At 43.8% G+C, this 144179-nt stretch overlaps 3 protein-coding genes across 3 annotated transcripts; 2 read left to right on the top strand and 1 right to left on the bottom strand.

Annotated features, from left to right (window-relative positions):
* Window positions 1–44645: 44645 nt before the first annotated feature.
* Window positions 44646–80335, bottom strand: LOC310773259 (SLAIN motif-containing protein 1-like; the record flags this gene model as incomplete). Its single annotated transcript, XM_083633145.1, has 10 exons — window positions 44646–45714; window positions 46719–47019; window positions 48007–48204; window positions 50655–50830; window positions 52296–52500; window positions 53322–53456; window positions 56831–56950; window positions 58326–58454; window positions 68755–68891; window positions 80001–80335. The coding sequence occupies 10 exons, from the start codon at window positions 80333–80335 to the stop codon at window positions 45639–45641; spliced, it is 1812 nt and encodes a 603-aa protein (XP_083489271.1). The 3' UTR covers window positions 44646–45638.
* Window positions 80336–85589: 5254 nt separating this feature from the next.
* On the top strand, window positions 85590–101048 carry fam171b (family with sequence similarity 171 member B; the record flags this gene model as incomplete). The annotated part of the gene is made up of 8 exons (XM_083633144.1): window positions 85590–85764; window positions 90338–90571; window positions 96691–96783; window positions 97205–97363; window positions 97992–98162; window positions 98655–98771; window positions 99184–99307; window positions 99746–101048. The coding sequence occupies 8 exons, from the start codon at window positions 85590–85592 to the stop codon at window positions 101046–101048; spliced, it is 2376 nt and encodes a 791-aa protein (XP_083489270.1).
* A 12525-nt stretch (window positions 101049–113573) lies between these two features.
* LOC310773257 (calcitonin gene-related peptide type 1 receptor-like) lies at window positions 113574–137224 on the top strand (the record flags this gene model as incomplete). The annotated part of the gene is made up of 13 exons (XM_083633143.1): window positions 113574–113596; window positions 118426–118501; window positions 118697–118856; window positions 119211–119321; window positions 121697–121809; window positions 122327–122418; window positions 123967–124099; window positions 124662–124815; window positions 127482–127542; window positions 127799–127865; window positions 128740–128958; window positions 131255–131296; window positions 134528–137224. The coding sequence occupies 13 exons, from the start codon at window positions 113574–113576 to the stop codon at window positions 134753–134755; spliced, it is 1479 nt and encodes a 492-aa protein (XP_083489269.1). The 3' UTR covers window positions 134756–137224.
* Between the last annotated feature and the right edge of the window lie 6955 nt (window positions 137225–144179).

Genomic DNA, 144179 nt, shown 5'->3' with positions numbered 1-144179 from the left:
CCCTAAGCTTAACCAATCATCACTCCTCATGGCTAAACCCAGCCATGCCTTCACCATCCTAGATGCCTTCTAAAACAATCCTAAAATGGCAAAGGCATGACCGTCCCTATTCTGCCTCTGATTGGCTTACCCTAACCAAATCTCCTAATGCCTAAACCTAACCAACCGATCTTCCCGTTTGGAGGCGGATCCAGAGTCAGCTGCTATCTGGGTACATTGTCTTATACGTTGTTTTTTTTTAATATCAGGGGGCAAGCTCGGGCTTGGGCAGATGGAGCCCCGGAAGTGATACTAAAAGCTGTAGTTCCTCGAATGGCCACTTGAGGCTGGCTCCAAAAGGGAATCGTTTCCAATTCGCCCCCATGTTAAAATGCCTGACTTTACAACTAGATTAAACATGTTTACAGCCTGATGCAGCTACGGCTCTGTGGGATCTTGTGCCGTCTCGTGCGAGCTGCGCAAGAACCCCAAGATGGCGATGGCCACACTCCCAGCTTCAAAACTGGGATGTCCAAAAATCAATGGGTGATGTTACGATGACTTATGAACACTTGCAAGATTTCGGTTTCACTATGGTTGCCCAACTCATAGAAGTTTGATAGTACACAAATCTTCTAAGGATCTTGTATGTGGATTTACTGTTATATATATTTCTTACGAGTTCCCAAATCATATAAGTTTCATTTTCCACAAATTTACTAAGAATATTGTATGTAGATTTACTGTCATATATAGTTCTTGTAAGTGACCAAATTATATAAGTTTCACTTTACACAAATTTACTATGGATCTTATATCTGGTTTGACTGTCATATATATTACTTACATATTACTTACAAGTTTCAGGTAAAACATATACAAATTTAGTAAAATCTTTTCCATATGGGAATCAGTGATGTCATAAGAGCAAAATCAAGTCCCAGGGGCAGACACTGAAAGAAGTGGGAGTCTGGCTTCAGTCTTCAGCCATGAACAGCTGTATGTTGCCAGCTCCAGGACAAGTGATCCAGCACCCCTGAAGTATGCTATCAAGGAGGAGCCAGGGCGAGGCCGCGGAGCGGCCGAGCTGCTTATGAAGTGGCCTTCAACATTGCCAGGGAGGTATGTTCCTGAGAAGCAGCTGCACTTGACTCAACTTTTTCACCTCCCGAAATGAGGAACAGAATCGAAGGTTACCAAGTGTTTTCACCAAAAATCTAGATCCAAATTGGTGATGCATTTGTCAGTCCTATCTGTAATGGCGTGATGAGAACCCTTGCCCTTGCTGCCCGCATGGCCTGTCCTATTGCAGCTATGTTTAACTCACAGTTCTTGCCAGCAAACAGTTATTTGAGGAGAAGCTGAAGAGTTTCCACGTTTCCTTTGGCAGATGATATATTTTGAGGGATATGCATCTCTGGGAATCTTGATATCTTTTATGTCAGTCTTTACCAGTCTGGCAGCGGTTTTCACAAGACACACTTTTTCTTCATCAACATCATTATTGTCCTTCTTAGATGCATGCAAACATGCACTCAAAATATTTGAGGCCTTCGGCTTCAATGTAACCCCTTCTGGTTTGCCATTGATTTCTGTAATGATTATTTGATCATCACTTCAAGCTATTGTTAAGTTTTCACAGTTAGGTCTCCAAGTGCAATTTGCTCATCATCATTCTGTTCTAAATAGCTGTCTGCTCTTTTTCTTTGGACAACCATGTTCTTCATCAAAGGTCTGAGGTATTTGTTTTTTGCTACAGATATATGGCATCTGCACCATGAAGATCTGGGGACTGCCCCCTAGTCCGACACCTCACGAGACCGACACCTCATGGTTTTGGGTTAGGGTCTGGGGGAGGTTAGGTTTAGGCGTGGGGGTGGGAGAGGTTAGGTTTTGGGTTCGTGGGGGTGGGAGAGGTTAGGTTTTGGGTTAGGGTCTGGGGAAGGTTAGGTTTAGGCGTGGGGGTGGGAGAGGTTAGGTTTTGGGTTAGGGTCTGGGGGAGGTTAGGTTTAGGGTTAGTGAAAAACGGGGAATATAGAACCCGGGGAACATAGACATGATCCCCTGTCCAATGCCTCTTTTTTCGGACTCGTGAGGTATCGGACTAGTGCCATGGCACCGAAGATCTTGGGCAAATTAATCTTGAAGGTCTTCTTCCTCTGTGGTGTTTTATGGCAGTTGGCATCCTTTATGTTGCATTACCTCCTCCTTCTGAATTTATCAATCCACTGTTTCCCTACATTCTGTAACACCCGATCCCCTCTCCTCTTCTGTTGGTCTTTTCTGAAAGTCTTCTTCTTCTTCTTCTAATGGCTTTCTGGCAGACTGATTGATGCCTTGCGGTGGTCCTAAAAGGAAACATAAGTGGGCGGGCGGCGTGTGTGCCACGATTGGGATGTCACGATTGTCATGTATCAGTGATGTCACTTGAGCAATTGTGATGTCATCAGTGATGTCACATGAGCAATTGTGATGTCATCAGTGATTTCACTCGAGCAATTGTGATGTCATCAGTGATGTAATAAATCCTTCTTCTGTGGTGTTTTATGGCAGTTGGCATCCTTTATGTTGCATTACCGCCTGGCTGAAGCTTTATAAGTGGTTGGAGTTAGGGTTAGGGTTAGGGTTAACCCTAACCCTAAGTAGGGAGAAGAGCACAAGTGGTAGGCTACATCATCTCCAGAGTAAGTGTTTATTAGTGGCTGGGCCAGCGAAGCGGCAGGGCCACTTATTGTGTTTGCCCCTATTATTAGTCTTCTTCTTCTCCCAGGAAGTTGGACTTCCCATGTATGAAAATAAACCAAATTTGCACAAAGGTCCAGGCCCATGCCAAACTTCATTGACGCGAATTTGAGATGAGATAATGAGATGAGATAAACTTTATTGTCCCTGGAGGGAAATTTGTCTTGGGCAAAAAGTGCTAGTACCAACATCGGTGTTACAGACTCAGTAACAAAACAAACACGGTCACAGTCACAGCATTGCACTTCACCACAGAAAGAGTGCCAGCTAGACACAAGATTGCACTATTTCGAAGATTGCACATGCCCTATTGCATAGTGTGTTTAAATCATCAAACCAGTTAATAAGGGAAGAATAAAATAAGCAATAAAACCATAATACCATAAAAATCATACAAATAGAAATCAAATAAAAATCAAATCAAATCAATTAAAATTAAAATGAAAACAAATCAAAATCGGCAGCGGATTTGATAAAAGAATAAAAGAATAAACCAATAAAAATGGGATTAAGAGGTTAGAGAATAAGACCGAGGAAAAAGCGGTAAAAAAAAAAAACATAACCAAACAACAATTTGATGCCAATAGTCCTGATGGTGGCGCTACAGCGACCGTCTAAAGTTTAAAATTTTGAAAATTCATAACAAATCAGGCCTATGTGCTACGACTTTGCAACTTTCAACGAAATGTGGGCCCAAGTGAGGAGACACTTTTGTACACTGCAACCTATGGCCAATTATGAAGTCTAAAGACTGCAAAACTGCAAAAACTGTCAAACTAATTAAACCCTACTCCCACATTTTTTCTTCAAACCACACCAAACTTAAGCATCTGCATCGTTAGACTGTCCTACACAAAAGTTTCAAACAGATTTTCGATTGATCAAAAATTTAGCCCACAGTGCATCAAAATGTTGAATGTATAGCCTAAAGAGCATCTTAATAGGTTGTAATTGTGATGTCATCAGTCAATCGAGCAATTGTGATGCCATCAGTGATGTCACTCGAGCGTGATGTAATCAGTGATGTCATAAATACTTCCTGGCTCACCCTATATAAGTGGAAGCAGTGTGTGTTTTTACACGCAAGCATCCAGTCCCATAAAACACCACCAGCAAGTATCCAGTCTGTCTATAAGAGGAAAAAGCAGCTCCTGCTGGTATATCAGTTGTGTGACCCCACAGACCTGCAGCGTAGGACCGAAGAGATACAAACTCCCCAGGTGGCTATTAATCGCTCAGCCTCCCTCTCCATCTAACATCAACTCCACCAGTACCTCATCCACTCTACAACAGTGAGGCAAGTAACTACTACTTTTGTTTGTGAATATACTGATTCCTACTTGTATTGTTGTGAGATGCCTCGCAACAAAAAACGGAATCAGATGATGAAAAAGCTACATGCTGCAAAGAAACCTGAACCTGCTTTGAATCCCTTAGTTTTAGCTATGCAATGTTGTAAGCAGACTGGATGGCATGCAGCAGAAGCAGATGATAGAACGCTCATCCATAAGAGACTTGAGACTTGACTTGGACTTGTGACCAAAGACGTGAGACTTGACTTGGAGTATAGCTAAAAGACTTCAGCCTTGACTTGGGGACTCTAGCTCAAAGCCTTGAGACTTGCCCGGCCACGTCCCATTGCTGCGCAGCAGCTATAATTGTTTATTTATGTTTGTTTATTGTTTATTTGCACAAAGAAAATGAATAACAACAGATAGTACCTTAGAAAGTATCTTAATAAGCTATTATTAAGCTATACCTATTAGTAAGCTATTAGCTAACTAGTAAGTGCTTATTAAGCTAGCCTACTTTGAATGGTAATACACAAAGACTGTCATTGGTAACAGACGATAAATGGCAGTCAACTTATCCATAACCTTCGGATATGGAGAATACTTAGCCTACCTGTCCACTCGTCTGCATGTTTGAGCTACAACTTGCGCTGTGCCTTGCCAAAATCAAATTGCCTCCAATGCAAAGCAGCTGCTTATGCGAGCTGCAGGGCTAGCTCAGCGAGCTGCAAGGCAGGCGAACTCGCGTAGCGTGCATGATGCCTAGTGGATTAAGATCCTACTTGATATCTTTGAGTTTTGCTATAAGTTGTACCATGTTCATGAGAATCACACACCTGTGGCATTCTCAATCCTCCCATAGGACATGGATGAAAGGCCAGGGGGTCTCTGATTTCGGATATTGATGTGTCCAACTGCTGCTATGTCACAGCTATCAGAGGTACTGGTTTGGCTCTCTGGTGTAACTCCAGCTATAATGCCCATAACATGGAATGTGTTGTGGCCATCAATGGTTCTGATGTTATGGTCCAATAAGTGGGCGGGGGGTGTGTGTGCCACGATTGTGATGTCACGATTGTCATGTATCAGTGATGTCATCAGTGATGTCACTTGAGCAATTGTGATGTCATCAGTGATGCCACTCGAGCAATTGTGATGTCATCAGTGATGTAATAAATCCTTCTGTGGTGTTTTATGGCAGTTGGCATCCTTTATGTTGCATTACCGCCTGGCTGAGGCTTTATAAGTGGTTGGAGTATAAGTAGGGAGAAGAGCACAAGTGGTAGGCTACATCATCTCCAGAGTAAGTGTTTATTGTTTATTTATGTTTGTTTATTGTTTATTTGCACAAAGAAAATGAATAACAGATAGTACAAGTATCTTAATAAGCTATTATTAAGCTATACCTATTATAGGTAAGTGCTTATTAAGCTAGCCTACTTTGAATGGTAACAGACAATGACTGTCATTGGTAACAGACAATAAATGGCGGTCAACTTACCCATAACCTTCGGATATGGAGACTTACCTGTCCACTCGTCTGCATGTTTGAGCTACAACTTGCGCTGTGCCTTGCCGAAATCAAATTGCCTCCAATGCGAGACTCGTGAATGACATGACTATGAAGTTATGGTTTGCGATGGCTGTCTGAGGGAACAAGATGTGCATGAAAACTCACCCTTTTCCACTAACTATTAGAACATATTAGCCACACTTACATTTTTTATGTTTTGTTTTGTTATGTTACAGTATGTTTGTAGGTAGAGCTTTTCCCTAGCCCCACCCCTTTCCTGACCACACCCCCTCCCACCTCCCACATACACTCCCCCCCAATACACCTGTCCATGCCCCCTACCCACCTCTCGAATCCAGACTCTCTACTGACCTTCCTATCCCTATCAACGGACTCTTTTCCCTAGCCCCGCCCCCTCCATTGAGCCGACCCGGATCAGATCCGCTCCAAAATGTAATGGGTTCTTCCTTGGCCCACGCTACACCCTTCTACCAAGTTTCATGAAAATCGGCCCAGTAGTTTTGCCGTAATCCTCCTGCTAACAGACAAACGGTCAGACAAACGGCACCGAAAACATCACCTCCTTTGTGGAGACAATGCCAATTTTGAGAATGTTCCACTACTGGGATTTTCTGGGATTTTCAGTATGTTAAATTGGAAGGTTTCAAGAGCTGAATACAACACAAATAATTTCTGTTGCAATTTGTTTAAGGTTGGGTCATTTTTTCTCACAGATTCCCTAGACTATCTGTTGGTCTTTTCTGAAAGTCTTCTTCTTCTTCTTCTAATGGCTTTCTGGCAGACTGATTGATGCCTTGCGGTGGTCCTAAAAGGAAACATAAGTGGGCGGGCGGCGTGTGTGCCACGATTGGGATGTCACGATTGTCATGTATCAGTGATGTCACTTGAGCAATTGTGATGTCATCAGTGATTTCACATGAGCAATTGTGATGTCATCAGTGATTTCACTCGAGCAATTGTGATGTCATCAGTGATGTAATAAATCCTTCTTCTGTGGTGTTTTATGGCAGTTGGCATCCTTTATGTTGCATTACCGCCTGGCTGAGGCTTTATAAGTGGTTGGAGTATAAGTAGGGAGAAGAGCACAAGTGGTAGGCTACATCATCTCCAGAGTAAGTGTTTATTAGTGGCTGGGCCAGCGAAGCGGCAGGGCCACTTATTGTGTTTGCCCCTATTATTAGTCTTCTTCTTCTCCCAGGAAGTTGGACTTCCCATGTATGAAAATAAACCAAATTTGCACAAAGGTCCAGGCCCATGCCAAACTTCGTTGATGCGAATTTGGTGCCAATAGTCCTGATGGTGGCGCTACAGCGACCGTCTAAAGTTTAAAATTTTGAAAATTCATAACAAATCAGGCCTATGTGCTACGACTTTGCAACTTTCAACGAAATGTGGGCCCAAGTGAGGAGACACTTTTGTACACTGCAACCTATGGCCAATTATGAAGTCTAAAGACTGCAAAACTGCAAAAACTGTCAAACGAATTAAACCCTACTCCCACATTTTTTCTTCAAACCACACCAAACTTAAGCATCTGCATCGTTAGACTGTCCTACACAAAAGTTTCAAACAGATTTTCGATTGATCAAAAATTTAGCCCACAGTGCATCAAAATGTTGAATGTATAGCCTAAAGAGCATCTTAATAGGTTGTATTTGTGATGTCATCAGTCACTCGAGCAATTGCCATCAGTGATGTCACTCGAGCGTGATGTAATCAGTGATGTCATAAATACTTCCTGGCTCACCCTATATAAGTGGAAGCAGTGTGTGTTTTTACACGCAAGCATCCAGTCCCATAAAACACCACCAGCAAGTATCCAGTCTGTCTATAAGAGGAAAAAGCAGCTCCTGCTGGTATATCAGTTGTGTGACCCCACAGACCTGCAGCGTAGGACCGAAGTGATACAAACTCCCCAGGTGGCTATTAATCGCTCAGCCTCCCTCTCCATCTAACATCAACTCCACCAGTACCTCATCCACTCTACAACAGTGAGGCAAGTAACTACTACTTTTGTTTGTGAATATACTGATTCCTACTTGTATTGTTGTGAGATGCCTCGCAACAAAAAACGGAATCAGATGATGAAAAAGCTACATGCTGCAAAGAAACCTGAACCTGCTTTGAATCCCTTAGTTTTAGCTATGCAATGTTGTAAGCAGACTGGATGGCATGCAGCAGAAGCAGATGATAGAACGCTCATCCATAAGAGACTTGAGACTTGACTTGGACTTGTGACCAAAGACGTGAGACTTGACTTGGAGTATAGCTAAAAGACTTCAGCCTTGACTTGGGGACTCTAGCTCAAAGCCTTGAGACTTGCCCGGCCACGTCCCATTGCTGCGCAGCAGCTATAATTGTTTATTTATGTTTGTTTATTGTTTATTTGCACAAAGAAAATGAATAACAACAGATAGTACCTTAGAAAGTATCTTAATAAGCTATTATTAAGCTATACCTATTAGTAAGCTATTAGCTAACTAGTAAGTGCTTATTAAGCTAGCCTACTTTGAATGGTAACACACAAAGACTGTCATTGGTAACAGACGATAAATGGCGGTCAACTTATCCATAACCTTCGGATATGGAGAATACTTAGCCTACCTGTCCACTCGTCTGCATGTTTGAGCTACAACTTGCGCTGTGCCTTGCCAAAATCAAATTGCCTCCAATGCGAAGCAGCTGCTTATGCGAGCTGCAGGGCTAGCTCAGCGAGCTGCAAGGCAGGCGAACTCGCGTAGCGTGCATGATGCCTAGTGGATTAAGATCCTACTTGATATCTTTGAGTTTTGCTATAAGTTGTACCATGTTCATGAGAATCACACACCTGTGGCATTCTCAATCCTCCCATAGGACATGGATGAAAGGCCAGGTGGTCTCTGATTTCGGATATTGATGTGTCCAACTGCTGCTATGTCACAGCTATCAGAGGTACTGGTTTGGCTCTCTGGTGTAACTCCAGCTATAATGCCCATAACATGGAATGTGTTGTGGCCATCAATGGTTCTGATGTTATGGTCCAATAAGTGGGCGGGGGGTGTGTGTGCCACGATTGTGATGTCACGATTGTCATGTATCAGTGATGTCATCAGTGATGTCACTTGAGCAATTGTGATGTCATCAGTGATGTCACTTGAGCAATTGTGATGTCATCATGATGTCACTCGAGCAATTGTGATGTCATCAGTGATGTAATAAATCATTCTGTGGCGTTTTATGGCAGTTGGCATCCTTTATGTTGCATTACCGCCTGGCTGAGGCTTTATAAGTGGTTGGAGTATAAGTAGGGAGAAGAGCACAAGTGGTAGGCTACATCATCTCCAGAGTAAGTGTTTATTGTTTATTTATGTTTGTTTATTGTTTATTTGCATGTTAATCTTGGTTGGTTGAAAGTGGAACATAGATGTGTTTGTAATCTCTTCGTTTTCTTTCAAAAAATTTACACTGTCACTCAGCCAAAAAACTTTTTTTCAAAAATTGTGCTTGTCCAAGATAGACACAGATACTCCACAAGACAGGCAACTATAGGGAATGTTGTTGTGCCTGTAGCTAGAACCTGTGCCATGATGAGAATGGCTATGTACAGGGCTTCCTTAAAGTGGAATACGTTGCCAAGCTACATTATTAATGCTAGGTCAAATGTGATTTTCAAAAAATCAATTAAAAGACTCTATATACCTAATGAATAACTAAATTATAAACTACTGCCTTGTCCTATGTTGAGGTGTCTTGCTATTCCTTGTATCTAGGTGTGTCTTTAATTCATTTTAATCTAGTCTTTTTTTCTTTACTTGTTATTTCCTTTTTATAGTTTGATATTGTGTTGCCTTATGATTTTATGTAATTTGGGTTGTATTACTTGTTTTGTTTTATATTATGTTAATATTGGTTTTGTTATGTATTATGTATTATGTTTTTGTTTTAGTTTGCTTTAGAATTCTGTTGTAGTTCAGGTTGAATTACTAGTTTTGTTCTGTATTCATTGTAGTTATGGGTTGTATTATTTGTTTTGTTCTGTACTACTTTTGTGTATGTTTTGTTTTGTTTTGTGTTTTAATTCTGTGATGCATTTTGTCAATATGCATTATGTCAATGTAAACTTATAGTTATTATGTTGTATGCATCATGCCATGTTTTAATTATGCTGTTTTAATATATTTTAGGACCCCAGGAAGACTAGCTTTCACTATTGTGATAGCTAATGGGGATCCAATAAAACAATAAACAATAAACAATAAAACAACAATTTGCACAAAGAAAATGAATAACAGATAGTACAAGTATCTTAATAAGCTATTATTAAGCTATACCTATTATAGGTAAGTGCTTATTAAGCTAGCCTACTTTGAATGGTAACAGACAATGACTGTCATTGGTAACAGACAATAAATGGCGGTCAACTTACCCATAACCTTCGGATATGGAGACTTACCTGTCCACTCGTCTGCATGTTTGAGCTACAACTTGCGCTGTGCCTTGCCGAAATCAAATTGCCTCCAATGCGAGACTCGTGAATGACATGACTATGAAGTTATGGTTTGCGATGGCTGTCTGAGGGAACAAGATGTGCATGAAAACTCACCCTTTTCCACTATTAGAACATATTAGCCACACTTACATTTTTTATGTTTTGTTTTGTTATGTTACAGTATGTTTGTAGGTAGAGCTTTTCCCTAGCCCCACCCCTTTCCTGACCACATCCCCTCCCACCTCCCACATACACTCCCCCCCCGATACACCTGTCCATGCCCCCTACCCACCTCTCGAATCCAGACTCTCTACTGACCTTCCTATCCCTATCAACGGACTCTTTTCCCTAGCCCCGCCCCCTCCATTGAGCCGACCCGGATCAGATCCGCTCCAAAATGTAATGGGTTCTTCCTTGGCCCACGCTACACCCTTCTACCAAGTTTCATGAAAATCGGCCCAGTAGTTTTGCCGTAATCCTCCTGCTAACAGACAAACGGTCAGACAAACGGCACCGAAAACATCACCTCCTTGTGGAGACAATGGCTGGGTTTCCCAAAAGCTTCTTTGCGCTAAGAAGCTAATTCAACCCTTCTTAAGGCCCCCTTAAGAAGCAAACGCGTTTCCCAATTGCTTCTTTACGAAGGCATGCGTTTCCCAAAAGCTTCTTAGCGCTAAGAAGCTTCTTTGACCCTTCTTAAGGCTCCCGTAAGAAGCCAACGAAGCCAACGCGTTTCCCGATTGCTTCTTAGCCTAAAATTATCTTCCAATTATCCTCCGTTAAGAAGGCTGCGTTTCCCAAAAGCTTCTTAGCGCTAAGATGATCTTTTGTTAAGAAGGTTTTGTAAGAAGGGTCTGGAGCCTTCTTAACACCTTCTTAATGACAAAACACTGGCAGATCCAGCCGCGTCAGGCAAAAGGAGATACTTGTGTCCACTGTTCCTCTTGTGTTTTTCCCTTTTTCCTTTCTTTCATGTACCCTTTAGTGTTTAAAATTAGGGAACACTTGAAAATCACCCCTGTATATGGTTACTTGTGTTTTAAATGTTTTACCGTAGGCTATATTCCTCTAATCAGAATGGATTCCTTTTATAGTGTTGTGGATTTATATAGCACCTTTCACAGAACCCAAGGTCGCTTAAATTCTGTAGTGTTTCTCTGTTTTGTTGTATGCTGTGTATATAAAGCAATTTGAACTGCAGTCCATGTCTGAAATAAATAATGTTTAATAAAGTTTAACATGACCATGATTAGGTGTTAACAGTGTTTCTCAACCACTGAGTCGTGGCCCACTGCTGGGCTCAGAGTGCCATCAAGTGAGCCGCTCCAGTTAAGATGCTTCTTAAGAGCCTTCTATTTTTTTATTTTTCTCGACTGTTAAGAAGGCGTTTGGGAAACACTTCTTTGGAGCCTTCTTAACTCCTTAAGAAGCTTCTTAACTCCTTAAGAAGCTTCTTAACTCTTAAGAAGCTTCTTTGTTGGGAAACTCAGCCAATGCCAATTTTGAGAATGTTCCACTACTGGGATTTTCTGGGATTTTCAGTATGTTAAATTGGAAGGTTTCAAGAGCTGAATACAACACAAATAATTTCTGTTGCAATTTGTTTAAGGTTGGGTCATTTTTTCTCACAGATTCCCTAGACTACTAGGGCTTTATGTGTTTTTATCCTCGGTGATAATCATTTTTAGTCACTCCCACCCCATTTCACTTTATTATTATTATTATTATTATTATTACTATTATTATTGTCCCCTCCCCCCCCCCCACACACACACACACACATACATACATACTGACACAATTTCCCCAGGATCCAGAAAGTTCTCGAAATAGCCTATATTAAAATCACTGTGACTACAAATGTAATAAAAAAAAAATAATTTAGAATCTAAGCGATTATAGACATAGCCTGTTTCACGCGAAACAGAATGGGAGTTCATGTGATCAGGATGGTTTACTAACCTAGTTAAATATTAAATTATATAAAATATATATTCCTTCCACAAAGTTGACACCACCAGAGATGTATTTAATAATCCCGATAGCGAAAATCCTTTTAACATGTCTATGCACACTACTAATGTGAATTTGAGCCCTCAAAGTGGGGACAGTATGCCTCTGAAAGCTGATAATAATGATAATAATAATAATAATAATAATAATAATAATAATAATAATAATAAAGTGTAATTTTCATAAATGAATGTATTTGGAATTCTCATTGTAAGGCAACGTAATTTATTTGTACAGTATAGCACATTTCATACACAGAGGCAATTCAAAGTGCTTTACATAAAATAGATACAGTAACTAGAAATAACCGCCTCACGGTTGTGTGCCTCCGCCAACAAGTCAAGTTGCAGTCTACATGCATATCTGTCCAGACTCATACAAACACAAATACCTTGAAACTCATGGCACAGTGGTGTGGCCATTCAGCCTTAAGGCACTTTATGCAATGTTTGGGGGTACTTCAACCCCTCCCACCACCCACATCCCCCTTTCCCTCTTCACACCCCCTCCCACCACCCACACCCTCTAGCCACTCCCCCTACACACCCCTCAAATCCAGACTCTCTATATGACCTTCCTATCCCTAGCTATGGCCCCTTTTGGGGTGGGGGGGGGGGGGACCAGACTCACGCCAACATGTGTTTAGCTTCACACGCTCCATGGCATTTGCCATCCTTCATGTTGCACAACCGCCTTCCTCCGGATCCATCCATGCACCCTTTCCCTACATTCCTCCTTTTTCTTCTTCTAATGGTTTTCCGGCACACTGGATGCCTTGCGGCACATTGCTGCCTCTCACAGGATATTACACAAATTGCATACTCGTGGGTCCCCTCCTCAATGGTCCTCGCTCCGGCCCCCTCGCTCTCCTATTCGACCTCCCTCATTGCTCGACGGACTCCCTAGGCTGTCACTCTATGTGAGCAATTGTGATGTAACCAGTGATATCATCAGTGATGTCACGTGAAATTGTGATGTAATCAGTGAGGTCACTTGAGCAATTGTGATGTTAATGAGTAATGTCACTCAAGCAGTTGTGATGTCATCAGTGATGTCACTCGAGCAATCGTGTGCCGCGACGCGGAGCCGCGCTGCCATTAACTCTCCTATACTGCTAAAGCCAGTTCATTTAAACTGTTGTTTGATGACCATGATGACTAGTATGACTACAAGCTTGCCAGGCATTGATTTCAGTAGTTTGATTGACTCAAATCTAGTTCTACAGATGTCTATCAATTCCTATCCCCTCTCCAAGGAGGTGGCTAAAAAAATATGAATAATGCTGTAATAACACAATATGAGGTAATGTGTGACACAATCAAATGTTCATTTTAAGGTATAATTAGCTACAAATAATACATTATCACCAAAACAAGTTTACATATTGCTGAAATATATTTGTTGTCAAATACCAACAACATAGAACTGCAGCAATTATGAAGCCTCATTTAAATTATCCAGAGATTAATATAGTAATTTCCTTACTGGCCTGAAACAATGCTGTCACACAGTCTTTTAGTAGCATAGTAAAGCATTTATTTAGAGCAGCACGATGTTCTCTTCCTGACTTTACTGAGATGGTGTCACTTTTGTCACTTGTTGGGTTTTAAGGTTATATCAAACAGTGGTGAGTTGATCCAGAGCCAGCTGACTGACTCTACTGCCTTCCTTGAGTTCCTCCTGGAGAATGAGCTGCATCCCATACTCACTCTCCTCCTTCGAGAGGGGAACGTCACTTGTTTGTTGAGAAACCACACACTGGCACACGCTGGCAGCATGACGGTTCCCTGAAGGAGTCATAGCATAACAGAATCATATAACAGTGCTCACATTGTCCATCCTTTTAGTTATCTCCTCCCTGTACTGTAGGCATTTTATTGTTATACTGTATATATTCTTGTCTGTTTTCTAACTTGTAAAAAAACATCTCATTTCATCTTGTGATGCAACGATGTTTTTTCTTTAATAAACTTGAACTTGAATAACAGCATATCTGAAATCACTGCTCAATTGGTGTTAGTGATGAATCCCTCTAATGATTTCTTGTTATCGTCCTGAGTCATGACTGTGCTTGAGTATGTGAGAGATGTGCATGTGAGCATGAATACAGTCAGTATATTTACATCCTGTACTGTATGTTTCAGTTACATTTCAACATATTAAGCCATACTTACTTGCTTTGAGCTTCTGGAGGCTCCTTACGCAGACATACAACAGGAATACGAGAAGGCAAAGGACATAAAAACAAAGCCAACAGCAAGCAGAATCACCTGAGTGGAATCCCCATTTGTTTGCATCCCTGTGGTTTTGATGAGAGATCATCAGTCATTGTCAAGACACATCAGTGTACTCTGTACTCTGTAATCTGTCATTGAGTTAAATAGGTAAATGTCCACGTACCATGACAAACTGAGTTGTGGGTTTTGTTCCCTGGGAAAATTGTAGTAAATCCATTCGCACTGCACCTGTTGACCAGAGGAAATTACTATCTGCTGCATCAGCAATCCATTCCATGTCCTGTCATTGTAAATTATTTGATTTTTTTTGTATGGATCTTACTTTGTAAAGTTTTTGCAGTGACCTTCGTTTGAGTCAGAGTATGTATTGTCAGGACATGGTTCACACATGAATAATCCTTCAATCCTACAACAGAGGAAATGGCTTCTGGTTAGTAACCACAACAACACCAACTGCAGACAGAGATATGCGATAGGCCTAAAGATGAAAAACAATTGCCCTGGCAGTGTTGTCAAATAATTATAGAAGTTTAGAATGAAATAAAATGATTTATGTCAACTCCTTCTTGAAGAGAATGGGGGTTAAAACATTTAAAATATATACATATATTTGATTTATATTTGACTGTTGGCACTGGCACTTTGCTTTAACCTGACTCACATTTCCAGTAGGTACAGTACATCGACCACACATAGTTTCCATTACGACAAATCTGTACGTCATGTACCCCCCTCCCATCCGCCTGACTTCAAACCCACACATTTAGAAACATTTATCTTTTGAAACAACTATAAGGCCTAACCACTATAATGATGTATTTCAAGTTGTGTCTTCTTACCTGTCCTCTTCAGCTCCTCCCCCTTTCTACATGTCTTTTTCTCACATCGTGAACAGACATCATTGGAGCACAGGAAACCCGGACGGCAGGAACATTCTGCATTTGTGGTCAATGTACAATTCCTTAGATATTCTGCAGAAAGACGAGAAATCAACCAGGGGGCTTCCAGATTATAACTACTCTCCAACAGGGCTGTTGAAATAAATACCTTTTATACCTCTCTTTCACTGTCAGCTTTGATCTGATGTTATTCTTCTCTGTTGTCTGGTACATTTTGAGTACCAAGGAGCAGGATCCAGCCTTATTTTCTAAATCATACTGGCTATAACATATAATCATTATTCCCAATCTTACCCTGTTGGCACGTGTGGCATTTCTCACAGGACTCCCACCCGTCATACTGGGAAGAGTAGGATTCGCCCTTACAGGGACTACAGACAGTCCCGTGGTCCTGTGAGCACCACTTCTTCACATATGTACCTTCAAAATAACAAACAATTGGAAATCATCACTCTGAGAAATAGGAGAAACTTCACATTACATTGAATCTAACCATTTTCTATTATAAAGAAAATATAATCAAATCAATTGATTTTACATTTAAATCAATCACACATCAATGTATTTGATGATACATTATTCTAACAAGTTTTACCTGGGGGGCACAGCTCACAGCATCTCCCTTCTATCACAGTTTGTTTATTCCCGCAGTTTGCAGCAAAACCAATAGTACAAGTATTCATTAGACCTACAACAGCCAGGTAAAGACTGAAAGAGATCATTGTGGACAGTGTTACTGTACCTCCGGCCCCCAGGGTTTTATGTTGGCTCTGACGTCAGATAAATACTGTGTGGTTAGCGTGCAAAAGTGCAAAAGCTTTTGTGAGAATTAAGGAAGTGAAAGTCCCCATACGGAAGAGGCATATATACACATATATGGACATACATCCGACACAAGGTCCACATATATGTCACCATTAGATACATGTACATGTATGCACTTTGCATACAAACCCACCTGAGATATATGCATATATATGTGAGGATCATATATGTGATCCAAATATAAATTGACATATATGATCATATAGGCAATTAACATATATGAGTACTCCCATACATGTGATCATATATGCTCATGTAAGTAATGGACATATAGGATTATTCTAGCATATGTTTAGATATATGTACATATAAGCAATTAACATAGGAATATTTCTACATATTTCCGCATATATGCAAATACAAGCAACACACATATATGTTATTCTCTTGCATATCAATATATGTGTGCATATGAGCATTAAACATATATGATTATTATTACGTATGTCAACATATATGCTCATATAATCAATTAACATATGCGGATGTTCGCATACATGTAATCATATATGTTTGTGTAAGCATTGAACATATAGGGTTAAACTTACATATGTCTACACATGTGCATATCAGCAATTACCATAATAGAATTTACTTACATATGTAAGCATGTATGCTCATATAAGCAATTAACATATATGAGTATTCTCATACATGTGATCATATATGTTAATGCAAGTAATGGCCATACAGGGTTATTCTTGCATATGTTTAGATATATGTACATATAAGCAATTAACTGTGGGGTATTTCAGAAGGAAACCCCAAGCTGTTATTTTCACAGACCAACAACCCCAAGTGAATCAAAGATGACGGACTCGAGTTTAAGTTTAACTTGCTAGCAAGGAGAGCGTTGAGCTGCACCTTTGCACGACTCCAACACTTCTGGTTTCAAACTCCGAGCTCAGCCTTTTTATTGCATTCAGCTAGTGATTACATAAGAGGCAACATAAGGAACCAGTTCATGCTATGGACGCCACACCTTCAAAGACAGTTGAACACTTTTACCCTGTGGGTGTTTGAACTGTCAAACTGCCACTCTAAAACTGACAGTTTGAGGTCGTCTCGTTTTTACAGAGACACACATGAAAGTCCAAAGTCATTCACACCCCCATTTCCATCAACGGGTCAACTGTCGACATAGTCGACAGCTTTAAATTCCTGGGCACACACACCACAAACACACTCACATGGTCTCTCAACACCAAGTGCATCCTCAAGAAGGCACAGCAGCGACTGTACTTTCTGAGGCGCCTCAAGAAATTTGGCTTGAGCACCAAAGGCCTTGTGAATTTCTATCGCTGTACCATAGAAAGTGTTCTGACAGGGTGTATCACAGTGTGGTACGGCAACCTGACCGCCCAGGACTGCAGACTGCTGCAGAGGACTGAAGACAGCAGCTAAAATCATTGGCACAGATCTACCAAACCTCCATAACATCTTCACCACTCGCTGTAAAATGAAAGCCAAAAACATTATCAAAGACACCAGCCACCCCGCTCATACCCTGTTCTCACTCCTCCCTTCCAAAAAACGCTACCGGAGCATCAAATCACACACCACCCGTCTCAGTAACAGCTTTTTCCCCCAGGCAGTCAGGCTGCTGAACAGTTGACTCACACACACTGCAACGCACTGTCACTTTGTTGTGCACCATTATTGTATTGTACTGTATCGTGGTTTGTGTTATGTCTACACGCACTGTGTACAGACATGTCTGTATCACGTGTAGCCTACATAGTTATGTAGGTCTACACCCTTTTTCTGTCTGTCTTTTTGACCATGTCCTTGTGTATGTAAGGCTGAGGGTTGCTCAGAGCATAAAGAATTTCATTGTATTATACTTAAGCAATATAGCACGAGAGCAAGTGTGTTGTGGTGAATATATCCCGCTGATAAGCTGTTATCCCACGAGGCCGCAGGCCGAGTGGGATAACAGCTTATCAGCGGGATATATTCCACAACACACGCTGCTCGAGTGCTATATTGCTTTTATAAAACGGTTTCCAAGTATAATAATATAATAATAATACTATAAGTCCGACTGGCATTTTATTCTGATAGAGTCAGTTGAAACACTACTGTAAGGCGGGACCTCTAGCAAGAAGATAGACGTGCGGGTGATTTGATTGGATGGTTCTGGAGACTGAAGTCGACATTGGCCAATCCTGGCGCTTGCTGAGAGCTTTTGCAAAGTCCGACACCAGAGCCATATGCCGACACCAAGTAACGTTACGTCTTATTTAGAAATGCGGGGTTGAGTGAGGTCGCGCGAGAGAGGGGTTAAGACATTAGCCCGCGTCTATTCTTGTACAAAACATCATTTTAGTATTAATAAAGTTATAAGCGAAGATCGATTCACAAGGATCTGAAAACTGTCTCCGCCATTTTGTTTTTGAGGTAACCAAAGCCTAGAGAGTTGCGCCATCATGCGTCTGGCTGCAAGCGAGTAGCTTTTTGTTTTGACACTACTGTAAGGCGGGACCTCTAGCAAGAAGATAGACATGCGGGTGATTTGATTGGATCGTTCTGGAGACTGAAGTTGACATTGGCCAATCCTGGCGCTTGCTGAGAAGCTGAGAGCTTTCTGGAAAGCTCAACACGGAGCTCTAGCGCAGGGCTGCCTTTTAGTAAGAGAGTTGCCATGGCAACCAATAACCCATGGCCATGGGTTATTGAACTTGGTTACTGGAATTATACAATGGCTGTGAACCAATCAGATTGCTTGATTTGAGAGAGCCGTTTTATAAATTGTATTATACATATGACAATAAACTACTTGAACTTGAATAGCTTGAGGCCTGAGGCCGTCTCACAGCTGCTGAACCTTTGAGCACAGGGTGTACAGAGTATAAGGCACAGGTCACATTGCAGTATAGTATCAGAAGAGCAAAGCTTACATGTTTAAGCAAATTGAAAATACTTATTTTAATATCCAACATTAACATATAAGAATATTTCTACATATTTCCGCATATATGCAAATGCAAGCAACACACATATATGTTATTCTCTTGCATATCAAAATATGTGTGCATATGAGCATTAAACATATATGATTATTATTACGTATGTCAACATATATGCTCATATAATCAATTCACATATGCGGATGTTCGCATACATGTAATCATATATGTTTGTGTAAGCATTGAACATATAGGGTTAAACTTACATATGTCTACATATATGTGCATATCAGCAATTACCATATAAGAATTTACTTACATATAAGCATGTATGCTCATATAAGCAATTAACATATATGAGTACTCCCATACATGTGATCATATATGCTCATGTAAGTAATGGACATATAGGGTTATTCTTGCATATGTTTAGATATATGTACATATAAGCAATTAACATAAGAATATTTCTACATATTTCCGCATATATGCAAATACAAGCAACACACATATATGTTATTCTCTTGCATATCAATATATGTGTGCATATGAGCATTAAACATATATGATTATTATTACGTATGTCAACATATATGCTCATATAATCAATTAACATATGCGGATGTTCGCATACATGTAATCATATATGTTTGTGTAAGCATTGAACATATAGGGTTAAACTTACATACAGTATGTCTACACATGTGCATATCAGCAATTAACATATAAGAATTTACTTACATATGTAAGCATGTATGCTCATATAAGCAATTAACATATATGAGTATTCTCATACATGTGATCATATATGTTAATGCAAGTAATGGACATATGTAAGCATGTATGCTCATATAAGCAATTAACATATATGAGTACTCTACTTTTTGAAGAGGCATCCATTTTACTCACTCTGCAAAGAAGGGAGGCAGATGGCACAAGAGCTAAGCACATTTAAGTTCAAAAAACTGTTTTTTGCCTCTCAAAGTAATTTTTTTATGATCAAGGTTTATTGATTGTTGTGTCTGAACAATTATAGACAAGCATGAAAACATTTCACACATGTGTTAGTGTTTTAGTAAGCTACAATATGAGGCTATACTGTTAGCATGATGTTAGCTCCAAACCAGCTATATGATACAAGTTTGTTAAAATGGTGGGGATGGGGTGATTTGTGCCGAAAGGCCTGGGTTAAGTTGTGCCAGTGCAGTTGCAGTTGATTTAGTGAAATTTTATTTCATTTTGTTCTTAAATGTTTAAATAGACCTTGTTGAAGAATATTGCAGTATTGGCAAGTGTAGCCTGGCTCTGTGATAGTTGATTTTGTTCATTTTGAACATAATTTTTATTTCTGAAAATGTTAAATATGTAGGTCAACTGCTGCTACCGTTTAGCCTTGTTTAACCCTGTTATAGTACACTGGACTTTAGTGTTATCTTTATTTTGTCTTGATATAGCATTACAGTATACGAGATGAAAATGTTCTGTTTTCCTTCAGTAATCAATGGCACAATTTACCCCAACGTATTCTCTCCAAAGGCACAACTTACCCCGCACCGGGGGCAAGTTGTGCCAAGAGACCACTTTTTTAAGAATGGCCATATTTTTTTAACAGTTTATTTAAGATCCAAAGGGAGTGTTCCCAGTGGTGCACAACATCCTGAAATATATTTACATATTGTAGTTGGAGGCATTACAATCCTTTCCTATCCTATGTGAAATGTTGGTTCAGATATATCTTTATTTATTTTTATTTTTTATTTATTTTTATTTTTATTTTATTAAGGATCCCCATTAGCTGGTGCCATAGCAATCAGCTAGTCTTCCTGGGGTCCAAACATACAAACAAATTAGTACAATTGCAAGTGCAAAATTATTAAATGTCAGTACTCAACACGAATACATAATGAACTAACAAATAAGATAGCTAAAAATTACATCAAAAAAAGAGAAACAGAACACAAAAACAAATACAGATACTTTACAGTGTTAAATAAACTTTAAGATTCTTTTTAAATGTTAATTTACTGTAAATGCAACACAGGTTTCGAGGCAGGTTATTCCAAAGTGTCAATGATCTAAAAATAAAAGATCTCCTTAAAGCATTGTTTTTCGGAGACGGTAATTCAAGCTGCCCATTGCTGGATCCTCTTGTGTAATGTCATGCACAGTATTACTAAATATTATCTGTTGATGTATAAAAACTGGAGTTTTACTGCTCATGACTGACTTAAACATCACAAGTGAATTGAAAGACAACCTATTCTCAACTGTAAGCCAGGAGAGGCAGGCATGCATAGGGCTCACATTAGACCTTAGTGGGCAGCCCAGGACCAGCCGTGCTGCCCTGTTCTGGACCACCTGGAGCTTCCTGAGGTCACCACTTGCAGCAGATGACCACACCATGGAGCAGTAGTTAAGATGACAAAACTAAACTTTGAACTATCTGACATAAAAGGGGACGGGCAACAAAAGTAACCCATTTTCTGGAAACACCAATAGCTCTTCCCATTTTTGAAACAATATAATTGATGTGGTGAGACCAAGACAGAGTGGAATCCAGCATTACTCCAAGGAGTTTAGTACTTTCAACTTGTTGAACTGCCGAATTACACAAGTTTAAATCAAGCTTTGGGCTTGTAGATAACCTGTGCCTTGTTCCCAGCACAATACATTTAGTCTTGGAGATGTTAAGGACAAGTCTGTTACATACTACCCAGTCATGCACAACTTTTAGTTCTTTGCTCAAGACTTCATTAAGTACATCACATGATGGTGCAGCGTAATACAATGTTGAATCATCGGCATAAAGAACTGTTGTGGCACATTTTGTTATCCAAGATAGGTCATTAGTAAAAACTGAGAAGAGCAAAGGTCCGAGGCAACTTCCCTGCGGAACACCACACTCTAGACCTCTGCTACTAGACAGGCTGCCATTTAGATACACCTTCTGTGATCTGGAGGACAAATAACTTAATATCCACTTTAAAGCAGAAGAATTAAAACCATAACATTTAAGTTTCTCAACCAGTAGAGAATGGTCAAGAACATGAAAAGCAGCACTAAAATCTAACAGCACAGCTCCCACCAGCATTGAGTTATCTATAGCTTTAAGCCAATCGTCAGTCATCTGTATCAAAGCAGTAGAAGTTGAGTGGCCAGCTCTATAGGCATGTTGATTGTTTGTTGCAAGCTTATTTGATATAAAATAATCTTGAATTTGGGAATGCACCAACTTTTCCATAATTTTGCTCAAAACAGGTAAAATACTAATGGGTCTAGAATTCCCCTCATTAAAAAGCAGCTTTGGTATCCTTAGGTAAAGGAATAACCTTAGCCTCCTTCCACATCTTTGGAAATAGGCCCACCTCCAAACATTTATTAATAATATGACAGACAGGAGAAGCTATGATACCAGCAGTCATTCTCAGCAGTTTACTATCCAGGTTATCTACTGTAGGCCTGCTAACTTACTATCAGGAAGAGAGCGGAGTAACCTCTCCACCTCACTGACTTCAACCTGAAGAAATTCAAATTCACAAACCTTATTTTTCATTATAATATTCTTAATACAGTCATTTGCTTTGATATTGTTTGAAATATTCATAGCCTTCCTTAGTTTAGATACCTTACCCACATAATAGTCATTGAAATGATTTGCAATATCACCTGGTTTAGTGAGAACAAATCCATTTGATTCCACTAAGGGTGTGCACACAGTTGTCTTTCGACCCATGATTTCATTAAAAACATTCCATATCTGTTTGCCATCATTTCTTGCATCATATAACCTTTGTTTGAAATAGTCCCTTTTTTTCACCTTGTTTAGTTTTGTGACCTGATTACGTAAAGTACAGTATTTATGCCTGTCATCAATGGATCCAGAACTAACTGATGCTTTTTTGGCCATGTCTCTCTCTGTCATTAGGGTCCTAAGACTGTTGTCAAGCCATGGAGCAGATCTATTTTTTACTATGAACTATTTTAAAGGAACATACTTGTTTACAACATTCATATATATTGACATAAATAAATCCAGTGCAGCTTCAGCATCACACTCACTACACACCATGTTCCAGTTTATACTAGATATTTCATCAATAAATAAAACTTCATCAAATCTCTTATAGGACCGTGTTAAAATGATTTTAGCTTTAAGTTTTGGAACCTTTGTCATTCTAGTGACAGCTATTATATTGTGGTCACTGAAACCTACAGGGACAGAGACGGCCTTAGAGCATTGTTTAGAAACATTTGTGTAAATATGGTCAATGCATGTCCCAGAAATAATACCATCACTGCCTACACTTATTCTTGTAGGAGATGCAACAATTTGAGACAAATTACAAGCATTTGATATAGAGAGCAACTTATTCTTGTTGGGACATGACTGCACCAACCAGTCTACATTCATATCACCCAATTATAATATCACCCCCTATTTTCATCCGATATCTTGTCAAACATCTCACACAACCCATTCATATACATAGCATCGCCACTAGGAGGCCTATAGAAACAACAAACTAGAATTGGTTTTAAATGAGGCAAGTGGACTTGCAGTTAGCTTCAATGCCTTCCCTCATCAGATCATAACGTATTTTAGCAGGTAAATTATTTTGAACATAATAATTTGTATCGATGACATTTTTTTCATTTTTTCGGGTACCGTCCAGGATCTTGAGAATTTCAACACTTATCTGAACTCCAAGGTGTCCTCCATCAAATTTACTCTGAACCATAGCCTAGACTCTATTCCGTTTCTAGATGTACTAGTGTGCAAGTCCGACCACCTTGAAACAGGAGTCTATAGAAAAGAGACTGATGTGAACACCCTGCTCCACTTTAGCAGCTATCACCCTAACAGCTTGAAAAAAGGCCTTCCTTACAGTCAACTCCTACGAGCCAAGAGAATTTGCAGTGACCAACAGTCTTTTAATGCACAAGCAACGGAGCTACACAGTAGGTTCAAGGACAGAGGCTATAATGACAGCGCCCTGACAGCGAGCCTACTGAAAGTAAACAACCTAGATCGCCAGAGCCTTCTCTCCTATAAATCTGCCCCTAAAAAAGACACCTGAACTGTTCTCGCGACCACTTTCTCCCCCCTATCCAACGAGATCAAGAATGTTGTCAAACGACATTGGCATATACTAGCCACTGACCCGACTATTGGGCACACATTTAAAGAGCTTCCCATATTTGCCAACAAGCGCGCCTGTAACCAGAGATGGGCAGTATTTGAAATACTTGTATTTGAAATACGTATTTCAACTACTTTTTGTATTTTGTAATTTGTATTTGGCTGGGCAGAGAAAAATGAGATGTAATTTGTATCAAGATACTTTCAGATCTTGTATTTTGTGTATTTCAAATACATAAAATAAATTTTTCTTTTTATTCTCAAATTGACACATGTAAACATTGACACAGGTTTAAACTAAAGATGGAGAAATTAGTTGTACTAAAAACAACTAAGTGAACTAAACTGAAACCTGATATGAATAGATGGAGAAATAAGTTGAAAAAACAACTAACTGAACTAAACTGAAACCTGATATGATTCAGAATAGATAGAGAAATAAGTTGTACTGAAAAACAACTAACTGAACTAAACTGAAAGCTGATATGATTCAGAATAGATTGAGAAAGAAGTTGTATTGAAAAACTAACTAACTGAACTAAACTGAAACCTGATGTGAATAGCTGAAGAAATAAGTTGTACTGGAAAAACAACAACTAACTGAACTATACTAAAACCTGATATGAATAGATTGAGAAATAAGTTGTACTGAAAAAAAACCTAACTGAACTAAACTGAAACCTGATTTGAATAGGAGAAATTAGTTGTACTGAAAAACAACTAACTGTCATAAACCTGATTTGAATAGATGGAGAAATTAGTTATACTGAAAAACTATAACTGAACACCAAAGTACCCTAATGAAAATCCAAAATGTCTTTCTGTTGCTACAAGGATGTCTGAGCTTCACTGTGCATAATGATGGCTGTGCAGATTTTGACACTAGAATGGTGTTACCACTGCTGATAGTGGACAGTTGTATTCAGTGAGTGATTGTTCTTTAGTAATTATGTTCTAGATAGCCAGGTTGTTTTGGATTTTGTTTATGAAGCGGAAGGAGGGGAAGTCATTTTAAGGATGTAAGGATTTGAACAAGAGTCCAATTTCATGGAAGGCCTTTTTTGTTTGAGATGCAGTTTCTCATCGTTCCTCTCACCGATTCACAATTTCACAACCTTAGACAGGATGTGCATCAGGGCATTCAATTCCTGAAATGTAACCTTTTCTAGTTGTATAAATATGTTTGCACGTTAAATAAATACTGTGACGACAAGTTACTGACATGGTGGTGAATGTGAAGTTGTTTAAAGGGGACCTACTATGCCTTTTACCTATTTCAGTTATTTATATATTGTGTTATGATGTCAGATATCTATGGCTAAACATAGTCAAAGTTCCAAAACTTGAGGTTCACATGCAGAAATGCTGCCTTTAAGTCAAAAGCCCTCACAGAAGGTGATTAACAGCTGAGCTGAAGGAGAAATTAGTTCTACTGAAAAACAACTAAAACTAAAATGGAAGAACTGCAGTGTGTTAGGGAGTACACAGACTGTGACAGAGGACTAAAGAGAGGATTTACTGTCTAAGGAAACCAGAAAATTTCACTTTTGAATAGCTGAAATCAGAGAATTAGGACATTTTCCTTAAAGAAATGTCTCTAAATGATTAATAGATCATCAAAATAGGCAATTAATTTAATATTTGGCAATTCATCTATGAATTGACTAATCGTTGCAGCTCTTTATAAGTTTTTATAAAATGTATTTTCATGTATTTTCAAAATACAAAATACGTATTTGTATCTCAAATACATTTTCAGACAGGTATTTTGTATTTGTATTGTGATACATTTTTTGAGCAAGTATTTGTAATTTGTATCAAAATACTTTATGATGTATTTTCGCCCATCTCTGCCTGTAACCTCAAGGACACACTAGTGCGTGCGGACAACTATCGTTCTACTCCCAACTTCCTTGATAGTTTACCAGGAGGTAACTTCCCATGTCGCGATTGCCTACAATGTAATGCCATGATCAAAAATGACTTTTTTGGACACCCACATACCGGCAAGAAATACACCATTAAACATAGGATTTCTTGCAAAACCAAATATGTGGTATATTTACTTAAATGTCCATGTGGCCTTGTGTATATTGGCAAAATGAAAAGGGAGCTGAGAATAAGGATAGCAGAACACAAGAGCACAATTAGAAACCATGATGAGAAATCCTCAGTTGCGAGACACTTCACAGCAGCTCATCACAATGTGTGTTCTTTACAATTTCAGGGTATTGAGGTGGTCCAGCCCCTCAAAAGAGGTGGTGATCGAGACAGAGTCCTATTACAGAGAGAGGCAGCCTGGATTCATTATCTACAAACAGAGAGCCCTAGGGGTCTAAATGAGGAACTGCAGCTAGGCTGCTTTCTATAGATTTGCTATTGCATAATGAGCCTACTGTTTTTTGTTTTTTGATTTCTTTATATCATTCTTTATATAATTCCTTCTTTATATTAATTCCTTTTGATTAAAATGATTATCTTCTTTATTATCTTGTTCATTATTGATTTTTCACCTTTTTTCACAGATGGTTTGAGGTTATATGGTTTATTCCCTGTTATTTGTTACATGTTTTTTGTACTGATCAGTTTTTAGCCACACACCCCCCCTTCCAGTCTATCATTATATTCATTATATTTGTCCAAGAGTTATTTCCATACTGCTTTCTTTTATAAATGACTATTATAGCGCACTTGTATTGTACAAAGACAAACTATATTTCTTTTTCATATTGATGAATTTCTTTAGACTGAAGCCTGATAATCTATGCATGTCTATAAAGATGATTGGCCTGCCACCTAACATGGCTGATCTCCATTCTCCATTAGTCCCCTCCTGTGAGTGATTGGCTGTGATCAGTGTCTACCCCTGTATATAATGTTTGTCCATTGTCATGCTGACGAAGCCTTCTAGGCGAAACGTTCATCACCTTGTTTGCCCACAATAAATAAGATTTTTTTTTCTTAAACTGTGTGTGCCAGGACATCTGTCACCTACTGTCATGCCCTCACTTTAAAGACACCTCAAGTAAAAAGTGGCACAACTCACCCCAATCTCCCCTATAGGTGAGAGCTGTGTGTATTTTTTTTTTTTAATCCATCCTTTTCTTAGGTAAGTTTAAGGTTGGCGATTAGTTTGATTTGTTGATGTTGGGGCCATGCTGTGCTCTGAAACTAAACCTGCGACGGTGGTTTGGCTGATCATCTTTGTAGTCCATGGGCCAGACCAGATATCGGTATCACTCAAGGTGGCAAAATCTAGTCACATTTTTTGAAAAGGTACATGTCCATAGATGATATTTTGGTATGATAACCTTTGCTAAGTGGTAGCTTTGTCACAGTTATCAGCACATGAAGTTAACCACCCCCTACAATAAATTGGTATCTTAGGCGCTGGTGCATATCCTACTTTAGGCTCATTTTCAGGACCTTTACTCATGTTTTATGAAGGCATGTTTGGTCTAATGTTAAAGGGCAGACTCATACGTTCATTTAAGCACAGTTGTGAGTTTGTCTAATAAACATAGAGGTCACATGGGCTCTTCAAAGTGTCAACAACATTCGTTTTTGCACCATTTCCGCCTAAACTATAGTCTTTATTTGAGCATTATGACATGTAGGAACATCACTGACACAAATAACAAAACCTGAAATACTCACAGGACTGTAACAATTGAGGAAATGTATAATCTTCCCATATTATCCCACCATGAAGGCTGATTGTGGGCCTTAAAGTAGAATATGAACCCGGGCCAGAATTTTCACTAATTGGTACCATCCAAGTTGACAAATTCTAGTTTTGTATTTTGAAAAGGTCTGTACCTTTAGATGATATTTCAACTTGATAAACCTTCCCAAGTGGTATCTTAGTCACAGTTAACCCTCAATTACACCAAACCTTGATCCAAAGAAAGAGACAATCGTGTCCCTTTATTTGAACAGAACATGTGATAGAAAAAAATCAAGAATTCTAACTTATCATTTATTTAACCAATGATCTTTATCATCACCACTATCACAAATATAATATTAAACAGTATTCATATTCTGTTTTATTCATCATCATCATTATCATCATAGTCATCCAGGGTCACGGCCTCCTCATGGGAAGACTTTAGCTCTTCAACATTTTAACCTGATGAAGGTCGATAGACCGAAACGTTGTTAATTAAAGTTTTTTTTTCAAGTAATTGACAGTGTGCGGGACTCCTCTTTATTTCTCTCATACTGTATGTACTGCATCTCCGACGCACCTGCCTTTAAGAGATTGAAGGTGTGCATCAGCTCCTTCTGACTTTAGCTCTTCAACATTACAATCTTTTTTGTTGAGACAATAGCATGTCTCTCCACAGGTTGCAAATAGCTGCTTGTCCTGAAGCTTTGCCCAGTTCTGTGGTAGCTTTCACTGGTCCACGATGAATGTTATCAAGGCAGTTTTGCTGTCTGGATTACTAAAAAGCTTTCTCCACTGCATGACATTGTGTCCTGGGGCAATGTTCTTCCATTGAGTGCTACTACTTGCTGAACCACAACTGCATCTCTCTGCATTCTTGATTGATGTTTTCCAGTACACATCAAACACCACATCTATTCAGTTACTGAGTAACTGAAAGAGAGAGAAAGAGTAACTGTTACTCTTTCTCCTTCATGCAACGCTAGGTTCAACACAGAACCAGCAATCTCTCCAAAAGTCTTGCCATCATCTTTCAGCATGAGTGTCTCCAATATCCTCAATTGCTAATGTTGATTTCTCTAACTCGCTAGCGAGTGCAGCGGCTTTGTTGGTTTTCCGCAATGAGACATCTGGCTTGAAAGTGACCAAGGCAGTGGACCATGAGCCAGGACATCTTCAATGTGCAGATCTTTACTTTGTGAAGCAATGATCATATGCCCAAAAATATCTGCTTTCAAGACCAGCTCCTTGTTTTGTGTTTGGTTTCCTCTATCTCTTTTTGTGATGCCTGAGAATGTCTTCAGATTTTTTTCCCCCACTTTGTCATGGAACTTGGTTGCTGGTTACTCTTTCTCTATCATATGATTGTTCAATGTGTTATTATTACTACTGTAATTGCTACTGTTGTGGTAGCTAGAATTAGCTAGACATATTTTATGTGAAGTCCTGAGACATGCTTGTGAATTAGGGCTATACAAATACACTTGACTTGACTGACTTGACGACACAGCAATTCCTGTGGAAAGGCTGATGATATTAGACTGATCTGGACCTAGAGGGTTTACCTAGCTTTTCTCCATAACCTCTACAAAGGTATTCACATCTGCCCTATCCTTCTCTATTCTGGGCTTCTGTAGATCGTGATGACTGAAACAGTCTGTGGACTTGTTGCCTCTCATGTTCCTGAGCTGCCTCAGATACTGACTTCTGTCTGAAGTGACTGCACCAGCTTTCAGGCTGAAACCCTTGGTTCCTCCAGCAGTCTGATTGTCCTTGTTTATGGTCTCCTCAATTGTCTGGTCTACCATAATCTTTCCAATATGGAATAATTTGTCTGCAGGACGTATGCACCGTCATCCAGTGTATGTGATGCCAACAATCTTTGCTACCTGCTGTTCTGCACCAAATGTCCTCGAGTGCCCACCGCCTGGGTGGGGTCGTCAAAAGGGCCTTTCTGTGTGGAGTTTGCATGTTCTCTCCGTGCCCCCTGGGAGTTTCCTTCATATAGGAACCCCTTCACCAAAACATGCAATATCCTGGTCACTGAAGTGGTGCCTCCTCTGGTCGTTCGGAGGGAGGGGAACTCATTGGAATAGCGTGATCATCCCACGTGCTATGTCCTACCGGTGAAGCTTCCCCTGTCAGGTGAAAAGAAGCGACTTGCTACACTGCCCATGTCTCTGAGGAAGCATGGAGCCAGTTTCAGCTCTCCCCAGATCGGCAGAGGGTGGAGCAGCAACCAGGATAAATAAATTAAAAATTAGCACTAATGGGGGATAAAAATGTTGGGAAAAAAGAAATAGATAGACTTAGATAGAAAAAAAATAGACTTTTTAATATTATATTTGTGATAGTGGTGTTCTGTTCAAATAAAGTGACAAGATTGTCTCTTTCTTTGGATCAACGTTTGGTGTCATTGAGGGTTAACTGTGACTAAGATACCACTTGGGAAGGTTTATCAAGTTGAAATATCATCTAAAGCAGGGGTGCCCAACCTTTTTTGACCGAAGTACTTCAAGTAGCCAGCCTCCCAAGATCTACCAGTCCAGTTTCAACATCGCAAACGCACACACATCGTTTCCAGCCTGCAGTAACTAACCTCGCAACACTTTCTCGTTGTCCCACAACCACTTGACATTAGGGCTGTGAATATTCACTGGCCTCACAATTCGATTCGATTACGATTCAGAGGGCTACGATTCAATTCGATTACGATTATCGGTGCATCTCGATGCATCTCGATGCATCTTAAATCGATGCATCACTTTTTTTCCCCAATACATGATTTATTTTTTCTCACTGTGTGGCTACTTTTAATATAAAAGTGCATTTGGAATTGCATTGTATTATGATCCATAATTAAAATAAACAACTGCATGTACTTCCATTATATTTTATTTTATTATTATTATTTTTTTTTTATTATTATTTTATTTTTTTAAATAATCGATTTTTGACGCGATCAACCTGGGGTCAGTCCGCGGTCGACCAGTAGACCGCGATCGACTGGTTGGGCACCACTGATCTAAAGGTACAGACCTTTTCAAAATACAAAACTAGAATTTGCCAACTTGGGTGGTACCAATTAGTGAAAATTCTGGCCCGGGTTCATATTCTACTTTAAGGCCCACAATCAGCCTTCATGGTGGGATAATATGGGAAGATTATTAATTTCCTCAATTGTTACAGTCCTGTGAGTATTTCAGGTTTTGTTATTTGTGACAGTGATGTTCCTACATGTCACAATGCTCAAATAAAGACTATAGTTTAGGCGGAAATGGTGGAAAAACGAATGTTGTTGACACTTTGAAGAGCCCATGTGACCTCTATGTTTATTAGACAAACTCACAACTGTGCTTAAATGAACCTATGAGTCTACCCTTTAAAATTAGACCAAACATGTCTTCATAAAACATGAGTAAAGGTCCTGAAAATGAGCCTAAAGTAGGATATGCACCAGCACCTAAATACCAATTTATTGTAGGGGGTGGTTAACTTCATGTGCTGATAACTGTGACAAAGCTACCACTTAGCAAAGGTTATCATACCAAAATATAATCTATGGACATGTGCCTTTTCAAAAAATGTGACTAGATTTTGCCACCTTGAGTGATACCAATAAGTGAAATTTTGGGCTTCGGCCCATGGACTATTGGGAGTGGGAAGAGTGGGGGCACTTTTGTATTGCAGTCTCCTTCCCTGAGGCCGGTTCCTAACATAATTAGGGGGTCGCCCGCTTTTCTCGTTAGTCAGCACGTCGTCTGAGTATATATATATATATATATATATATATATATATATATATATACACATATATACACACACACACAGTATATATATGTCTGGTGGGCAGTTTTTGTGCAGGTGGTAAATGGTGTTAGTCAAGGTGCCTTTGCATGAAGCTGAGGAAGCTCATGGTGGTAAAGCTGGTGGAGATGTTTGTTGGAGGAGGAGCCGGTCAGAGGGGACCAGTAAGACTGAGGAGGAGCGTGACAAGGCAGGGCCATCAGTAGCACTGTTTCTCCTTTCTGTGTAGACTGCTACCCTACAAGAGTCCCGTCTCCGTACATAGACTTGCCTGTGACTCTGACTCCCAAGCCGTCTAAATAAGTGATACATACGTATGTACAAGTGTCACAGAAACATTTCAAAGCCACATATTGAGAAGAGTTCATAGCTTCTCGACGTCGGGGTTAGAAAGCTCGACGCTGCTCATAAATGCCTCTTTTCATCTGAAGTCTGTGCTGGTGATATTTTTTCCGGGTTAGAGCTCTCAGCCGTCACAGCGCCACTCTGGCCAAAGGCTCGGTAAAAAATATCACCAGCGCAGACTTGAGATGAAAAGAGGCATTTATGAGCAGCGACGAGCTTTCTAACCCCGATGTCGAGAAGCTATGAACTTTTCTCAATATGTGGCTTTGAAATGTTTCTGTGACACTTAATACGTCTGTATCGCTGATTTAGACGGCTTGGGAGTCAGAGTGACAGGCATGTCTATGTACGGAGACTCTTGTAGGGTAGCAGTCTACACAGAAAGAGGAGAAACGGTGCTACTGACGGCCCTGCCTTGTCACGCTCCTCCTCAGTCTTACTGGTCCCCTCTGACCGGCTCCTCCTCCAACAAACATCTCCACCAGCTTTACCACCATGAGCTTCCTCAGCTCCATGCAAAGGCACCTTGACTAACACCATTTACCACCTGCACAAAGACTGCCCACCAGACAAACATAAAATATATATATACACACACACACACACACAGACGACGTGCTGACGAATGAGAAAAGCAGACGAGCACCCAATTATGTTAGGAACCGGCCTCGGGGAACCGGACCGCAACACAAAAGTGCCCCCACTCTTCCCACTCCCAAGGATGATCAGCCAAACCACCATCACAAGTTCACAAGTAGCAGGTTTAGTTTCAGAGCACAGCATGGCCCCAACACAACTAACCAATCAAACTAATCCCCAACCTTAAATTTACCTAAGAAAAGAAAATGGATTAAATAAGAGACACAGCTCTTACCTATAAGCTCCTACAAAATAAACATGAGAAAATGTTACAAAAAACTACAGGGCTTCTCCCCCTACTTTCTGCTACTTGGGTAAGTGTTATTTACAGTGTACAAAAGTGTAGATCTGGAAGGTAACTATTTACAGTTTAGACTGCACAGGTCTACCAAGATAAAGACACATCTTAATAAAGTTCTGCAGAACTACTAAAGTAGGTCTACACACAGTTCCTACCTGACAGAACACAGCAGTCAGCACAGCAGCCATCATCGTTGGGAATGAGGAGAGCAAGGGGCGACAGGATGGCATCAGCTGGCTTAAATGCTCTCCACCAGCCAATCAGCCAGCAGCAATCCAACACCTGACCAGGCCAATTAGGATGAACACCACCTGCATCTCATTTCTCAATCACACACACACAGAGGAGGAAAGGAATGATGAACACATGAGAGAAATATACAAGGACTGAATGTGAACATTAGCTTCTGTAGCTAATTGAGTTTCTATTTCATCCCTCCTGACCGCCAGAGGCGGTGCTTTAAGCACTGAATATCTTCGTCTCGCGCTTGCACAGGTCGAGTACCTATACCAACAAAGTCACCCGTGACCCCCGCGTGACGCCGGCTTGTCTATATCTTCCGGTGTCATCCGCGGCTCTTTTCCTTTTTTCTTCTCGCTTGCAGCAGGTGTGCGGTTGCTACTCGCACGAACATCTGTTTTGAAGATTTGGATCTTGGATTTGTATTGTTGGATCATTGTCTGCAGCCAGTTGTGTGCAGCCTTGCGACCACCGGTCGGAGTTGCGGAGTGTTCGCCCTCCAAGGGCTGTGACTGGCTCACTGATCTCCGGGGATCGAAGCGTCGGTATCCCCACGGTAGGCACTGGTAGAGGACAGCGATTCGCTCATACTCCCAGTACGTTTAATTTGTTTTCAGTGGTTAGCGGCAGTGTTTTCTGCAGAAGCTAAATAGTAATTTTCCCAAAAAAGGGGGGTTTTCAGTTTGTTTAGCGGCAGTGTTCTGCAGAGCTAAATATTAAGTTCCCACCTGTGAAACGGTGGTTTTCAGTTTGTTTAGCAGCAGTGTTCTGCAGAGCTAAATAGTAAGTTCCCAGCTTGCGAGCTGTGGTTTTCAGTTCAACTTTTCTGGTGAGGACGGCGGTTCGCTCATACTCCCAATACATTTCGTTTGTTCCACCTGTGAGGTGGTTTTCAGTTTATTTAGCAGCAGGGCTCTGCGCAAGCTAAATATTAAATTTCTCAGCGTGTGCTGTGTGTTTGCATAGCAGTAGCGTTTCCGCTCAAGCTAAGCTCCAGCCATTGCGGTGTTTTCTTTTGGTTTTGCAGTAGCGTTTCCGCTCAGGCTAAAACAGTAAGTGTTCCAGCTCGGGCTGTGTTTGTTCAATTATTAACAGTAGCGTTCCGCTCAAGCTAAGTGTGTTTGAAAAAAAAAAGAAAAAAAAAAGAAGAAGCTGTGTTTCTAGTTAGCGGTGGCGTTCCCGCTCGAGCTAAATAGTATACCAGCCTGTGCCGTGTAAGACAAGAGTGTTACTGGTGAAGGCAGTGCTCTCGCTCCCGCTCCCAGTAAACTGTTGCGACTGGACATCACCATGATGGCATCACACTGTTGTAATGCCTGTATGGCCTCTCTTCAGCCTGATGATGGCCATGATCTATGCCCCTCTTGCCTTGGCCTCGAGCATTTGAGGGAGGGCCTATCAGATGACCCGTGCATGAATTGCAGCTTCATGCCCCGGTCGGTGAGGCTGGCTAGACTGGCGGAGGTGGGGCAACAGTTGGGCGATGCTCTCACCCCATCAGAATCATTGCCCCCAGCCCAAACCAGCCGTCCAAAGCGCCCGGCGGCAGAGACCGAGGGCGCCTCCTTCAGGAAGAGGGCTAAGAAAAGCAGCGGACTCTCTTCCAAGGTGGATCGGTTGACAACTGAGCTAAACCAGATGAAAGCACTTCTGAGCCTGGCATTACAGAAGCAGTGTGTGGACGTGGGGGAGACGGATGCACCTCCCCTTCACACTGAGAGCGGGCAGTTCTCAGAGCAGGATGACGCTCTTTCGGTGGCAGCTTCAGCTACTCAGTTTAATGACCCTGAGGAAGATGCCTCACAGGTCTCAGGGATGGGCTCCCGTTCCTCAGGGCACAGTTCCTCACTGGAGACGGAGGACGGCTCAATGGGGGCCATCATTCGCATGGCCCTAGCCCGCTTACAGCTCGACGTCCCTCAGGCGGACTCGGCCCCAGCGAGCGCGTTTTTCAGGCGCAGTCCAGCCCCTGCCACCTTGTCTGTGCCGCCCTCAGAGGAATATCTGAGGGAGCTGCATGCATGCTGGAGGGACTCTAAAGCCCTCTCCCACCCTACATCGGATGCAAGAACCTTGGCAGCTATGCAGGATGCGCCGAGGTTTGGTCTGGGCCGCATGCCATCGGTGGAGCCTACTATTGCTTCTCTAATAGTGGCTCCGGACGAGGCTTTGAGGCCGGACGCCAGATGTCCTAGGCCCCAGTGTAGGGCTACGGATGATCTGCTTGCCAAAGCATACGATGCAGCGGCCCGCATGGGTCGTATCGGCAACTCCCTCTCCCACCTGATGCTTGCCCTCTCGACCTCCCTGCACCAGGCTCCACTGGACGCCTCGGTCAGCAGCCTCAGCGACGCGTCACTGCAGGCTTTTGCCCTAATGTCGAGAGAGCTGGGACGGGTGATGTCCACCCTGGTCCAGACTCGCCGGCAGGTTTGGATGGCGCAGTCACCTCTGACGGAGACATGCAAAAAAATTCTCCGTAGTGTCCCGGTGGAACCAGGAGAGCTGTTTGGGTCGGCAGCGATAGAGGCGCTGCAGCGCACGGTCCAAGCTGGGCAGACCAGGCAGCAGCTCGCTGGTCTCCAAAGGAGAGGGCCCGCTCCCAGCAGGGCTGGGGGTTCTTTGGGTGCCCCGCAGTACCGCTCGCAGCCACCAGCTTACCCTAGAGGTCGGCAGAGGGCTCAGCGGCCGGCTCAGCGACCTGCTCAGCAACCTGCTCAGGACTTTCGCGTTCCCGGGCGCCCGGCGCCTGGGCAGTTTCGAGGCCCTGCGCCTGACCGTCGCTCCCCCAGAACCTTCAGAGGCAGGGGGGCTAGGTACTGAGGCATTGGGGCCGGCCGTCGGCTGCTTTTCCCAGCAGCAGATCAGTTACTGGACTGCTCACACCTTGGATCCCTGGGTGGTTTCCACCTTAGCTCAGGGATACAAACTGCAGTTCCGGCGCCGGCCCCCAGCCTCCGGCCGGGTCAGAATGACCACCATCAACGACCCGGCAAAATCTCTGGCTCTGAACCAGGAGCTGTCTGCCCTCCTGGCCAAGGGAGCCATCGAGCCAGTAGACCCTCTGCTACAGCCCGGGGGGCTCTACTCAACTTACTTTCTTGTAAAAAAGAAGGGAGGCGGACTTCGACCAATCCTCGACTTGAGGGGTCTCAACAGGTTTTTAAAAGTTATGCCATTCCATATGCTGACCACAGCAGAGGTTCTGCGAGTGGTTGCCCGGGGGGAGTGGTTCACGTCCATAGATTTAAAGGACGCTTATTTTCATGTGCCCATTGTGGCGCACCATCGGCAGTTCCTGAGATTCGCCTTTCAGGGCCGTCATTTTCAGTTCAGGGTGCTTCCCTTCGGTCTCTCCCTCTCCCCAAGGGTGTTTACCAGGTGCGTAGCAGCAGCTCTTGCACCTCTGCAGGCAGAGGGTGCGAAGATCCTGCCTTATCTGGACGATTGGCTCATCTGTGCACCGTCCCAGGCTCAGGCAGCACAGATTACAGAGCGCCTATTAGTTCATATGAACCGGCTGGGCTTCAGGGTCAACTTCGAGAAAAGCTGCCTCGAACCTGCCCAGCACGTCACCTTCTTGGGTGTGGTCCTCAACACGGTAACCATGAGGGCCTACCTGTCACCTCAGCGTGTGGACAACATTCTCCACTTCCTTTCCCTCTTCAGAGGGGGCGGGGTGTTGCCCTACATCCAGTTCCAGCGTCTCTTGGGCAAGTTGACAGCTGCCTCAGGCGTTATCCTCTTGGGCTTGCTGTCGCTGCGCCCCCTGCAGAGGTGGATGAACAGCCTCCACTTGGATGCCACGTGGCACAGGCACAGGAAGGTCAGGGTGACATGGCGGTGCCTCTCTCCCCTGTCCCCATGGAGGGAGAGGTCATTTCTGATGAAGGGCGTGCCCATGGGCTCCATTCCATCACGCCGAGAGACTGTCACAGCGGACGCCTGCCTCTCAGGGTGGGGCGCAGTCTGGCAGAGCAGGACCGCTCAGTGGTCTGTTCAAGATGGCACACAGCACATCAATGTGCTGGAGCTTCGTGCCGTAGAGCTAGCACTCCGGCACTTTTTACCTTTCCTGAGAGGAAAACATGTACTTGTTCGGTCGGACAACATGTCGACCGTTTCTCAGATAAACCATCAAGGCGGCATCAGGTCCGCAAGGTTGCTGAGGGTATCCCAGAGTCTGTTAACGTGGGCGGCTCCCCGCCTGGCCAGCCTGCGGGCGATGTATTTACCGGGAGAGCGGAACCAAGTTGCAGATTTCCTCTCCCGACAGAAGCCTCCGCCAGGGGAATGGCGGCTTCACCCAGAGGTGGTGGAGACCATCTGGGGCCTCTTTGGCAGGGCGGAGGTGGACCTCTTTGCTTCAGAGGGGTCGACCCATTGCCCCCTATGGTTCTCCTGGAGGGAGGAGACCAGTCCCCTGGGACAGGATGCCCTGGCGCACGATTGGCCAGACATTCTGCTGTATGCCTTCCCACCACTGCCTCTGATTTTGCCAACGCTTCAGAGGGTCCTTCAGATGGGCCACAGGGTGCTTCTGGTGGCCCCCTTCTGGCCGGGGAGGATTTGGTTCCCTCTGCTGCACAGCCTCTGTTGCAGCGCGCCATGGCGCCTCCCCAACAGGGAGGATCTCCTGTCACAGTTGGGGGGTCGGATTTGGCATCCCGACCCTCGTCGACTTCAGCTGTGGGCTTGGCCTCTGCAGGGCCCCTCCCACTACTGAGAGATTGTAGCGGGGGCGTCAGGAAGACCATTCTGAATGCCAGAGCACCGTCCACTCGTTCACAGTACGAGAACAAGTGGAAGATATTTTCTGACTGGTGTGCACGCCAGAATCAGGATCCAGTGCACTGCTCGGTGCCCACGGTTCTGGAATTTTTGCAGCAACTCCTGGATGGTGGTCGGTCTCCCTCCACATTGAGAGTTTATGTGGCTGCTATTTCTTGCCAACATGTCCAGATTGAGGGTGTTACCGTAGGGGGCCACAAGCTTGTGTCCCTCTTCTTACGAGGGGCGACGAGGCTGCGTCCCCCAAGGACCCCAAGAGCTCCAGCATGGGATCTGCCCCTTGTGCTGGATGCATTGTGTTTGCCTCCCTTTGAGCCCTTGGCCCAGGCAGGGCTGAGGTGGCTGTCAATGAAAACCGCATTTCTGCTGGCCATTACCACAGCAAAGCGGGTTGGGGAGTTGCATGCCCTCTCTGTGAGTGACTCATGTCTGAGGTGGAATTCTGATGACTCAGGGGTCACCTTATGGCCAAACACGGCGTTCCTTCCGAAGGTGCTGTCACGGTCATACCTTAACCAGCCTATCCAGCTGGCACGATTCAACCCCCCACCGGAGGAAGGTGTGGGTGAGGTAAGACTGTTATTATGCCCGGTGCGGGCCCTTAGAGCTTATGTTGAAGCTACCGCGTCAATACGGCGGTCAGAACAACTCTTTGTCTGTCATGGCGGCCCTAAGAAAGGTTGTGCTTTGTCCAAACAGCGGCTGTCCCACTGGATTGTGGACGCCATCGCCGATGCCTACAGGGCGAGTGAGCACCCCCCGCCATCCGGGGTGAGGTGCCATTCCACCAGGAGCGTTGCAACATCATGGGCTGCCCTGAGAGGGGTGCCCCTGGAGGCCATATGTGCAGCGGCCTCATGGGCGTCACCAGGAACGTTTTCCAGGTTCTACAGGGTTAATGTCGCCACCCCGCATCCACTGGGAGTGGTCCTGTTGCCAAGTTCCTCTGCCTCCACGCAGTGAGGTGGGTACTTGGGATTCTTTGTGACCTTGTTGGTAGAGGTCATCCAGTGCTTAAAGCACCGCCTCTGGCGGTCAGGAGGGATGAAATAGAACGAAAGTTACTTGTGTAACTACGGTTCTATGAATCCCGGATGACCGCCAGAGCGTTCAGTCACTCAGAATCCTCATGGTTTCGCGAGAAGATTCCATAGGAAAAGAGCCGCGGATGACACCGGAAGATATAGACAAGCCGGCGTCACGCGGGGGTCACGGGTGACTTTGTTGGTATAGGTACTCGACCTGTGCAAGCGCGAGACGAAGATATTCAGTGCTTAAAGCACCGCCTCTGGCGGTCATCCGGGATTCATAGAACCGTAGTTACACAAGTAACTTTCGTTATAATGACTCAGAGCTTGGGACACCTTGTATATTAGCCTGTATTATCCCATACATGTAAAAAGCAGCTGTGATGGCAAAAATTAGGCTTACAACATGTACAGTATATAAAATATGTGACTGTGTGTGTGTTTTGTACATGATTAGTTCATTAACTATGGGCTTAATTATAAGTGAGTTATGACTGAACATTACTATAAAGCACACATGGGCAACATACGGCCCCCTGTGTGGCCCGTGATGGATTTTTTTTTTTTTTTTTTTTACAGTGCACCTGAACGCAACATGCAAGATACCCGCTGAATAAGTGTCCAAATGTTCATGTCATTCTGGCCAATATTCTTCTGTTATAGCATTTCAGTCTGGAATATGGAATATCTTTCAATAATCTTTATGACTAAAAGGCCAAAAGTAATCTCATGTGTAAGAAATGGCTGTTCTACATTGAGGTAGAAATTTAAATAATTAACTTGTTGGTTTTGGATTTATTTAGCTTCAAGAGTGCATGTTCGTGTGACCCTCAACACAGGCTTTGAGAATCCCGGCCACTTACTGATACTTATGCTTAAATTAACCCACTCATATTCTGGTTTATTTCAAGAAAAACATTTCGGATAGTGGAAATTCTAATTGGCTGGTAACTTTAAAATCTAGCAGCCATATTGGCAGGTGGTGAAAAAAGTTAATTTCAAGCCCTGCAGGGAGAGTGTGGTGACATAGGAGTGAGTGAGAAAAGGATCAAATATTGGTGGTTAAGACTGAATAATGACATCACAACTGTTAATTTAAAATGAGTTATTCCTCTAAACCTGTCTTCAAATGCCCCAATTTTTTCGTACCGTAACCCAGGGATGGGCAACTTTGATGATAGAGAGGGCCACAAAAAAATGTCCTCGCTACCAGATTTTGCTGAGGGCTGAACGGCGACGGCACGAAAAATTTGGGGCATTTGAAGCCAGGTTTAGAGGAATAACTCATTTGAAATTAACAATTGTGATGTCATTATTCAGTCTTAACCACCAATATTTGATCCTTTTCCTCACTCACTCCTATGTCACCACCTGCTCTCCCTGCAGGGCTTGAAATTAACTTTTTTCACCACCTGCCAATATGGCTGCTAGATTTTAAAGTTACCAGCCAATTAGAATTTCCACTAGCCGAAATGTTTTTCTTGAAATAAACCAGAATATGAGTGGGTTAATTTAAGCATAAGTATCAGTAAGTGGCCCGGGATTCTCAAAGCCTGTGTTGAGGGTCACACAAGAACAAAAATGCACTCTTGAAGCTAAATAAATCCAAAACCAACAAGTTAATTATTTAAATTTCTACTTCAATGTAGAACAGTCATTTCTTACACATGAGATTACTTTTAGCCTTTTAGTCATAAATATTATTGAAAGATATTCCATATTTCAGACTGAAATGCTATAACAGAAGAGTATTGCCCAGAATGACATGAACATTTGGACACTTATTCAGCGGGTATATTGCATGTTGCGTTCAAGTGCACTGTAAAAAAATTTTTTTTTTTTTTTTTTGCAATTCCATTCCACACAGCCCGCGGTATGTTGCCCATGTATGGTCTATGTGCTTCTTTAAACCAGTGATTGTCAACCTTTTTCATATCAAAGACCTCATTCAGAGACGGCGCTACACCAAGGAAAGGGGGGGCTATAGCCCCTTCACAAATCGGCCAAGCCCCAGTTAAGCCCCCTCAAGCATTTTTGTATATTTTTTATGTTTAAATAAACAAATGTGAAGTAAAGTTAATAACCATCCATTTTTGATTGGTTGATTGAATTTATTTGATAATTGATAAAAAAAAAAAGATACGTATACAACTGCCCAGCAGGAATACATATACATTTAAAAAATCATTGAGGTTGAGAACACAAGAGAGCACAAAACATCAGGGACCATGTTGGAAATAAGTGTTTACACTTTTACATGCTATCCCTTGGATCTTGTGTCTCTATATCCATAAATAAAGTCAATCAATCAATTAAAAAGCTTATTTCCATTGTGGACTTTTTCTTACCCTGATATTAACCTAACCAATCATCACTTCTCATACCTAAACCTAACCAATCATCACTCCTCATACCTAAACCTAACCAATCATCACTCTGCATGCCTAAACCTAACCAATCACTCCTCATGCCTAAACCTAACCAATCACGATTTCAGACGGAAGCCCGTCTTCATTGTCACACGAACACTACAACACATGCATGCGGCCACAACACACACTCATGCTGACGGTGGCCGGTGAAATATGTTCTCTGCATTTGACCCATCCAGGCTTGTCCTTTCCTCCAGGGGCCAGGCCAGGGGCAGTGGTCGCTTTTTCTTTCCAGCGCCCGGGGACCAACTTCAGATGTTGTCGTCACTGGTCGGATGACGATCTTCTGCATGTTTTTTTAGTGGGGGGTTATGTACGGAGGAACCCCCTGGGGGGTACGGGGAGAACATGCAAACTCCACACAGAAAGGCCCTTTCGACGAGATAGCCCACCTGGGCAGTAGGCACTGAAGATATGGGGGGGTCACAACTCCAGCACCCACAGCGTCCCAGACGAGAATCAAACTCAGGACCTTCTAGCTGTGAGGCGACAGCGCTACCGACTGCGCCACCGTACCCAATCATCACTCCTCATGTCTAAACCTAACCAATCATCACTCCTCATGCCTAAACCTAACCAATCATCACTCTGCATGCCTAAACCTAACCAATCATCACTCTGCATGCCTAAACCTAACCAATCATCACTCATGCCTAGACCTAACCAATCACTCCTCATACCTAAACCTAACTAATCATCAATCATACCTAAACCTACCCAATCATCACTCCCCCTGCCTAAACCTAACCAATCACTCCTCATACCTAAACCTAACCAATCATCACTACTTATGCCTAAACCTAACCAATCATCACTCCTCATGCCTAAACCTAACCAATCATCACTCCTCATGCCTAAACCTAACCAATCATCACTCCTCATGCCTAACCCTAACCAATCACTCCTCATGCCTAGACCTAACCAATCACTCCTCATGCCTAAACCTAACCAATCACTCCTCATGCCTAGACCTAACCAATCACTCCTCATGCCTAGACCTTTGCATGTGAAAGTGTTTGCTCAAAGATTGTTTAAATAATCTGACTGCATCCATCTTTAAGTCAGCGGGCCAGACCATATGGAATATAGATGGGATAAACACTGGGTTTATCTCTATCGGCTATTCACCTTATGTTCCAACACAGGGGCCAGCCAGTTACTTCCTATTGTGTTTACACTTCCTGTGACAGTACAGTACTAGTGACCAGGTAAAACAGATGGCGTTTTGAACAGCAAGTCATACAACACAACTGGGTCAGGTGGGCGGGGCTACATAAGGTGAATACTGTAGATGTGATCGAGATAAACACGGTTTATCTCTATGGGATACAGATGGCAGAGATACACACGGCTTATTTCCATTGTGGTCTTTTCTTACCCTTATATTAACCTAACCAATCATCACTCCTCATGCCTAAACCTAACCAATCACTCATGCCTAAACCTTATGTGAAAGTTTTTGTCATTGCCTTGTGGTCACATGTATTATAGCTATATATCTTTTATATATTCTTTGGCCAAATTCATTTAATGTCTCGTCAAAGAAATAATGGTCAAGTTGATCATTTTATCAATTTGCTGGAGACCCCGCGTGGAACCACCTCAATGACTCCTGTTGGTCCATGGACCCCACATTGAGAACCACCAATATTGGTACTGAAGAACTGCAAAAAAAAAAGCATTGTTTTGGTGCTTAAAAGGTGGCTGTTACATCAAAGGAAGCTTCAATATTTCATAGATTTCTGCCCTCAGATGCTCAACATACAATTTTTGGGGTTTTACCTACTTTGCATGCACACAGGGGGTCTGTTTGACAAAGACAATGTAAGACTTGTTAAAATCTTTGCTAACTTGCCGATCCCCTACTTTCCGGTTTGGGTGCTATGGCCAGCTCCAACCACAAGGTGGCGCCAAATGCATATAAACGTTGATCAGGTGAGCCTGGCTCAACAATGATAATGTACTTTCCTCTGTGCCGAATTAGAATATTTATAATTATCAGTTGAATTGATGCGGATATATAATAGACCCATCTGCTGCAGTACATGTCATTTTCCTGAAACAAGGTTGCACATTTCAGTATAGAGGTTTGAACTTTTATTCTGGTGAGAATGAGTGTGTGCTTTCCAAAATAAAAAATCCATGGCTTGTTATGGAAAATGCCAATCCCGACCAAGGCGTATAGCGTAAAATGATATGCCCTATACATAAGCAGTCTCTTCTCTTGATCCATGTCTCGCATGCATCTTTTGACATTTGCTTTACAAATAATTGAGCAAATACAGATGAATCTGTAGTGGTTTGGTAGTCACTAATGAAATGTTCATACTACTGAAAAGCTGAGTATGTTTATGTTATGCAAAAATATATGCTCCAAGCTATCCTGGTTGACTGCTTCCAATCTAAACATAATATTAGTTAAAGCATTCTTAAACGGTATTAGCAAGTTGTGCATACAGGATTGACTAGTTTATAATAAACGATCTTGATTTTGTCTAAGAATCTTTTTTGGAAAAAACTCAAGATCAAATCTTGTTTTTATAAAGATAATAGTTACATCTGACCACAGAACTTGAAGGCTTAATAGGTTGAAGATACAATAGTTTATTGCCATAGCAACCAAAATGGTTTGATGCATTTGTCTTGGTGTACTCAGAATGGACACAAGGCAGGACATGAGTATAATGAAGTATGGAATTGTTTGACATTGAAAAATGCTATATGTAGCCAGCCTGCCAATTACTGCATAGCCTGTTGACGTAATTTTGAGGTTAACACATTTGAAGCCAAACTTTCACTTCTTCAGAAAGTGTCAACAAAATAAGGATGGAACTGGATTTCTGAGAAATATATTATACTTTGAAATACATGGATGTGGGGCATCTGGGTAGTGTAGAGGTGAAAGCACTCGCCTACCACCGGAGACCTGGGTTCAATTCCCAGCAGTGGCACCTTCTGGCTTGGTCAGACGTTCCTACAGACACAATTGGCTGTGTCTGCAGGTGGGGTATGAGTCCTGGTTGCTGCACTAGTGCCTCTGGTCAGTCGGGGCACCTGTTCGGGGGAGGGGAACTCAGGTCACATCCTGCCGGTGAAACTCCTCACTGTCAGATTAAATGAAAAGAAGCGGCTGGCACATGCATTGGAGGAAGCATGTGCTAGGCTACAACTCAGGGGGAATTGGCCAAATACAATTGGGGAGAAAACGGGATCACAATCCGAAAAAAGTAAAATGAGTTACGTGATTAACACTAGAAAAACAGTATTTTTTAAAAATTCATTTATTTATTTATTAAAATGGTTCACTCAGTCAAACAGTAAAAAAAGTGTCAAGATTCTGTTAAATGTGCCATGAAGTAATGGTGTCCTAATACAACTGTGCTACATTATGCCATGTGTAACTGTGAAATCTCCCAAAACATTTATTAAATATCCAACGTGTCATTTTCCTAAATCCAGAAGAGTAAAAGTAAAGGGAAGTGCAATCATTAGTACACACAACATAAAAAAATAATTAAGTTTGGAGTTTTATACAAAGTGCAACAAGAACAGATCACATATGCCATTAAATTAAATAATAAGTGTTAATATGCACAAAGTTTTGCCAGCCCCATGGTTACTGTAGACAATTTTGTAAACACATTCAGACATAATTTTGGTCAATGTTTCACATTTAAAATTCAATAATATTGCACCAATATATACATTGTATATGCACACATAATTAACTTTGTACACTAATAAATACTATGTCAGTTCTTGCCTTGTAAAAATTAGACCAAATGTGCCCAAAACTACAGGGATTGATTAAATTTTAGCAGCATTGGCATTCCTTGCCAGAGGGAAAATACCTGATTATTAGTGACAATTGGGAAAAAAAAGAATGTGAGGTTCACTTATTAAAAACTGGCAGCCCTCTTTAGCAAGTTAGTGTGACTGGTACACAGCGGTTTATTGCACAAGAGCAGCAGGGAAGGACTCCCTCTTGGCACAGACCTGATTCAAAGTCCGTGTTCTACCTCTATTCTGTCAAGGTTGAGTGTCAAGGTTGCTTGAGAAGCACGCACCAAAATCCAGAAAACAGTTATGTTTCTGGACTGGAGAAGAAATTCTCCATAGAACTGAGCAGATGGACAGAGCGATTGGAGAAATAATTTCATCTGACATGAAGATCCCCTTAATTATTCTATGCAGGATCTCAGCATCTCAAACACTTGTTTTTTTGCCTTAACAGCTACTTTTTGGTCTCGTTCCATGTCCCCCAAAGAACAAGTAGATGTTGGGGTGTGGAGGCTCAGCCCAGCCAGCAGGGTGCGCCATCAGACGCTCCACATCTTCAGCCATTTGTCAATAGCAGCCGTCTCTCCAGGCTCCGTCTCGAAGGGCACTGAGAGTGGACAAGCTCTTTGGCGGCGTCAGTAAACTGGGTGACAGAAGAGAGATGGTGAAACCAAATGGAATATCTTTTGAAAATGGTTACGTACAGTATGTCATCACATAAACAGTGCAAAAATACTGTACATCTCAAGAGCTTTTACTTGATATGTGACATGGTCTGGTAAAAGAGTACCAAGTAGGCAATCATGAAACTGCACAAATCAAAATAAAAGGTTGTTTTTTTCATATTATGCAAGTTTAGATGTTGAAGAACCCACTCAATCTAACAAACGACAGTTTTAGGATCACTAAAAACTTGTAATTTGTAAGCAAATTATATATATATATATATATATACACACATATATACATTATATACTTTTCAGGGTGAGATAAAAATCTTAATTAAAGCTGGAAATAAGGTCCAGGTTGTAAAAAAAACAATAAAAACAGAATTCCAGTGTAAAATCATGTAAATTCAATTCAGTTCAATCATCTTCATCATACATAAAATTGCCAAATTGGGCTTCGTCTGTCTTGGGTCACATTTTTGGTCCCACATTGTGAGATTTGTGATGATTTAGGTCAGCAGTGATGTCACTGATTATGTCACGTCTATGACATCAGTGATATGTCACTCGAGCACTCTGTCATCATGGTCACTTGAGCAATTGTGATGTCACTGATGATGTCATAGACATTGTGACATCATCAGGGACAGACAAGGAGGAGCAACCTGCTGATGAGATGCCCGAGAGGATGAAGGTAAATCTTCTACAAATAAACAAAGTGAAGTCTATATTATGCAATGTGCAGCCCCTACTTTTCTCTCACTACTGATCACTCCCTGACATCAGTGATGCGAAGTTGGGCAATTGTGCGCTGCGCAAGCCAATATAGCAGGTGAGGTCACGCAGCAGCCGAGCTGCGTATGCGAGCCCGTGCAGATTTGAATCGAGCACGCAAGATTTCTAGTTCTATATATTTGTATTTCAATTAGTTTTAACTGTCAAATAAAACACTGACTGAATGGTCATGAGCAGCTCATACCTGCGTGCTGGTTGGGCGATCTTGCTGCGGGGGGTGGAGCTTGTGGTGCCGATGAAGGAGGCGGGGCGGGGCAGGCCGCTGCGAGGCGTGGAGGGGGAGGTGGGGGCTGCTTTACTGAGCATGGGGATCCCACTGCTGTTATTGTTACTGCTGCCCGGCAGACACTGCAGGCTGGTAGCCATGGAGACGGAGCCTTTGATGGTGGGACTGACATAGGCTGTGGCTTTCAATGGTTGCCGTGACAACGAGGCGAAGTTCCCCACACTCTGGACCCTGTTCTGCAGCTGGCCTGGGGAGGGGACTGGTGGACAGGGAGGGCGGTATTAGATGTAAAATATGGCCAGTCATGAAAATGGTTTCAATGCTTTTCTGAATGGTACCAACGTTGCAAAAAAGTGTCAGTGGTTCTGATGTAGTCAAGTCACTATATCTCGAGTCCAAGTCGAGTTTGCCAGCTTCAGGCCGATTGGGAAAATATTTCTGGAGCTAGAAATGGCCACCACTATCTGTCATTGGGCTAAATTTGACGTGTCTGATGTACCAACTCACAGGAACCAACGTGGCAAAACAATAATAAACCAGCACAAAAACAATAGGGTTTGAACCCCTAATTATGAGCAGAAAACAAACCAACAATTGAAATTAGTCACCATCTGGTCTTGGGACTGACGGGGTTTGAGGGTTTGATTGTGTATATTATGTTAAATTGCACTTTATCTTTAAATTGTACAATACATTCAGAATATAGAGTACCGCAGGAATGAGTCCGGAAGCAGCACTTCCGGTCTGTCTGTGTAAAAGGCAATGGGATTTTTGTATGGCGATTTCGGTTAAACGCATGAAATAAGGTCTGTGGCTAACAAAGGTTTATGAAACAGTGACGTTTATGTTCAGCAGGATAATCTTCACAAACAAAGTCCACTTTGATGACTTTTGAAGTGTAAATGCGTTCGTTTTTTAAATGCAATTTTCAGAAAACGCTTCAAAAGTCATAAAAGTGGTCCTCGTAGATTATCTTGATGAACACAAACTTCGCTGTTTCAACTTGTGTTAAACCACAGACCTATTCAATGCATTTAACCAAAATCCACATACAAAAATCCCATTGCCTTCTCCCGCTGCGAACCAGCATGGCAGCGATTTCTGGGTGAGCCTACAAAAATACATGATCCCTGCGGTACTCCATGTGCTGGTATGCGTGTCAAAAACTAGGTAGATTGGAGTGGACAGTGTTCAGTTGTGCGAGTGTGGTTTGTGAAGCTTCAAAACAAGAGAAGCAGCAGCTCACTGGAGGAGTGCAGCCGGGCGAGGGCGCCGGGCGAGTCGAAGCTCTGGCTGGAGGAGTGCAGCCGGGCGAGGGCGCCGGGCGAGTCAAAGCTCTGGCTGTTACGAAGCAGACATGGGGAAGCACTGGGATTGGACGGGATGGGCACACTCTGCATGCTGGGAGTCCTGACCAGGTTAGGCATGCTCCTCCGCAGCTTATCTAACAGACAGAGATAAATTCAAGCCGTTTAAAGCTGCACTAGGCAACATTTGACCATTTCATCATCTTCTCAACCTAAAGCAGTGGGGCAGCAACATCGCACAGCATGCCATTCCCATCCCTACCAAGTGAGGCACTGTACATTTAGTGTCCAAATGAAACGGTTGAATTCAATCAACAGAACATATGATTAAACTTGTGTTTACCGCACTGCATTACCCAGCATGCATTCGATACGAATAAGGCACAACTTTAGTTTTAAACCAGTTACTTTGGACAGGACAGGGTTCCTACACATTTTCAAAGAAAAAAATCCATACTTTTTCTAGACTTTGATTTGTTTTGAAGATTTTGTGTTCAATATGATTTACGCAAATAGATATCTTGCCCCTCAAGATAAAAGGTTTAAAAAAGTTTTCACTTTTTTTCATACAGGTATTACGCAAGTTTAGATGTTGAAGAACACACTCAATCTAACAGTTATAGGTAAGGTTACAACATGTTACATCATGTATGCATGAGGGAGTCTGCCAGTGTCACTTTACTATAACCCGGTCCCTTAAGACGGCTCAACAAGCTGGCCCTGATTCTCCTTTAGCATCAACCAGGCAGATAATATACGTTGGTCTAATCCCATCAAACTCTCTCTCTCACCGCCGCCTTGGAACGGAAACACACACTGGTCTCAGAGCTTAAAGAGCAGTGGTCCAAGAGGCTTAGGCAGAGTTAGTATGAAGTGCTGAGAGCATCAGTGCAGGTCAGTCAAAGAGTTAGTATGAAGTGCTGAGAGCTTCAGTGCAGGTCAGTCAAAGAGTTAGTATGAAGTGCTGAGAGCATCAGTGCAGGTCAGTCAAAGAGTTAGTATGAAGTGCTGAGAGCATCAGTGCAGGTCAGTCAAAGAGTTAGTATGAAGTGCTGAGAGCGTCAGTCAAAGAGTTAGTATGAAGTGTTGAGAGCATCAGTGCAGGTCAGTCAAAGAGTATGAAGTGCTGAGAGCGTCAGCGCAGGTCAGTCAAAGAGTTAGTATGAAGTGCTGAGAGCGTCAGCGCAGGTCAGTCAAAGAGTTAGTATGAAGTGCTGAGAGCGTCAGTGCAGGTCAGTCAAAGAGTTAGTATGAAGTGTTGAGAGTGTCAGCGCAGGTCAGTCAAAGAGTTAGTATGAAGTGTTGAGAGCATCAGTGCAGGTCAGTCAAAGAGTTAGTATGAAGTGCTGAGAGTCTCAGTGCAGGTCAGTCAAAGAGTTAGTATGAAGTGTTGAGAGCATCAGCGCAGGTCAGTCAAAGAGTTAGTATGAAGTGTTGAGTGGTGTCAGCGCAGGTCAGTCAAAGAGTTAGTATGAAGTGTTGAGAGCATCAGTGCAGGTCAGTCAAAGAGTTAGTATGAAGTGCTGAGAGTCTCAGCGCAGGTCAGTCAAAGAGTTAGTATGAAGTGTTGAGAGCATCAGCGCAGGTCAGTCAAAGAGTTAGTATGAAGTGTTGAGTGGTGTCAGCGCAGGTCAGTCAAAGAGTTAGTATGAAGTGTTGAGAGCATCAGTGCAGGTCAGTCAAAGAGTTAGTATGAAGTGTTGAGAGCATCAGCGCAGGTCAGTCAAAGAGTTAGTATGAAGTGCTGAGAGTGTCAGTGCAGGTCAGTCAAATAGTTAGTATGAAGTGCTGAGTGTCAGCGCAGGTCAGTCAAATAGTATGAAGTGCTGAGTGTCAGCGCAGGTCAGTCAGGGGAGAGAGTGAATATTTATGTTTTGTTGCTCATGAGTATTGATTAAAGAGGTTTAAGTCAGCATTATTTTGATTAAACAGGTTTAAGTCAGCATTATTTTGATTAAACAGGTTTAAATCAGCATTATTTTGGGTACAGTCACAGCTGGCTTCATATTCAGCTGCAGCTTTTCTATGTTTATGGAGGTTAAAAAGATGTCATTCTGCTGTGAGTTCAGAGCGACGACACGACAAAAAGTCTACTTACTCTCATATGCGTCTGGATGCATCGATGGAGTTTGTCCAAAACAATGTGGCCAACAACATACATGGATACACACGGTAAGTACACACATACAGTGAATATTGAACGTACAAGACACAGAGAGGTACATCTTATTAGAAGGGAGGTTTCATTTGGTTTCAAGAAAATTGCATCATTTTTAATCAAAGCGAGATTTATTTCAACAGTGTATAAAAAGCCAGCCAACTCTTGATAAAGATTGTAAGATAATACACATACTGTATTTGACACTTTTCTATATTTTTATTTGATTTTGATTTGAATGGTCTTATTTCTATTCTTCTTCTTAGAATTTTGTTACACTTTTGAACATAAACGAGTGCCTTGGCTTCCTTACTTCAAGTATTCTTTCAGCCTTGACTCCAACCAGCACCATTTCTTTCAAAACAGACAAGCTGCTAGGAACTAAGTCCTTCCTGGCCCAAACGCATGCCAGGGGCTTTTCCTGCTCACCTGATCCTGGCCTGAAGCCCTGCTGCTCGGGGGCGTAGGGGCCAGCCGGTCCCAGTCCCAGGCCTGGGATGAGGGGCTGAGGCTGGGGCTGAAAGGCGAACCCTGCGGAGGGGTACGGCGGGGTGGAGGGAGGGGTGCAGAGCGAGCTGGTGCTTCGGCGCCAGTCTCGGACGCTGCTGGAGAAGGTGGAAAGAGTACTGACAAATCCTACAAGTATCGTTACTTTAGTGAAAATTTACTCAAGTACAAGTAAAAGTACTAGTCCAGAAAATTACTCTAGTAAGAGTAAAAAAAAGTAGCGCCTATTTAAAAGTACTCGAGTAAAAGTACATTTAAAAATGGTTTATATTTTAATTGTGTACTCCAATACATTTCACACATCCAGCACATGGTATGTGTTACATAAGCTTTGTCTGTCTTGTCTTTAATACTGAACAGCTCATTCAGAGGCAGTTAGGGATGCTCAGTTTGGTGATTCTCTCCTTTGCCAGATGAGCTAGAGCTGCTAGCAGCAATATCACAATCAGAATCCTTTTATTTGCCAAGGTATGTTTTCACATACTAGGAATTTGTCTTGGTGTGGCTGGTGCTCATGTGTAAAGAATCTAAAGAGATTATAAAATATTATAAAAGGATACAGATATTAACAGAAGATAGACAGTATTAACAGATATGAACAATATTCACAGATATAAACATGTCACAATCACACAATCAGATGCATCCATTTTGCTATGGCTATCAGCAGTGTCAAATTAAACCGAGATTTCTGAACTAATTGACTATGGGCGATCACTACAATTTGATCGTCTACACCTGTCTCTTTCAGTTGTCACGAGCCACCAGTTTGGGCGCCCTAAATACGGAAGTCATTCTGGACCTGTTAGCGAGCAGTCCTAGCCTGGTAAACCATCCGGTCATGTGAACTCACATTTCATTTCATTCTGCGGGACAGTCTGGCCTCAAGTCCTGGGAGGGCTTTAAGCAGAAACGGCAAAGCGGAATAGCCAATCAGCGACTGCCCTCAGTACCCTGTGACTGACAGCGCAGGTTGGCCAATCAGGAACGCCACTAGCACTGCACTAACAAAACAGTAATGGCCCCCTCCTTGCCTGTCCACCTCGAGGAGTAATGTCAGCGTTTGTCTAGTTTAAACAGCCATGAAGTGCAGTTATTGCAGAAATAGACTCAATAACAATTAAACAAGTACAGGAGTATCGCCACAACCGCAGAGTTTCTCGGCGGAAAATGTATTTTTGCTGTTCTCCCGAGTGGATTTGGGATGGACTGGATTCAACGCTGATTGGCTGAAGGAGTTGTCTGTCAAAGCAAGTACACCCGCCCAACCTCTGCCCACTGCTAAACACCGGGTGAAAGCTTCAGGCCAGACGGGAACGAAGAACAAAATGAAATGTGAGTTCACGTGACCGGCTGCTTTACCAGGCTAGAACAGTCCCAATGCTACCGTGCTGTTTTCATAGTGTGGTGTGCAAAACAAAAATCTTAATTTAGATTTAGTAGAATATATATTATTAAAATGACTCAAGTAAGAGTAAAAGTATACTAGTATAATATTATAAAAATACTTAAAAAGTACAAATTCTCAAAAAAAAACTTTAGTTGTACTTGAGCATTTCCCACCTCTGGATGCTGCCGGAGAAGGTGTGCGAGTGCGGCAGGCGGGTGAGGCGGGCCTGCGGGGGGGGCAGCCCGTAGTCTTCGTCCCCCTCTTCGTCCTCTTCCTCCAGGCCGGCTGCGGCGCTGAGCTGGCTGAGCTGGAACGAGAAACTGTGGCTGCGGCGGCTGGCCAGCACAGACGACGTGCTGGCGTAGTCCTGCCTTAGACCTGGGGGGGGCGAGATATGAGCACCGGCGCGCAAAACACGTACACACGCACACACACACACAGATGGACAGGACAAAACACACAATCATCACCTCCTGGGGTTAATGAAGCTAAAGTAGCGATGAGCTCTGAGATCTAGTGCCATGTGTTAAAGTATTAGAGAGGAGGGGACAATGGAGACAGATGGACAGGGGAAGACATGGATTGGCACACTGTGAGACAGAGGCAGTGAGGGACACAAATCCTCAAATAAATAAATATCTCTCAGAAATCATCAATTTCACTATAATGTTCTGAAATGATTTTGACGAGACTAAATCATTGTTTTAAAACGACTTCTTAAAAACTCGTTATGCACTTATTTATGCTCCCTGATATGGTTTACTATAGTTTCTTTTTTACATGCTTTATTACTTCCTGCATTACTGCTTTTGCTGTCAATTCTCTCCAGTTGTTTTTTACACTGCTTTGTAAACATTTTGAAGAAAAAAAACGTGAAGAATAATTATCTTATTTATTATTTGAACATTGTAGGTGTATTGAATCATCCAGGTACTAAGTAGACCATCCTGGTCTGACTTTGCCTGATTGTCTATAAGCATCATGTCATTATTTCCATTCAAAAGTCTGTTAACAGCAGATGCAACCTGATATGTCAATGAAAACGGCTAACATCATGACAGTGGTTCAACAAAAATAACGATGTTTGTATTCTGTTCACAACCTAGGACCGGATGGGATTCTTCTCTCATGGATCTAATGTATAGACTGATAGCTCCTACAGGGACAAGATACTTTGGGAAACGGGCTCAGTGACTTACTCTCCTCCTGCAGCCGAGCCATCACCTGGACGTCGGTGAGGTCGTGCAGTTTGTAGCCCAGAGCGATGGAGTCGTCCTCCCCCTCACTGTCCATCGACGACTGGGGACTGAGGGCCAGGCGCCGGAGACCACGGCCTTCAAACAAAAAACGGAAAGGCTGAGGAGAAGACTGAGTAACCAGGCAAGGCAGCTCCACAGCTGCATTCAGAACCAACCCGGAAGACTGCTTTTGCACGATCAGTATTCTGATTCTCTCTTGTTTGTTGTGTCCTGCACCGTTAAGTGTGTACATTCTAAGATGTTGTGTAATTGTGATGCTGAATACTTTCTACTCGACTACAGTATACAAGACATTTTAGATCATTGTATTCTATTTAAGGGCATCCGGGAGGCGCAGCAGTCAATTCCCTGCCTACCAATTAGATAGCCTTGGACTCATTCCACCGGATTAAGGGTATGAGTCTTGGTCGCTGCACTAGCGCCTCCTCTGGTTGGTCGGGGCACTTGTTCGGGGGGAGGGGAACTGGGAGGAATAGCGTGATCCTCCCACACGCTACATCCTGCCAGTGAAACCCCGCTCTGTCAGGTGAAAAGGAGCAGCTGGCAACTGCAAATGTATGGAGGGGGTGGGACACACTGGGACAGCCTAGCAGGGAATTGGCAAAAAAAATAGCTCTATTTAAAAGCCCAACTAGGGATTAGGGTTGGAAATTAGCAGTAGCTACAAACTCCACACGTGCACACATATTTTCTATTTCAATTGTCAAGTGTAATTATGTTTGCTGCCCCTATCTAATACACTACTAAATAAATCAATTTAAAGGACACATTTGGAAGTTAAATTTCTCACTCCTGTCAAAGAACAGCCCAGACTTGTAACGTCTTAATCTCACAGCACCTCTGGAATGAACGGCACAGTCACCGCGCAGCACAGCTACATTATGTTGTGTTGGCTGAGCTAATGGGAAAAGCCTGCAGTCTTTGGAGTGTGTCCTCTACATAAAGACCCACACTAATGGAGGGAGATGCTTAGCTTGGAGAATTAGGGGCTATTAGGCACCAGTGAGGCATAAATACAGGATAAGGTTACATCACCCTCTCCCCAGTGAATGATATTCCCCTCTACTCGCTCCAAACGCCCTCTGAAGAAAAGCCCTCCCATCTCCATCCCTTTCTTCTCATTTCTTCACCATGCACTCATTTGCTCATCGCTGCTTGCTGGGGGAAGCTAAGCAGGGCCGACTGTGGTTAGTCCTTGCATGGGAGACCATCTGGTGCTGGAAGTGGTGTTGGAGGACCAGTAGGAGGTGCTCTTCACTCTGGTCTCATGAATCATCTCCCCAATGCCCCCAGGGCAGAGACAGGGACTCTGCCCTGTGAGTGAGCACCGTCCTTCAGATGAAATGTTAAACCAAGGTCTTGACTCTGTAATCATTAAAGAGCCCATTTGCACTCTTCACAAGATTAGGGGTGTAACCCCGGTGCCCTGGGGGGTGTAACCCCGGTGCCCTGGGGGGTGTAACCCCGGTGCCCTGGGGGGTGTAACCCCGGTGCCCTGGGGGGTGTAACCCTGGTGCCCTGGGGGGTGTAACCCCGGTGCCCTGGGGGGTGTAACCCCGGTGCCCTGGCTAAATTCACACACAGGCCTTCCCTTCCATCATGGCCACCTAATCATCCCTCAATGTCTAATTGGCACTTTCAGTTCTCAACTGTCCACCGTGATAGCTGATGTGTGTACGAGAACTTAGAAAAACACAAATGCAATCAATTAGTCATTATTATTACAGGAATATTGTGAGTTTTGCACCTTCTACTTGTATAGAGCACCGTGTTAGTTCAGGCAGAACATTGAAGTCATGCACGCTACCAGCTGATTGGCTATCAGAGGCAACAACAAGTCATTGTTTTTGGTGATCTTGATTTCAGCTTATTCTTCTGTCTACACTACAGCAATCATAAAGTTCATTTGGATGCAAATGTCAAGCTAATTGCCTAAAATGAAAAATGGGTCTCAGTGCTAAATTGAACTTCACTACACGCAAATCTAGAATCCATCCAGAAAATGAGATTCTCTGTGGTTGAGAATTTGGTTTTGTGCATCCTTGGAAGCTCACCGTGTATTTTTCACTCTTAATGTTTACTCCTAATTACGTAACGCAGGCAATCCTGGTTGGAGAGCGAGTATTCAGAGCAAGCTGTTGCAGGAGGCTCCCGATGCGGTTGCCTTACCAGTCTGCTAACATTTCAGCACAGAGATGAAACAGAAAGGGCACAGACAAGATGAAAGCCAGGCTTATTTTCTATTTCTATTGGAACAACAAACAGAATAGTCTAAAAGGGAGGCCCTGCCTCCATGTTGCCGTTTGGAGCAGCGTAGTCATGGAAGTGTGCCTTGGGTGAATATAAAACATATAAGCAAGCGCCTATGGGAGGGAAACAGGATCCCAGTGCCTCCCTCAAAGGATGAACTCCAATAGGCCTCCTTGCTGGTTCCCTACAGGTTTGCCCTGGCCCTTCTGGAACATCATTTTTCCATCACAAGTAATGCACTAGAATCTGTCACACACTCCCCCTCAAATTCAATACGACTACAGCACATAAGCAGATATGCCGATAGTTTTTGTCATTTCTGCAACTGAAATAAAGCTCAAAGCTACATGAAAAACAAATGAACAAATAAATACCAGCTCTCACCATTGAGTATGTTTACATGGACATTATGCATTTCATTTACTGTTAGGTTTTGCAGAGTAAGTTTTGTTTCCATGCGAGATAATATTTGGAGTTAATAATTCCAAGACACTCAGGCTCTAAACGGCAAAATCAAATGTTTGATTCCAAGACCCCCCCCACCCCACCCCCCCACCCGTTTAAAGCTTTTGTTTTTGCTCCAAGTGAAATGTTTTATAGTCACTCACGATCCAAACTTGTTATATAAGGATTTTTCTACATGTCTATGGAGAAACTGAATGGGGAACTCTCTTCCGGGGCTGGAAACGTCACGGAAAGTCACGTGACTGTTGAGCTCTATTGAAGATGTGCCAAAGCCAGCGTTCTAGTCAAGTCACTATATCTCCAGTCCCAGTCGAGTCTGGAGTCCCCAGTGTTCGAGTCCCATTCACCAAAGAAAAGTCTGAGTCGAGTCCACATTACCCGAGTCAGAGTCCACAGTTACTGAACATGAGTTTGAATCCACCTGGCCTGCCATTACACAAAATTTAATGTCACCGTATCAATATATACATATCAATATTTTATGCTAAATTATTAGGGCTTATTACAAACAAAAACAAAAAAAAACAGTCTTCGCCAATTAATGAGTCTGAGTCTCCAACTTCTGAGTACGAATGCATCAATGCTCGAGTCCAAGTCAAGTCACGAGTCCTGAAAATGACTCGACACTGACTGGGCAAAGCAATGAGACAAGAAAATTAGGGATTAGCACACACTACTGAGGAAAGCAGACTGAGACCCAACAGGGAGAGGTGTAAGTAGAGTAGAGGGCTTACTGCAGCTGGCTGGGGGAGTGACGAATGCGGGTGTCCGCTCAGCTAGAGGGGAGAACTCCTTCCCTATAGTGCTCAGCGCCCCCTGGAGGGCCGGGTGGAGCGGGGAGCACAGGGAGGAGGCTGGGGGAACGAGGGATGGATGGGGAGAAAGTGGAGAAGGGAAGGAGGGGATGGAGAGGATGGAAAACAGATGTTTCAATTCCGGCATAAATACATTTTGCAGATTAAAGTTTACGTCCTACAAGCATTTCTCAGAGGCAGAATTAATCTGATTAGCTGATTACTAACCTAGATAACTTAGTATGGCTTGATTGTATGTTTTTTAACTGAGTGGTAAGACTGATGGGATTTGTAATATTAGCATCCTCCTATCTTACCTCTTGGCTTCAGCCTAATGTTACTTACCTAGGAAAAACTGCTTCTTTGGTCCTGCCCACTGAGGTTTAACTCAACCAATCAGAATATTTGATATATTGAAGCAGGACTAAACCCCAAAACACATTTTTTCATCTTTTAACCAATATATACAGTATGACTTTGGGGGTGGTGTGTGAAGAATTCTGGTCAAAATCTTCACATTTGAGACCAAACTGTTACCATTGTACCATTTTCAGCAGCATAAGTTCCCTCTATGGGTTGAACACTGCTTTTTTTTGTGCCCTCAAATGAATGGGATATTTGGTACATCCTGACGTCACGGTGGGTTTAGCACGCGCCCCACTCAAGTGAAAAATTGTTTTTTTTCCCCATTGATTATTACTGTAGTTCACGTGGCGTGAGCCCTTTAAGACCAATGCATCCATGGGTAATGCCTACTGTGGCTAATATTAGCCACTAGTTAGTTATGTTATATGGCAGTAAAACGCCACTGAATGACCAAATTGACATAACTTTTAACCATTTCGAGTACGGATCACCAGCGTTAGTTTGTTGTTGTATTCATAACGTTTTCTATCTCGGATGCGTTATTTCGAATCCCACATAGGTTACGCCAAAACCACCCCCAAATTGTGTTCTGGCGCAAAGCGAGTGGGTTTCAGGACGAAACAGTCTCGAGCCACTAACGTTATCTTTAGAGCACAATATTCCTGGAATGCAAGTTTAACTAAACAGTTACATGTCCTCTGCATTCTACATCAAATTAAGATATTACGGGTTGTTTTATTTTGTATGTTACATACTTATTGGCCAAGATATGTTAGTTTATGGGGGAGGAATTCTGCCAGCTAAAAGAGGGAGTATAGGCGGCCATCTTGCCTGCAGAGTTTTCAAATCAAGTAGAATACAGTTTTGCAAGAAATCTGGGGGGTTTAGTCCTGCTTTAATATCAGAATATTATGTCGAGACAAGTTGCTAAACTGTATATTATATCACAAATGTTACAGCTGTATTTGTGAAACTATAATTGGTCTTTAAGTTAGGCAACCCTGAACCTACTGAATCTGAAACGGACATGAACAAATCATCCCTTTAAACTCATGGACAGCATGTTTACCGTGTCTCTCAGACGTCTGGGGGGTGGAGCAGGGCTTTGTGCTGAGGGGTGACACCCCGGCTACTCGACTGAGAGGAAGGATGGGGGACGAGAAGGAGGGGCTGGAGAACGAGCCACGCCACCTGGACACTAAGGAGGGAGAGGTGGGGGGGCAGAGGACAAAATCACTTTAAGGCATTATAAAAAGGTGCTTAATGGACAATGGTCGATGCCATCGTCCATTGTGCCAACCCTAATATCATTCACATCCAGTAGTATCAGGGTGAGGGTATCACATCCAGTAGTATCAGAGTGAGGGTATCAGCATCCAGTAGTATCAGAGTGAGGGTATCAGCATCCGGAGATTTCCAACCATACTCAAGCTGTGTGGTGGTGTCATGTACTAAAAACACTCAATCCATTTTTACACATTCCTTTTCCAGCATCTCTCTGAGCCTTACCACCAAGAAGCTGTTTCTGACGCCGTCTCTTTAAAGCTCATTATGAGCTGTTCTGATTGGCTGTTTCAAGAGTGAAACGTGAGATACCGCGGCGCGGCCCAGTGGCTACAGGTATAAACCCACAGTGCAACAGACCCTTTTTGAAAGGGAGGACCAGTTGAATTTAAGTCCTCGCCTCCTAGCTCCAAAACTTAAATTAGCCTTCACAATAAGATTACTACAAGTACAAACACAGACATAAACACACACGGCGTGCGCGCACACACACACACCTTTCCAAAGAGAGGGCAGCTTTGTGCAGCAGTTACCTCACACACCCCGTGCCTCCAACACTGTGCCCGCCACAGAGCGCTCTATTCAGCCACTGAGCAGAGAACAAAGCTGCATTCAGCACAACACAGTTGCTCACAGACCATCTGAGACACTCCGCACCAGGTACACACAGGATGTGCAGAGAGCCCAGGATTTCTATTTGTTCAGGCAGCAACATTATTTGTTTGTATTCAAATAAAAGTGGATATAGGCATCAAAATTCTGTTTTGGTTTTATTACAATACTAATTTTAGGATATTAAATTGGTAAAATAAACGTTTGAGCATTTATCCATGTTTGCTAGCTAGTAGGATGGCACGCAGTTTTGACATGAATGTGACCTCTTCACAGAGTAGTGTAACAGTTGACACCTGCCAGGGGGAACTAATCGTGGCGCGCTCGTTCCATTTTAGCAATGGGCTTAATATGAAATGACTTGGAATATTTTATTATTGGGAATCACTGTCTACATCCAAGACACAGACAGACAGCAGAGAAGCAGAGGAGAGACAGAGACACAGACAGCAGAGTGAGCAGAGGAGAGACAGAGACACAGACAGCAGAGTGAGCAGAGGAGAGACAGAGACACAGACAGACAGCAGAGCGAGCAGAGGAGAGACAGAGACACAGACAGCAGAGAAGCAGAGGAGAGACAGAGACACAGACAGCAGAGTGAGCAGAGGAGAGACAGAGACACAGACAGACAGCAGAGAAGCAGAGGAGAGACAGACACACAGACAGACAGCAGAGTGAGCAGAGGAGAGACAGAGACACAGACAGACAGCAGAGTGAGGAGAGACACAGACACACAGACAGACAGCAGAGTGAGGAGAGACACAGACACAGACAGCAGAGTGTGCAGAGGAGAGACAGAGACACAGACAGCAGAGTGAGCAGAGGAGAGACAGAGACACAGACAGACAGCAGAGTGAGGAGAGACACAGACACACAGACAGACAGCAGAGTGAGGAGAGACACAGACACACAGCAGAGTGAGCAGAGGAGACAGAGACACAGACAGCAGAGTGAGCAGAGGAGAGACAGAGACACAGACAGCAGAGTGAGCAGAGGAGAGACAGACACACAGACAGACAGCAGAGTGAGCAGAGGAGAGACAGACACACAGACAGACAGCAGAGTGAGCAGAGGAGAGACAGACACACAGACAGACAGCAGAGTGAGCAGAGGAGAGACAGACACACAGACAGACAGACAGCAGAGTGAGCAGAGGAGAGACGGAGACACAGACAGCAGAGTGAGCAGAGGAGAGACAGAGACACAGACAGCAGAGTGAGCAGAGGAGAGACGGAGACACAGACACACAGCAGAGTGAGGAGAGACACAGACACACAGCAGAGTGAGCAGAGGAGACAGAGACACAGACAGACAGCAGAGTGAGCAGAGGAGAGACAGAGACACAGACAGACAGCAGAGTGAGCAGAGGAGAGACAGAGACACAGACAGCAGAGCGAGCAGAGGAGAGACAGAGACACAGACAGACAGCAGAGTGAGGAGAGACACAGACACAGACACACAGCAGAGTGAGCAGAGGAGACAGAGACACAGACAGACAGCAGAGTGAGCAGAGGAGAGACAGAGACACAGACAGACAGCAGAGTGAGCAGAGGAGAGACAGAGACACAGACAGACAGCAGAGTGAGCAGAGGAGAGACACAGACAGACAGTAGAGTGAGCAGAGGAGAGACAGAGACACAGACAGACAGCAGAGTGAGCAGAGGAGAGACAGACACACAGACAGCAGAGTGAGCAGAGAAGAGACAGAGACACAGACAGACAGCAGAGTGAGCAGAGGAGAGACAGAGACACAGACAGCAGAGTGAGCAGAGGAGAGACAGACAGACAGCAGAGTGAGCAGAGGAGAGACAGAGACACAGACAGACAGCAGAGTGAGCAGAGGAGAGACAGACAGACAGACAGCAGAGTGAGCAGAGAAGAGACAGAGACACAGACAGACAGCAGAGTGAGCAGAGGAGAGACAGAGACACAGACAGCAGAGTGAGCAGAGGAGAGACAGACACACAGACAGCAGAGTGAGCAGAGAAGAGACAGAGACACAGACAGCAGAGTGAGCAGAGGAGAGACAGACACACAGACAGACAGCAGAGTGAGCAGAGGAGAGACAGACAGACAGCAGAGTGAGCAGAGGAGAGACAGAGACACAGACAGACAGCAGAGTGAGCAGAGGAGAGACAGAGACACAGACAGCAGAGTGAGCAGAGGAGAGACAGAGACACAGACAGCAGAGTGAGCAGAGGAGAGACACAGACAGCAGAGTGAGCAGAGATGGAGACAGCCATGTAACCTTGCCAGATCTGCATGCTGTTATTTGACATTTGAATTTTTCTTCTCGAAAACTAATAATTTAAAAATATATACAGTATATATATTTGTATTCGGAAAAACCCACTATCTGTGCTATTCCGAAAACCGGATTGAGCTCCACACACACCCTCAGATACTATTCCTAGACAAAGAGAAGACGTTCACTGGTCTGCAGCACTTGAGATATGAGCCAATTCAGCAACAAAGAAAATATGAATACAAAATGTCATGCATGTCTATGAAGTGTGTGCACACATGATTAATGCCTCTAAGCACTCAGAGATGCAGGAAGAGCATTTCTCTCCGTTACCTGTCAATGCCAATATATATAAGCCACTTCAGCATTGAAGGAGGGCACATTCTTTTCATGTAAACACCGTTTCTATGGCAACGGCTCTCCGGTTCTGCCGGGTTTACTGGATTCAACCGTGGGCAGAGAGAGAGAGACAGAGAGAAAGACAGAGGGAGGGAGAGGCAGAGAGGGAGGGAGAGAAAGACAGAAGGAGGGAGAGAGAGGCAGAGAGAGATGCAGAGAGAGACAAGGAGAGAGATATAGAGAGAGACACACACAGAGACAGAGAGAGAGAGAGATAGTAGGCCAAGCTGGTGGGGGTTCATGTGTGGGTTCAGGCTCCCCTCCTCTGACGCAACAAGCTGCCCGGCTGGTGACATCTTTGGTGCACAGCCCCATTTTCTCCCCAATTGTATTTGGCCAATTCCCCCTGCTGTCCCGCTCGTTGCTCCACCCCCTCTGCTGATCTGGGGAGAGTTGTAGACTAGCACACGCTTCCTCCGATACATGTGCAGCCGCCAGCCGCTTCTTTTCACCTGGCATGACAGCGAGGAGTTTCACCGGCAAGACGTAGCGCATGGGAGGATCATCCTATTCCCCCCCAGTTCACCTCCCTCCGATCAGGCGCCCCGACCAACCACTAAGTGCAGTGACCAGGACACAGCCTTAATCCAGCTTGCCACCCGCAGACACTACAGGCCAATTGTGCCTGTACGGACACCCGACCAAGCCGGAGGTAACACGGCGGCTCGAACCTGCGAAACCTCGTGTTGGTGGGCAGGGATCTACCGCTGCACTACCCAGATGTCCCCTGCAGGGTCTGTTGATGCAGGTTCAGTTTCTCTTTTCTTTGTCCATCACACCCCATTTACACCTGGATTTAAATGCGACCATTATCCAGATAACTTATCCGGATACACGTCGCATTTAAAAACCAGGTGTAAATGGAGTGTCAGTCATGGTGCCGATTATTACTTTTGACATAAAAAAAAAAGTGTTGGATGACAGCAGACGAACTGGTGCCCACACAGGTGAGTCGAGGGCCATCTCCTCTCATTAAGGGCCAAACTGGTGCCCACACAGGTGAGTCGAGAGCCATCTCCTCTCATTAAGGGCCAAACTGGTGCCCACACAGGTGAGCCGAGGGCCATCTCCTCTCATTAAGGGCCAAACTGGTGCCCACACAGGTGAGTCTAGGGCCATCTCCTCTCATTAAGGGCCAAACTGGTGCCCACACAGGTGAGTCGAGAGCCATCTCCTCTCATTAAGGGCCAAACTGGTGCCCACACAGGTGAGTCGAAGGCCATCTCCTCTCATTAAGGGCCAAACTGGTGCCCACACAGGTGAGTCGAGGGCCATCTCCTCTCATTAAGGGCCAAACTGGTGCCCACACATGAGTCGAGGGCCATCTCCTCTCATTAAGGGCCAAACTGCTGCCCACACAGGTGAGTCTAGGGCCATCTCCTCTCATTAAGGGCCAAACTGGTGCCCACACAGGTGAGTCGAGAGCCATCTCCTCTCATTAAGGGCCAAGCTGGTGCCCACACAGGTGAGCCGAGAGCCATCTCCTCTCATTAAGGGCCAAGCTGGTGCCCACACAGGTGAGTCGAGAGCCATCTCCTCTCATTAAGGGCCAAGCTGGTGCCCACACAGGTGAGCCGAGAGCCATCTCCTCTCATTAAGGGCCAAGCTGGTGCCCACACAGGTGAGTCGAGAGCCATCTCCTCTCATTAAGGGCCAAACTGGTGCCCACACAGGTGAGTCGAGAGCCATCTCCTCTCATTAAGGGCCAAACTGGTGCTCACACAGGTGAGCCGAGGACCATCTCCTCTCATTAAGGGCCAAACTGGTGCCCACACAGGTGAGCCGAGAGCCATCTCCTCTCATTAAGGGCCTGGGGGTATTAAGCCGTCTTAATGCCTGGTGGCATTCAGCTGTCACCTCCAGTCATACTGCACACAGCCAGCCTCAGGAGAGCCCACGGCCACACTGAGACCACAGCCTCCACTCAGTTCTGCCTGCAGCGCTTAATCGCTCACCTCTCCTCTCCCACAGGCTGGACCCTGAGAGGAGAGGAGATGCATTGATAAGACTGGTAGGGGTGGAGTGGTTCACGCAAGTCACGGTTCGGTTCGGTTCGATACGACAGTGATGTGAGATGTGTCACGTTCAGTACATTTTCAATACAGCAAAAAAAGTAGAAATGCTAACATCAGTTCAGTTTCACGGTCTAGTTAAATATTTATTTCAATTTACGACAATGTTTAACACCTTTCGTCTTTTTCATCTCGTTTTAGTTTACCATGATATCCTTGTAGACTTACACTGTTCAGCAGTGAAAGATTTGTTGGGTTTGCAATAGAGTACCACAGGGATGACGTATTTTTGTAGGCTTAACCAGAACCCGCCACCATGTTGGTTCTTAGGGGGGTTAAGGCTATGGGATTTTAGAATGGTGATTTTGGTTAAATGCATGAAATAAGGTCTGTTTATGGGAGTGGAAATTTGTGTTCAGCAGGATAATCGCAAACAAGGACCACTTTTATGTCTTTTTAAACGTTTTCTGAAAATTGTGTTTAAAAAAAAACACATTTACGATTCAAAAGTCAAAGTATTTAAAAAAAAAATGTATTGAGGCATGGTGGAGAGGAAGAAACAGTCCAAAGCGTGGCTTCATTTCACAAAGAAAGATGACAACTGTGCTACTTGTAACTAGGGATGTAACTATATGAACTTTCACAGTACGATATGGTACGGTTAGCCTGCTTAAACCCATCCGGAGCCATCAACTCACATTCCATTTCTTTGTGTGGATCCGTCTGGACTCCGAGCTGTGCACAGTCATTTCAGTGGATGGAAGTAGCCAGTCCTTCAACCAATCAGCATCAGATCCAGTCAAATCCAAATCCACTCAGAAGAACGGAGAAAATGTCATTTCCACTGAGAAACTCCGCTGTTGCATACTCCTGTAGCCTACTTGTTTAATTGTTGTTATTGAGTCTATTTCTGTAATAACTATCGCAGTAAAACTGTATACATCCCTACCTGTAACGTTTAAAATGATCAATTCGAGGGTGTTAACACCAGCTATATGTTGGAAACTAGGGCTGTGGCGATTCACTTATCTCCCGATTCGATACTATCACGATTCTTGGGTGCCGATTCGATTTATATTGCGATTCTTAAGTATTGCGATTCTACGATTATTGCGATTCGATATTACGATTTATTGCGATTTGTTTATTTTTTTCTTTTCTTTTTTCAGTTTGTTTGCTTTTTTACACTACCGGTAATTAGAACATGGGAAAAGTTGAATCATACACTAGAGACTGTATATTATATATCATGAGTAGGGCTGGGCGATATAGTTAAAAACAGGGGCGGACTGGGATCATAATTCAGGCCGGGCATTAGATACCAAGCAGGCCAGGCCGATATGGGCTAAATCCTTTTAAGGGATTATTTTAACATGTTCATGTTTTTAAAGGGAGGCTTTGCTGATTATCAACCCATGTTTTCCACATGGAGAAATATCCTCCATTTCTCTGTCTGCAGAAACTCTGCCCCGCCAGCTGCAAGTCATTAAGGCTGGTTAAGGCTCTCTATGCAATTCGCCGTGGATGTGCGCCTACTTAAAAAATAAACAATAACAGCCTGGAAGCCGCCTCGACAGCCTCGAGCAGAGCTTCCGCATCTCGAGCAGAGCTTCCGCATCTCCGTTGCGACACGTTTGGCACCACAACAGAGAGTTTTGCCTGAGGATGAACTGGGAGCTCTCACTGTAGGGTAGACTGAAGGTAAAGGCTGTCCATTTGTTCATATTACTCGAGTCGCATTGTAAGGATACAAACCTGGTTGAAAAACAGCAAAGCCTCCCTTTAAGCAGAGCAGACATTCTACACTGTGTTCAGACTCCAGAGATAGTGAAACAGCCCCCCCCCCTCCCCCACACACACGGAAAACTGATCAAGAATCCAGAAAGAATCGGACGGATAAAGGTGCATTCACACCGACCTATTAAAGTTGGTCGCTGGCCTCGAGTTTACATACAAAGTCAATGCAAACGAGCGATTGAGCGTATATTCGCCTGGGAGAAAAATCGCTGGGCGTCCGAGCGGCAGAGACAGAGCGACAGGGAGAAAATACACTCGTCGCTCAAGATGAAATATTCCAACTCGAGCGAAAATACGCTGGCATCAGTCGCTCGCTGTTCAATGCTGATTGGCTGCTGTGTGAGAGCGAGTCAAGGATCACACTGGCTTGGAACAAACCGCTGGTTTATTGTGTGGCAACAAACCGCATTGACAGGCTGACAGCTGACATGAAGTGAAGTCTGTACTACCGGTATGGAGCTCGCATTAGGAGCACGCTGATAGGCTTTAGCTTGTAAACAATGACGGTGGCTCGTAGTGGACAAACAGCATGACATTGCGTAACGTTATATCCCCCACCTGTCCGTCATTTCGTGTGCCTGTTGATGAGCGATTTAAACAGAGCGACAGAGCGATTCCAAAGGGTTGACTTGAGCGACAGAGCGAAAAATAAATATCTCGGTGTGAACACAGCTTAAGCAGAATTGATAATGGCATCCATTGGTATTAATAATAAAATCGTATCAATTCCCATCCCTGTCAATCAGGCTGTAAGTTGTAGAAATGCATGTAAAGATCACAGACATGCCGTGCTCAGGTCTGCTGACCCAGGTCCGCTCTGCAGATTACACACAGATTACAGCTCTACTATGCTGCTGAGCCTCTCACTCAGACTGGAGTGGTGAAGGTGATCCGACCTGCTTACAGAGAGTGTGAGAGTGTGTGTGTGTGTGTGTGTGTGTGCTGCTGCTGCTGACAGACTGTGGCTGCTCTCCAAAACAGCGACAGCTTCAAGCTGGCACAGTCTAGACTTCACAGGTTTAATACTGCTTCTTCTTGGCCGCGTTTCACGATGTGGCGTGAGAAAGCAAGTGACTGCGTGTTTGCCAAGACACCTACAAGTCAGGTCCCACGGTTTCAAATAGCCAGGAGCTGTGCAGCGACCAGGAGCCGTGCAGCGACCCGCAAGAGAATCCTCAGAGACGCCTTCACATCTCCTCATCTCAGTCAAATCAATACTCCAGGCTTATGGTTTAGTTTGTGTGGAGGTTCAAACAGAGACAAGAGAGAAAGAGAGAAGAAATAGAAACTGTGTGGGTGAGACAAAGGCTTAGACATAAAACACAGAAAGTCACTCTAAAGTTTAAACACAGAAGAAACTGGCATGCCAACGAATCCATAAGTAACAAGTTAGTTAGCTAAACTTGCTGTTGCATCTCTTATGGTTAGGATTAGACCAGGGGTGGGCAACATTTTTTCCAGAGGGCCATACTGACTTACATCAAGTAAGCGAAGGGCCACACATTGGAGATCATACCTGCCAACACGCGGGATGGCGGGAGTCTCCCTATTTTTAACCCTCTCTCCCACTGCGATTGGTAATTTCTCGTTAATCTCCCGATATAATAGTGATACAAATCCAATGGCTGCAGCAGATGAGATTTATTAACATAATTCTGCCTTTTATTGAGTTTTTCGGGGTTGTTTTGTTTTTCTTTGAGGACCTTGGGGGCCGGATTGAGATGGTCCAGGGGCCAGGTCCGGCTCTGGGGCCGCATTTTGCCCATGTGTGGATTAGAGAAATGTGTAGAGCTGAACAAATCATGCCAATTCAATTGAAGTTTGTTCATATAACACACAGGGAGGTTGCCAGACCAGCAACTAGCAGCCTTCTCCAAAACAACTGAAGTCAGTAGGGACCGGTTCTTCAGAGGTCCAAAAAGACCTACTGTATATTTACACCATCATTTAGTGCAGATCTGAACTACAGCTGACGAGGTGTGTAGGTATTTCTATTCATGATTGTGATTGAGTGACTTCAGTTGTTTTGGAGAAGCTGCTACGAAGTTGTGCTGGCAACCTCCATGGACCAAAACATTTCAATGGCGTTTCATTTGGCCTGAGGGCGAGTAGGTGACAGAATTTTCATTTTTGGGAGAACTATTCCTTTAAAGAAAACTAAATGTGTAGGACTTTTCACTGCAATATGGTTTTAATAGGATACAAACTGACTAAGAGCGTCATGAATTTGATTTCTATATAATCAGTTTCAACTTCAATCAATTAAATCGTCCCAAATTCAGAAAATTTAAATTCAGTCATCTGCTGGAACAAGTCTCATCACTTTCATCTTTCCCCCTGCTGTCCCAGTCATTGCTCCACCCCCTCTGCTTGTCTGGGGAGGGTTGTAGACTAGCACATGCTTCCTCTGGTAGATGTTTGTCTCATTTGATGTAATTTCCCCACATTTTATAGACCAAACAACTCATCGAGAAAATAATTGACCGATTAAGCAACAATGAAAATAATCGTTATTTGCGACTCTATGTGTTTGTCTGTTGTGCACTGCTGGCCGTGGTGGTTTATAAGACTGTCTGTTGTGCACTGCTGGCTGTGGTGGTTTATAAGACTGACTGTTGTGCACTGCTGGCTGTGGTGGTTTATAAGACTGTCTGTTGTGCACTGCTGGCTGTGGTGGTTTAATGTCTGTTGTGCACTGCTGGCCGTGGTGGTTTAATGTCTGTTGTGCACTGCTGGCCGTGGTGGTTTAATGTCTGTTGTGCACTGCTGGCTGTGGTGGTTTAATGTCTGTTGTGCACTGCTGGCTGTGGTGGTTTATAAGACAACCCCCCCCCCCCTCTCTGGGCTACTAAAGCTGTGTTCTCTTCTCACACACAGCCTGTGGCCTCCTACCTTGCTTTAAGCTCTGTTCTCACACACAGCCTGTGGCCTCCTACCTTGCTTTAAGCTCTGTTCTCACACAGCCTGTGGCCTCCTACCTTGCTTTAAGCTCTGTTCTCACACAGCCTGTGGCCTCCTACCTTGCTCTGTTCTCTTCTCACAACACAGCCTGTGGCCTCCTACCTTGCTCTGTTCTCTTCTCACAACACAGCCTGTGGCCTCCTACCTTGCTCTGTTCTCTTCTCACAACACAGCCTGTGGCCTCCTACCTTGCTCCAGTCGGAGGGACAGTGATCTCCTGGCAGCCTCCACCTCAGATTTGGGGCCGTCCAGCACCTGCCGGCACCACTGGAGGGCTGTCAGGGAGCAGTCGAGTGACTCTCTGGCCCTGGAGGATGCATACAACCTAGAGAGAGACAGAGATACAGACTGAAATACAGACAGGCTAACATACAACCTAGAGAGAGACAGAGATACAGACTGGGATACAGACAGGCTAACATACAACCTAGAGAGAGACAGAGCTACAGACTGGAATACAGACAGGCTAACATACAACCTAAAGAGAGACAGAGACTGAGATACAGTCTGGAATATAGACAGGCTAACATACAACCTAAAGAGAGACAGAGATACAGACTGAAATACAGACAGGCTAACATACAACCTAGAGAGAGACAGAGATACAGACTGGAATACAGACAGGCTAACATACAACCTAGAGAGAGACAGAGACAGTCTGAAATACAGACAGGCTAACATACAACCTAGAGAGAGACAGAGATACAGACTGGAATACAGAGAGGGCTAACATACAACCTAGAGAGAGACAGAGATACAGACTGGAATACAGACAGGCTAACATACAACCTAGAGAGAGACAGAGATACAGACTGAAATACAGACAGGCTAACATACAACCTAGAGAGAGACAGAGATACAGACTGGAATACAGACAGGCTAACATACAACCTAAAGAGAGACAGAGATACAGACTGAAATACAGACAGGCTAACATACAACCTAAAGAGAGACAGAGATGCAGAATGGAATACAGACAGGCTAACATACAACCTAGAGAGAGACAGAGATGCAGAATGGAATACAGACAGGCTAACATACAACCTAGAGAGAGACAGAGATACAGACTGAAATACAGACAGGCTAACATACAACCTAGAGAGAGACAGAGATACAGACTGGAATACAGACAGGCTAACATACAACCTAAAGAGAGACAGAGATACAGACTGAAATACAGACAGGCTAACATACAACCTAAAGAGAGACAGAGATGCAGAATGGAATACAGACAGGCTAACATACAACCTAAAGAGAGACAGAGATGCAGAATGGAATACAGACAGGCTAACATACAACCTAGAGAGAGACAGAGATGCAGAATGGAATACAGACAGGCTAACATACAACCTAGAGAGAGACAGAGATGCAGAATGGAATACAGACAGGCTAACATACAACCTAGAGAGAGACAGAGATACAGACTGAAATACAGACAGGCTAACATACAACCTAGAGAGAGACAGAGATACAGACTGAAATACAGACAGGCTAACATACAACCTAAAGAGAGACAGAGATGCAGAATGGAATACAGACAGGCTAACATACAACCTAGAGAGAGACAGAGATGCAGAATGGAATACAGACAGGCTAACATACAACCTAGAGAGAGACAGAGATGCAGAATGGAATACAGACAGGCTAACATACAACCTAGAGAGAGACAGAGATACAGACTGAAATACAGACAGGCTAACATACAACCTAGAGAGAGACAGAGATACAGACTGAAATACAGACAGGCTAACATACAACCTAGAGAGAGACAGAGATACAGACTGAAATACAGACAGGCTAACATACAACCTAGAGAGAGACAGAGACTGAGATACAGTCTGGATTGGAATACAGACAGGCTAACATACAACCTAGAGTGAGACAGCGAGACTGAGATACAGACTGAAATACAACCTAGAGAGAGACTGAGATACAGACTGAAATACAACCTAGAATGAGACAGAGACTATATGCCTTCACACTGGCGCCCCGGTACCGTTCCTGAGCACACTTGTCCCCAAATTGACCTTAGTTTCGGAATGTTTGATGAGTGTGAACGTTGCATTCCGTTCCGCACAGCAGGGAAGCGTGACAGGATCCACTTGAAAAGGTGGTGTGGGGAGCGCTTTGGCGTGCCCGGGCACGGAACACTTGCGAGTGTGAAAGCCAACCGTTCAGAACCACATACAGTAGACAACACACAAACGAACGGAACGAAAGCAATCGTTCCCAGTGTGAAAGCAACCTCAGATACAGACTGAAATCAGGGCTCCAGAGTGCGCACATTTACATGCATTTTCCCACCTTAAAATCTTCCAGTGCGCCTAAATATTTTCATAACACACACTAGTGCACCTTGGAATTTGTAGTCTTGTAGTCTCTCCCTCTCTCTACCACCCTGGTCTTGTGCCACAGCGTGCGGCGCTGTCAATCTAAATCTCTCACATAGAAAGACAGGGGAAATACAAAAATAAAACGTTTTCAATTGCTTCTAATCATTTTACTTTGAAAGTCCGACTGAAAGTCGTATCGTCCTTATCGCTAGTAGAACACACGACAGTCTGCAGTCAGCCATCCAGATTACTGGTGTGACCGGCCAGACTCACTCGTACCAGAATCGGAGTCAAACAGATGGAATTAAAATGTGTCAGATGGTGGGTTTTGTATGTGGGAGACAAAGCTACGGCTTCAGCAGACGAGTTCTGACTAATGTTTTGGCTGGCAACAATAGCTGTGTTTCCATTACAGTTTTTCGCAAAATAATTGCGATATTTCTACAACTTCGACAATGTACAATTGCGACTTGTAGGCGTTTCCATTGAAGTTGAGTTTGAGTGACGGCGCACACACCTGAACGCAATTCCCCGTTGCAGCAGCTGCCATGCGCACGGGGATCTGCCCCAAATCCCGTCCCCTGCATGCTCAAATCCAACCAATGGTCAATGCAAATCACCACATGAAGTTACAACGCATATAAACGAGCCTGATTATCAATTCAAAAGAAATGAGTGTCGTACCCTGCCCCAATATGTTGCTGGCTGCGGTGAATGCAGTGAGCGCGAGAGGCAGAGGAAAAAAGGTAGCCTATAACTGTGCGCACACAGACAGGCAGCCTGTCACCATGGACCGATTTCTGTCATTAAACATGATCTATTTTCCCCAGCTCCGCTTTTGCACAACACTCGTCTTTCTGCTAGGTTGCTGCGGAGGTTTTGCCACGGCTTATCGAACCCTTTCTCCCTCATTTTCCTTTCATTTTCCGCTCCTTTTCCAAAGGAGAAGATGGGTCACATGACATGCAAATGCGAAAAATGCGTTTCCATTACACTTTTGCGATAAACTGCTATATCGACACGTCTGAAAAACCACCTCATGAGAGCGCAAAAACTTTTTGCGATATTTGGGAGGTTTTTCGAAAATTACGTGTTTCCATTACCCACTTTCTATTGCGATATTTAGATTTTGCGCATTTCTGAGAGTAATGGAAACACGACTAGTGACATCTTAGCGTCTAATGTTAGCATCGCTTGCGGGATGCTAGCTAACTATCAAGCAATTTCTGGGATTACTAACGTTACCCAACATGTAATTCAAGATCGCTAAAATGTGTTGACAATATGACTATGCTGTCTGTTAATGTTAGACCATCTAAGAGCAGCCATCTGCTATGGTTTTTCACTGTCTGCAGTGCACAGTGAGACTATCATTCCACAGCACACTGAGATATGTCACTACACTAATCACACAGTAACGTGAACGTTCACAATCATGACCACACATAATGTTAGGCAAACTACAGATGACTAAATAAATGGTTAATGATAATTTAATAATTATAGACAATGAGCTGCATTGAGTCATTCTTATCTGGTAAGACATTCATAGTGCATCGTGAGAATGGTAGCCTACTTTAATTGAATTAAACTAAATTGTAACGTATCAATCCGAGATTAATCATTATGTCCTTATGTGTTCCTAACATTTTCAACTTAGGAGCATAATGTAAGGTGATAATCACATCACAGACACCCAGTTTATAAATGCTGCAATACTTAAAATGCAAAGGCTTCTTCCATCAATGGGCCATAGGCTCAATCCCCACTGTGTTAACTCAATTGGTGATAGTGACTTTGACATTTATTGACATGAAAATCTTTATTAAATTGCCAATGTGTAGGCTATACAAAATTACAAAGAAGGTAATGTTTAAAATGTATTATTGCAGTGCCAAAAGGTGTGGTGAAAAATTTGGGTGCACCTAAATTATGTGCTGGTGCACCTAGTGTAAAAAGTTAGTCTGGAGGCCTGTGAAATACAGACAGGCTAACATACAACCTAGAGAGAGACCGAGACGCTGAGATACAGACTGAAATACAACCCAGAGAGACTGAGATACAGACTGAAATACAACCTAGAGAGACGGAGAGACTGAGATACAGACTGAAATACAACCCAGAGAGACAGAGATACAGACTGAAATACAACCTAGAGAGACTGAGATACAGACTGAAATACAACCTAGAGAGACGGAGAGACTGAGATACAGACTGAAATACAACCCAGAGAGACAGAGATACAGACTGAAATACAACCCAGAGAGACAGAGATACAGACTGAAATACAACCTAGAGAGACAGAGAGACTGAGATACAGACTGATTGGTTGTGCTCATGAAAAGGTCAGCTTTGAGATATTTTGAACTTTGAGCGCAGAACAAAGTGGAAAAAAATTTGTTTTGTGCATGTCCGAGTCCGACCCGTGCATCCGTGTGCGCACCCATCCGTTCTGTGTGTTCATCCTCTCTCCATAGCGTGGCAAAGTCTCGCCAATGAGGAAATGAATTTGCCTTTAATTTCCAGACATATCTTAAACCTTATCGTGTGCGACCGTGTGTGCACGTGTGCATTACAGACGTCCTCGAGATGAGACATTACTCTCTCTATGTTTCTCTACACCTGTGCCTCAGTTACTATCAGAAGTGAAGGGGACAGGACACACACACAGCCTACACAGTGAAGGGGACAGGACACACACAGCCTACACAGTGAAGGGGACAGGACACACACAGCCTACACAGTGAAGGGGAGGGACAGGACACACACAGCCTACACACACACCTCAGTTACTATCAGAAGTGAAGGGGACAGGACACACACACAGCCTACACAGTGAAGGGAACAGGACACACACAGCCTACACAGTGAAGGGGACAGGACACACACAGCCTACACAGTGAAGGGGACAGGACACACACACAGCCTACACAGTGAAGGGGACAGGACACACACACAGCCTACACAGTGAAGGGAACAGGACACACACACAGCCTACACAGTGAAGGGAACAGGACACAGACAGCCTACACAGTGAAGGGAACAGGACACACACACAGCCTACACAGTGAAGGGGACAGGACACACACACAGCCTACACAGTGAAGGGAACAGGACACACACAGCCTACACAGTGAAGGGGACAGGACACACACACAGCCTACACAGTGAAGGGGACAGGACACACACAGCCTACACAGTGAAGGGGACAGGACACACACAGCCTACACAGTGAAGGGAACAGGACACAGACAGCCTACACAGTGAAGGGGACAGGACACACACACAGCCTACACAGTGAAGGGAACAGGACACAGACAGCCTACACAGTGAAGGGGACAGGACACACACAGCCTACACAGTGAAGGGGACAGGACACACACACAACCTACACAGTGAAGGGGACAGGACACAGACAACCTACACAGTGAAGGGGACAGGACACACACAGCCTACACAGTGAAGGGGACAGGACACACACACAACCTACACAGTGAAGGGGACAGGACACTAGAGCCCGACCGATATATCGGTTCGCCGATATTATCGGCCGATCACCGATATATCGTATCGGCCGATATTTTGGCCGATAGGCCTATTGCCGTTGTTTGTTTGTTTTTTAAGTTATAGACAGCATGTTGTGTATATTTGATATTTTTTCTTAACTATTTCAATTTCTTGTGTTTTTGTATTTCTAGTTATTTATAATTAATTCCCAGTTAAAGGAAAACACATTTTCAACCAGCTTTGTATCACATATCAGTAGTATATCAGAAAACTGTAAACGGTTTTGACTCAAATCAACTCTCAATAACTGTCAAACTATTCATCTAGTTTGACAGTTATTGAGAGTTGATTTGAGTTAATGAGTTATTAATTTGAGTTAGTGTGGACCAGTGATGTCACTGGTCCACACTTTAACACTCAATAACTGTCAAATTAAATGACAGACTTCAAAACAGTTTACGGTTTTCTGATATACTACTGATGTTCTAATGATACAAAGCAGGTTGAAAATGGGCGGAGTGTTCCTTTAAGTTTACCGTTTCATTGCATTGATGTCATTTTGGACAATAAAAGTTTATAATAAGCTGTAAAATATCCTGCCTCCCCGGGAGGCACGGGGGGCACGGAACCCCTTCACCAAAACATGCAATATCCTGGTTGCTGATGTGGTGCCTCCTCCGGTCGTTAAGGGCACCTGTTCGGAGGGAGGGGAACTCGTTGGAATAGCGTGATCCTCCCACGTGCTATGTCCTACCGGTGAAGCTTCCCGTGTCAGGTGAAAAGAAGCGGCTGGCTAACTGCCCATGTCTCGGAGGAAGCATGGAGCCAGTTTTCGCCTCTCCCCAGATCGGCAGAGGGTGGAGCAGCAACCAGGATAAATAAATTAAAAATTAGCACTAATGGGGGATAAAAATTTGATAAAAAAAATCGTAAAAATAGAATAAAAAAAATATCGGCCGATATATCGATATCGGAATTTTTTTACTCCCCAATATCGGTATCGGCCTCAAAAATCCAGTATCGGTTGGGCTCTACAGGACACACACACAGCCTACACAGTGAAGGGGACAGGACACACACACACAGCCTACACACCTCAGTTACTATCAGAAGTCAAGGGGACAGGACACACACACAGCCTACACAGTGAAGGGGACAGGACACACACACAGCCTACACACCTCAGTTACTATCAGAAGTCAAGGGGACAGGACACACACAGCCTACACAGTGAAGGGGACAGGACACACACACAGCCTACACACACACACCTCAGTTACTATCAGACGTCAAGGGGACAGGACACACACACAGCCTACACAGTGAAGGGGACAGGACACACACACAGCCTACACAGTGAAGGGGACAGGACACACACACAGCCTACACACACACACCTCAGTTACTATCAGACGTCAAGGGGACAGGACACACACACAGCCTACACAGTGAAGGGGACAGGACACACACACAGCCTACACTCACACACCTCAGTTACTATCAGACGTCAAGGGGACAGGACACACACACAGCCTACACAGTGAAGGGGACAGGACACACACAGCCTACACAGTGAAGGGGACAGGACACACATAGCCTACACACACCTCAGTTACCATCAGTCAAGGGGACAGGACACACACACAGCCTACACAGTGAAGGGGACAGGACACACAGCCTACACACACACCCCAGTTACTATCAGAAGTCAAGGGGACAGGACATACATACAGCCTACACAGTGAAGGGGACAGGACACACAGCCTACACACACACCTCAGTTACCATCAGTGAAGGGGACAGGACACACACAGCCTACACAGTGAAGGGGACAGGACACACATAGCCTACACACACCTCAGTTATCATCAGTCAAGGGTAGGGCTGGGACGGATCAGAAAACCCACGGATCGGATCGCGTGACGGATTTTGAGCCACGGATCACGGATTTTTCGGATCAGCAAAAAATAAATAAATAGGCTATATCAGATTTTTTCTCTCAAAATTTGATTTTCGATTTGAATTTTTAATACTATTATACTTCTAACCATTTGTTGCCCTGCACAGCTCAAAAAATATTTTTTTCCTCATGACACAATTTATGCTTTTACTCTGAAGGCAACTTCCTGTTTTAGGTGGCACTGCGCCTAACTTCCTGGCTGTTGCGTGCTAACGTAGTCACTTGACACGGGTAGGCTACAGACCAGACCGGGTGAGTCTGGAAACATAACGTTGATGCTACTTTATGCTACTCGGTGGCCCCACGTGTTGTTTTGTTGTTTTGTTGTTATGTGTCCAAGGCAACATTTCACCGTCCGGTGATATGTGTTCGTGAAACGTGTGCGCGCGTGTGTGTGCGTGTTGTGGCTCTGGCTATGTTGTGCAGCGCGCAACATGCTGCTCGCATTCCTGTGCTTTTTCAGAGGTGTTGAAATAAGTTTGTGTGACGCTGTCTTTAGTAGCCACTAGCCACAGCCTTCAGAGAGACTTTACAGCGAAGGGATGAGGAAGCTCACTTGTGCTTGCCATGATGATGCCTGTCTGTGTCTGGCTGCGCTGCAGGCGTTCTCATACACTAAAGTTAAACGTTAAATGAAACGAAAGGGGGGGGGGGGGGGGGGTCCGCGGAACCACAACGTTCCGAACCGTGTGCCGAACCGTGGGGGCTGATCCGTACGGGTCACGGATTATCCGTGATCCGTCCCAGCCCTAGTCAAGGGGACAGGACACACACACAGCCTACACAGTGAAGGGGACAGGACACACAGCCTACACACACACCCCAGTTACTATCAGAAGTCAAGTGGACAGGACATACAGCCTACACAGTGAAGGGGACAGGACACACAGCCTACACTACACACACACCCCAGTTACCATCAGAAGTCAAGGGGACAGGACACACACACAGCCTAATTTGTGCAGCATTTCAGCTGTTTGTTTGCAACCACTTTTATCATGTATTACAGTACTGGACAAACCATGTATTGTACTGGACAAGCCATGTATTATACTGGAAAAACCACATATTGTACTGGACAAGCCACGTATTATACTGGACAAACCACGTATTATACTGGACAAAGTACCACGTATTATACTGTACAACCCATGTATTGTACTGGACAAGTCATATATTGTACTGGACAAACCACGTATTGGACAAACCACGTATTGTACTGGACAAACCACATATTATACTGGACAAACCACATATTGCACTGGACAAACCATGTATTGCACTGGACAAACCACGTATTATACTGGACAAACCACGTATTGCACTGGACAAACCACGTATTGCACTGGACAAACCACGTATTGCACTGGACAAACCACGTATTATACTGGACAAACCACGTATTGCACTGGACAAACCACGTATTATACTGGACAAACCACGTATTATACTGGACACACGATGTATTATACTGGACAAACCATGTATTATACTGGACAAACCATGTATTATACTGGACAAACCACATATTATACTGGACAAACCACGTATTATACTGGACAAACTATGTATTATACTGGACAAACTATGTATTATACTGGACAAACCATGTATTATACTGGACAAACCATGTATTATACTGGACAAACTATGTATTATACTGGACAAACCATGTATTATACTGGACAAACCATGTATTATACTGGACAAACCACATATTATACTGGACAAACCACGTATTATACTGGACAAACCACGTATTGTACTGGACAAACCATGTATTATACTGGACAAACTATGTATTATACTGGACAAACCACATATTATACTGGACAAACCACGTATTATACTGGACAAACCACGTATTGTACTGGACAAACCACGTATTGTACTGGACAAACCACGTATTGTACTGGACAAACCATGTATTATACTGGACAAACTATGTATTATAATACTGGACAAACCACGTATTATAATACTGGACAAACCATGTATTATACTGGACAAACAATGTATTATACTGGACATGTATTATACTGGACAAAAGAATAACATGCCAGCCAGTTAATAAAAGTTTGTATGTAATTGAAATGACTGCTGCTTGGTGGATCACACTGTATGGCCCAGTGATTCTGAAAAGCCCTGGAGTCATCTTCCTGAAGGGGTTTTTCAAGCTAGGTAGCCTAAGGCCCCGTTCACACCAGACGCCAAAGCAACGCTCAACCTAAACTCAACCTACGCTGAACCAACAAGTTTCATTTAGTTAACAGGCGAAGCCGTTCACACCACGCGCACGTCACGCTGAAGCCACGCTCACGCCTTGCTCAAGCAATCGTTCAGGATTCACGCCTATTTTCCAAGCGTGACGCGTGAAGCTGCCATGCATGCATGAAGTCAATCATTGGGAGTTGTGTGCGGGTTCAAGGCGCCCCGAGGAGGCGCTGAGAGGAAAAGAGAAGGCTTCTTGTGTGAACGGTTAGGTGTCAGTTCAGTTTGTGCCTGCCTCAAGCTTCAGCTCTACTTATGTTCGGCGTCCTGTGTGAACAAGCGCTAAGCAAGGTAACACTGGATTCTTGCATGTCAACGAACTGATGTGGTTTTGCTAGAGCAAGGCACCAACTGCCATGGTCAGGGCAGGCGTTTGATTCCCCCTGCTTTGACTGTTAATGTGTTTTGGATGCAAAAATGCGCACCAAATTGATGTTTAGTTTTCTCCCCTACACAGACAGACAGAGACAGACACAGAGGGGTATTGATAGTATTCTGTTATATCACCACATGGCCATTTTGGTAGGAAAACTACAGGTGATTGTGATCAATTAACAGGTGATTACAATCAAGTGACACTTACAGCCAATGTGTGTATTGTAGCGCCATATTGGTAGGAAAAAGGCTTGTGACATCATCGGAATACTATGAATTGGGATTTGGTGCAGCCTGATTTACAGGCCTAATGACAAGTGGCCAGCTCTGCCAATTAAGTTTGAAGGTGTGCCCTTATTTGGGCATTGCAGAAGCCTGGACACCACCTTGCATCAAACTATATCAAGGAAAGGAAAAATAATGTGTAAGTTCCTGGACAATTAGCAGCATTCAGTCTGACCTTTGTGTGCAAATTGCAAAATGTCTAAAAAATATGACTCAAGACAGTAGACTGCTGCCATTGTGCGTAAAAGCAACTACAGTATGGTAGTGCTGCAACGATTAATCTAGTCGATGGACAGAAAATTAATCAACTATTTTTTATAATTGACTAATCATTTAGAGATTAATTTAAGAAGAAAAAAAATACCATTATCTTGTCCGAGCTTCTTCAATCTGAATAGTTTCTGGTTTATTTATTATTCTATGACAGTAGGCTAGGCTAAACTGATTATCTTTGGGTTGTGGACTGGTCAGGACCACTGAAATATGGTCAGGAGACAAAAGAAGACGGATGTCACTCACCTGGGACTTCAGGGGAAAAGTGATGGACATTTTTCACAATTTTGTGACATTTTATAGACCACCAAACGACTAGCCTAGGTAATTGATAGAGACTAATGGACAATGACAACAAATCGTTAGTTGCTGCGCTAAAAGCAACAAATGACTCATAAATAAAACAGTTGATAGTAGGCTTCAAAGTTACCATGTTTCATCGGACTCGTCTGGGCAGAGAGACTCCAGGTCCAACACCTCCAGCCCGTCCAGAACATCGTCCAGGAGCATGGGCTCTGCCGCGTCTTCTGCCTCCCCCGCTGCCGCTCCATCACAGGCGGTGTGTGGGTGGAAATAGTCGAACAGCCCCAAGGACGACGACCAGACGCAGCCACCCTGCCGCGTGCGCAGCTGCTCGTTCTGCCGCTCCAGTTTGCGAACCAGCTGCTGTAGCTTCCTCACCTCCAGCTCGGCGTGGCTCACCAGGCACGGGTTGCTGTTGCAGTCCAGCTCCGCCTGCATCATCTGCGGGTTCAGCACCGCCATGATCACAGTCTGATTGTCGCAGTCTGGTCAGGTTTAGAGCGCCCACTCTCGTCTGATTTTGGATCCAGAAATGGAGGACAAGGCAAGGCAAGCTGCTGCGCTCCGCACGCTCACCGTGATTTCTGTAGCAGCTATTCGGGAGCATTGAGCATGTGTCGATGTTCGGGAGCGGTACTAGTAATCTGTCTAGTCCGCCTGTCTGGGCTGTGTGGGCCATGTGGACAAGTCACCCAATCAGAGACTATACAGACTCCACCCTCCACCTACCCCCCCCCCTACCCCCCTCCCACACACACACACACACGCACGCACACACACACGCACGCACACACGCACACACGCACACACACCCGCAGCGCTGATACCATGCTGATTACAGGTAGACTGACGGCACCTGTCGTTCAGGCCCGGACACAGTGTGGTGCGCGGGCCCCTGGGTGACCACACTTGAAGCCCCCCCACCTTCACTTTACACGTAAAAAACAGTTAAATTTACTATGGCAATAAAGACCACAGATTTACATAACTATTTACATCCTGACCTCCCTGCGGGCCCTAAGCAAAATGCTGCTAAGGGGCCCTCCTATCTGACCTGTGAGCCATGTAAAACATTGCCACTGCCACACAGTCACACCTGACATCCCTGTGTTCCCACTACAATCCTCCCTCCTTTAAACACTTAAAATGGCTTTATTCTAGTGTGTTTAGGCCTACTTGTGTTTCGGCTTTCACATGGGAATGTAAAGGACTAAAATAAATTTTCAATAAATTTTCAGTAACTTTATACTAGTTACTACTGTGTATGCTTCTTTCATAGGTTAATCTATGTATATATATTGTAGCGATCCGGGGTTTTGACGTGTAATGTGGTGTTTCCGTGTTTAGCTAGGAACTGATGTGTGGGGGTGGTTCCTGGGGGGAACGGTGTGTACTGTCTCGTGGTTGCCAGTCTGTATATGGGAGAGAGCTGGCTGGACGTGTGTAGAGCTAGCAGAAGCTACCGCTAGGAGCTATGAGAATGAGCCTGTGAATAAAAGCCCTGTACCAACTACAAGTCTCCTGGTTCCTTGGACGAATACCTGATTTGTTACAATATAAAAGGGGCAAGTGGGCAATCTCTGTCCTGTTCGTTTAAATTTGTGTCCCACTGATGATGTCATAGGTGATGGCATAAGAGCAAAATCTCTTATGGCATCACTGATGATGTCATAGTGATGTCATAAGAGCAAAATCGACTTATGACATCACTGATGATGTCATAGGCACTGATGATGTCATAGTGACATCATCAGTGATCATAGACATCGTGATGTCATCAGCAGCGAGGCCGCGTAGCGGCCAAGCTGTGTATGCGAGCCGCAGGGCCAGCACGGTGAGCTGCAGGGCGGGCGAGTCCACGCAGCGGGCGCGCATAACGTGCGAGATGCCTAGTAAACTGAAAAAAGCCACTGTAAATTCAACTATTCTTACCCTTATTTGATTTTTTTTTCCCTTTTCACAGTTTGTGTTTATTGGATAAATATTTAGTTTAGGAGTGCTTGTAAACTGGTATTGTTTATTAATTTAGTGCACAAAAAGGCAAAACTAAAAACACTACCATCATTTAAAAAAAAACAATGTTAAATGGCGATACATAAGAGGAGCACACAGAACACCTGGAAAGAACTGTTTCGCACTTTGAGCCACTGGGTCAAATGGCTTCTAAGCTTGTTTTCTGAGAGCTTTCAATCTTTACTCTAGACACTGGCTGGTCTAGCATTTGCAAGACAGTGTGGTTTCTAGGGTGCACGTACCCCTAGGGGTACATGCAGGCACTACAGTGGGTACTTTAAATCATGACAAAATGAAACATTAAATCTGCTCAGGAGGCACAAATTGCAACTCTTTCACTCAATTTATTTTGTCATGTTGTATTCTTCAAAAGGGGTAATTTTTATTTGTATATGACTTCTGATAGAGGACTCACAATGCTTCACAGGTTAAAATACATACAGAAGAATCAATCAATGCAAGTAACAGTAAATTACACAAGACCGGACTACAGTCAGTTACAGAAATTCAGTCAACACAAAAAGGCTAAACAAACAAGCATTCTGAGGAAGAGTGTTCCACAACCTAGGAGCTACGGACTCAAAGGCTCGGTCACCTTTGGTTTTGAGCCTGGTGCAGGGGACAACCGGCCCTGGCCAGCAGACCTCAGTGACCTGCTGGGAACATGTGAGTGGAGCAGGTCACACAGATATACCTGACCATGCAGGGCTCGATATGTAATCACCAGAAACTTGAACGGGTTTGGTTCTGACCTGGTCAACCACCTGGCAGCAGAATTTTGGACCAGTTGGAGCTGGTCCAGAGATGATTTGCTGAGGCAAATAAAGAGAGAATTACAATAATCCAGGCGTCGGCATGTATCATTTCCAACTCAGAATGAGATACAACAGACCTGAGCTTTGCAATGTTTCTATGGTGGAGAAAACATAGGCTATGGACAAGGATTTGATGTGGTTGTCAAGGTGCATAGCCTGCCCTGATCAAAGATAACACCAAGATGTCTCATGTTGGAGCGCACATTTGTGTTAAGGGACCCAATACAGCTATAGCCACCTTAGAAGCAATGCTATTAGCAGCAACAATCAGAACTTCTGTTTTGTCAGCATTCCATTGTCAGCATTTCATTTAATTTAATCATTCATTGCATGTAGTCTTCTCTTGCAGTTTCCTAAGCAAAATAGTAGTCGGGTAAAGGGGGTATACTTGGATTCAGAAATCAGGGAAAGGGGCACTGAAGCTTGAGTTGTGAACTACACTATTCAAAGGGCTCTAGAAACTGTTTACTCCTTAGCTACTGACTGAAACTTCAAACGTACAATCTGCTGAATTCTGACTAATTTATTTCCAATCCTATTAAACCACATTTTTAACTGTTTTTCAATAGAGCATTGGTAATAAAAATAGACAACCATCATCAGGGATCTACTGAGAGAGGGCCGCCCCCCTACCTGCCAAATCCCGATGATGTAACAACAGCTCCCGTCTTAAGTGCATAAAGAAGCAAGACCCTTCACTCTGCCACTGTTTCTGGGTACCCCAATTATCATCACAGATGTGCTCCTTATCTGCTCTCAATGTATTTGCTAATGGAAACATGGAAGAACATTTCTTGACTAAAGTTAGGGGACTGAAAAAAGTCGTTTATTAACAGACGCTGTACGAGAAAGCGACCACTGCTCCTGGCCTGCCCCTCGGAGGAAAGGACATGCCTGGATGGGTTAAATGCAGAGGACACTTTTCACCGCCCAGCATGAGTGTGTTGTGGCCGCATGCATGTATTGTGGTGTTCGTGTGACAATAAAAGACGGGCTTGTCCGTTACGAGAGTTAATGGGAATATTGCAAAATATTATGTATCGTTGATCTTCCATTAAAAAAGGCCTATTGTTAACATACAGAGCTAAAATGTATGTTTTGTGATGATTTGTTTCTGAGGAATATATATATATATATATATATATATATATATATATATATATTTTATATATATATATATATATATATATATACAGTGTGTGTGTGTGTGTGTATATATATATATATATACATATATATATACATATATATATATATATATATACATATATATATATATATATATATATATATATATATATATATATATATATATATAGTTAAATGTGTGTGTATTATTACATTTGCAGACCACAGCATCGAGTGACACCTCTTCGGCAACATAAACAATCTTCGGTCATAACACACCCAGCTTCAGCACCACCAGAGCATCCTTTCTCCCCTCAGCACCACACCAGTTGGTTGCCAGGTTTGCAGTTTTTCAGCAGAATTGGGCTACTTTTGAGGTGGTGCTGCGTTGTTGTTTTTTGTTTGCTGGTTGGGTAGACCTATTTTACATGCAATTTAGGGCGTCCCCAGAAAGATAGGAATGTTTTAATTTCCATATTAACTATTTTATTGACTAGAAATTGACTGTTAGGTTTCACACTCTTCACTGTTATTCTGCCAATCTCTGAATGATTATGGAATAACTCAATCTTATCAGATGGGATCCCTGAGGTATGTTGAGAACCACTGGTCTAACAGCACAAAGCAATTTTATTTATGATAATATACTGTAGCCTACAAGGCCATTTTAGGACCTAAAAAACAGCAGTAGCGAGCACACTAAAATAAAGTCAATCAAGGTGCAGGGCCAAGGTAGAAATGTAAAATGGAGAAAAGGCCAGCACTCCAGAATGTCCTTTAAGCATTTACGTGCTGTACTATACCTTAAGGTATAGTACAGCACAGCAAACAACGTACGCGTTTCAGCCATGTCGATGGTTTCAGCAGGTAGCCTTCATCAGCCTATATGTGCCATATTGTTTATTTTATTTTATTTTATTTTATTTTATTTAATACGGTTTTGATTGACCTCCTTTACAATAATTCACTAATGTTTACAATCGGGGAAGCAAACTCATTAAAATATGCAATAATCATGCTCAGTCAGTGCCTATGATGGAATAGTGGCATTAGAATGTGCCAGAAGCCACACAATTTGGGCTTTTTATTGAAAAAAGCTTTCAATCTTGCTGACTTTCAATAGGCCTACTCTGTGCATGAGACTGCAAGACTGTCCAGTAACAGAGAGTAAGTTTGACATTTCTGTGCGATCTTGTAAAGTCCAGCGCGATGACCTCTTTAGCTTGACAATTATTTGTGAACCCCGGCTGCTTGTCTCATAAAGGACGCTGGATTCAGGTCGTAGGCTATCTACAAACGTGAATACCAGCATCCTGAGAAGGGCTAGGTGCATCATAGCTTTTCGCAAGCTGGTGGGGCCTCATGTTGTGCAGCAGGTGCCCATTATTTATATTTTTTCCGCCCCTGCCCTTGCAACTGCCTGAATCCGCCACTGGGTCAAATTCAAATTACATAGCCTAATCACGATCCCACAGGCATCCAGGAATTTAATTGAGCGAGGGGGCGTCTTTTTGTCTGGGGGGAAGGGGCGGAGTTAGGCCCACACCCACATTCTCGCCTCAGACTTTGACTGGCTTTGATTGGCCATTGTGCTGGTTTTTGTCACACGGACCTGGCAACCCTGACACCGAGATTGCAGAGACCCGTGAGAGCGACACGAGGCCTTCGTACACGGTGGACACACAGACACATCTCGGTGTTGTTGTTGTTGTTTGTTACGTTATGTTCGTTATGTCTTTGAGTCTGGGCTCCCTCTCGCCATGCCTGCCGCTGACCGTTACCTCCAGCTGCTCTCGGTGCTTCTGATCTGCTGTGGCCCGGATGGGGCGGTGGGCGGTGGCCTGCCCGGGGACAATGACGGCTCCACCGCCGCATGGCTCGCAGGAGACCCGCCCGCCTCCGGCACGACCGCTCCGGGCCAAGCGCTCTCTCCAGGTAAACACAACGACAGCACACCGTTCATCCTCTCTGCTTGGCTCAGAGACCATTGTTTTGGAAAATGGAAATGAGCTGTAACGATATTCAACATCGACTCCTATTACAGTCTATTCAATGATGAGAAGGATAGGAGAAATATCACCTGTCTTTGTTAAACTGTCTAAATGATTATTTAGTTGCAGCCATGTAGTTTAAGGCTTTTTTTTTATTTACTGTGCATATCATCATAATAGCCTATATCTCCTATAGGCTACCATTCATAGGGCAGTAGCCTACGTGAGGTGAGTCTCAACCATAGAGGTCTCAACCCTTTTCATGATCAAGGACCCCTAATTTACCACTAGCCTGTATCAGAGCCTTTGTCTCTGACCCAAATCGGAGAATATTTGTATTAGTCTATTATGTTTTTTTGTCCTGAATTCCGCCTATCTGTAGGCTATGTAGATAACAGAGACGATCAAAACACGAATTCTTCTACCTTCTCTAATTGTGTTAACTTATTGTAAATTAAATAATAGTGAAGTTTAACAGTTAATCTTTTTCAAATTCAGCATTTCACATTAGCAATGTAGCCTATATGGGGATACCTTAAAAATGGCCAAACATGCAGGCTACATACAGGCTAGAATGATGACATTCGATCAAAATATGTTGAGAAATATGTAGAGTGGCAACAAGAAGATAGCTCTGAAGAAAGAAAATATATTTCCATATTTCACATGAATGCCGTCTTCATGTGCAAATGCATTCTTGGCTCTTGGGTAATTCTGTGGTTAATTTAAGGCATATCTCGAAACATATCTGAAATTGTGTGTGTGTGTGTGTGTGTGTGTGTGTGTGTGTGTGTGTGTGTGTGTGTGTGTGTGTGTGTGTGTGTGTGTGTTTCGGTATTTGCTCCATTGCAGAAAGAACTGGCACCTCAATATGAGACATGATGTTATTGTTATGTATACTGGTATGTGTGATACAGTATACCGTAATGTATATACTCAATGAGCAATATCTTGTGGAAATAAAAGAGCAGATAAAATGAACAATCAAAGGAAACCTATGCTATATACCATCCATCAAAAACCTATGTTCTCTGTAAACTCTTAACTGTCTTAAACGAAGGGCTAGGATAGGCTATTTTTCACAGCCAGTCTAGCTGTCAGACTAATAGGATTAAGATGTATAATGTTGAGGTCTGAGGGATTGGGGGTGTTATCGTTGATGGCCAGAGCAGGTGAATATTAATCCTTTGCTATACTGTGCTGATGCAGTAGCTCATGGCCGCTGGTGGCCTCAACAACACTGCAAATGCTTTGTTTACAATATAAGTGGGTGTGTGTATAGTGGGTGTCTCCCATGCGCCCCCACCGGCAGGCACCACAAAATATTTACACACGCTCTCTCTAGTACCTCCACCGGCCGTGTCTGTCTCTCAGTCACAGGTATATAGACTCTAGACATAAAGTATAAATCACATTGTTGCTGTCATTTGTCTGCTTTGGGATAGCTCACATTTCTGGATTATATATATATATATATTTTAGCACAATGCAACAAAAGAGTTCAATTTCAAAACACTTGGTTGCCTTTTTGGGGCGCGGGGGGGGGGGGGGGGTTACCTGTATTGCTGAAATACTGATGATTACTCTGTCTACATCTAAAATGTTACTACTTCCCAAGTAAAAGGCATACGACAAATAACATGAGTGAGGTACTTTCAAGTATCATCTTATTCAAATTGTGATATTTTGGTGGTAGTTTGCATTGACACTCTTTATATGTCAGACTCAGCACATACTGACACATGTTGTCGACGTACCGTTTTCTCCCCAATTATACTTGGCTAATTCCCTGTCAGGGTGTGCTGGTCGCGTGTATACTTTTCACAACACAGTGGGGGCAAAACCACGGCCACGCCCGCATGACTCGACCGGAAGAAGCCCCGCGTCGCTCTGCTAGCTTAGCAAGCTAGCAAAACGCTCACCTAAAAAGTTATTTATTAACCCAATCTTTTCCCTAACCGCAAGATTAAACCTTTAGAAAACTTCATGCCAATTGTAACTTCAAGCAGAGATGATTTGTTTGCCTCTTTGTGATCATCCATTACACATCGTTTTTTACGCCCTTCTGCTGCAGACTGCCTGCAATCCGACAGCCTCCACTCCGGAATACGCGGTCAAACTAGCCGCCGCGTTATTTTGCGGTGCATTGATACAGTTGATTGTCGTAAAATGCCGCATCATGTTATGGTCATTGACTTTTCTTTCTCAGATCACCATCACCATTTAAAAATTGTAATTGTATTGCTTTCATAGTAATGTTAATCGCTGCATGGGTGACACTGCAGCCCCCAATATACTACTACTAGAGATGGTGATTACTTTTAAAAGCCAAGAAAAAACAATGTATCTGTTGTATTACTTAAATAATGTCATATTATATGCATAACGTTATATATATCCATGTACCGTAATTCATGTCATATTATGCATAAAGTGTATATCCGCTCTGCTGCATAACGGGCGATCTTCATTCATCTTTCCAAAGTATTTTCCAAGCTTGCCGGCTTCCGTGCGAGCGAGCTGAAGTGATGTGAGCAAGGTGGGCGTGGTTTCAACTGGGTTGTGAAAAGTATACACGTGTCCCGCGTGTTGCTCCAACCCCTCTGCCGATCTGGGGAGAGTTGTAGACTAGCACATGCCTCCTCCTATACATGTGCAGTCATCAGACGCTTCTTTTCACCTGACAGCGAGTTGTTTCACTGGCATGTGGGAGGATCATGCTATTCCCCCCAGTTCCCCTCCCGACCAACCAGAGGAGGCACTAGTGCAGTGACCAGGATACATACCCTTAATCCGGCTTCCCACCCGCAGACAGGGTGCACTAGTGCCTGTATGGACACCCGACCAAGCTGAAGGTAACACAGGGGCTCGAACCTGCGACCCTCATGTTGGTAAGCAAGGAAATCTACTGCTGCACTACCACCCACTTTTACTACAAAAGAGATTTTTGTCCTCTGATTTTGGTTATTTAATTTATAAGGATTGCGTGGTTTGACAAAGTTCTACAACCCTTGGGTCTACGAAACACTTCCAAGGTGAAAATGAAGAAGTAGCGTGGCTCTTTGAAGTAGGCCTGTCTGCACTCTGCACATGGGCGTGTGCATGAACACTTATGTATGCAAGAATGTTAGAGGGGAAGAAACATGAACATCAAACATGGCATGTGGCTTCTTCTCTCTGCTGCCACTTGCTTTTCATGCATTTTTCATTCTCTTAGCGATTCAGTTGTGCCTCGCCCATCACTTTTTCATGGTGAGCCAGGTCAAAGGTCACCGAGGGAGGTTGCTGAGAGCATGCTGTGGAGGCAGGTCTGCATACAGATAGCATACATGTGGACACGACACGTACTGATCAGGGGAGGAAATGACCGTCCACAAATGAAATGCTGGGAACTTTGGTTTTGAAGTATTAATAAATAACTGCAAGCTTAATTGACCCTACCAGTCATGTTGGTAGGTAACTAACTCTAACTCAAACCCCATTAGCTTCAGTTGACCATTTGATGTATGTTTTTGGCACTGTGGTGGTGAGCCAACTAACTTCTGTATTCTGTTAGAGCTTAAGGCACCGATAGGGAGCCGAAAGCTGATATCCCATTCAAACAGACTGCTGCTAACTACTTACTGTAGGTCTGTTTGTAATCGCTACAAATGCACTGTGGGATTGTGCAGAGTCTGTACTTGATCTCTGCATGCTGTGCCTTTATAACTATCATGATGGAATATCCATTCTGTTCTCCAAAAGCTGGCTTAAAAGGAAGTATTCTGTGTGTTTTTTTTGCAATAACTACGGATGCTGTTAACTTTTAACATTGCTGTTATGGCCGATAACCGATATTTACCGATGTCGATATGATCTGCATGAAAACACATTTCTATAATAAAATGTTGTACATACTGAAAAACATGTAATCACTGTGAATTTGAAAAACAAATGCATTTCTTTATTTCCAAAACATTTGAAAAAGCCCATGAATCATAGATTTACCGCATTGTTTCCTCTCAATGTAAACATTTTGGCTGATACCGATAACCGATAACCATTGCAACATCCGACCGATGCCGATATGTAAAAAAGAATACTAACATCGGCCGATGCCGATATGATTGCCGATATATCGTGCATACTCCCTAGCAATAACCTCACATCAATTAGTTGTGACATCCCACCACTTTGTGAGTATATTGCTGGTCTCTGCATGTCTTCTTTGATGCACTTGTTATCATAATGTATCAATCAGCTGTTGCATTCTCTACAGTACTAAATGCCAAATTATAAACAGTCAGAAAGTTTTCATACACGAAAAAGGACAATGGATTTTGGAAGTCTAGGAGAAAGTCAACAAGCTGTCAATGGGAGGGGATACATGCATTATGGACTATGGACGCCCGACCAAGCCGGAGGTAACACAGAGGATCGAACCTGCGACCCTCGTGTTGGTAGGCAGGGAACCTATCGCTGCACTACCCTGACGCCCACGTTAGCATGTTTCTAAATGTGTGCTGTCCTCTTTCCAGCGGCAGAGTTTGCCCTGAAGGTCCTGGTGAGGGACATGGTGACCCGTCAGTCACTGTCTGGGGCCTTGGTGGATGTTTACGTGAACCACACGGTGAGGAGCTCCGCCCGGACCGGGGAGAGGGGCGAGGTCCTGCTCTGGGTGCCCTACAGCCCCGACCTCAGCCTCACCCTCCTGGGCAACATGGAAGGCTACGTGCCCAGCCCGCTACCCTGGAGCACCTCCAAGAGACCCAGTGAGTAGCGCCTAAAATAGTTGTTTTTTCCAAACCTTTATGTATCAGAGGAAGATTGGCTGAGCAGCTTTACTGGAGGAATTGGGGATTCAGTCCTTTAGATCAGGGGTTCTCAATGTGGGGTCCGGGCGGACCCCCAGGGGTGCTTGAGGAAGTTCCAGGAGGTCCCCAGCAAATTGATGAATTGTTAAACATCACCATTATTTACTTGACAAGAAGTTACAACAATTGGAGGATGTAGAAGAATGACTATTTTGGTCATAGTTTCACTGGTATATCTCTACCTACAATACAGACCATGGAATTCTGGCAAAATTCTCAGATTTGGGTCTGAAAATTGTCATTAATTGGGGGTCCGTGGCCCCAATGTGGACTAAATTAGGGGTGTTTGATATGAAAAGGGTTGAGCATCTCTGCTATAGTTGGCCGTTGTTGAGTAAAGTATTTATTTATCTTCCAAGTATTTTTATTTCAAAGTACCGCACAGATAGGAATACAAGATGAGTAACAAATGTTTCATATTTTCAGTTCACCCATCCCACCACCCCCCGCCCCAACCCTTCCCTACAGGGTACACATTATGTTTCCGTGCAGTGACAAAATGAAAGCAATAATAATGTTGGACTGAATCATTTCCAGAATATTGGATCCAAGTTACATGAACTGAAATAAAATGTATTTATTTATCTAAATAATAATATTTATAAATCTAATACATCTATTTATACAGGGGGAGTCTCACTGAGAGCAATGCTCTCTTTTTCAGGAGCACCCTGTTCACATTCACATGTGCAAGCTGACCAGTACAACCACAGTCTGATCTGCTGGCCACTGATCAGTTGGGGTTAGGGGCCTTGCTCAAGGGCACCTCGGTGGTGGTAATGAGGGAGGGGCAGGTGCTTCCTTTTCACTCTCCCCACCCAGATTTATCCTGCCGGTCCCGGGGATTGAACCGACGACCTTCCGGTCACAAGCTCGCTTCTCTAACCATTGGGCCACCACTGCTCCAAGTATTCACTCATATTCAGTTACCTTTGTAAGATACTCCATCCACCCAAAGGTATTTGAATCATTTGACATGGTGCCTGTACCGCTGTTCCGCATAAATTCATTGATTGAATTTGAGAGTAAAGTATTTCTTATTCACTCTCTTAGCCTAAAATGTTCCCATCCAGCTACCTTTCAGTCATAAGCCCGCCTCTTTAAACTCAGTAGCTGCCATCCAATAGTGTTGAGTCGTGAACAGTAAAGGTGAGGTTGAGGATAAGGTCACGGGCACCTTTGAAACACTGAACGGTTATGAGTTGGTATAAGAAGGCTCTCATTCCAAAATTACTTTAATGTTGCAAAACCACAGAGGATTCTGTCCTCAAAACCAGAGCTATTTTGGAAGCTTAGGATGACTCACAACCTACAGTATATAGTTACCTGTAATGTACCTAAAGCTAAATCATTATGTAACAGTCTAAATCACAAACTGGGTGCTGCAACAGAGAAAGCCATCTCATCTAATCTCATCATCTTTGTCATTTCCTTGTGTCTCTCCCCATCTTGCCTGTGTGTGTCTCTGCTGTCACCTATACAATAAAGCAGAAATGTCATAATAAAAATGATAAACAACAAAATAGATATTTCTCCTTAGAAGAGCAGACACATTATGAGCAGAATAGAATGAAATACTTGAGAAAGCTTTAGAAAACATGCTGTCCACTCAGTTCATGACGAAACAGTTGAAAAATAGCCGACTAGTCTTGCTGTTGACATAATGTATATTCATAAATAAATGAATAAACATTTTGTACGCATTTATTTACTTTAATGCCAGGCAGCTAGAGTATTCCCACCTTCTCAGGGCTGAATTATTTAGGTTTGTTACAGATTGATCAGCTCTCTGCGACAACATACAACGTTGACACTAAGGTTTGTTCATGATGAAGCAGTTCACAGCACCGCATGGCAAAGTGGAATTGAACGGCGCCGTGCGCTACACTCATTTTATTGATTGTTTCTAAAGCGGTGCGTGTCTGTCGCCAAGGCTCGGGTGAAACATAGCCCCGCCCCCTGCCTCAGCCAACTGTCTTTGTCCTGCACTGAAGCCCCAGCTGAGGGGGGCAGGGGGGGGACCCAAGGGGTTGGGTCTCACTGGGCGGGCAGCCCCTATTGTCTGTGCTTCCATCCTTTCTCTCTGTTCTGAGTGAGACCGAGGCCTTGGAGAGAGGGAGAGAGAGGAGAGGGAGAGAGAGGCCTTGGAGAGAGGGAGACAGAGGCCTTGGAGAGAGGGAGACAGAGGCCTTGGAGAGAGGGAGAGAGAGGCCTTGGAGAGAGGGAGAGAGAGGCCTTGGAGAGAGGGAGACAGAGGCCTTGGAGAGAGGGAGAGAGAGGCCTTGGAGAGAGGGAGACAGAGGCCTTGGAGAGAGGGAGAGAGAGGCCTTGGAGAGAGGGAGACAGAGGCCTTGGAGAGAGGGAGAGAGAGGCCTTGGAGAGAGGGAGACAGAGGCCTTGGAGAGAGGGAGAGAGAGGCCTTGGAGAGAGGGAGAGAGAGGCCTTGGAGAGAGGGAGAGAGAGGCCTTGGAGAGAGGGAGAGAGGCCTTGGAGAGAGGGAGACAGGGGCCTTGGAGAGAGGCCTTGGAGAGAGGGAGAGAGAGGCCTTGGAGAGAGGCCTTGGAGAGAGGGAGAGAGAGGCCTTGGAGAGAGGCCTTGGAGAGAGGGAGAGAGAGGCCTTGGAGAGAGGGAGACAGAGGCCTTGGAGAGAGGGAGAGAGAGGCCTTGGAGAGAGGGAGACAGAGGCCTTGGAGAGAGGGAGAGAGAGGCCTTGGAGAGAGGGAGACAGAGGCCTTGGAGAGAGGGAGAGAGAGGCCTTGGAGAGAGGGAGAGAGAGGCCTTGGAGAGAGGGAGAGAGAGGCCTTGAAGAGAGGGAGAGAGAGGCCTTGGAGAGAGGGAGACAGAGGCCTTGGAGAGAGGGAGAGAGAGGCCTTGGAGAGAGAGAGACAGAGGCCTTGGAGAGAGGGAGAGAGAGGCCTTGGAGAGAGGGAGAGAGAGGCCTTGGAGAGAGTGGGGAGAGAGGCCTTGGAGAGAGGGAGAGAGAGGCCTTGGAGAGAGGGAGAGAGAGGCCTTGGAGAGAGTGGGGAGAGAGGCCTTGGAGAGAGGGAGAGAGAGGCCTTGGAGAGAGGGAGAGAGAGGCCTTGGAGAGAGGGAGAGAGAGGCCTTGGAGAGAGAGATACAGAGGCCTTGGAGAGAGGGAGAGAGAGGCCTTGGAGAGAGGGAGAGAGAGGCCTTGGAGAGAGGGAGAGAGAGGCCTTGGAGAGAGTGGAGAGAGAGGCCTTGGAGAGAGGGATAGAGAGGCCTTGGAGAGAGGGAGAGAGAGGCCTTGGAGAGAGTGGGGAGAGAGGCCTTGGAGAGAGGGAGAGAGAGGCCTTGGAGAGAGGGAGACAGAGGCCTTGGAGAGAGAGAGGCAGAGGCCTTGGAGAGAGGGAGACAGAGGCCTTGGAGAGAGGGAGAGAGAGGCCTTGGAGAGAGGGAGAGAGAGGCCTTGGAGAGAGGGAGAGAGAGAGAGGCCTTGGAGAGAGGGAGACAGAGGCCTTGGAGAGAGGGAGAGAGAGGCCTTGGAGAGAGTGGGGAGAGAGGCCTTGGAGAGAGGGAGAGAGAGGCCTTGGAGAGAGGGAGAGAGAGGCCTTGGAGAGAGGGAGAGAGAGGCCTTGGAGAGAGGGAGACAGAGGCCTTGGCGAGAGAGAGACAGAGGCCTTGGAGAGAGGGAGAGAGAGGCCTTGGAGAGAGGGAGACAGAGGCCTTGGAGAGAGAGAGACAGAGGCCTTGGAGAGAGAGAGACAGAGGCCTTGGAGAGAGGGAGAGAGAGGCCTTGGAGAGAGGGAGAGAGAGGCCTTGGAGAGAGAGAGACAGAGGCCTTGGAGAGAGGGAGACAGAGGCCTTGGAGAGAGAGAGACAGAGGCCTTGGAGAGAGGGAGACAGAGGCCTTGGAGAGAGAGAGACAGAGGCCTTGGAGAGAGGGAGACAGAGGCCTTGGAGAGAGGGAGAGAGAGGCCTTGGAGAGAGGGAGAGAGAGGCCTTGGAGAGAGGGAGAGAGAGAGGCCTTGGAGAGAGGGAGACAGAGGCCTTGGAGAGAGGGAGAGAGTGGGGAGAGAGGCCTTGGAGAGAGGGGGGAGAGAGGCCTTGGAGAGAGTGGGGAGAGAGGCCTTGGAGAGAGGGGGGAGAGAGGCCTTGGAGAGAGGGGGGAGAGAGGCCTTGGAGAGAGTGGGGAGAGAGGGGGGAGAGAGGCCTTGGAGAGAGGGGGGAGAGGCCTTGGAGAGAGGGAGAGAGAGGCCTTGGAGAGAGTGGGGAGAGAGGCCTTGGAGAGAGGGAGAGAGAGGCCTTGGAGAGAGGGAGAGAGAGGCCTTGGAGAGAGGGAGAGAGAGGCCTTGGAGAGAGGGAGACAGAGGCCTTGGCGAGAGAGAGACAGAGGCCTTGGAGAGAGGGAGAGAGAGGCCTTGGAGAGAGGGAGACAGAGGCCTTGGAGAGAGAGAGACAGAGGCCTTGGAGAGAGAGAGACAGAGGCCTTGGAGAGAGGGAGAGAGAGGCCTTGGAGAGAGGGAGAGAGAGGCCTTGGAGAGAGAGAGACAGAGGCCTTGGAGAGAGGGAGACAGAGGCCTTGGAGAGAGAGAGACAGAGGCCTTGGAGAGAGGGAGACAGAGGCCTTGGAGAGAGAGAGACAGAGGCCTTGGAGAGAGGGAGACAGAGGCCTTGGAGAGAGGGAGAGAGAGGCCTTGGAGAGAGGGAGAGAGAGGCCTTGGAGAGAGGGAGAGAGAGAGGCCTTGGAGAGAGGGAGACAGAGGCCTTGGAGAGAGGGAGAGAGTGGGGAGAGAGGCCTTGGAGAGAGGGGGGAGAGAGGCCTTGGAGAGAGTGGGGAGAGAGGCCTTGGAGAGAGGGGGGAGAGAGGCCTTGGAGAGAGGGGGGAGAGAGGCCTTGGAGAGAGTGGGGAGAGAGGGGGGAGAGAGGCCTTGGAGAGGGGGGAGAGAGGCCTTGGAGAGAGGGGGGAGAGAGGCCTTGGAGAGAGGGAGAGAGAGGCCTTGGAGAGAGTGGGGAGAGAGGCCTTGGAGAGAGTGGGGAGAGGGAGAGAGAGTTGAGGTTTGTCAGGATGGGGGGATGGTGCAAGTGTTTGGAAGGGTGGAAACGGAGGGATGAAAGAATAACAGGCAGCATGCTGACGAGGCACGCTTCGCCATACATCTTGTATTACTATCATTGAAAGTATCATATAGCTTGAAATTCCATCGTGTTTGGCTTCGCTCCGCATCGTCAGAGGCACCTCCCTTTTATGCCATCCAACCAACCACACTGCTGAACACTAAAAAAGAAGCACTTGAAACGGTGTCGCCATCTGCTGGTGGCATTGCCGGTCTCAGGCTATGTCGTATGAGTCACTGTACACCGCTTTTGTGTCCTGAAAACACAGGAGAAGGCAGAGAAACACGTCTATGAAAATACATATTTGTAGCTCGTGTTTTGATCATTTCATTGCATGTCAAGTCTATTTATAGCCCTAATTCACAGGCAGGTCTCTAAGGGCTTCACAGAAAATAGTCTAGCTAGATCTACCTAAACACAATCAATAAAGAGAAACTGGACAACTTATATAAACAAGCATGGCAGGAGAGGGAGAAAAGAAAGAAAGAAAGAAAGAAGAAAGAAAGAAAGAAAGAAAGAAGAAAGAAAGAAAGAAAGAAAGAAAGAAAGAAAGAAAGAAAGAAAGAACACTGAATAGATGAGCAGATTTGAGCAAGGCAAACAATTGAACTACAGTATCCTGCAGCCCTCAGCCTGGACCCCAACAAGCAACACAAGGCAAACAATCTAGCTCACTGCTTCACAAACGTTTCACCTCATGGACCCCTAAATTGACCCAAGGATCAAATTAAAGTTCAAATAAATGTTTCCCCTTTTGCTGGGGACCCCTGGAACCCACATCTGTGTCCTTTCGCTCAATTTTCTTCTGCATGGAAAACTATACTGCCACTTACACAGTATTAGCTTTTTGTTGACACAGTATTTGCTTTTTGTTGACACACCGCATTTGTCGAACTTGTGTTTGATTTGTGTGTGTGTGCCTTGTGTTTGTGCCCCTGCAGTATTCTCTTCTGTGACCCTGCTGCTGCTCCCTCATAACCAGGGCAACATCTGGCTGTTTGAAGACTCAGTTCTCATCACTGGGAAGTTACCTGGTACGTGTCCCCACGTTCAATTAAGCAATTCTAGAAATATTGCGTTCCTTTCTAGCATCCCTCGCTGCCTCGCATGCTACGCAGGCTCACCTGCTCAACTGGCAGCGCTCATTTCTACCTCCCGTGCCTTGTTGGTTTGCCCTCGAGGTCTCGCCCGCTGCGTGTGCTCGGCCCCTGCCCGCCCCGCCCCGCCTTATTAGAGTACTGAGATAATCTCACTAGTATAATAAGGCGTATAATCTCACTGAGATTACACGAGAGGGTGTGCTTTATGATTATTGGCTATTATGAGCATGGATATGAGTCATGTGTGCTGTTATGCTGATTTGGGCACGTTCTAAATGTCTATTTGACCAATCTGATTGCTTGGTGGGAACTTCCTGTTTGGGATGTATATTAATATCCCATGTTGTCTTCACAGATAGTTCATCCCAGCCCAACATTCAATTCCCCAAGAACCTGCTCACACTCTCTGAGAACAGCAACGTCTCCTCCGTGACCGCTTACCTGACTGTACCACAGCACCACCTAGCCAAGGACTGTGGCAACTGCACTCCAGGCATCATCATCAGCAAATCAGGTGAGCTTTCTCTAAGGATGTGTTAAATCTACTCTTGAGTTTTAAAATCTTCCATTTCCAGGGTTCCCACGGCTCTGAAATCATGAAGAATTAAGGCTTTGAAGGTTTTTGAAAATGGGCATAAATAGACATGGATCATTGAAAGTGCAAGAATGGAAATTTAAGTTCTTTTGATTTTTTCTTTTACTTAACGTTATTAAATAGGTTTAACACAGCACAGTTGAGAAGGGTTTACACACATTCCAGCTTCATTCTGTCTTTTTAGTTGTTGTCTGTGAGCTTCTGTAAAGGTGGAAGGTTATCATTATGAAAAATTATCAGTGTTCTAACAGTATAATTAACCTCGATCCGCGTCTCAAAACTATGCCATGCTGGGTCCTTGAATTTGAGGGAATTTGGCCTGAAAAGTCCTTGAATTTGATGTTTAAGGTGTGGATAGCGTGTATGTCTCTCAAAGTGGGAAAAAAATATGACAATAGGGTGAGCAGAGTGATTTAAATGAGAATTCCGTTTCAGATGACGCATCTGTTATATCTCTGATCTGGGGTGAGTATTGTCATGTTTACTAACAGGTCTCAGATGGACTTCTCCTCTCACTCTAGTCTCCTGCATGTGTTACTGTTTTCAGTGTACAGGAGCGTCGAGCTGAAGGCGGTGGCAGCCATTAGTGTTCTACTGTACTCTGGTGGTGAGCAGCTCCAAGTTCGAGGGCCCATCCAGATCAGCTTGCCCCTGGGACACACCACCAACCTCAGGGCCTCTGATACTGTGCCAGCCTGGGCCTTCAACATCAAGACTGGTAGGAAAAACTGTTATTTAAAAGCTGTTGTATTAAAGCCAAAATAACCATTTCCTTCTTGAGTATTATTGCTAAAATAATACTTAACAAGGCAATAAATAATTCATGTAAACTCATAATCCAGGAGATAAGTGTTCTCAAAGTGGGGTCCAGGGACCCCCAGCGGTCTTTGACGGGGTTCCAGGGGGTCCCCACTCCCCAGCAAAAACGTGGGTAATTTATTTTCCATATAATACCATCCATTAGTAACTCAATGACAGAATGTATGCCTGTTTTGGTAATCTAAAAGCAAAAATCTTATCAGATGGGGGACCCTGGGACACAATCTTATCAACTGGGGGTTCGTGGTTTAATTTGTCAGTTTAGGGGTCCTTGGCATGAAAAAGTTTGAGAACCAACCAATGCTGTAGAGTAGCTGCATTGATTGATATTATTGACTGAATCTGTGATGCGTAGCAACAGAAAAACCAAAGTATTCTCTCTTATTTGAAGGTGCCTGGGAGACTCAGGGTCTGGGGATAGTGAAAAAGGTCAGTGATGGCCTGGTCTGGACGTACACAGCCTCTCATCTTGGATACTGGATTGCTGCCCCTATGCCCTCATCAAATGGTATCACAACATGGGAATATTAAACGTTTTTGAATTCAATGTCTTGTAAATGCTAACAACAGAAAGAAATGGGTAAACCCAAGAAGGACCTGGAGCACTTGATTCACTGGAATTGATCTAATTCACTAGGTGCAGACCAACGTTTCGACGCGACACCGTCTTCATCAGAGTCAAAACGTTTTGACTTTGCACCTACTCAATTAAATCCATTCCAGTGAATGGAGTGCTCCAGGTCCTTCTTGGGTTTACCCATTTCTTTCTGTTGTGAATACTGTCCTGTCCTGAGAGCACCCACCTCCCTCTGTGGAGGGGCTGATACCCCCTAAGATACTCCTCTACCTTGTCATGTAAATGCTGTTTGTACAAAGTGTTCTGAAATCTGTATTGTATATCTATAACTTTGTCCATCCAGATTACATGGGACATGCAAACTCTATGGATTTCATATCGTACCACAACTACCTGCTAATGGGAATACTGGGAGGAACGTTGGTCATAGTGATTGGATTTCTTTCTGTCTTGCTGTGTCACTGCGGGTAAGAAATCATTGCAGTCAAATGACTAGTTAAATATCAGTTTTGATCATGAAGAAACACCTTGTGTTGTGTATTATATTGAACTCAAATGATATTCATTTGCCTTATAATTCCCACATCTTGAACTAGGACATTCATTCTTTTCAGAATAACTAGATATACGGTATAAGGTTGGTAGAAATGACAATGACTGAAACAGCTCATAAAATACCTCATACATTACCCTCATGAATTACCTCATGAATTACCTCATGAATTCATTTGATTCAACAACCTCTGTTGTATGAGGGATGAAGGACAAATGAAAGTGCCTGCTGAGGAAAAACAGCAGTCTAAAATTAGAAATGGTGAGGAATCCCTTTCGGCCTGACATGTTTGGAATGCAGCCATCTAGAACTCTGGTTTATCTTGATCACATTTTCTGTCTCCCACCCACAGAGGTTCCCGTCGAGAGCCCAGGAGAAGGAGAGCACGCTTTTCCAAGCTGGCGGTTCTGAAAAAGGACCAGACCACCTCGACCCACATGGAAGAGGGTTTGTTGTTCCATTCCGGTGCCCACAGCCTGGCTTCACGCAGTGTTCAGTGCGAGCCCTCCTCCACGCCCAGGCACAAAGCCAACTACAACATCTACGTGGAAGACCCAGGGACTCACGCCGCGGCTCCCCTGTACGAGAACATGGCGCCGGATCGGACGAAAGGTCCCCAGCAACCGCATCACTACATCAACAGCGAAGAGGTGGCTCGAATCCGGGAGAAGTCTGAACAGAACCGGGGCAACATGAACTCAGATAACTTCTTCCAAGACAAGCTGGTTCACATGTACAACCAGCCGGTGGCCATCATACAGGCTCCAGAGCTTTTCAGTGCTCAGGAGCAACAGCTGAAGTCTGCCACCTTCCCTCGTAACGGAGGTGAGTACGATGCTCACTCAGAGCAGTCTAGTAAAGACGGCTACACCCAGACCCTCCCCAAAGTCCCTCACCACCACCCCCAAGCTGGAAACAACCCACAGCAGAGCAGCCAAGACGAGCCCCAGCCTCTGGAGACTCCTCCCCAAGGCCAAGTCCCCAATCCCGGCGTGTGGGGACGCTACACTAACCTCCTTGAATCCTCCGTCTCTGTGCCTGGGACTCTCAACGAGGCGGCTGGGATGGAGGCCTTCAGTGGGGGGCATGGAGTGCCCGGCGAGCTCCAGGGGATCTCAGAGCGCACCTTGCTGGAGCTGACTCGGGGAAAGTCCTCCTCGTCTCACCCCCGGGCCTGGTTCGTCTCCCTGGACGGGAAGCCGGCTGCCCAGGTGCGCCACTCTATCATTGAGCTCCAGAGCCGCCACCGTCCCCCGAGCAGCAACGACACCAGCCTGGACTCGGGGGTGGACATGAACGAGCCTCAGCAGAGCCTCCGCGAGGGGGAGCGCGACAGGCCTTCCATCAGGGCGTCTTCCCTCCCACACCACAGGGGGCGCTATGGTGAAGAGCCTGACCTGAGCAGCAGCGAGAGCGGTACCACGGCCACGTGCACGCCCGAGGACCCTTACCTCCGGAACATTTTAGACGGGAGCAGCGGGGCCATACCCAATATCCCTGAAGAGCGAGACGGGATGGATACGTCCAGCGCTCAGGAGGACAGCGAGTCGAGAGGCACGCCACCTCCGCGACGCCTGAGGAAGGTGAAGGGGAGGACAGAGAAGAGGAGTGCAAAGCACGTCCGTGAGGGGAGACCTCTGACCAAGCGAAGCTAGAGACGAGCGTTCTTCTTTCGTCATTCAGCGCTTCATTTAAATGTCCATTGAAAGGAACAGTTTACCCCAAAATGAAAATTCAGTTGTTATCTACTCACCCTCATGCTTGGGTGAAGTTTTTTAGTCCACAAAACATTTGTGTTTTTCCCCCAAGGAAACAGAGTTACACCATTCTCCTAAACAATGGAAGTGAATGGTGACCAACTTTAAAACCTAAAAAAAAAAGGAAAAAATACTGCTTGTCTGGCTTAATCCAAGTCTCCAGAAGCCCCCAAGATGCCAAGTTGACTTGAAAATACCTTGTTATTTAGCTGAAATCTTCATCTTCTTTTACTCGCGCTCACATAGGCATTGTTGTCGTTGGGTTATGCAATTGTCCAACCTTGCCAAAGAAAGCATTAACGTTACCGTAAGCTAGCTCAAGTACAAAAGCAGGATCTGTCATGTTGAAGCATTATGTAGCTACTGTCGATGTCTTTGTGCACCATGTTAACTGAAGATCACCAGCCAGATTCTTCACAGCAAAGTGTCCATGTGAACACCATGTCCCATAGCGATCCCATATAGAGGGTGCCTTCTTTCTGCCTGTAATCATTACATACTGTATGATGATATAAGGCACACTATTTGCCTCTATTTAGAACATCTGGTGAGCTTGCAGGATGGACACGGATACAGGTCTACTGTATGTGTAATGCACTTACCCTCACCATAATTGCCTGTTGTAAATATATATACACCGGGATGGAGATATAACTAAATATATGTATATGTGTGTGTATATATGTATATATATATATATATATATATATATATATATATACTGTATGTATATATATATATAGGGGCCTTCCCTATTCACAATGCTTAATCTGGTTTGGCCACACTGCCTCTCTCTACTCACATTCTGTTTGGTTCTGCGGATCCATCTGGCCTCCAGCAGGGGGCGGGCGTTTTCAGAAATTACAAAGTGCACAGGCCAATCAGGGACCTGCCTCGTAGTTGACATCATAACCTTCGTAAGGGATAATCAACTCCTAGATGTCCTTGAACGATTTTAATGCACGACGTGGAGGCAAAGTGCATTAAAATAATTTAACGCACACCTAGTTGATTAGAGTTGATTATCCCGCTTATACCTTGGTCATTTGCTAACAATATAAAATAAAAGCATTCGCAATGCAATGGAAACGATGTTCAGTGCGCTCCAGTAAATGGGACAAACCTTGGAGACCAGCCAGGCAACGTCGGGAGGTAACGTTAATCTAGTCCGCATACAGCGCCATCCTGTGGAGCTGCTGTGCTGCTTAATTAAACAGCTGTGCAGGTTGGGTAGCGGATTAATTTACAACATGTGATTACACTTGATGGACTACGTGTGCATTAAATGGTTTTAACGCACACCTGCCAGCCAATCAGAAAAGAGTATTCACCCAGACCATGGTACTGTATATCAACAATTAAACGACAACAAGAGGTGGCACCAGCAAAGGTTTTCGGTGGAAAATATGTTTTCACCATTCTTTAATTTGGTGAATTTGGATTTGACTGGATCTGACGCTGATTGGCTGGATTTGGCGTAGCTGATTGGCTGAAGGAGTTGTCTATCAAGGCAAGTACTCCCACTGAAATCACTGTGGATGGCTTGGAGTCCAGACCGAAATGTAGAATGTAACAATGTGAGATCATGTTATCAGGATGGTTTTATCAACGTGAAGAGAATGCACACGTGAAGTCTCAGTGAGGTGCTGCTGACGGGCAAAAATCCAATGAAAAAGAGGAAACTGCACACTCTGGCTCAGATGCAAAGATTTAGTCAAGTTGACTAAATCTTTGCATCTGAGCCAGAGTGTGCAGTTTCACAGGACTTGGCAAAGGCCACCAGGCCGAAACGTTGTCTTTTTACTAAATCTTTGCATCTGAGCCAGTGCCAGAGTGAGGTTTCCTCTTTTTCATGGTTTTAACCAGGCTATCTCTCTGCTTGATAAGAGAATCTCGGGTCCACTGGTTATACCATTGTTGGGATCATTTCACTGGCAATTTAAAAAGTAGAACGCAAAAAATTCAAAAGTTGAAATAACTCATGAGAAAACATGCTTCATATCCCATCTATTGAGTGCTGATTGGGAGTGAAAGTTCCCATTGTTATTGAATTTTGATTCTTCAACTTTCTGACTCCAACACTGGACCACACTGGATTTTGGAATAAGACACTGATGTACATTGTAAAGCTCAGCTGCCATTTTGAAGTCATCATATCTGACATTCAAGTCATAGCCTAGTTATTTTAGAATGCATGAAAATGAATGTTACATTGTGCGTGTATGAAAATATTTTGCATTTGACCCTAGAACCAAAATGAGGCAGACAACACATGACTTCTTTGTAGCTGTTAGCTTCAATAGCTAGCTGTTTGAATGGTTCATTTTCACAGTCTTTTCTTGAAAGGCGAATCAGAATTGTGATGCCATGAATGTATCTTTAGTTGCTTCAAAATAATACTAACTACTATAGCAATAATACCCCAAAAGGACATTCTTTATTGTGATTATGGGTATGACAACAGTGTCACCAATGTATCCACAACCGCAGTAAAGAAGATCAAGGATATTATGTTTAACCAAGGTATACTGACAGAAAGATTTTCTTCAAAGTAATATACAGTAAATACAGAAGAATCAAAAAGAATGGTTGGGAAATTCTTTGACCAATCATATTAAGCCTGAGTGGGGAGTTATTTCTGATTGGTTGGAAGGGTGCATTCTCTCTCCTTTCGCTCTTCTACCGATTGATGTGATGGCTGTCCTGACCTGAGTCAACTGAAGCACACAACACTTTATTGTGCCTGTCACACTGGCACACAGCGTTAGCAAAAGCTGTATACATTTCCAATGTGTAGATCCAACAATGACAAACGTATACTGTGAATACTCAAAACTGACAGAAACACATCCATTGAACTACTGTATGTTAAGTCGATGGGCATTTGGCAAAACACACCTATATTTGCTGATATCACAGTCTGCCACGATGCAATATCGATTCAATTCAGGGGTCTGTGATCGATATGGGACAATATCATATGCTCATTTAACACCATCACCACAATAGCTACAAAATGCAATACCTCTCAAATGGCTATGAAGACTTTTTAATACTTTTTAAAGGCCTTAATTTTCCCTAAATTGATTTAGCAACTTTAAATACTTTTCAAGACTCCGCGGATACCCTGTTTTAGACACAAAATGGCTGCTGTGAAAAAGGTTAATGACTATCCTCTAGCAGTATTTACCCCTACATACTAAATTTTAAATATAACTCAACATATTTGTAACGTAATTATGGGCCCTATCTTGGTACAGGCGATATCCCCTATTTGCGCTTGCGCACCTGTTTGCGTGCCTTAACGATAGCAGACCGCCTTGCGCAAGTGTCCAGGTGTTATTCCGAGTTTTGCACCCCCGCCCGGCAGCAGCTAAACGCACGTCACCGGAGCATATTGTAATGATTTATACAGAAATGTAACTGTTTAAAAGTGATATAATTGTCTGGGTAGACGTGACCTCCCTGTTTTCTAAGTTAAAACAGCCCCGAAATATGGTGGGGATGCAATTCTCGCCGGGGATGCGGAAATGTTCACGGCACCTGCTGCAGGCGCAAATTAGAGCCATGCCAAATCATCTGCGCCAGAGCCATGTATATAGAAGAGTTGTGACATCTCCATTCACTCCAATGGACCAGTTTTTTACTCTCAAGAGTTCCAGGAAGTAAGGTCCTGGATTAAGCAGCACTGTTGAGTTGCAGCAAAATTGACAGTTTGTGTTTTACTTTGATATTTTTTAATCAAATTGTACATTATCGGCTTTATTTTAGCATTCAAAAGTTGCGCAAGACCCCTTCTGGCTGTTTATTGGCTAATGAGTCACGCATTTTGGTCCTCCGCTGACACCACTCTCTCTAAATTGCTCTGATCTGCGTCCCCAAAATGCCAGCGCAAACGGGATTTGGACCGTCTTAAGCACCAGGAATTATTCACAGGCGTGGCAAGGCAATGCCTGGCCGTTACATCAAACAAACCAATCAGATTCCCATGTCGCAATCGATGTGTGTGCGCGAGGCATGCAATATGCTGTAATTCTCTCCATGCGTAATAGAGTGGACTCACTCGTGCCAAGGACAGAGAGAGATGGAAAGAGCTTATTGACAGATCGTCTGTGGTGCCAACAACCCTCCGGGGTTATGAGATAGGTGAAGGTGAATAGCCTATGTCCATTGTCCAACAAGTTTTCTCAATTCATTTCCCTCTTTGCGATGTGATAAAAGTTTCTCAGTGAGTTATCGTTGATAGCCTCACTGAATTATCTGCCAATACGGCAATTTTATCAGCAAAATGTGATGTCCTGGCATGGCAAGGCTGTGCGTAATGACATATCCAAAAGGAATTTTACTCTGCGCTGCACTGCACAGAGATTATGGTGCGCTCAAGCGCAGCGGGGTATTTAGCACAGAGATGCTTTTAAAAGCTCTTAGTGCAAAGTAATTGTGCGCTGCTGACGATAGGATAATGCCATCTATCCCCAGGCATGCACTTGTGCACGCCCCCAATTTGCATTGCGCGCAGCATTAAATGAGCGCAAACGCTAAATTACCGCTTTTGCGAAGATAGGGCCCTTAGTCTTCCTTCATAGTACCGTTAATCTTTTTCTCTCATGTCACATGTACAGGTATGTAGTATGAGGCTCAATACTACAGCTACATAGCATAGCCTACATAAATTGATTTTTTTTTATATGTACATAGTCAAGCAATTTTATGTAGTATGTATGCGAGCATGGTACACCTGTATTTCTTTTGAGCCATTGTCACTCACCCGCTGGGGGCATTTTATCGCTACGAGTGCTTTTAAGATTGGCCCAAAGAGGGAGCCTCTTCTCATGGGAGTGTAAAAAACAGCACTCTGAACAAGCAAGAGCTGTGTAATTCTAAATGTAGCAACACGTTCAGCACTTAGTCATTCAGTACGCTAACAAACGAATGAAAATACTCTTGCTAGTGATCTGCTTGAAGATATATTCCAACTAAAACACTGTAAAGAGTGCTATGTTGACAGTTTGTGCTTATAATTGAACAAAAGCCTACCCTTGCTCCCATCTTAAAGTGGTCTCACTGAATGTATTTGTCTTTATTTCAATGTGTTCTGTAATGTGCTCCTCTTGTCTAGCCATTGAACATTATGGGCTTTCTTTCTTCCAAGATGGGCAACTCGTGTGTTTACCTCTGTAATGATGCTAGTGTTTTTAGTCTTGCCTTTTTGTGCACTAAATTAATAAACTCACTTGATAATACCAAGCTTTCTCATCCAAGCAAGGGTTATTGTACCATGTATTAAAAAACAAACAAAAAGACAAACAGTGTAATGGTAAACCGTAAATGGACTCATAGCAGTACATTTTCCCTTTCTATCAAGTACCCCCTGAATTGCGTCCATGTACCCCTATGGGTACGTGTACCCCAGTTTGGGAACCATGAGTTAGTGCAAGGCCAGCCCGTATCTAGACTAGAGGAAAGGCCTAGTGTTTTTAGTCTTGCCTTTTTGTGCACTATATGAACAACACTTGATACCAATACCAGTTCACAAGCAGTCTACATCTTTATCTAATAAACACAAACAGTGAAGAGAGAAAACGTCTACATTTTTTCAAATAAGGGTAAGAATAGTTGAATTTACAGTGGCTTTTTTCACTGCATTAACCTAAGGAAAGAAGCATACTGAACATCCCCCCAAGAGTGACTTGATGTGATGTATAGTTTTTGAGATATTAACGTTTGTATGGCACAACTCATACTAGTTAACTGCTGCAGTGGTGTCATGCTGATCCCTCGTATACAGCAAAACAATCTCAAATGATAAAAGGCAAAGTAAAAAGTCCTTTTAAAGTGACATGTAATTGGGGGGAGTTAGGATAGTATCCATGGGATAATGCCCATGAGCAAGGAAGCCTGGGAAAACTGCCAAGGGGGTCAAAGTCATGATGCCACTGCCCACTGGGACAACCATGCAAGATATAATGGACTTCATGAAAAGCTTAATATTCTGTACACTCACTCAATAGGCTACACATTTTCAAATCACTAGGTTATCTGCTAACAGCCAGGAAGAAATACAGATTAAAACCGTTTGGTTCATCAACTTTTTCTTGTCATGGTAATCCAACTGTTGTCATGAAGTTTGGTAACCAGCAGAGGGTGCTGTTGGCTAGGACCAGAAATCATGGGCTGTTGATTAGTCTGTTGATTCATTTGAAAGCAATGTGGCTGGTAAAGAATAAATAAAAAACAGCATCAATAAATTGAACAGAATAAGAAATCGTCTGGAACCTGGACAGAACGCAAGCTTAATAAGGTTGAAGCTACAATAGTTTATTGCCACAGCAACCAAAAAAAGATATGGTTTGACATGCTTGTCTCAGTGTACCCAGAATAGACACAAGGCAGGACATGAGGTACACATACCCTATTGTTCTAATGACAGCAATACATACAAAAATCCATTAGAAAGGCCAGTAAATATACCTTTACTGTACAAGTGCAGAAGATGTGGAAGTAAAACCAATAAAAGCTAAATCAATAGATTGCTTATGGTTTACAGAACCCAGACCAATTAAAGCCAGCAGTCAGGACACTAAATAAGTAGATGATGAGTAATTGAGCATGTTGTACCAGAACATTTCATTGGAACTTTTTACAAAATTGATGTTGGGAATCCCCATGGCACTGTAGGCCTATTGATAGTTGGGGATAGCCTCCCGAAAAGGCAAGCATGTGATGTCACACAAAGCCCCAGCCAGTGGCTATCAGGAGAGATGAGTCTCGCCTCTTATTTCCCAGTAGAGCTCACAGACTCAGGGAGGAGACACATACGTTCTTTCCCAGTAGAGCTCACAGACTCAGGGAGGAGACACATACGTTCTTTCCCAGTAGAGCTCACAGACTCAGGGAGGAGATACACACGGAACATACGGCTTCTCTTCACCAACAAAGTCATCACATTTTTCTACTGCTGCATCAGTAAGTCCCATTCACTAACACTGATCATTTTTCACCATGTAGATTGTAGACTAGGATCACTATTCAAGTTCTTGTGTCTTATGGTTCTGGAGATGGACAGATGCTGCTAAAAGGTTTTGCAGAGCAGGTTGAGTTAAACACACATGCCACACATGTTTTAGGGCTGGGCGATATGGACCAAAAATCATATCTCAGTATTTTTAGGCTGAACGGCGATACACAATATATCTCGGTATTTTCTATGAAGTGGGCTAAATGTTCATTTGTAACTTGATGCTTTCACAAAATATTTACACAGCGAGACTTTTTGATAAATAATCATCAGCAATGTGGATATAATGACTAAGGGGGTAAATGGAACAGCTGGTATGTTCAGAAAATGACAACAATCTACTGTAATGCATCCTTTAAAACCAGGAAAAGACAACACTTATCATGGTATCCAAAATCTAAGACAATATCTAGTCTCATATCACAATATCGATATATTGATATATTGGGCAGCTCTAACAACCCGCCAAATTAAATGTATTTATGAGAATCCACAGGTTGTTTTTAGGGTGCCTAGGTTTGGGTCGTAGCTCTTTTTAATTCGATATTCTGCTCCAGTTTAAGCAACGATGATATATGCAAAAATCATTCACTACAATAACAAAACTAGATATTCTAGCAGGGCCTTTTGTACACACACAAACATGGCCGTAACTAGCTATGAGGACGGGGAGGTCCGGACCTCCCCTAATATTTCAGAGAAAAAAATAAAACAATCTGCATGGAAAAGCATGAAAAACACGGGATCGCTTTTATTTTTAAACGAAAGGTAGGTCAGGCAGGAAGTCATCTGACGCCGCGTCCGCGGTAACTTGATTCCGAGAGAGCAGCAGCATGGTGGTGAGTGATGACTGTCTGTCTGCCTGGCGAGATAATTGAAGGTGAGCGAGCTGCGAGACAGTGAGCGAGTGAACGACAGACAGTGAGTGACACTGACAGATTTTTTAGCAACAACCAAGAAAGTAAGTGTCTAGTCTGTCTCTTAACACATTCACTGCCAGCCTTTTTTTTTTACTGTAGGTAGGTTCTGCCAGAGGGTTTTTTTGAGGATTCTGGCTCATCTTTCAAGACCCGAGGATTCTTTTCTGCTAGGATTTTGTGAACACACAATATCTCAAAAGAACTAATAGAATGTGTGCTTTCTCTGTCTAAAAGAGTTAGTTTGTAGAGTTAGTAGTTATGTAAGCATTAGCAGTTGAATACAGCATGGTTTCAGCGTCTGGAAATTTATTCTGAGATAAACGGCTTTTTGTGAAATTCGATAGAACACTCACTTTAACCATTCATTTTTGGCATCAGTAAGACGTCAGACATCTAAACAATAGTTTTGAACAGTAATTTCCTCCATAACAGCAGGAAACCCCCCTCTGCTTCCAACTCCTCCCTCCGTGGGCGTTCTCCTCCGCAGCGTTTGTCACAAGCGAGTGTTCTGCTGCTGCTGCTGCTGCTGCGAGTTTGAGCAGCCTCCCTCCCTGGCAGCGAGTGTGGATAGGGCTCACTTGTTTCTTGGGTTTGAGAGCTTTGATGAAGCTTTGTGCGATTCTAGGCTTTATGCTGCGTGTTTCAAAGTGTTTTCCACCCAGTCTATTTTTGGAATCCCCCACCGCCAACTCCCAGCGCGATAATGCGCGAAAGTGAAAGCGTTTTCGCCAATCCATTTTACAGTAGAGAATGGTTTCCTCGCGCGTTACCCTACAGTTTTGGCTCTGCTTTTCCTAGTGTGGAGAGCACTGTCGCCACTTAGTGGGTCCGTGGAATGGGTTGTACACGTTCGCTGACTCCAATATTTTTATAGGAGACGTGGGGAGCGTTGATCCACGTCCCACCGTCAAAAAAAAAAAAAAAAAATTTAAGCCGAGATAACTCGTCTTTGGCAGTGAACCGTCGGATTCTGTAAGCCGAGATAACTCGTCAATGGCAGTGAACGTGTTAAGTAATGTTACCTGTGTGACACATTGGGATGCTACTGGCTAATCATGCATGATGCCAATTGCCAAGCTCCCGAAGTCAGGTATGCAGGTGGCTATATGCATGGTTTCAGTTTCATGACCCAATAAGTAACAAAAAGAGGTGGTGTAAAGTTAAAAACAACATAATATATTTTATTTTATTTTTCAATCGTTCCTATCAGGAATAAATAAATGTCCCTCTGTATGTTTTTTTTATTATCGATGATGACTTTGTGTGTTGTGTACGGCTTGGGTTGTGTACCTGTGTTTGTAGGTGTCATTTTGATATGAATTTGGCTAAAACAGTTTGTGTTTGTTAGTTACAATTATGTTGACAGGAGAGCTGAGCAGGTGGTGACATGAAAGAGAATATACTGAATAATGACATCACAACAGTATAATCCTAATGTTGATTTAAAATGATATTAATCTAAATATGGCTAAAAAAGGGGGGAAAAAACCCTAAAAAAGAATTTGGCGGCGCCCGTTACCTCCCCTATTTCGGAACCCTGGTTACGGCCCTGCACACAAATATGATTATTTGATGTGTTGCTGGTCCTAATATTAAGGCCAGAATTAGCTGTTGGTTTGTGCTATGGCAGCAATTATTATGTTTTGTAATGGATAAGGAGGAGAGGAGAGCTTAGTGCTGATGTGTTATTGTGTTGGGTTACTGTGTTAGTTCCTAAATTGTTGACTTTTAGCTCAGAGAGGGAATGTACAAGACTGGTGAATTCAGTTGTGCAATCTAACAACAAAGCCCTGCTCACATGGTGACTTCAGCCTCTCAAATGTGTTTCTAATTGGAGTTCCTGACAAGGGAAATGGTGGGAATCCTCATGTTTTGATACAGAAGGCCCATGTAGCTATAGGGAGCTTCACTTCTAGGAAAATAAGAGTCTGGAAATGGTGTTAGAGAGATATGGCTGCATGTGTACATGTGTGTTGGAGAAGATATGAATCATATAAACTGATAAAGGCTTCCTGATGCAGCAGGGGTAAGACAACACTAAAATGACAGCAGCATGGGGGGGTCTGATGCAGCAGGGGTAAGACAACACTAAAATGACAGCAGCATGGGTGGTCTGATGCAGCAGGGGTAAGACAACACTAAAATGACAGCAGCATGGGTGGTCTGATGCAGCAGGGGTAAGACAACACTAAAATGACAGCAGCATGGGGGGTCTGATGCAGCAGGGGTAAGACAACACTAAAATGACAGCAGCATGGGTGGTCTGATGCAGCAGGGGTAAGACAACACTAAAATGACAGCAGCATGGGGGGGTCTGATGCAGCAGGGGTAAGACAACACTAAAATGACAGCAGCATGGGGGGGTCTGATGCAGCAGGGGTAAGACAACACTAAAATGACAGCAGCATGGGGGGGTCTGATGCAGCAGGGGTAAGACAACATTAAAATGACAGCAGCATGGGGGGGTCTGATGCAGCAGGGGTAAGACAACATTAAAATGACAGCAGCATGGGGGGTCTGATGCAGCAGGGGTAAGACAACACTAAAATGACAGCAGCATGGGGGGGTCTGATGCAGCAGGGGTAAGACAACATTAAAATGACAGCAGCATGGGGGGGGTCTGATGCAGCAGGGGTAAGACAACATTAAAATGACAGCAGCATGGGGGGTCTGATGCAGCAGGGGTAAGACAACATTAAAATGACAGCAGCATGGGGGGTCTGATGAAGCAGGGGTAAGACAACACTAAAATGACAGCAGCATGGGGGGGGTCTGATGCAGCAGGGGTAAGACAACACTAAAATGACAGCAGCATGGGGGGTCTGATGCAGCAGGGGTAAGACAACACTAAAATGACAGCAGCATGGGTGGTCTGATGCAGCAGGGGTAAGACAACATTAAAATGACAGCAGCATGGGTGGTCTGATGCAGCAGGGGTAAGACAACATTAAAATGACAGCAGCATGGGGGGTCTGATGCAGCAGGGGTAAGACAACACTAAAATGACAGCAGCATGGGTGGTCTGATGCAGCAGGGGTAAGACAACACTAAAATGACAGCAGCATGGGGGTGCCTGATGCAGCAGGGGTAAGACAACACTAAAATGACAGCAGCATGGGGGTGCCTGATGCAGCAGGGGTAAGACAACACTAAAATGACAGCAGCATGGGGGGGTCTGATGCAGCAGGGGTAAGACAACACTAAAATGACAGCAGCATGGGTGGTCTGATGCAGCAGGGGTAAGACAACACTAAAATGACAGCAGCATGGGGTGGTGTGATGCAGCAGGGGTAAGACAACACTAAAATGACAGCAGCATGGGTGGTCTGATGCAGCAGGGGTAAGACAACACTAAAATGACAGCAGCATGGGGGGGTCTGATGCAGCAGGGGTAAGACAACACTAAAATGACAGCAGCATGGGGGGGTCTGATGTAGCAGGGGTAAGACAACATTAAAATGACAGCAGCATGGGGGGGTCTGATGTAGCAGGGGTAAGACAACATTAAAATGACAGCAGCATGGGGGGTCTGATGCAGCAGGGGTAAGACAACATTAAAATGACAGCAGCATGGGGGGGTCTGATGCAGCAGGGGTAAGACAACACTAAAATGACAGCAGCATGGGGGGGTCTGATGCAGCAGGGGTAAGACAACACTAAAATGACAGCAGCATGGGTGGTCTGATGCAGCAGGGGTAAGACAACACTAAAATGACAGCAGCATGGGGGATCTGATGCAGCAGGGGTAAGACAACACTAAAATGACAGCAGCATGGGGGGGTCTGATGCAGCAGGGGTAAGACAACATTAAAATGACAACAGCATGGGGGGGTCTGATGCAGCAGGGGTAAGACAACACTAAAATGACAGCAGCATGGGGGGGTCTGATGCAGCAGGGGTAAGACAACATTAAAATGACAGCAGCATGGGGGGGTCTGATGCAGCAGGGGTAAGACAACACTAAAATGACAGCAGCATGGGGGGGGTCTGATGCAGCAGGGGTAAGACAACATTAAAATGACAGCAGCATGGGGGGGTCTGATGCAGCAGGGGTAAGACAACACTAAAATGACAGCAGCATGGGGGGGGTCTGATGCAGCAGGGGTAAGACAACATTAAAATGACAGCAGCATGGGGGGGTCTGATGCAGCAGGGGTAAGACAACACTAAAATGACAGCAGCATGGGGGGGTCTGATGCAGCAGGGGTAAGACAACACTAAAATGACAGCAGCATGGGGGGGTCTGATGCAGCAGGGGTAAGACAACACTAAAATGACAGCAGCATGGGGGGGTCTGATGCAGCAGGGGTAAGACAACACTAAAATGACAGCAGCATGGGTGGTCTGATGCAGCAGGGGTAAGACAACACTAAAATGACAGCAGCATGGGGGATCTGATGCAGCAGGGGTAAGACAACACTAAAATGACAGCAGCATGGGGGATCTGATGCAGCAGGGGTAAGACAACATTAAAATGACAGCAGCATGGGGGATCTGATGCAGCAGGGGTAAGACAACATTAAAATGACAGCAGCATGGGTGGTCTGATGCAGCAGGGGTAAGACAACATTAAAATGACAGCAGCATGGGTGGTCTGATGCAGCAGGGGTAAGACAACACTAAAATGACAGCAGCATGGGGGATCTGATGTAGCAGGGGTAAGACAACATTAAAATGACAGCAGCATGGGGGGATCTGATGCAGCAGGGGTAAGACAACATTAAAATGACAGCAGCATGGGGGATCTGATGTAGCAGGGGTAAAACAACACTAAAATGACAGCAGCATGGGGGGGTCTGATGCAGCAGGGGTAAAACAACACTAAAATGACAGCAGCATGGGGGGGTCTGATGCAGCAGGGGTAAAACAACACTAAAATGACAGCAGCATGGGTGGTCTGATGCAGCAGGGGTAAGACAACACTAAAATGACAGCAGCATGGGGGATCTGATGTAGCAGGGGTAAGACAACATTAAAATGACAGCAGCATGGGGGGGTCTGATGCAGCAGGGGTAAAACAACACTAAAATGACAGCAGCATGGGGGGGATTACACTTTTTTTAAAGAAAACAATTCCATCCTGTAAGGGCGTTAAAAATGTGGTCAAAATTGGTAAAAATGTCAAATAAGACTCACATATACTGAAAAAGAGTGATGCATTACATCTTTACAAAATGAGAATGAAAATCCATTGTATTGCCACAGGTAGGTAGGTAATCAGATTACATATGAGGAATTTGAGTGTCACGTATATGGAGCATAGCAGTCAAAACCAGAAGATGAAGCCAAGAAATAAAAATGACTAAAACCAAAATCCAATACACACAATATACACAATAATTAGGAGCTATATATATATATATATATATATATATATATATATATATATATATAGTATATATACACACAGTATATGTGTGTGTGTGTGTGTGTGTGTGTGTGTGTGTGTGTGTGTGTGTGTGTGTGTGTGTGTGTGTGTGTGTGTGTGTGTGTGTGTGTGCGTGCGCATGCGTGTGTGTGTGTCAGTGGGGGTTTTCTGTTGATGAGGCCGGCTGTGGTCGGAGGGTGGGGGGATGTGTGTGTTCAGGGCCGACGGTAACCTGCAGGGAAGTGAGAATGCACAGGGAATACTCTGGAATCACAGTTCCTCCACTTAGGGTGATTAATCACAGACTGTTCCTCCTCTTAGGGTGATTAATCACAGACTGCTCCTCCTCTTAGGGTGATGAATCACAGACTATTCCTCTGCTTAGTGTGGTTAATCACAGACTGTTCCTCCTCTTAGGGTGATTAATCACACTGTTCCTCTTAGGGTGATTAATCACAGACTGCTCCTCCTCTTAGTGTGATTAATCACAGACTGTTCCTCCTCTTAGGGTGATTAATCACACTGTTCCTCTTAGGGTGATTAATCACAGACTGCTCCTCCTCTTAGGGTGATGAATCACAGACTATTCCTCCTCTTAGGGTGATTAATCACAGACTATTCCTCCTCTTAGGGTGATTAATCACAGACTGTTCCTCCTCTTAGGCTGATTAATCACAGACTATTCCTCCTCTTAGTGTGATTAATCACAGACTGTTCCTCCTCTTAGTGTGATTAATCACAGACTGTTCCTCCTCTTAGGGTGATTAATCACAGACTGTTCCTCCTCTTAGGGTGATTAATCACAGACTGCTCCTCATTTTAGGGTGATTAATCACAGACTGCTCCTCCTCTTAGGGTGATTAATCACAGGCTGTTCCTCCTCGGGGTGATTAATCACAGACTGTTCCTCCTCGTGGTGATTAATCACAGACTGTTCCTCCTCTTAGGGTGATTAATCACAGACTGCTCCTCCTCTTAGGATGATTAATCACAGACTGCTCCTCCTCTTAGGGTGATTAATCACAGACTGCTCCTCATCTTAGGGTGATTAATCACAGACTGTTCTACTGTTCTACTGTATGCAATTATTGAGCACTGCAGCAACGAATACAATTTCCCCATGAAGATCATTCCAATTTCATATTATCTTAAAATCTAACTATGTATGGATCATCTGCATGCTCTGCAAAGCTTCTGTATCTAAAGAGGTGTCCTTACTGTATTTGCCTTGATACTGAGCTCTCTGACAAACGTCCACATTGACCTGTCTTTTGCCAAACTCTAGTTAAAGTTGCTTAACACGCATAATAACGACACAGGAAGGAAGCTGTGGGGAACAAAGGAAGCTAGAGGCCAAATCTGTAACCCAAACATCCAAAACGGGGAGTCCTGCATTGAAAAGTAAAAACATGGGCTTGGAGGCCATGGTTTTATTATGATTATGATTTATTTACACAGCTCTTGATACAAAAATGAACAGCAGGCAACCCCTAAATATAAATTTTTGAAATGTATTCTGAAGTTTTAAAATAGAACTAATCTATATCGGGAGTTTCATTGGATTTGATGAAGAAAAAATCTCCAAAATGTAGGTAGCCCCCAAATATAGTATACAGTACAGTCAAAAAACCCATACTTTTGCCGTGTTTGGAATGGTTCACTCAATCACTATTCCCCATGGGGAACGATCAAATGAGTTTCGGACACATACCTCACTCTTCTTCTCCTTTGGTAAACACGACAGCATTGCATTGTGGTATATGGGAGAAATTGTATGGTACTGTACATTCACTGTTCACTAGAAATTGTTCTGCATTGTGGGTATTTTACAGTGAATCAAATTAACAGTTGAGAATTCGGGCACCAGTTAAAAAAATGGTGAGCACACTACTGTAGTCCACTATTTCTGTAATAGATACCAGGTTTCAAACAGGGCTTTTGAATATCGTGACCGCAAAATATATTTTTATGTTTTGAATCTAGTACACACGTATGCTGGATGTCGAATGAGGCAATTTTGATAGTTGCTATGAAGTTCATCATAATAATAGTATCGTCTCTGGAGGAAAGGGGGGTTTTGCCAGCAGGTACAGCTTAATAAAGGTAATGTCAAGGAAGCAACCCAAAATATATACAATGCAATTAATAATAAATAAAAACAATAAAAATACTAAAAGTGTGGTAATTAAAAGTAGGCCTGCAAATACAAAACTAAAGCATGCTGCAGAGGGCTGGATCAGGTTAGCAGCTGCTGCAGCTCCGGAAGGATTTTTTTTATTGAACTCTGGGGGGGAATTATTCAGTACAGAAAGTGCTGACATTTTTACCTGTTTCTCCCAATCACATAAAAATACCCTCCAATATCAGCTCAACATCTGTACTTTATTTACCATCTAATATTAGCTGACCATCTGTACTTTATTTACCATCTAATATTAGCTGACCATCTGTACTTTATTTACCATCTAATATCAGCTGATCATCTGTACTTTATTTACCATCTAATATTAGCTGACCATCTGTACTTTATTTACCATCTAATAGCAGCTAATCATCTGTACCTTATTTACCATCTAATATCAGCTGATCATCTGTACTTTATTTACCATCTAATATCAGCTGATCATCTGTACTTTATTTACCATCTAATATCAGCTGATCATCTGTACTTTATTTACCCTCCAATATCAGCTGACCATCTGTACTTTATTTACCATCTAATATTAGCTGACCATCTGTACTTTATTTACCATCTAATATTAGCTGACCATCTGTACTTTATTTACCATCTAATATTAGCTGACCATCTGTACTTTATTTACCATCTAATAGCAGCTAATCATCTGTACCTTATTTACCATCTAATATCAGCTGATCATCTGTACTTTATTTACCATCTAATATCAGCTGATCATCTGTACTTTATTTACCATCTAATATCAGCTGATCATCTGTACTTTATTTACCATCTAATAACAGCTGATCATTTGTACTTTATTTATCATCTAATAGCAGCTGATCATCTGTACTTTATTTACCATCTAATAACAGCTGATCATCTGTACTTTATTTATCATCTAATAGCATCTGATCATCTGTACTTTATTTACAATCTAATATCAGCCGATCATCTGTACTTTATTTACCATCTAATATCAGCTGATCATTTGTACTTTATTTATCATCTAATATCAGCTGATCATCTGTACTTTATTTACCATCTAATAACAGCTGATCATCTGTACTTTATTTACCATCTAATAACAGCTGATCATCGTACTTTATTTATCATCCAATAGCAGGTGACCATCTGTACTTTATTTATCATCTAATAGCAGATGACCATCTGTACTTTATTTATCATCTAATATCAGCTGATCATCTGTACTTTATTTACAATCTAATATCAGCTGATCATCTGTACTTTATTTACAATCTAATATCAGCTGACCATCTGTACTTTATTTACCATCTAATAGCAGCCGATCATCTGTACTTTATTTACCATCTAATATCAGCTGATCATCTGTACTTTATTTATCATCTATGATTTGACATCCAAAGCAAGCAGCAACCTCGGGCTTGGACAGATGAAGCCAATGCGCAAGTGCCAAAAGCTCCTCGATCACGGACCAATAGCAGGCGGCGCTGCGGCTCTGTGGGAAACCGAACCAAGCAGAACCAAGATGGCAGCGACCAAAATGCCAAATAGAGGCTTCAAAACGGCAGTCCACAAATCAATGGCTGACGGCACGGTGGCTACATCCATACAGTCTATGATTCAAAGTGATAAGAAAACAAGAAAACATTATTATATCTGCCATTGGGCTATTTTAAAAATGAGTCTCCAATATGTTTTCCCCATAATGAAACTTTGAGTCAATATGAATAGTGTTGACTGGGACCGCCAACTCTCCTGCTGACCCAGTTTCCTTTTCTCAACTTGAAACTATTTGTAACTTTCCTCAGAACCCCCACCGAGATCCGGGCGAGGATGGACCCCGACTGCACGCTGTTTCTGCTGCTGCTGTGCTCCCTCACTAAGGTGGATACCACATCTAAACTGATGTATTTTGATATTCTTATGACACAAACAGACATCATTAATAAGGTATTAAGGAAGCGAAGATAGTAGTGTAGTTGAGGTAGACAACTTGAGCCGAACTCTTATTAAACAAACAATATAATTCACATTTCGTTTTTGTCTGTGCGTGTATCCGTGTGTGTGCCTTTGTCCCAGCTGCTTGTGCTAGCGAGCCCTGAAGTCGACGATTACCAGCGAGAGGAGCAGCAAAATCAAAACCACCAGGGCGAATCTGAGGTCACGCGCAACAAGATTGCCACGGCCCAATATGAATGCTTCCAGCAGATCCTGAAAGACTCTCATCAGAGAAAAGCAGGTAAGAGGGACGGCTTTGAAGCCCATGATACAGTAGCTCAGTGGAAAATAAAATTGGTCTTCCTAAATGAAAATAACTAGGCTAAAAAGACTAAAAGGCTTTTTTCTTATTTATTAATTAATTAATTAATTTATTTATTATTATATAAAATACGTCATGTTTGCGGGCACGCCGCACTAGATAGATAAGACTAGCTCCAATGATCTTACAAGCAGTAATCCTACAAGGATACATATTTTCTGGACCTATGCTGAAAAGCTTGGAAAATACCAAAAAGCATGCCATACTTTGCCAGAGTATGTTCATGTACAGTCGCAGTGGAAGGTGCTGTCTGACTGGTTGGCTGTGTGTCAGGACCGATGTGCAACAGGACGTGGGATGGATGGCTGTGCTGGGATCCAAGTGAAGCTGGCTTCACCACAGAGCAGCACTGTCCAGACTACTATGGAAACTTCGACCCCAAAGGTACATTTCTGTGCTCTGTTTTCTGTGATTTCCACCACACAAGTATATGAGAGGTCTGTACATATACATATACATATACATATATATATATATATATATATATATATATTAGTGTTGGAGTCGAGACTACCTAACCCGAGACCGAGACAAGACCAAGACCGAGGGCGGGTTGGAAATGTGATCGTGACGGCTTCTGTGGGTTTTGATTGACAGGCAGCTGCACGTCACTCTGTCCCCTCTTCCCCGTACTGCGTTCAGGCAACAAATCTTTTAATGGTGCTACGTACCGCCCCGTTCCGGTCTACTTTCACCAGCGATATTATATCGATATCGTGATATGGATCATAATATTGTGATATGGCATACTGTAAGTTGACAGCCGGAATGTAGACGGAACCCGGGAGCAGTATGGGTTAGCGCCCCAGCCTGCGTCTTCCGTGAGGAAGAAGCCCAACAAATCCACGAGAGGCCTTGTAGGAGGGCCATTCAAGCCGCAAGTGGAGCCTGCAGTACCACCACGGCCCAAGAAACATCATACCGGAATGAAATGTTGGGAGCGGGGGAGTCTGGTGCAACGCACAGGTCCTGGACCTGGTGAGACGTAGGAGGAGCCCGGACAGGAGTCAACCCACAGAGCCCAGTCCCTCCAAGTGCCAGAGCCTCCCCGTCCCGGCAGAGTAGTTCCGGAGCAGCGGATTGAGTGGTCCTGTCTTTCCCTAGAGGGCTGACCGTGGGTAGCTACTGGGACGTAAGTCGGGGCTTGATCACCCCCGGCTGGATCACCTGGGTGAGGGTGTATGATGTCGCAGTACCCGAAACATCCTATGACCCCAGGGTACATCACTGATGATACGTCCCAGTTGCATCCATGTGATGTTTTTTCTATATATTAGTGTTGTGAGTTCCCCCCCATATTTTATTTTCAAATTTTTTATTAAGAAACACAAACAAAACAAAAAGACACAAGAAAAGAAAAGAAATTAAACAAAAACATACGTACATAATGAACATTCAATATTACAGTGGTGCTTATGTGCTTGTAAACGATGTACCGTACTTGAGATCTTGCGCAAGAGGTCTATAGGAAACCAGCTGGACGAGTCACCCGTCGCCCCTAACCTCATCGAGGCAGGCCAAAAATGGGTCCCATATAGTTAGACATTTTCTAAGGGAGTTGGTTCTCAGGAAACAGAGTCCCCTCATCCACACAGAGATCATGTCCATCAACCACAACTGGAAAGAGGGTGAAGACGGGGACCTCCATTCCCCAATAATTAGTTCTTTGGCAACAGTTGTCCCCAGTGTCAGAGTTTGCTGCACAGCTGCAGCCAAGCCCAGAGAGGACCCCGAGCAGCCGAAGAGTTCTGCCTCCGGCCGAAGTGTTGTGAGTTTTAAAGTCTGCATCAGAATAAAGTGATGTCATTTGCTGAACTTCCCAGACTGTTCTAGCTGTTCTATTATTTGCTTTTACCCACTTAGTCATTATACCCACAATGAAATCTACATATAAAAGGGGCAAGTGGGCAATCTCTGCCTGTCTGTTTCAATTTTTGTCCCACTGATCATGTCATAAGAGCCTGATCATCTTATGACATCACTGATGATGTCATAGGCACTGATGATGTCATAGGAGCATGTTCATCTTATGACATCACTGATGATGTCATAGGCACTGATGTCATAGACATTGTGACACCATCAGTGATGTCACAAGAGCAGGCGAAGCCACGCAGCGGCCGAGCTGTGTATGCAAGCTGTAGGACCAGCTCAGCGAGCCCGCGCAGCGGACGAGCCTAGGAATCGAGCACGCGTAGTATAGTTGATCAAAAATCCCATTGTGTAAATATTTTGTGAAAGCACCAATAGACATCCCTACCATATTGTTGAAATATCGATATTGAGGTATCGATATGTGTAGGCTATACGTATGTGGTCAAAAAATATTGTGATATTTGATTTTGTCGCCCGGCCCTAGTACTAGTGACTCAGCAATTACTTGACCAGGTGCAGAGATCTCTGCCTTTCAAAACTCACTTTCCGGCCTTTTCTCAGTTTTGGCACGAAAACTTCCCATCCATTCGAATTTTATGACAGTGTTTACATTTCAGCTGCTCAACAATAGAAGACAGTGCTACTATGAGTAACTGGTGTCACAAGCCCTTTAGCTACACAGTCTGAAAAGACTGATCTCAAGCCAAAAAGAGCAAACAACAAATCCCAATTATTATTCCACAATTTTACATAGCTCTTCACAAGATGTGACCTCTGCTCCAATTAGCTAACGTTTTTGTGTCAGCTACAGGCCACCATAGATCAAGGGAGACAGAAGTTGCATCTTTACAGCATGTTTTGTTTTTCATAAAATGTGTTAACAGAGGTGGCATCCAAACACTGCACTGAGACGGGCGACTGGGGGCGCCACGAGGAGAGCAACAGGACCTGGACCAACTACACCAAATGCACTGCCAACACCAATCACGGCAGGAGGGTATGTTCAAGGATGAGAGGGAAAAAAATATATAGTATATAATAATATAAATTATATACTGTATCCACCTTATTTTTGAATGCCCCGCTGTAAAATAATTATGGGTGCAAGGTCTGGTTTAGAACGTGACTGATCGTTGCAGCTTGCGCATTTCCTCGTTAAAATTCTGATGCTGGGGAAAAAAAGTTGCTTGTCACAATAAATACACTTGTTTGACGACTTATTTGAGGGAATGTAATCATTTTATATATCACATCCGCTATTTCTGTTGCTCTTTGAACAACTCTGGATATTTATCAACGAGATTTTTGCCAAGCTGGACGCGTTACGGGGGTTTAGGGTTAAAATCGTTAAACCGGAAGTCAAACTGTGGGAGATTGTTGCTCACTTCACTGAGCTCTACGGCAGGGGTGGGCAACTGGCGCCCCGCGGGCTGCTGGAATTGCAAAAAAAAGGCATCATGGCATCTAGAAATAAGGTGGATAGGTCATGTTGTATTCATTGTGTTTTCTTGCAGACGGCGATGAATCTCTTCTACTTGGTTCTGATTGGTCACGGACTGTCGCTGACATCATTGTTCATATCGTTAGCAATATTCTTCCATTACAAGTAAGTATGGACAGAACAGTGGACTACAAACACATGACTGCACTACCGCCGCTTTCTTTGTAGCTCACCTTTTTATTTATCTAATCTCACACATGAAAAGCATTAAAATGCTAATTGTGGGGCGTCCGGGTAGTGTAGCGGTAGATTCCCTGCCTACCAACACAAGGGTCGCAGGTTCGTGCCTCCGGGTCTGAGGAAGGGCAGGGTGCTGGCCAAAACGTCACCACCAGCACCACCACCACCACCACCACCACCGGTGTAAAATAAATACACTCAACTTGGAGCCTTGCAGTGTGCGAGCTTTCTTTTCTTTTGTCGTGCCCCCGTATTACCTCCTGCTTGGTCGGATGTCCGTCCATACAGCCACGAATGGCTGTGTCTGCGGTGGGTGGGATGCCGGAATGAGGGCATGCGTCCTCTGATTCTGATTCTGAAAAAAAATAATTTAAATTCAGTCATCTACTGGAAAAACATCTCATCACTTTTAGTAATTTACACAAACACAAGATCTTTTGTCAAGACTTTAGAAACCTTTATAAGTCATCAAAGTCAATTCCCAAGTCACCAGAACCCAAGTCAAGTCTCAAAGTCTTCTCTTCCTGCATCAAGTCAAGTCTCAAGTCTTCTCTTCATGCATCAAGTCAAGTCTCAAGTCTTCTCTTCATGCATCAAGTCAAGTCTCAAAGTCTTCTCTTCATGCATCAAGTCAAGTCTCAAAGTCTTCTCTTCATGCATCAAGTCAAGTCTCAAAGTCTTCTCTTCATGCATCAAGTCAAGTCTCAAAGTCTTCTCTTCATGCATCAAGTCAAGTCTCAAGTCTTCTCTTCATGCATCAAGTCAAGTCTCAAAGTCTTCTCTTCATGCATCAAGTCAAGTCTCAAAGTCTTCTCTTCATGCATCAAATCAAGTCTCAAGTCTTCTCTTCATGCATCAAGTCAAGTCTCAAAGTCTTCTCTTCATGCATCAAGTCAAGTCTCAAGTCTTCTCTTCATGCATCAAGTCAAGTCTCAAAGTCTTCTCTTCATGCATCAAGTCAAGTCTCAAGTCTTCTCTTCATGCATCAAGTCAAGTCTCAAGTCTTCTCTTCATGCATCAAGTCAAGTCTCAAGTCTTCTCTTCCTGCATCATGTCAAGTCTCAAGTCTTCTCTTCCTGCATCAAGTCAAGTCTCAAGTCTTCTCTTCCTGCATCAAGTCTCAAGTCTTCTCTTCCTGCATCAAGTCAAGTCTCAAGTCTTCTCTTCATGCATCAAGTCAAGTCTCAAGTCTTCTCTTCATGCATCAAGTCAAGTCTCAAAGTCTTCTCTTCATGCATCAAGTCAAGTCTCAAAGTCTTCTCTTCATGCATCAAGTCAAGTCTCAAGCAATTAAAACTGTGACTTGAGTCTGACTCGTTCATGTGACCCAGGTCCCCGGCAAACTCTGATCAGCTGAGTGAACTTTATTGTTTCATTGCTGTCAGCTTCACAGACTAAGTGGTGTATGTGTGTGTGTGTGTGTGTGTGTGTGTGTGTGTGTGTGTGTGTGTGTCCTCTCCCTTATCCCCTCAGGAGTCTGAGCTGCCAGAGGATAACTCTCCACAAAAACCTATTTTTCTCCTTCATACTAAACTCAATCATGACCATCATCTGGCTGACCGTAGTGGCAAACAACCAGGCAAACAACCACATGCAAAGCAATTATGTGAGTAAGACTCTTTACATCAAAGGCTGGATATCCCTAATGCACATATCTTAGATTAGATTGATGGCGCAGTGGCCATGCTCTTGCCTCGCACACTCGCCTCACAGCAATAAGGTCCTGCGTTCGATTCCCACCTGGGACGCTGTTGACACTGGGGGTATGTCTTCCCATGCCTTCGGTGGCTGGTGCCCAGGTGGGTTATCTCATGAAAGGGCCCCTATGTGTGGAGTTTGCATATCTCCCCATGCTCCCCTGGGGTTTCCTCCATATATACGCCCCCCCCAACTGTCTGACCAGCAGTGGTTGGAAGAAGTTGGTCCCCGGGCAGCTGGCCACCGCTCCTGGCCTGAACCACGGATAAGCCAGGATGGGTCAAACGGGGAGGAGAAGACAAATTTCACGGCATCTGTCGGTGTCTGTGACTAATAAAAGACGTATTTGTATTCTATCTGCTCAATGGAGCTTTGAGGTTTTTGTGAGGGAGGATGCCATGGCTCATGCTGCTTTTGTCTGTCTAGGTGAGCTGTAAGGTGATCATGTTCATCTGCTTTTGTCTGTCTAGGTGAGCTGTAAGGTGATCACGTTCATCCACCTGTATTTTCTGAGCTGTAACTACTTTTGGATGCTGTGTGAGGGGATCTACCTGCACACGCTCATCGTTGTGGCGGTGTTTGCGGAGAAGCAGCATCTCATGTGGTATTACTTACTGGGATGGGGTGAGTAGAGGTATTACTTACTGGGATGGGGTGAGTAGTGGTATTACTTACTGGGATGGGGTGAGTAGTGGTATTACTTACTGGGATGGGGTGAGTAGTGGTATTACTTACTGGGATGGGGTGAGTAGGGCTTTTCTCAGGGAGTGAGAGGCTTAATCTGCATCTTCTGAAAACCTCTGTCCATCCAATTCACTTGTTAACATGGGAGGGCGTCCAGGTAGTGCAGCGGTAGGTTCCAGCCCCCGTGTTACCTCCGGCTAGGTCGGGTGTCCATTCAGACACAATTGGCCATGTCTGCGGGTGGGAACCTGGATTAAGGGTATTGTGTTCTGGTCAATGCACTATCCTCTGGTCGGTCGGGGGAACTGGGGGGAATAGCGTGATCCTCCTAAGCGATATGTCCTGCTGGCGAAACGCCTTGCTGGCGAAACGCCTAGCTGTCAAGCGAAAAGAGGTAGCTGGCAACTGCATATGTGTCAGAGGAAGCATGTGCTAGTCTACAACTCTCTCCAGAGTGGAGTGGAGCGGAGCAACGACCGGGACAGCAGGGGGAATTGGCCAAGTACAATTGATAGTATTCTGTTACATCACCACACGCAGAGATGGGCAGTATTTTAAATACATGTATTTAAAATACGGATTTCAAATACATTTGTGTATTTTGTAATTTGTATTTGGCTGGACTGAGAAAAATAAGATGTAATTTGTATCAAAATACTTTCAGACCTTGTATTTTGTGTATTATAAAATACATTTTTATTTCATTTTATTCTCAAATGGACACATTTTAAACATTGACACAGGTTTAAACTGTGGAATAAAAAAAACACAATGTGAGATGTTACTTCTACTCTGCCTCTGATTGGCTTACCCTCAGAACAATCTCAACCACAAATCAGAGGCAGAGTAGGGTGAAACTAGTACTGAAGTCTCGTGTTGGTGGAAATTCCCCCAGAGATAAAGTACTAAATGTGATAATCAGATATTGCATGCTAAGGCAAACACTGCCCTATCTGCAAATGAAACGGTTTACTGCACAAGTAGCCTACCATGAGTCCCCCTGACCCTCTGATTAAAGCTGTGATGAACCCGACACAGTGCCACATTACACCAAGCTGATAGAGTAGAAGTCTAATGCTACAGCCCGATGCCTGAATGATTACAAGCCTGTTGATTTAACTGTCATGAAGGTGTTTGAGCGACTGGCCTGTAACCATTTATCCACTGTTGAAATGGACAGGAAGTCTAACTCAAACTAGTACTGAAGCCTCGTGTTTGTGGAAATTCCCACAGAGATAAAGTACTAAATGTGATGGTTAGATAAGCCTATTGCATGCTAAGACAAACACTGCCCTATCTGCCAATCAAACTTTACTGCATGCAAAACATCATATTAGAGAGACACAACTAATATAAAAAAAAACACCTCCGTACCCAACTCAGCTCTACAAAATGGATAAATAAATATACTGTTACAAAGCTGACAACCTCCCTGTTTCCATACATTAGCCACAGGATTAAGTTCCCCTCACCATGAATGCCATACTGCGGCACCATGGTTACATGTTCCTGAAAAGTAACCTTTTGTGGTGGAATAAATAATGTTGCTGTATTTCTATGTGTGCAGCGTGTTAAATAAAGACTATATGTGACAATTTACTGACATGGTGGATCTGAAGTTGTTTATAGGGGACCTACTATCATAACATAACTCTCATAACAGATCTTTGGCTAAACATGGTCAAAGCTCCAAAACGTGAGGTTACTGTAACGTGTAGAAATGCTACCTGTAACTCAAAAGCCCTCACAGAAGGCAATTAACAGCTGAAGTGAAGGAGAAATAAGTTGTGCTGAAAAACAACTGAAATGGAAGAAGTGTAGTGTGTTAGAGGGTACACAAAGGAGAATACTGTCACAGAGGACTAAAGAGATGGTTTACCATCTAAATAAACCTCAAAATGTCACATTTGAAAAGCTGGAATCAGATAATTAAGACATTTTTCCTTAAATAAATGGCTCAAAATGATTAATAGATCATCAAAATAGGAAATTAATGTAATATTTGGCAATGAATCGATGAATTGACTAATTGTTGCAGTTCTTTATCAGTTTTTATAAAATGTATTTTCATGTATTTTCAAAATACAAAATACGTATTTGTATTTCAAATAAATTTTTCAGACCAGTATTTTGTATTTGTATTGTGATACATTTTTTGAGCAAGTATTTGTAATTTGTATCAAAATACTTTTTGATGTATTTTTGCCCATCTCTGACCACACGGCCATCTTGGTAGGAGAATAACAGGTGATTGTAATCAATTAACAGGTGATTACAATCAAGTGACACAAACAGCCAATGAGCTGTGTGTATTGTAGCGCCATATTGGTAGGAAAATGCTTGTGACCTCATGGAAATACTATGAATTGGGGAGAAAATGGGAGAAAAGTCTGGGTGGTGGGGTGGGGTTAACATTGGAAATTTGGTGGACCGAGAAATTGCATACTATCAAACCCCTAACAGTGACTTATTGTGGCTTATTGTTTAATTAAAAATTTAAATATTTTTTTCAGTTAAGTCAAGTACAGATTTGTGAATATATTTCAATGTGTCTTGTGCAGAAAAATTTACCAATTGTCATAAATGTACCAAATGTTATTTTACAGGTTTTCCACTTGTGCCAGCGCTGATACATGCAGTAGCTCGTCGCTGCTACTACAATGACTAGTGAGTCTTTTTGATTAACATCTCCAAATGCGGATGATCAATTCCAAGGATATCACTCTACTACTTTATGTTCATGTATTTACTGTAGCAATATTACACAGACTGAAAGAAACATCTCACTCTTGAAAGACTTAAGTTACAATCTAATCTCTCTACACCATGGGCCACATTTAACTTTATAGTACTTTATGAAACTCTGATGTAAGGTGAGCGACTGCATATTATGGCATTTATCTGATTCTGTGTACCTTCACAGTTGCTGGATCAGCTCGGACACGTCCTTGCTCTACATTATCCACGGCCCCATCTGTGCTGCACTGCTGGTAAGCACTGAGTAGCATCCATGCTGCACTGCTGGTAAGCACTGAGTAGCATCTGTGCTGCACTGCTGGTAAGCACTGAGTAGCATCCATGCTGCACTGCTGGTAAGCACTGAGTAGCATCCATGCTGCACTGCTGGTAAGCACTGAGTAGCATCCATGCTGCACTGCTGGTAAGCACTGAGTAGCATCTGTGCTACACTGCTGGTAAGCACTGAGTAGCATCCATGCTGCACTGCTGGTAAGCACTGAGTAGCATCTGTGCTGCACTGCTGCTAAGCACTGAGTAGCATCTGTGCTGCACTGCTGGTAAGCACTGAGTAGCTAGGTTTCCCAGGCGTCAGGTCCCCAGCCTTGATGCCAATTTGACATGGTGGTCAAGCTCAGCATTGCAAGTCACGTGACGCCATGCATCCCCAAAATACTTTTTCCCACCGACATACATGGGGAAAGAAGTAGCTGTAAAATTTGTGATTTTTTTTTCTGGGTGTCACTCAAAGTCAAAAACAACTCTGAATTATCCATTTTAAACCATTGGCTCCATTTGTCTTTTGAAGCCACCAAGAGCCGTATAAAGCCCATGTCACTCCGATCAGACATTCTACAACAAACAGACACACACAGATGCTTGTTTGGTGTGCCATGGCTGTCTGCGCTTGTTTGGAGATGTTTGGTGAGATTCAACATCAATCCTTGTTTGTCTGTGTTTAGCACATGGCACACCAATCAAACATTCTCCAACAACTGCCAATATTCTTCTTGGCAGTTGTTTTAGAATGTTTGATTGGTGTGCCATGGGCTTAAGGCTTTACTTTCTGGAGCTCTATGAACGCTCCTCTAGGCAAACATCATTCAGTTTGGTCCTTTTTCATTTCAGGTGAACCTGTTCTTCCTGCTGAACATTGTACGTGTCCTCATCACCAAGCTGAAGGTGACCCACCAGGCAGAGTCCAGCCTCTACATGAAAGCAGTGAGAGCCACCCTCATCCTGGTCCCTCTGCTGGGGATCCAGTTCATCCTGATCCCCTACAAGCCCCAGGGACGCCTGGCCTTTGAGATCTTTCAGTACATCATGAACATCCTCATGCACTACCAGGTGAGCAGAGTTCCTCCACAGACTCTGTTATCTCAGGATGCATTCACACCGAGAATATTTGGAGCAGTTTATTCAAACTCTGGAGTGTTTACTCCTTTAATTTGGTTTGTTTGGGGAGGTGAGAACGATGCTATTAGAGCTCTGGTGGCACCAAATAGCCAAACCGAGATGCTTGAAAATGGGTCAGTCAGTCCTAACAAGAGGGCATCAAGAGGGTCATCTGGGTAGTGCAGGGGTAGATCCTTACCTACCATGTTACCTCTGGTCTGGTCCAGCGTCGACAGCGTCTGCGGGTGGGCAGCCGGATTAAGGGTATGTGTCCTGGTCGCTGCACTATGCCTTCTCTGGTTGGTTCAGGCGCCTGTTTGGGGGGAGGGGAACTGGGGGGAATAACGTGATCCTCCCACCGGCTACGTCCTGTCGGTGAAACTCCTTGCTGTCAGTTGAAAATAAGCGGCTGGTGACTGCACATGTATTGGAGGAAGCATGTGCTAGTCTACAACTCTCCCCAGATCGGGCAGAGGGGGTGGAGCAATGACTGGAACAGCAGGGGGAATTAGCCATGTATAATTGGGGAGAAAACAAGCACAAAGCACATGGTTTTATATGGTTATGGTTATATGGTTTTATGAGTAGAAGGAGACAGATGTCAATAATAATAGCCAACAGTACCTCATGCTTGGAAGGTCTAGCATATTCTAACTTCATGTGTTTATAACTGATTTTATAGTTTATAACTAGGCTTGGTCTAGGCTTGAGCTTGATCTCTGACTATCCAAAGGCAATAGTGTAAATCCAATTCATTTTTCATGGTTGGATACAATTGCATGTTTTTGGGGCAGCATTAATGTGTGAAGTTGTGAACAGTATATTTTAGTTTGTAGGCCCATGATACATTTGTATGAGCTCAAAGGATTTCTCATTTGGTTCACTTTCATAATTGAACCAGATGAGACAGTGTGACAGCCCTGGAGAGCTCCCGCGCCACTAACAGACTAGTCAAGTCAAGTCAAGTCAAGTTTATTTATATAGCCCTAATTCACAAGCATGTCTCAGAGGGCTTCACAGAAAGTATGTCTAGCTGATTCTAGCTAACACACAGTAACAAGAATATACAGAATAAAGATAACATTTGAACATTTGAAGAAAGCAGGAGAGTGGAGGAGGGAGGGAGAGGGAGGAGAGGGGGGAGGTGGGGAGAAAATAGGAAATGTGGAGAGGTGGGAGGGCGCAGGGGAAGGAGAGCAGTGGGAATGTGAGAGAGGGGAGAGGACAGAGAGGAGGAGAGAACAGAGAAGGAGAGGTGGAAGGGTACAGGGGAGGTAGAGTAGAGGTAGGGTCTAGGGTGGAGGGAGGGAGGGAGGAGAGGGGGGAGGTGGGGGGGAAATAGGAAATGTGGAGGAGGAGAGAACAGGGGAGGAGAGATGAGGGTGCAGGGGAGGGAGAGCCAGGGTAGGGGTAGGGTCTAGGGTTGGGGGAGGGGAGGGAGTAGGATACGGGCCCGGATTAGGGCGAGGGTAGGGAGAAATGGGAAATGTGGAGGAGGAGAGAACAGAGAAGGAGAGGGTGCAGGGGAGGGAGAGCAGGGGGAATGTGAGAGGGAGGAGAGGGCAGAGAGGAGGAGAGAACAGAGAAGGAGAGGTGGGAGGGCGCAGGGGAAGGAGAGCAGTGGGAATGTGAGAGAGGGGAGAGGACAGAGAGGAGGAGAGAACAGAGAAGGAGAGATGGAAGGGTACAGGGGAGGTAGAGTAGAGGTAGGGTCTAGGGTGGAGGGAGGGAGTAGGATACGGGCCCGGATTAGGGCGAGGGTGGGGAGAAAATGGGAAATGTGGAGGAGGAGAGAACAGAGAAGGAGAGGTGGGAGGGTGCAGGGGAAGGAGAGCAGGGGGAATGTGAGAGAGGGGGGAGGACTAGTCCACCCAAAGTGTGTGAGGGAGCGTTTCCGGAGTTCTTTCCTCCCAGCGGCTGTCAGACTTTTTAATTCTGTACATTCTTGAGTGTACAATGGTTTTAAATTGCTCCTCTCAATTAGCTACTAAAGGCACTTTTATCCAGCACTTTTAATGTAATTTTGTACTTTTTTTAATGCAATTTTTACTTGTGTACTTGCTATATTCTGTTTTTACTGTTGACTGTACGTGGTATTATGTGGCTGTCTCTTTTTTAACCCTGTCCACTTGCTGCTGTAGCACTGAAATTTCCCCTTGTGGGACGAATAAAGGATTATCTTATCTCTTATCTTATCTTAAGTCCTCAAGAAAATATTTAGTTTTTTTCTTTTTCTTTTTATTCTCAGGGTCTCTTGGTTGCTACAATATTCTGCTTCTTCAATGGGGAGGTAAGTAAGTGCTTAGCTTGATCCATATGTGATTTATGACCATTTTCCATGTTGTGTTTTTAGGTGTGTGGGTATCGCTGGATAGTAGATACAAGTACTGTATATTTCATGGCTGGACATGGCTGGATGCCTTCCAGGCAGCCAGGTGTATTTCTCTCTCCTGGCATTTATATTACGCATTGCCAAAAGTATTAAACACAACTGGTTTATTGCACTTTAATTCAATCCACCTTTTTAAAAGAATTGCTGGTTGAGTAACTTTACTGATTTAGTTAAAAAAAATAGTTCCCAATGTGAGTGGAAAAAGTAAATTTTAAAGGTATTTTTTAAGCCATTTACATAGTGTAAAACCATGGTTCTTGAGTTTTCATTTACATTGTCAGCATTGAGCTGACACTAGGGTTGTCACAATACTAGAATTTCTAACTTCAACACCAATACCCAGGAAAATATCAAAACCATGAGGTGGGGGGGGGGGGGGGGGGGTTGACACATAAAGAGGCATAAAAAATAATCTAGCCCCCCCCCCTCCCAAAATCTTACAAACTTTGCACTAACACAGCACATTACCCCTGCTCTAGTCATCAACCTATCACAAACTTTTAGCTTGTTGAAGCAACAGGGCAGATGCTATTTGTACCCCGGTGTAAATAGACGATGTGACTATTTACACCCGGGTGTAAATATCTCCCGGATGTGAATAGCTCATGTGACTATTAAGACTTTGGGGAGAGAGGATCAGGGGGTCCGGTGTCTTGTCCTCGTCTTGTCAGTGTGCAGGCAATAAACATTTAAAATTTAAATATCAAAGTTATTGGAGTGCTGTCTTGGATTAATTCCATTATGTGACATTTTTTGGAGGATTCAGCACCCACAGAGGGTTGAGCAAGTTTTTCTGGTATTTTGATTTGTCCTTAATTTTCAGTGAAAATATCATATATGTTTCTCATAGGATGATTGCGGAATTGGATGTTATCTGGAGGGGGGGGGGGGGGGGGGGTTTAACATTACTTGGCTTGTGTTAAATGAACCTACCATTTGTCAATTATAAACCTCACACAGCTCTTTATTTTCTGTGGAGATCCCTATATATAGTTATATAGTTATACTATAAGTACAGATCTTGTTATCCTGTAGTTATACTATAAGTACAGTCTTGTTACCCTGTAGTTATAATGTACTATAAGTACAGTCTTGTTACCCTGTAGTTATACTATAAGTACAGTCTTGTTACCCTGTAGTTACACTATAAGTAGTCTTGTTACCCTGTAGTTACAGTCTTGTTACCCTGTAGTTATACTATAAGTACAGTCTTGTTACCCTGTAGTTACACTATAAGTACAGTCTTGTTACCCTGTAGTTACACTATAAGTACAGTCTTGTTACCCTGTAGTTACACTATAAGTACAGTCTTGTTACCCTGTAGTTATACTATAAGTACAGTCTTGTTACCCTGTAGTTACACTATAAGTAGTCTTGTTACCCTGTAGTTACACTATAAGTACAGATCTCTGTAGTTATACTATAAGTACAGTCTTGTTACCCTGTAGTTACACTATAAGTACAGTCTTGTTACCCTGTAGTTCCACTATAAGTACAGTCTTGTTACCCTGTAGTTACACTATAAGTACAGTCTTTTTACCCTGTAGTTACACTATAAGTACAGTCTCGTTACCCTGTAGTTACACTATAAGTACAGTCTTTTTACCCTGTAGTTACATGGTTTTTTGCGGGCTGTATTCTAAATCGTTACCTAGATTTTTCATTAAGAGAAAGCACTGCTGGTATTGATACTGTTGCTGTAAAAAAAAACTACTTTTGACAACCTTAGCGGACACTAGCAACTTACAAAGAAATGTAGGTTTCGTTCAACTGTTGATGGACTGTTGATGGACTGTTGATGGCTCTTCTAGGGATTCAAACCTGTGGCCTTTCAGGTACAGGATGATCTCTTTGGGCCCTATCTTCGCAAAAGTGGTAATTTAGCGTTTAACGCCGCACGCAATGCAAATTGGGGGCATGCTTAAGCGCATGCCTGTTATAATTGTACTGGACATAGGCGTGCCACATGCCAAAGCAAGTGTTTCATCGCAAAAATGTGGGGATATATGGCATTATCCTATCGTCAGAGCTTTGAAAAGCACGTCTTAGTCGCTAAAATACTCGCTGAGCTAGAGCGCACCATAATCTCCACGCTGCGCAGCGCAGAAACGTCATTACGCACGGACGTGCCACGCCAGGACATCAAATTCTGCTGCTAAAATTGGGTAACCAACAGATTATTCGGTGAGGCAATCAACTACAATTCACTGAGAAACTTTTATCACATCGTAAGGAGGGGTTATGGTAAATGAATTGAGAAAACGTGTACATTGTAGCCTACTTGAAATAGGCTATTCACCTTCACCTCCTATCCCATAACCCGGAGGGTCATTGGCACCACAGCCGAATCAGCAGCTCAATGTTTCACCGAGTTTTAATTGAGTCCACTGTAAATCCTCCAATCTTTTCTTTTGTCTCCACCATTTACCCGCTGCAAACACGTTTCTATTGTCCCACCCCAGTCAACAAAATAACCCGAATTGCATCAAAACACAGATGTTTTAACAGGTATATGATGTGATGGTGTCGTTATGAGATAGGGATAATACTGTATATACAGCCAATAGGCCTGCCCTACACGTATCCAAATTACGCATGGGGAGAATTACAGCATGCCTCACGCAAACTGTATTACAGGGACTGCAAGACGGGAATCTGATTGATGTAACAACTGTGAATAATTCTGGTGGTTAACACCGCCCAAATCCCGTTTGCGCCGTGCATAAAAGATTTGGCACGCCTCTAATCTGCGCTTACGCCCGTTGTTGTGACGAGTTATGCTCCCCCGCGAGTAATTGCATCTCCAGCATATTTTGGGGCTGTTTTAACTTGAAAACAGGTCACGTCTACCCAAACAATTATATAATTTTTAAACAGTTATGTTTCTGTATAAATCATTAGAATATGCTCCCATGAGGTGGGGATGCGTTTAGCTGCTCCCGGCTGGGGGGTGCAAACCTCGGCATAACACCTGGACAAGTGCGCAAGACGGTCTGCTATCATTAAGGCACGCAAACAGGTGCGCAAGCGCAAATAGGGGATATCGCCTGTACCAAGATAGGGCCCTTTATCTCTTCCACCCCGAGCCCTCTTGTGCCTTACATCCTCTTTGGGTCTCTCCTCTCTTAGGTGCAAAGCGTCTTGCGGAGACACTGGAACCAGCAGCGGATGCAGTTCGGCCTGGGCACCTTCGCCCATGCTGACATCTTCCGCTCGGCCTCATACGTGGCCTCATCGCTCACGGAGGTGCACCGCTGCTACAGCATCGAGAGCCATATCGAGCCGCACATGAATGGCAAGAGCCCCTACCACGACATCCAGAGCACCATCCTCAGATCGGACAACCCCTTCGCCTGAGTGAGGCGCTTTGGGCTTTTTTGAAGATTGACGTGGATTTACAGAAGCAAGCTGGGGGATTAACAAGAATTTCATCATCTTCTTTCATCGCCTTTATATTTTCTTGGAGATACTATTCAACGTTAGTGTTATTTTTATTTGTAAATTTTTCCATCTTCAAACCAGTAAACACATCTTTTATTTTGGACTCATATGGCTTTTTCTGATAGATGTTCTCAAATGGATTTTTTTGAGAGGGTTTGAGACAAACTCTCTGTTCTTTTATATATAGTCGCCGTTCACTACTTTCTTTGAGTATTCAAAAAGTCTCTTAAGAATCAAAGCTATCTGCTGCCTGACTGTATGGTATTAACACAAGGAAGTATTACTTTTCGATCTTGTGGATTAAACTTGACACAGAGTCATCCATGAACAAGAAGCACTGAAGTCCAAGAGGAGCAACGTTAGCCTTGGTGGTTTACTTTGCTATGGCACATGGCTCTTTCACACTGAGTTGACTGCTATGGTCTTGCAGAGAGAGAATTTATTAGAACTTTTTCCATACAGCATTTTGAGCATGTGATACTACCTTTATATCTACAGCCACAACAGCTACAACAATCTAATTGGCCAAAACACTTCAACCGTTCAACTAGCTAGTTTATAGTTGATCAGCTTGTTTTCTGCAGTTTTTTTACTGGCAGATATGTATATTACTTTGAAGAAAACTTTTCAGATAGTACACATGCCTTAGTAGCCATTGTAATAAAGTGCCAATACCTTTGACAATGTTTCTTTGCTGTAATTATGAGTACTTCAGTGCTGTCGGTGGCACTCGGCTGGGCCTTGTCCCAGCTGCAACACTGTTGGGCCCATAATCCCGGTGAAGAACGCTCTTTTGGGTGTTATTGCTTTTATAATTCACTACCATTGCAGTTCACAACCCCAAGCCCAACTTGTGTGGGATAAGTACAGGACAATGTTGGTAATGTAATTATTAACGCTATGTCAATGATTTCAGTGATTGATGATGCACAGGATCAATCTAAATCTACATTATTGCCTGAGGTAACGTTAGCACTTAATGGTATGAGAGGTGAATTACTTCTACCATCAACTTTTTCCACACGGAAAGAAAATAAGTCAAAACAATCTCTTCATCATTTTTGTGTGATCATATCATCTGAATGGTTCACAAAGCCAGCCAATTAGACTTCCCCCCTTTTTTTATTTCTTTTTTTGATTGCATCACACAACGTTTGAGACTGTTAATCGGGATGGTAGAATTGAAATGGGGCATATGGGGGAATATGAATAAAACAGCAGGTTCGTTTCGCACATGGAAGGCCGCTCTATTGACGGTTTCAACTTGACAACATAAACATTGTCAATTTCCCCCAGTTACTTCCTGTTGCAGTGTTTGCTAGTACAATAACTGACAGGACATAAGCTAGGTTCCAAACTGTTCCCTAGCAACACAATTCCGTGAAAAAAAATCTTTGAATTACCTGACCTCTGGTAAGAACAAATCCGTCAGGACAAGGGCTTTATAATGTACAGTAATTCCATAGGTACCTCAGAGATAAATAATAAGCTACTTGCGTCATTGAAGTAGCTAACCAAGTTTTGGTTTACTTTTGGCCCTGAGGTCAGAGGAGTGGGCTAGTAGTCTCTCAAGCCAGACTGCCTTCTACATTCTGTGAATGCAGCTTAAACAGTCTGTAATTCACGCCCACAGAACATGGACAAAGGAAGTTGGGGAAAAAACCAGAGGAAGTTTGAACCGATGCAGGTGATTGGAGAAATCACCTGCGGATATTCGTATTTCTCCAATCAGCTGCCTTTAGGCGGGACATCCGGGACATCCCCCTATCATCGCTCATTATTTCCCTGAGTTTCCCTTTCTATTTTGACCAAGTTTTCCCAGCTCGAAATACAGACATTTTAGGCAGAAGCATTTGAAAATTGCAAGAGGAGTTAAACTGGGGGGTGGCGTTAAAGTTGAGTTAGGCCAATATGATTTTGTTGGAAACATAAACTTGCCTTGTAAAGACGTGATAGATATCCACTGAGTTCAAGGTCCTGAGCTCATATTTTCAAGTTTTTCATATCCAAATATTCCAAAATGCTGGAGAGATGTCTGTGACAGGAGTGGCAGAGAGAAACTAGAGTGTGAAAAGTGCATGTGTTTGTATATATTTATGACTTATGAGTATGAGATTTATGAGTATGCATATGACTATAAGACAAAACATAAAGAAGAGCATTGTATTTAGACAGCTATTGGTGTATTTTGCATATGTCTGCAGTCAACTAAGATGGCTACATAATTGTATATTGACTCCATTCTCTATAGCACACAAACCCAGGCTGATTAATATTAGCCTATAAAAACTGATGTGTTTTGTTTTTTGTTTTGTTTTGTTTTGCGACCAAATGTAAAAACTGACAATAAATTAAAATAAATTCCCTTTAAAATACTCACACTGAGCATGTGTGCAGCAGAGACAATTATTTCCTGCAAATTATTATCAATAGTTTCTTTCCTAGCGTTCAAATTTTCCAATTTTCGTGATGAAATCCTTCAAATTGAGTTACAGTAAGAGTTAAAGGGATAGTTCTAATTTTTTGAACCATAGCCCTATTTGCTACTTACCAATGATGAATGATGTTGATTGATAGAGTTCTTTCTCTTTTTCTTTCTTTTCTGAATGGTCTGCAGGTTTTTAATGCGACCTTCAAGGCACCTTGGAACTCGGGGGACAAACAACACGGAATTACATGTTGGAAATTCACGTATCATTTCAGAGCTCTGGTTTGTCTGAGTTGAAGTCATCAAACATGCCAGCCATGCCAGGTGCACTCAATCAGCCTAACGACCCAACCAGCAGGCTCCTGCGAGACAGGGCCAGGAGGAGAGTGGGAGGGTCGTCACATCATGACAATATATCTTGCCATGTAATTTCTGTGCAATACACTAAACATCAGACATTTTTATGGAGGCAATCCATGTAACTTTTAGCATCCTGTTACATCACCTAGCATCCTGTGTGGTTTAGCCTATGGGCACAAGATTCCTGTTTGAAACAGTGATAGAAAAACAAAATCTAAATTATTTATTAACTGCACTTGTCATATCTGAAAGCTCTGGACTGAGTTACTGTTAACAACAAAGCTACTGTAGTTTCCCAACACCACAACACCATCAAATTAGCTGCCTTCCTTTATTCACCCCAGTGGAAATCAGGCCAGTGGAAGCATTGCAGGCTTCCTGTTTCTAAGAATACATTGCCATTGAACTCTTGATCCGTCTGCTCTTGCGTTCTGGTAGCAAAAACTTCCTCTAAGCCTCATGACTAACACTTGTTTACTGGCACAGTTTCCTCTGTGAAGCACACTGGACATTTAAGGCCTTTTGCTTTTATCCAGCGGCTTCCAATAGGTGAGCAGGTAGGATCTGTGTCTTGCTCAAGGACATCTCAAGGACATTTGGTGGTGGTCACAAGGCATGTTTTGGAAGTGCAAGTTGTATTATGGAGAGGTTCAGGAAAGTTGAACCAGAATTGGACTTTGAAAAGAAACATACACTGTTCCACCGATGGCCAGATTATTTAATAGGCATTTAGCTAAGTGATTGATTTAACTGTGATTCTCAACCATTTTCATTTCAAGGATCCTTAATTTAGACCACATAATAGAGCCATGGACCCTCCTTTGAACTCTCTCTGACCCAAATCAGAGATCTTTTTTTATTGTTAGATATGACTTTGTCCAGAATTCCATGACAACAGTCTCTGTATTGTAGATAGAGAAATAATGGTGGAACTATTATCAAAACAGTCATTCTTCTACATTCTCTCATCATGTCAACTTCTTGTAAGTGAAACAATGGTGAAGTTTAACAATTTGTCAATTTGCTGGGGAGCCTTTTGAAGCCACTCAAGGACCACCTAGCCCTGGTGGTTCCCAGACCATTAATGCAACAGTACAAAAAGCTTCCGTTCCTAAATCGCTACCTACCTACCTAGTTTCATATGATACCAGAAACGTCACAGTCTGGCTTTAAAACGGAGCCCGCTACAGCCTCTGAAAGACAGTAACATGAGAAATTACCAATTGGGAGCACAACGTGAGAGAGGGTTAAACTAGGGAAACTCCCATGGAAATCTGGAGGTATGCAAGTAGAGGGAGAGCAGCAGGTGGTGAGTCCAAGTCCAAATCCTCATACCTAATCCAAACTGTGTGGATAGTGTGCCAGGATCGCGTGACTCAAGCGTGTGTGTGTGTGAGAGGCCATGTAGGACATCATTCAACCATGGCCACACAGGTGCATCCCCTCCCTACTTGTCTTTCTGCCTTCTGTTTATAGTTAGATTCCAAGTAGCAATCTCTGGAGCTGAAAAAATGAAGCCAAGACGGAAGTACCAAAAACGGCACTTCCTTGAATGGCCACTTGAGGCTGGCTCCAAAAGCGGGTCAATTCCCATAGACCCCCATGTTAAAATGCCTGACTTTACATTAGAAATAAACATGTTTAGGCTACAACCTGGTTCAAAACATGGTTTTGGTCTCTATAGGTAATTTCACCATTCATGACAACTGTACAGGGGTGGATTTTTATATATCCAAAACGTTAATAAAGTGACCGGGAGCATCCTAATTCCAGTGTGCGGACCTTATTTTATTTTTATAGTTCCGTTGAGGTCAACGAGTTTTCTTGCTCTTGATGGATTCACATTGTCCGGCACCTGCATAAGTAGATGTGTGCACTCTACTTTTCTCTTCACTGGATTTTTATATAACTCATCGGTTTATTCAGTCTGTGGCTGCAAAGACAAGTCCCATTGTATAGAATTCAATGGAGAAATGACCCTACTTCTCACTTGATTTATATAGGCGTGTGTTTCCATTAATTGATAACCTTATCTGAAAATGACCTAACGTCATTTATAGCCCTCATAAATACATACCAGGGAGGGTCTCAATACTTTGGTGTCATCATGATGATCTCATTGGTTTACAGTAATCGTGCATCAGTCACTATCAGACAGAGGGGAGGCTTCAACTCAGATCAAATTCCTGAATTATGTCACAAAATGAGCAATGCATTTTCTCCATATGATGAAATAGCATGAAATAGCAGAGTTACAGTGTAACAGTAGATGTAGCAGGATGTATACTGAAGACATAATCAAGTCAAGTGAAGACAAAATGGCAGTTTTGTGTTACTAATAACATACAAAGCAGTAATAATCCTTACCATTGTCCTAATGGATGCAAGTAAATAAATACCGACTTTAGTGTATCACTGATCGATAAAACACAACAGTGTGTCAAGTTTTTTCACTTGCTCCCCCTCTGCCGTGAAAGTTGGAAACTAGCACATGCTTCCTCTGAGACATGTACAGTCGCCAGGCGCTTCTTTTCACCTGACAGTGACGAGTTTCACTGGCAGGACATAGCATGTGGGAGGATCACGCTAATCCCCCAGTTCCCCTCCCTGCCGAACAGGCACCCCGAGCGACCAGAGGAGGCAGCTAGTGCAGTAACCAGGACACATACCCATAATCTGGCTTCCCACCAGAAAACATGTCCAATTGTGCCTGTATGGACGTCTGACTCAGGTGACACGGGGGCTTGAACCTGCGACCCTCGTGTTGGTAGGCAGGGAACCTACAATTCATGAAAGCTTTTACATTTGCTTGCCTCATAAGCTCCAGGGTACATCTGCCCTAATTAAACCAGTTAGAGGAATTCAAACATGTTTCAGGGCAAAGGGTGTTTTAATTGTAAGAGTATGGACACACTAACACAATACATATGTTGTTTTCCTCTCACTTAGGTATGGTTCCTTGCAGACAACAACAACACTATTTGAATCACATGTTTAGAATAATTTGGTAGATCTTGCGGCAAGTAATTACATGACATCGATAACTTTGAGTTTGAGTTTGAGTTTGAGCCAGTGAATTACTATTAATTATTATTACCGTAAGTCAAAAGTGTCAGATTGTACGTTGTCTTATTATCTTGACGACAGGAGAGGGGACGAGGTCAAACTTGAAACAATATGCTGCGGCCATTTGCAGGCATTCCAGGCATTCCAGTCATTCCAGCTCATAGGAGTCATGCATAAGAAAGTGTGTTCTTGTAAATGCAAACACAAAGAGACACTTTTCCTTTGTATATTACACACACACACTCGACCGCTGTAAAAGACACATCTGGCAAATAAAGCGCAGCTCGGAGCGTGATCTAGCCAGGCAAGTATGGGGATGTCTGCACTCTGGAGAACAATGGAATGAGTTCTTGGCGGTGGTGGAGGGTGTGGAGGGCGTACGGGGGTAAGGGTGAGCGTTACAGTATGGATGCGACCCGGGCCTGGGTGGGATCGCAGGAAGTCTGCCGCTCTTTCAGAGCGCCGCGCCTCGCCGACACAGGGTCATAAATTATCTGAGCAGCTCCCGTCACGGAGTGATGTCAACGCTGGTTCTCACCCGATGGGTGACCACATCACTTGAAGAGTTCACTTCCTGAATGTTACGGGCCTGAAAGTTATCATTTCAGATCTTTAAAATATTGGGGAGAGGATCATCGGCCGATGTCCATCTGTATACTGCAAAAACTGACAAAGTATTACAATGTGTGGCTGGTATTGTTTTCACCTTGTGTGTGTGTGTGTGTGTGTGTGTGTGTGTGTGTGTGTGTGTGTGTGTGTGTGTGTGTGTGTGTGTGTGTGTGTGTGTGTGTGTGTGTGTGTGTGCGTGTGCGTGTGCGTGTGTGTGTGTGTGTGTGTGTGTTATGCAGCAGAGCAGAGCGGATATATATAGCTACACCTTATGCATAATATGACACATTAATTACGTATGAATCACTTTATGCATATAATATGACATTATTTAAAGCAGGACTAAACCCCCAGATTTCTGGCAGAACGGCATGCTGCTTGATTTGAAAAAACCTATGGGAAAAACCAAGAAATGAAGGCGAAGATCGTCTCCTTTTGTCTCACTATACGCTTTGGCTGTGTTCAGACGGCTGGTGGCCTGTATGGAAACAGCATTGCTCAAAATGGTTGAAAGTTATATCAATTTGGTCATTCAGTGGCAAACTACTCAACTGCCATTGACTCCCATGTAACTATCGTTAAAGTGACGCGAGCCGGCCGCAGCAGCAGAGCACAATAGGCAGGAGAAACCCCCTGCTCTGAACACGCTCTAATCATTAGAGCGTGTTAATATAAGCATTTTGCTTTTAGGAGTATTGTGCCAGCGTGCAGCGCTGTTGCAAAATGTGTCAACGTGTGTCGTTGCCTGGGAAACGCACATCCCATAATACAACTGTTCACATCGCATCCCATAATAGTATGATGATACTTGGGATGCCATTGCGAACATAGATGTGAACAGGTTAGCTAAAACTTCAGCGTCGCCAGCGACGGCCCCCACCGTTGCAGTCGGGGTACGTTTCGAAATCCCTCCAGGCCTGAAAGATTTTCTAGGGGAAACTGGTATATATATATGTGTGTGTGTGTGTGTGTGTGTGTGTGTGTGTGTGTGTGTGTGTGTGTGTGTGTGTGTGTGTGTGTGTGTGTGTGTGTGTGTGTGTGTGTGTGTGTGTGTGTGTGTGTGTGTGTGGAAAACAATAAAACAAAAAAATGGTAGGCAGATGTGCTTGGTTGGGGTGGCTTTTGGTGTTTTGCGGTAAAAGTGGCTCTCCTATAAGAGGTCAAGTGACACAAACAGCCAATGAGCTGTGTGTATTGTAGCACCATATTGGTAGGAAAATCCGTGTGACATCATGGGAATACTATGAATAGGCTTGGAGTTGTGAGGAGCCGGGAAAGGGTACAGGGGGAGATGGGATCTTGAAATCCCATAGTCTTTGGTTCATCGTGACATCAGGTTGTACCACATTTTGTACATTTTATAGGGCCAAAAAAAAGCAGGTTTGAACCCATAGAGGGCACTTATTCGGCTGAAAATGATACAAATGGTACAATGGTGACAGTTTGGTCTCAAATGTGGAAATTTTGACCAGAAATCTTCACCCCCCCCCCCAAAAGTCATCTAATATTGGTTAAAAGCTGAAAAAAGTGTTTTGGGGTTTAGTCCTGCTTTAAGTAGTAAAACAGATTAACATTGTTTTTCTTGGCTTTTAAAAGTAATAGTAGTAGTATATTTGGGGCTGCAGAGTGTCACCCACACAGTGTTTTAATGTTATTATGAAAGCAATGCAATTTAAAAAATTTAACGGTGATGGTGAACTGAGAAAAATAAGTCAATGACCAAAATAAAAGCAAAATAATGCAGCGGCTAGTTTGACCATGTATTTCGGAGTGGAGGCTGGCTTGACCGCGATCGGATTGCAGGCAGTCTGCAGCAGAAGGGCAACCCCCAAATAAATAGTGAAAATAAGTGGGGAAAGATGATATTCTTCTACATAGGATGTCCTCTCAGACTGACATCATGACTGTGACCTCCTGCCTCAAGATGAATCGTAACAGCCTTGGAGAAAGTTTATTTCTTCAAGATTTTTTTCATCGCTTTATGATGACTCAAATAAATTAGCTTGGTATATCTGGAATCAAATTAAATTTATTTTTTGCAGTGCATGTCCAACAAGCAAACGCTACTGGTGCGATTTTGACAAAGGGAGGGATGATGCTTCTTCACAACGATTCTGAAAAAAAAAAGATTGTCCTAATAGGGGTGCTGTTAATTAAAGATCCAAATTTTAAACTTTGAAAGGCCATAACTGCTACACCGCTCCTCCGATTTTGCTAAACTTGGACGGAGGATGCATCTTATTACATCCTACATCTTACCACACTTACATCATTCATGGGTGATGACACAACTTGAGTTACCTACACCCCTTTAAAGGGAACATTTTGCGCTACTGCATGTGTTTTTCAAGACGAGGCCAAAACATCTAAGGTGTCGCTCTTTTCAAACGGCAGAGGTCTGAATGAGGAGGAATCTCTTCAAAACATCTCAAACAATAAGGTTATGAGAGTTTTAAAGGGCTCAGTTCCTCTGGCTCTGCCCAGCGCAGTGAGCCAGTATCCACTTGTGTGAGGCGTGTCGGCTCGCTCGTCTTCGCCATGATCCTGCCAACAGGAACTCCCTCGCTCCTCTCCCAGTTTCCTGCCATTGTTCTCTTCCCCTCTGCCAAACACAAGCCCCGCCCAGGATCTGGGAAAAGGTGGGATGTTAAAGTGGCCCGTTTCCCCTTTCGCTCTGCTACGACCTCAGCCAATGGAATGGGCTGGGTGGGGCGGGGGGGGGGTTACGTGTGTGTGTGTGTGTGGGGGGGGGGGGGGCGTGCATGGAGGGAGAGAAAGTATCATAGGCTGTATCTGTATGTTTCAAATTTTCCCCCACATTGGATGATCATCATGATCATCAGTGATGGTCACTCGAGCAATTGTGATGTCACTGAT

This window comes from Poromitra crassiceps, assembly GCF_964638095.1.
Source record: "Poromitra crassiceps genome assembly, chromosome: 3".
Classification (NCBI taxonomy): Eukaryota; Metazoa; Chordata; class Actinopteri; order Beryciformes; family Melamphaidae; genus Poromitra; species Poromitra crassiceps.
Note: the sequence above shows the minus strand (reverse complement) of the source record. Positions and strands in the feature narration are given on the sequence as shown.